This window comes from Drosophila ficusphila, unplaced genomic scaffold (assembly GCF_018152265.1).
Source record: "Drosophila ficusphila isolate 14025-0441.05 unplaced genomic scaffold, ASM1815226v1 contig_106, whole genome shotgun sequence".
NCBI classification, from domain to species: domain Eukaryota; kingdom Metazoa; phylum Arthropoda; class Insecta; order Diptera; family Drosophilidae; genus Drosophila; species Drosophila ficusphila.
This window is the reverse complement of record NW_025063993.1, coordinates 5,351,358-5,489,665: the sequence shown is the minus strand read 5'-3', so window position 1 is coordinate 5,489,665 and position 138,308 is coordinate 5,351,358. Positions and strand designations below refer to the sequence as shown.

General features: G+C 43.5%; 21 protein-coding genes and 1 long non-coding RNA gene across 24 annotated transcripts; 9 read left to right on the top strand and 13 right to left on the bottom strand.

Moving 5' to 3' along the window:
* Positions 1-29,548: 29,548 nt before the first annotated feature.
* LOC108099780 (NADH-quinone oxidoreductase subunit E) lies at positions 29,549-30,384 on the bottom strand. Its single transcript, XM_017203409.1, has one exon. It carries the CDS (start codon positions 30,326-30,328, stop codon positions 29,612-29,614), a length of 717 nt encoding a protein of 238 aa, XP_017058898.1. The 5' UTR covers positions 30,329-30,384; the 3' UTR covers positions 29,549-29,611.
* Positions 30,385-32,724: 2,340 nt separating this feature from the next.
* Positions 32,725-34,362, top strand: LOC108099707. The gene has a single exon (XM_017203329.1). The coding sequence runs from the start codon at positions 32,725-32,727 to the stop codon at positions 34,360-34,362; it is 1,638 nt and encodes a 545-aa protein (XP_017058818.1).
* A 383-nt stretch (positions 34,363-34,745) lies between these two features.
* LOC108099763 lies at positions 34,746-35,769 on the bottom strand. Its single transcript, XM_017203392.2, has one exon. The coding sequence runs from the start codon at positions 35,681-35,683 to the stop codon at positions 35,069-35,071; it is 615 nt and encodes a 204-aa protein (XP_017058881.1). The 5' UTR covers positions 35,684-35,769; the 3' UTR covers positions 34,746-35,068.
* A 2,312-nt stretch (positions 35,770-38,081) lies between these two features.
* On the bottom strand, positions 38,082-39,921 carry LOC108099808 (odorant receptor 74a). Its single transcript, XM_017203432.1, has 4 exons — positions 39,037-39,921; positions 38,445-38,540; positions 38,192-38,374; positions 38,082-38,132 (listed from the first exon to the last, which is right to left on the bottom strand). The coding sequence occupies exons 1-4, from the start codon at positions 39,919-39,921 to the stop codon at positions 38,082-38,084; spliced, it is 1,215 nt and encodes a 404-aa protein (XP_017058921.1).
* Positions 39,922-48,283: 8,362 nt separating this feature from the next.
* On the bottom strand, positions 48,284-50,401 carry LOC108099964 (transmembrane protein 209). The gene is made up of 5 exons (XM_017203651.1): positions 50,291-50,401; positions 49,931-50,235; positions 49,254-49,861; positions 48,870-49,199; positions 48,284-48,808 (listed from the first exon to the last, which is right to left on the bottom strand). The coding sequence occupies exons 1-5, from the start codon at positions 50,311-50,313 to the stop codon at positions 48,446-48,448; spliced, it is 1,629 nt and encodes a 542-aa protein (XP_017059140.1). The 5' UTR covers positions 50,314-50,401; the 3' UTR covers positions 48,284-48,445.
* Positions 50,402-51,040: 639 nt separating this feature from the next.
* Positions 51,041-51,855, top strand: LOC108099708 (C-type lectin domain family 4 member K-like). Its single transcript, XM_017203330.2, has one exon. It carries the CDS (start codon positions 51,098-51,100, stop codon positions 51,797-51,799), a length of 702 nt encoding a protein of 233 aa, XP_017058819.1. The 5' UTR covers positions 51,041-51,097; the 3' UTR covers positions 51,800-51,855.
* A 7,034-nt stretch (positions 51,856-58,889) lies between these two features.
* Positions 58,890-60,233, bottom strand: LOC108099779. Its single transcript, XR_001771945.1, has 3 exons — positions 59,718-60,233; positions 59,603-59,631; positions 58,890-59,520 (listed from the first exon to the last, which is right to left on the bottom strand). It is a non-coding gene; the product is annotated as an uncharacterized LOC108099779 (long non-coding RNA).
* A 4,801-nt stretch (positions 60,234-65,034) lies between these two features.
* LOC108099788 (C-type lectin 37Db-like) lies at positions 65,035-65,839 on the top strand. The gene has a single exon (XM_017203417.2). The coding sequence runs from the start codon at positions 65,059-65,061 to the stop codon at positions 65,794-65,796; it is 738 nt and encodes a 245-aa protein (XP_017058906.1). The 5' UTR covers positions 65,035-65,058; the 3' UTR covers positions 65,797-65,839.
* Positions 65,840-66,118: 279 nt separating this feature from the next.
* On the top strand, positions 66,119-67,068 carry LOC108099798 (mannose-binding protein A-like). The gene has a single exon (XM_017203426.1). It carries the CDS (start codon positions 66,130-66,132, stop codon positions 66,994-66,996), a length of 867 nt encoding a protein of 288 aa, XP_017058915.1. The 5' UTR covers positions 66,119-66,129; the 3' UTR covers positions 66,997-67,068.
* Positions 67,069-68,233: 1,165 nt separating this feature from the next.
* LOC108099710 (C-type lectin 37Db-like) lies at positions 68,234-68,833 on the bottom strand. Its single transcript, XM_017203332.1, has one exon. The coding sequence runs from the start codon at positions 68,831-68,833 to the stop codon at positions 68,234-68,236; it is 600 nt and encodes a 199-aa protein (XP_017058821.1).
* Positions 68,834-72,362: 3,529 nt separating this feature from the next.
* On the top strand, positions 72,363-73,152 carry LOC108099784 (C-type lectin 37Db-like). The gene has a single exon (XM_017203413.1). It carries the CDS (start codon positions 72,387-72,389, stop codon positions 73,113-73,115), a length of 729 nt encoding a protein of 242 aa, XP_017058902.1. The 5' UTR covers positions 72,363-72,386; the 3' UTR covers positions 73,116-73,152.
* A 730-nt stretch (positions 73,153-73,882) lies between these two features.
* On the bottom strand, positions 73,883-74,302 carry LOC108099711 (accessory gland protein Acp29AB-like). Its single transcript, XM_017203333.1, has one exon. The coding sequence runs from the start codon at positions 74,300-74,302 to the stop codon at positions 73,883-73,885; it is 420 nt and encodes a 139-aa protein (XP_017058822.1).
* Positions 74,303-74,810: 508 nt separating this feature from the next.
* Positions 74,811-76,677, bottom strand: LOC108099801. Its single transcript, XM_017203428.1, has 2 exons — positions 76,248-76,677; positions 74,811-75,489 (listed from the first exon to the last, which is right to left on the bottom strand). The coding sequence occupies exons 1-2, from the start codon at positions 76,675-76,677 to the stop codon at positions 74,999-75,001; spliced, it is 921 nt and encodes a 306-aa protein (XP_017058917.1). The 3' UTR covers positions 74,811-74,998.
* Positions 76,678-77,696: 1,019 nt separating this feature from the next.
* LOC108099982 (polycystic kidney disease protein 1-like 3) lies at positions 77,697-81,718 on the bottom strand. The gene is given in 5 exon segments (XM_017203679.2): positions 77,697-78,332; positions 78,807-79,525; positions 80,085-80,456; positions 81,084-81,353; positions 81,355-81,718. Coding segments are annotated over 5 exon segments (2,223 nt in total). The 5' UTR covers positions 81,625-81,718; the 3' UTR covers positions 77,697-77,740.
* A 429-nt stretch (positions 81,719-82,147) lies between these two features.
* Positions 82,148-87,463, bottom strand: LOC108099736 (allatostatins MIP). The gene is made up of 2 exons (XM_017203357.1): positions 87,128-87,463; positions 82,148-83,250 (listed from the first exon to the last, which is right to left on the bottom strand). Exon 2 carries the CDS (start codon positions 83,246-83,248, stop codon positions 82,604-82,606), a length of 645 nt encoding a protein of 214 aa, XP_017058846.1. The 5' UTR covers positions 83,249-83,250; positions 87,128-87,463; the 3' UTR covers positions 82,148-82,603.
* Positions 87,464-90,509: 3,046 nt separating this feature from the next.
* On the top strand, positions 90,510-95,482 carry LOC108099914. Of its 2 annotated transcripts, XM_017203577.2 has the most exons (7): positions 90,510-90,752; positions 90,816-91,242; positions 91,301-91,551; positions 91,609-92,202; positions 92,262-93,078; positions 93,194-93,792; positions 93,854-94,002. In XM_017203577.2, the coding sequence occupies exons 1-7, from the start codon at positions 90,666-90,668 to the stop codon at positions 93,887-93,889; spliced, it is 2,811 nt and encodes a 936-aa protein (XP_017059066.1). In that variant the 5' UTR covers positions 90,510-90,665; the 3' UTR covers positions 93,890-94,002. The 2 variants fall into 2 exon arrangements, with proteins under 2 accessions (XP_017059066.1, XP_017059064.1); XM_017203575.2 differs by having other exon boundaries at positions 93,194-95,482.
* Positions 95,483-97,168: 1,686 nt separating this feature from the next.
* LOC108099758 (basic helix-loop-helix neural transcription factor TAP) lies at positions 97,169-99,483 on the top strand. The gene has a single exon (XM_017203388.2). The coding sequence runs from the start codon at positions 97,345-97,347 to the stop codon at positions 98,566-98,568; it is 1,224 nt and encodes a 407-aa protein (XP_017058877.1). The 5' UTR covers positions 97,169-97,344; the 3' UTR covers positions 98,569-99,483.
* A 4,217-nt stretch (positions 99,484-103,700) lies between these two features.
* Positions 103,701-104,444, top strand: LOC122319791 (accessory gland protein Acp29AB-like). Its single transcript, XM_043207576.1, has one exon. It carries the CDS (start codon positions 103,701-103,703, stop codon positions 104,442-104,444), a length of 744 nt encoding a protein of 247 aa, XP_043063511.1.
* Positions 104,445-104,909: 465 nt separating this feature from the next.
* LOC122319789 (accessory gland protein Acp29AB-like) lies at positions 104,910-105,626 on the top strand. The gene is made up of 2 exons (XM_043207570.1): positions 104,910-105,020; positions 105,054-105,626. The coding sequence occupies exons 1-2, from the start codon at positions 104,910-104,912 to the stop codon at positions 105,624-105,626; spliced, it is 684 nt and encodes a 227-aa protein (XP_043063505.1).
* Positions 105,627-110,295: 4,669 nt separating this feature from the next.
* LOC108099920 (cadherin EGF LAG seven-pass G-type receptor 3) lies at positions 110,296-124,756 on the bottom strand. Of its 2 annotated transcripts, none has more exons than XM_017203588.1 (9): positions 124,489-124,756; positions 123,516-123,850; positions 117,406-117,770; positions 115,442-116,939; positions 115,122-115,383; positions 113,336-114,950; positions 112,975-113,277; positions 111,642-112,783; positions 110,296-111,139 (listed from the first exon to the last, which is right to left on the bottom strand). In XM_017203588.1, the coding sequence occupies exons 2-9, from the start codon at positions 123,664-123,666 to the stop codon at positions 111,013-111,015; spliced, it is 5,463 nt and encodes a 1,820-aa protein (XP_017059077.1). In that variant the 5' UTR covers positions 123,667-123,850; positions 124,489-124,756; the 3' UTR covers positions 110,296-111,012. The 2 variants fall into 2 exon arrangements, with proteins under 2 accessions (XP_017059077.1, XP_017059078.1); XM_017203589.1 differs by having other exon boundaries at positions 123,516-123,745.
* A 668-nt stretch (positions 124,757-125,424) lies between these two features.
* On the bottom strand, positions 125,425-128,659 carry LOC108099712 (alpha-protein kinase 1). Its single transcript, XM_017203334.1, has 3 exons — positions 128,528-128,659; positions 127,401-127,701; positions 125,425-127,349 (listed from the first exon to the last, which is right to left on the bottom strand). Exons 1-3 carry the CDS (start codon positions 128,657-128,659, stop codon positions 125,425-125,427), a joined length of 2,358 nt encoding a protein of 785 aa, XP_017058823.1.
* Positions 128,660-129,823: 1,164 nt separating this feature from the next.
* Positions 129,824-135,611, bottom strand: LOC108099985 (proline-rich extensin-like protein EPR1). Its single transcript, XM_043207696.1, has 4 exons — positions 135,396-135,611; positions 132,790-132,858; positions 130,580-132,714; positions 129,824-130,533 (listed from the first exon to the last, which is right to left on the bottom strand). The coding sequence occupies exons 1-4, from the start codon at positions 135,396-135,398 to the stop codon at positions 130,293-130,295; spliced, it is 2,448 nt and encodes an 815-aa protein (XP_043063631.1). The 5' UTR covers positions 135,399-135,611; the 3' UTR covers positions 129,824-130,292.
* Positions 135,612-138,308: the final 2,697 nt, after the last annotated feature.

Here is a 138,308-nt window from a genome sequence, read left to right as displayed (position 1 = left end):
GTTCGCCAAGGCATTTAAAATGTTATGCGCAATTAGGAGTGCTAGATGGATGTGTTGAATGGTCGAATGGCTGCTGGCAGAGTAATTACAAACTCGGCACACGTGACGCACGACGCATAATGAAAATCCAGAGTCCGAATGAAATGGCAATCTGCAAGCTGCAAAACAAGCGAAATTATTTCCCTGATTTACCAAAGACAAACATAATTGAATTACGGAAAGAGCGCTCGGACATGGTTATGAACACGGACACGTTTCCGGACAAGGACTACGGGTCGGCTACGTAACTAGGTCCTTAGTGTGCGAGTGTGTGTGTGTGTGTGTGAGGAGTGTCTGTGTGCACTCAAACAATGCGCATTAAATTGCCAATTATTTGGTGTTGCTCCCTGATCGCATTTATACATTTTTATTGATCCGTTTTGGGTGGTGCAAACACGAGTGCTGCACTCCACCACCCACCAGCCACCCATAAAGCTAAGGAAGGCCATTGCCACTGCAAATTAGAATGGCCAGGATAATTGGCAAATGCGATTAAGCCTGATTCGATTAAACTTGCAAAAACAAAGCACATCGTAAGGAATATAAGTAAACAGCAGGGGATCATTGAAGCATACGGTAAGCGGCTTAAGCGCACTTAACACCAGGATTTTACTCGGACTTTAAATTAATTGCTCACTAAAATTGTATGCTCAATACAAAAATCTAAAACAGTACAAGTTATTAGCTGCTACGGTTTGAATTTGACAAACTGTAAAATACTTCGCTGAATTTAAAGAGCTCAATTTAAAGTGTTACCTAAATAGCATGCATACTTCAATTTGATTTTACCCAAATACATATTTATCAAAATATCCAAACTCAATGACTCACTTCAAATGGAAATGCAAAATGCTGAAAATATTTTACTTTACAATAGCCAGCGGCAGCCAAAAATAAAAACAATATTTGCTTGCCTAGACAAGTTTTTAATCAGTTTGTGATTTGTGGATGAGGGAAAACTAATCTTCGATGCTCCCAAATAAAAGCCATAAATTTAAATCCAAAAAATATGTATGCCAAAAAAAAAACGGGGGAAAAAGGCCGCAAGTCTGGCGTGGCATAAAAAAGGCCTTTTGCCCCCGATCCCCGAACTTTCAACCCCTCCCTCCGCCGCCTTACTTGAGCGATGGCCGGCGGACATGATTTGGATTTGGATTCGGATCCATATACAAACAACAGGAAATGGAGAGGCGCAGGCAACGCAGCCAGCTGAAATTGGACTGAAAAGCGAATTGGTGGGCGTGGCCAGGTGGATTTCCCACTGATTCAATTCATTTTTGTAATTGTTTTGCCCGGAAAATGCGGGTGGAGCCACCGCTGCAGTTGAATTGTTTGCCGGGGCAAACTGCAATCAAAAGTGGGAACAGGAAAAAATAGAAAATTTAATGTTTGTTTGCACTTCAATTTTATGTTTGTTTGTCTGCCGCAAGGCAGTTGTTGCAATTGTTGTGGTCGTGCTTGTCACACGTGCTGTGCATTGATTTAAGCGATTATTTTATTTGATTTCTAATTAAAAATCATAGCGCATATCGCTGTTTTCACTCGTTTTTTCCTCTGTGCTTCGTATTGTTGCATTGCACTTGCTTTTAATTAAATGCAAATAACAAATAGCGCAGTCTGTTGGCATAAATTATGCCAAAAAGGTACATCCGCACACAGAGTGTGTGTTTGTTCGTGTGTGTTAGCCATTATTTATGAGCGCAATCATTCACATGATATTCTGCGGTTTCCCCTGCATTTATCACACAGCAAACTTTTATAACACTCGCTCAACAATGGGTTATGATTAATGCCTTCCGTTGCTATAGGGCTGCTGATAGGGATCCAAACAGTCCGATATCCTGAAGCTAGAACGGCCACAAATTCACTTTACTTGCCACTTGATTTGAATTCTTCCCATGGAACAGTTTGCTTACAACGTCGCTCCACCTGAACTTCCATCAAAATGTAATTAAATTTGACTTTGGCAAGGTTCGGCAATCCCATCTGTATAAAAACCAGTTGCTTTAATTAAATTTCGATAGCTGAGCCGCTTGCACATCGCTCAAAAACCGATTTAAGGGCACGCGAAGTGCCCCCAAAGGCAGCATAGGGGTTAAGGGGCGATGGCGGGGGGAACAAGCATAAACAGAAAACTCATTAAAATCATAAAATGCATTTATGACAGCCTTGTTTGCACTGCGGGGCAATAAAGAGGTGGCTGAGGCGTTGCTGAAAAGTGTCAAAATCAAAACCAAGGCGCCAGCCGATGTGTGCGTATGTGTGTGTGTGTTTGCTCATGTGAGTGTGTGTATCCTGGCTGCATCCTGCCACGACTCCTCTGGCTTTTGCTCCAGCTACTGCTGCCGTTGTCACACAATTATGCGTACAACAGTCCCGGGCACTGTTGTTGTAATTATGTTGCCGGCTGTAAAACAAACTGCCAACAACGTCGACGAACAAGAGCCTCCACGAAGATGAAGGAGAGCCTGCCGTCGCGGCAGGACAAAAGACAAAGGACTACGACAACGACAACGGCAACGACAACAACACTGCCAGGCAGGACACAAGCAAAGGCACCGCTAGAAATTCCTTCATGGTTTCACAAAACACTTTGATTATCCCCTGATCTCGAATTAATATAATATATTTATATATTTATTATATTATATATCATATTTATTATATTTATTATTTTTTCAAAACTTAAAAAATAAAAATATTTAGTAACGGCTTCCAGATTCTTTTCACTTTAAATATATACATTCTACATTCATTGATTTAAAGCTAACGTAATGCATAACCTTGCCCTTCGTTTCCGTTTAACGTCGCCTAAAGTTACAATAGGTTCTTTTTGTTTCTTGTATATATCGATAAAGGCGAAACAATGTATTCTTAAAACTGAGAACTCAAAAATAACATACAGAGTTAAGAAGCAAAACAAACAGGGTAATTATACTGCATACAAATAATTCTTACAAAAATGTGTATATTTTTGCATTTTACTATTTATTTATGCGAATAATAACGCTTTCTAATGACGTTTATAAAATCATATAATGTTTGGACATGTACTAAAGTACTTCAACTGAATGGTGATTGTGCTAAAACATATTTTATGATTTGGGATATAGGGATGCTTAAGAAAGCACACAACTTCCCTAGTTAATCCCACCAGTTTTTACCAACTCCGGATTATGCATTTTCTTCGAGTGCCCCAGAATGGCATCCAGGATCTGCAGGCACTACGATTAATCATGGCAATCCGGAGTCAGTGCGGAGTTGGAATATGAAAGGCTTGGCGGAAAATGCGAAGGCGCTTAAGGAGGAGCTGAGCTCGGAGCGGCGAGCGTTTTGCAGCGACAGAGGCACTTCAATCAGGCTCATTCCCCAATGCGTTTGACAAGTTGAAAGTGCGCACAAAGTGGGCGAATCGGGGGCAGCAACGTGATGTTTGCCCGGCCAAACAAGCCACTCCCTTGGCCATTTGGGTTTATCTCCAGCCCCGCCTTTGTATACTCTTTTCGGAGCTTCTTACTTCCGAATATCTGGCGCATAGCTGGTTGAATGGCTGACTGGCTGACTGGATGACTGGCTGACCACGTTTTCGCGTTACTGCCCTCTGTCCGCTGTCCACTCATTCCATTCATTCATCCTGCACTCAGCCATTTTTCACTGCATAACTCAGGGCGCCACGTACTCGGAGGTCCTGTCTGCGAAGTATCTCCCCGGGTTTTTCCCCCAACTTTATCTGCAATCAGTGGCCTGCACAATTTCACACATGGCCACATGGTTCGATACGTTTGATTAATGCCCCTGCATCGGGTGCATCCTGAGTTCCCGATCCGATCCCCGGCGAACTCCTAAACAACTGCGAGGACTTGACTTTTATTTGGTCCTGGCTTAGGAGCGACTGACTTTGACGCTGAATCAACGGAATCAGAACGTGCGGGTCCCACACATTTTCATTTTCATCTTCATTCGAATGCGAGCTGCTCCCATTTCCATTTGCATTTTCCAATGCGATTCGCCATTTTCATTGCCGTTGCTGATGCTGATTACCATTTCGCATTCATTCCTCATCATTTGCTCAGCTTGTCAGTTAGTCAGTCCTTCAGTCGTTCCGTCGTTCAGTCCGTCAGTCAGTCAGTCATTCAGTCAACTCAGGCGACTCAGTTGAGTTGAGTCAGACTCGGCGGCTTGGCATTTCGGCTCGTCTATTTGGCTGATTGTCGTCAACTGCGGCAGAAGGACCTTTCGCTCCTTCCTGCGGGTGCTCAGCATTTTTGTTGACATATTCATTGGCAAACTCAATAATGTCGGATTTAAATGCTCGACGGCGTTTAGGGCTGCCTGCATGTTGTGCGTGCGCCAAATTGAATTTGGCCAAACATTTTCCGCATTTGTCACGGAAATTGAAAAGCGTCTTCCGCTTCCCAACCGCCCAACCCCCAAAAACTCCGCCTCCCATCGCTTTCCTTCTTTTCCTGCCCCTTTTCCTGCTATTTTGTGCTATTTCCGCGACATGAGATGGCAAAAGTTGTGTAAATTATTTTGCTATTGCACTTGTCAGCAGTCCTTCGCTTTGGTCCTTTGTGCATCGCTTTTGACACACTTTGACGTCAGTTGCCAGCGCAGACCAGCTAATTTCCACGGAACCCGCCTTTCCGCCAAACAGACATCGAAAATTGATGAATGCACAGCCAAGGCACTAAGAAAAATATTGGTTCTCAGCTTATACAGCATGTATAAAGAGAAAATATATTAGTTTTGTAAAAAATGTTCATCAAGGAATCATTAAACTTACAGAAATATGCTTATGGCAAGTGATTGTTTTGCAAGAAAAACTGAAATGCATAATACACTACAAATAGCAAAGTCAACAACCGAATCTCAACAACCTTATCTCAAAAATCATAAATATTCTAGGTAGATAAAATATATTAAGTAGTTAATTCAAATCCAAGAAATGGCTTCGCATGTTTCAAAGATATTCTTTTCAACGTCGCTTCCTTTTAGCCCCTTGCAATCAGCAAACTCACCTTAATTAATGCACTTCTGTTCAGCGAAGAGCATCTGCACGGCGACTTCGACTCATTTCCGGTTTTCTGATTAATGAAAAGTGCAATTTGAAGTCCCTTCCTTTCGCTGCACACTTGATGTACAAAGGGACTCAAAGCGAAGGACGAGGCGATGGGAACGAGGATGGTTAAGGCAATGGTTATATCAACGGTTATAGCAATGGTTATACTGATGCGGATGGGGCGGACCCGACATCATCATCATTTCCATCGGCGTCTCATGGCATCGTGGCATCGTGGAAGAAGCGCCAACATCCTTGGCCACAAGCCACTTTAGAATCTTATCGATTTTTTCGCTTGGCTTTTAGCCGCGCTCGCCTTTGAGTCTTTTGGGGTGTTTGCCGTTGTTGGCCGCTTTATGCATTTCGTAGCCACTTTGATGACATTACCAGGAGCGATGGCCAGGACCTCCCGCCCACTGAGCCGCATCCCCCTTCCATCGGCCGGTCTTTCCGCTCCGTCATGGCTTAATGGCATTACGCTCGACGCCCTCCCTCGGTTTTTTTTCTTGTTTTTTGTGTGTGCTGGTCCCTCAACTCCATCAATTTCAGCAGCTTTTTACAACAAATTAAATCAATCGATCAAGCCCGGCAAAAACTGTGCCAATCAATTAGTTTGCCGCACAGAAGCACCCACATCCACATCCACACCCACAGCCACATCGAGATCCACACAGCCGGGCAATAATTTTAATGAAACACAAATATAAATGGAGCGGCGAGCAAACAATGACAGCTTCCGCAGTTGAACGACCGACATGGTCATCAATCGAGAAACTTTCCACAGCGAATTTGCTGGAAATTATTTCAAGCACTTGCCCGATTAGAGACGCCATGTTTCCAGCTGTTTATCTAAGCCATTTTGCGGCGATGGCACTGTTCTTGGCCATGCTGTTCTTGGCCATGTGCCGGGAATCTCAAGTAGTTTGGATAACCTGCGCCAAGAGCGAAAATGCAAAATAAACAAATAACGAAGGAAAATACAAGGAATAAAAATGGGCGCCACGTTTTTAGGGCCTTTGGGCAAAAGACTTTTGGATGCTCTTTAGTGGTCAATAAAATTACTATAAAACGTGGGCTTTACACTTACCATTTTAATAAAAATAACTTCACTTGTTACTATGAGAATAAAGGAAAAACCAAGCAAAAAATGTGTGCAGATTTAATAAAAGGAATTTCCATTTTTTCGCTGTTTATTTTGTTGAAATTGGTTTCTCTTTTAAGCATTTTGGTCGGAAAAGAGAACATAATTTTTCTTCAGCAATGCAGAAATATCTCCCCTCGTAAAATATTATAAATACCCTTCAGATAGAGAAAGGAAATCTTATCGAGTGGCAAAAAAACGACAAAACGAATGACAAATTTTAATGTCAATAGCCGAAGACGTGCAAAAAAAAGGACGAGACTTTTGCCGGGATGGCGGGCAGGAAGTGGACTTTGTGGGATCGGAGGAGCAGGGCCATTTGCTCTTTATCTGCCGCCGCTTTCCATGTTCATTTTAATTTGTTCAAATGTCCTTGCAGCGAGAACAAACGATTTGTTTTGGCCTTTCGCGCTATTCAGCCCGGTTCGGTTTGGTTCGGTTCGGTTTTCGGCCCCTTCCGGGTTTATTTGTATTAATGAAATAGACATTTTGGGGTCATGCTAAAGTGATTTTTCAACGTCTGCCAGGAGCAGTCGGGTGGCAAAGTCCACATGCCCGCCCACAACCCCCACTGACACACATCCTCGTCCCCCGTCCCTCGTCTTTCGATTCTCGTTTCTCGACCCAAGTTCCATTTTGCTTATCTCGGTGGTAGAAGACCATTGTTGATGTTGCTGCTCCTGCTCGGCGCTCCATTTCCATTTTTTCCGTGTTTATTTTGCCTTTGTCTTGCTGCCGTAACCCGGAGTCTTCCGTCCGTCCTTCCTTCCTTCGGAGTTTTTTTGCATCGGTCGAGCGAGCGGGCGAAAATGTCGTAGCTTTTCAGCAACACTCGCAGCAAAGTGAAACTAATGGCAGTTAGTTTTGTTAAGTCGATAAAACTGTCAGTGATATGGCAGATTGTGTGGCAGCAGCCCAGCCTTTCCTTTCCTTTCCTTCACAGTCCTTTTCTTTCCCTTCCAGTCCTTTCCTTGCCCTTCCTCCATCTTTCGGCTTTTGTCACCTAACCCATTTCGTGTTTGATCCTGGAAAAAAGGATTCGCAACCAGATACATTTGAGCTGGGTTAAAAAGTTAAATGAAGTTGCTGCAGGCATTAAATTTCCGTCGCCGCGAACAGCCAAAACCCGAATTTACACTCGCTCGCGGGGCAGGAGGAGCACTCACTCATAAAGAATGCAAAAGTTATGCACCACCCAACCACCGAGAGCGCCATCCCATCCTTTTTCGGGGCGTGGCAGTTGGACAAGTAAGTGGCATTTTATGTTCATTTGCCGCGACTCCTGCTTCCTCAATGGCGAAATGGCATTGTGTTTTATGTTTTCGCCTATGCGGGAATGCACATGAAGAAGGCGGAGTGTTCGGGTGGTTGCTTTATAAGGTGGTTGGGTGGTTGGGTGGCTGGGTGGTTGGGTGGCTGGGTGGTTGAGGAGATGCCAAGGTGGGCTAGGAAGCGGCTGACTTATTTCGGCGACAACCCGAACAAAATGGCGCACATTTTTCGCCACCCGCCTTGTGCATCCTTCCGCAGGAGCATTGTAAATGACTCCGCTGCCATGTCTTCATCATCGTCAGGCTTTCAGCTTATTACTTTTGTGCGGTGACACCCTGGCAGACTCGTTTGCATATGGGATTTTCCTTATACGAGTTTCCATTTCCTCCCCCCTCTCTGACCCCCTAACCCTCACCGGAATCCTTGTGTGCGTAGCCAGGTTGCTGGGAATTAATTATCGCATATCGCCGGTTGGCGCACGTATCCTAAATCAAAGCATTTAACGTCGCTAAACCCCTTAATGTACGACCCGTCGGGGAAGCACTCCAATTTTAGACGAACAAAGGGTGGACGAGGTGCACAGCCACAAAATAGAGTCATTTTAAGACCACTTCTGAAGTCACATTTAAATAGTTCTACAAAGAATAAAAACATTATCATTAGCAAGCAACCTAAACAAAATGAACTCATATTTATGCAAACAGTTTCAACTGTTGTACTTATAATCAAATAAAATAAATCCCTGATTGGTTTATATTATTTCGCCAATGTTGCAAACAACTTTTCAAACCAAACAAAAAGTTGAGCTTTTATTATTGTAATTTAAAATCAAAAAGTAATCAGATTAAAATCATAATCAGTTTCGAATAATCCCCAACCGTCGCTACAAACACGCCGAACTTGCTGCAGGCATTAGTTTTTCACTCTGTATCAAGTTTCCCCCACAGCTGCTCCAACGTATTTAGCAAATTAAAATGAAAATCCCTGTCCAGGCAAAACCGCAAGGCAAAAAAAGAAAAAAGAAATATATATGGCCAAGTTGAAAGGGGGCCAACGCAACGACAGCTTAAAAATCTCCGAGGGAAACGGGTGGCTGAGGTGAGGAGGTCCTGAAAGGACGACAGCGTGGAGAGGTCAGTTCGCTGTGATTGGCAGGAGTCATCAGGCAAGTTAATTGCCCACGATTTAGCGGAGCGGTGAAAGGAATTCGGAGGGACTCGGCTAAATGGCAAGTGTCGTGAGTGGGATCGTGACACGCGCTGCTTCTGACGCGAAATTAATGGCCATGCCAGCTGACCAGGCCAACGCCATCAACATCCCAATATGAGCTACTAGGATTGTTTAAACCCACCGATTTAAGGTGGGAGTTATAGGAGAAATTGTTCGCCATTTCGAGATAAATTAATCGATTTCGGCCTCTAATTAAATGCACACGAGAGGGTAGTAATTGTGGCAATTAGTTGAATGTGTAAAACGTTAATGACCCAACTCACTTAATTAAATTCACATAAATCCTATTAATAACCAAAATCCAAAAACTAAAAAAACAGTCTTTGGAAAGAGAGAATATAAGCAAGAAAAAATGTTAAATTGGTTGCGAAATCCTTCAAGAAAAATCAACACAGAAAACTCTGAAGAAAAGTTCTCGAAGAACTTATTTAATCGTTTCCAGAAGATTGAAAGCCTCTAGCTGGCGATGAAAACTAACTTGCCTTGCTTACATTTCGTTTTCTTTTCATTTTAAATTTCTGAGTAACGATTTTCCCCACTTTTGGTCACATATTCAACTCGGCTCTCCGTCGACTTGTGTCCCCCTGCACTTAATCGCAAGAAGTAGAGCCCATCAATCGAATTGAAGTCCACCTACATCATCGCCCTTCTCCCTTCCCAAAACCCAGTCCCCAATCCCAGCTGCCAGAGCCACATTGATGTAGGTGACTTTGGAGCCAGAAGCCGAGAGTCGGGGGTTCTGGCCAGGACAGGAGCTGACCCTCGTTCGCCTCTGCTAAATCCCGGTCATTTGTGACGCTATTACAGGGTGGACGAGCTCGGTTGGGCTCCAAAACGAGCTTTTTTCTCCTGCATTCACTGGGAAAAAATCAAGGAGAAAATTTGGGGACAATTAATTTGGTTAAATATATGTTTAGTATACTCTTTTTTTTAAACCAAAAAATAATATATCAATGACATGCCAGTAAGAAAACAAATATCATTTTATTTTACAGAAAAACTGTATGATTGATTTACCAGCTTTAAAATGCAATACATATAGTAAATGTTACTTTACTTGGATACATTCATATTTTAATCATATATAATAAATTTTTATCTTAAATTCTGAAATTATGCAAATATAAGGGCCAAAATAGTTCAGACATATTTTATACATAAAATTTTTATTTCAGCTAATAAGTTACCTTTAGAGAAAAGATATTATATTTGATATTATATTTATATTATATTTGGTTATACTACGAATACAAAGTTAAGTTGATTACACGAGCTTATATCTACTTTGTGTTAATTTGGAGAACCTAAGTCCCTGAATGCTTTTCACCGTGTTGGCCTGTGACTATTTGTATATCGTTGCGGACTGGCCATTATCGTCTATGGGTGCGTTATTAACGTTTGCTGGCTGTCAACATTGAAAATTATATGTCAGGGCTCCACACACGCCACCCCCGCCCTGAGCCCCGCCCTCTTAAACACCACCCACTCCCATTCTGATTCCCATTCCCGTTCCCATTCCCATGCTTGTTCTCAATCTCGGTTGCCTTGCAATTTTTTTACGCTTTGGCTTTTCTCGCATTCATTACGTGAGCTGTGTGGCTGATGGCGGCATTGAATGGCCAAAGGGGCGTGGCCCCGCCCCCATTCCCGTTCCCGGTGCCATTAGCCCAGCATGAGCTGCCTTCTTGTAGTTCGCTGGCTCCGGAGAGCATTTCATTTAGCCCTCGTTGTTTTTTTTGTTGCTGTGGTTTCGGGGCCAAATAAATCAAGAATTTTTTACAAATTTGTTGTCATCATGTTGACATTTCCGACGTCTTTATCGACTTGCGGACGAACGGTCAAAAGGCCCCGTTGTGGCACGATTTCCATGCGAAGCACATAAACCGTGTCTGCGGATGTTGATATATACCGACTAATGGGAAATGTCTGTGAGTGCAGACGAAAAAAAGGACGTTCAGTTCTGCAGCGAAGGAAGCACTCCCCGAACTTGGCTTACTTCGAAATTGGTTGCTGTTCTGCCGAGCACTTGAATATATTATGAGCCGAGCTACCGAGAAACTTGCAAATTATGTCAATTACGGCAGACAACATTTGCGATGCGAAAATGCGCAGCGCTAAACAACAAAACGAAATTATCGAGCAACAAATGCAAGTGGCGGTGGGAGAAAATGCGAAAAACCAGGGACAAAGTACCATCGCCATCCGCTTGACGTTTGTAACTTTCATAAGAAATTCAACACTTCCGCTGCCAGGGAACTGCAACAGTTTCCCGGCGTGGTGCAAATTAAGAGCAGAAAAACAAAAACCCCAAGGATACGGATACCGAACCGAAGCGAACCGAAACGAAGCGAAGAAAAGGAGGAGCCAAGTGGGGAAGCGGGGAGGTGGCGGCAAGGATCTCCCGCCGTAAATAAAGAATTACGCTTTATGTGCGCCTGTGCCTCTGTGTGCGTATCTATTTGCATTCCCCATAAAACTCGGCGCCATCGAGCGGCAAACGGAGCGACATGAACGGAGCGGCATCATGAACGTTGCCCAAATGACTTCCGCTTCCGCCGCTTAAGATGGCGCGTGCATCACATCCCCTCACACACACAGCTCAGTACTCACACACACACACACTTACACACACTTGGAGGCGGAGATATCCGCATCATCATCATTTGTTTGCCCGCTCGACTGCCTGCTGTGTCCACTGCTGACATGTCGGCTGGCAAGCTGAAAAATTGCATCGAGTATAATGTAAATCGTGTCATTTGTCAATGGCAGATGGTCGCTCTTCCTGCGCAAAACAACTGCGAATCGGGAAGTGAAACCGCCTAATGACAATTGCCGACTTCATGAAGATTTTCCACAGAAAAAAACAAGATAAGCTTACACTACCCAAAAATAATAGTAGCGTAATTATATTATTAATTATTATAAACAAATCGAAGGAAACGCAGTATTAAATGTACTATCTACTCATACAGTTAATTTTAACATTTGTTTATACAACAATAATAAGAAGAGGAAAATCGCTATCATATTAAACTATTAAATACCATAAGTTCGACAACTAATTCATTGGTTTTGAGATAAAAATGATTTATGAAGCCAAAGAAAATAATTTAAAAATCAGAAGAACAGACCCAAGAAGACATTGGAGATTTCAGAAGTAGGTACAGTTTTATTATTAAAAGTAAGGAAAAATGCTCACTCGTTGATACCTTCCACTGGTTAATAAATCATTCCGAAAATGTTCTTTATGGTCCACTCCGAGCTGTATTACCCATACGTCGCGTTTAATGACTCTTGACTAAAATAGTTTGCCAGCAGTTGCTCCTCGCTGGCACATTAACGTGGCCAAGGCGGCAAATAATTCAATAAAGCAACTTTCGGCGAGATTAATTAAATATTTCTGTCTAATTTGACGCAATTTATGCAATGCCAGGGGGAGCAAACTAAAGTGGGGTGCAAAAATGAGCAAAGTTTGCTGGGCAAACTTGCTTATCTATCTGGCGAAACTTTTATTAATTACAAAGGATACACATCAACATCAGCTGAAGTGAGCTGCGGAAGTCGCGCCACACTTGCGAGCTGGAGTTACTTAGCTTCCTTTACTGACTGTCCTTTTCCTTTACCGTTTCCGTTTGCTCTTGCTTTTTATCCTTGCAGCTGGCCGCCTTCAAGCCTTCGAGCCTTCGTTCCTTTGGATGACTGAATGACTGAAAGCTGGCGAGGATTAGCCACAAGGACAGCGGTAAGTGGCCGTCGAGTCTGGCAAATTATGCAACTTAATGCGCTCGTATGCCAGTGTACATAATGCATAATTAATTTGGCCCGACATGCACAACCTGTTGAGCTGCAAAAGCACTCACCTTGGCGCACTTCGCATCACTCCGCTCCACTTCATTTTCCCACCTCCCCCTCCCCTCACCTCCTGGTTCTGTTGCCATTCCAACTGAGCCGCTGCCTCATTGAAAAGTGGCATAACGAGCTCTTGTGCCCCGGCTTAAAAGCGCTTACAAATTGCTACATGAAAATGCCTGCCAGGGGAAGGGGCAGGGGAAAAAAGCGAGGAAAGTGGAAATGGAACGTAAGGCCGGCGCAAATGAAGCTGGGCGAAGGGATCGGGTGATGAGGAGGCAGGGGGTGGGGCTTTCATCAACACTTCAGGGCAGTTGCAAAGGGCAAGTTGAAAACTGAAACTGCAATTGAAGCGCTTTTCCACACACACACACACATACACACCCACTTAGCAGCACAACCGTTCAAAAGCACGGCGGAGAGTGAAAAACCTTCGGCTTTTTAATGAGTCAAGTGGCCAACACGTGAGACACTCACACTGTACACTGAGAAAATTAATCAGCATCTCTTCTGGCTTTATGTGTGCTTATTTTAAACAAACTATATTCTACTATATTCTACACAACACATACTTATTATCCTAAGTAATCTATTAAGATTCAATATTTCTTTATTCAAATTTAATAAGTTTATTCCACATTCCTTTATTCAAATATATTAAGTTGAATATGAAACATTTAAACTAAAAGAAGAACAGGTTTATAAATAATATGAGGTCAAAACAGCTTTAATGTATAGAAAATACTTGGTTTTGTATGACTTATCTTTTAATTTTTTTGGGGTCACCAACTATTGTTTGTAAAAGTAGTACAAATACTTGTAAGAGATAATTCAAAATTATAAAAGGATTCATCTTTTATAAGCAACAGTTTAGATTTTAGTTTCCCAACTATTTATGGCCTTTAAGCTTTTCTCTGTGCACACATACTCGTATCTGTGTGTAATGACGCACATTTTGGCTGACTTTTGTGCAAACGTATTCACACGAAATAATCCGTTTTGCCTTTGAGCCGAATTGAGTTTCATTTGAGTTGGCCCGCTGATTCGTTCACTCGTTTTCGGGCGTCATGCCAACGCCGTTTGAGTTTTTGCCTGGCTTTTATAATTGCATGTCGACTCTTAATGAGCTGGGCGCCATGCAATTTGTACTTTCGCTGAGCAAACAGCGAGAAGCGAACAGGAGGCTAAAAGCAAAGGATTTTCCTGCCACTTGAAGTTGGGGACTGCGGATGGGGCTTCCTTGTTTCGGCGTTCGCCGGACGGGAAAAACTCTGCGGAAAATAGAACGCAGAAAGTTGGTCTCTTGTTCAAATGGATTTCGCTCGTAAGCGAAATAAAACCGCACAACTCCAAATGAAATGAGTAAATTGCGGTTGAAGTTGCCAAAAGCTTCGGCACTCCTGCCTTTTTTCTGGAATGTGTGGTTTGGGTTTTGTTTGCCCACATCTGTGCCACTCCAGACGGAGTATTTTTGTTTCCTTAAAGATTTTTCAACTTTAAATGGAAACGGCATTTAAAAGGCAGAGAGATAAAGTGCTAAGCTTATTCTCAAATATGAATTTCAGCCACTGATGTCTAAATTTACGAAAAATTCGAGGCAGACGAGAGTCAAACATAGAAAGCTTTTCAGCAAATTATTTAATTTTAGCAAGCCACAAAGACAGGATATTTTTGAACACTTTTGATAAAAACTGGAATTTATAACGATTTAAGTGAATATGCAACAGATATTCAGCTTATCATGCTGGTTTATTCAACATTTCTATTGGATTTGAAGTCCGGTGTGTAGATACGAACTAGCCAGCTCTGTTCATTCCTCGGGCAAATCCATATTTCGATTTCTGTGCTCGGCATGCCACGTTTCCTTGGCAATAAACTTGCGCTGCGAAACGTGTAAAAACGCCTTTCAACGCAACTGGCAGCCATAAAGATCTAACCGATAATGGGATACACAAAACGAATGTGAATTTTTCAGTTCCTAATGCCGAAACGAAGTCAGAGGCTAAACATAAGAGTCGAAGACCATAAACAATCCTGACAGGACCTGGCAGAAGGAGCACTGAAGAAGGAGCCTTTCGAGGGTTTGGCTGGCTTTAAAGCTGATGCATAAAATATTGCGTATACGCCCCATTATGCCGTCCAACCAACACACACCCACGCATATGGGGAAAACGAACATGAACGGCAGACATCTAAACCATATATCGTATGTATAATTGAAAACAAATTTTACTGCATGTAATTGAGTGTGTTTGTTTGCGTGCAAGTGCTTATGTGTGCAGCTTCAAGTGCTGCTGTCCGTATGTGTGTGGGTGTGTGTGTGCTTGGGCATGTCTTGATATCGATAACAAATGCCACAAATTGAATTTAAATCATATTACACACAAACAAGCAACACAGACGCAAAACAGGCTGGGCTGAGTTTCGTTTAGGGACTGCAATTGGGATTGGGATTGGGATTGGGTTCTTGGCCGCGCCATCGCCATGTTCGCTTGTTTTATTTATGGCTGCAACAGCAACGATATCAAGTGCAACTGCAACAGCGTTGCACAGAAAAAAAATCGAGCTCAAAAGGAAACTTCGTAGAGTCAAAGACTCAAACGTATATTAAAATATTACCTCAACATCAGAATTTCAAACTAATTTAAGCATTTAAATTAACCAAACCTGTGCTGAAAAAATTTGTTGTTATTCAAGTGAACAATGGAATAACGAATGAATCAAATCATAAATTTTAATTAGACTTAGAATTATAATATTTCTAACCAAATCAAGTTAATATTTAATTATAGTGCCAACAATCAAATCTTTACTTGTTATGAAAAGTTCTTAATACTTATAATTAAATCAAAGGCACAAGAACTTATTTAATAAAGATGTATATATATCCTTAATAGTTATAAAATGTAGACAGTTAAACATCACATACACTCCCTCACATTTTAAGCAGAACTTTTACTAACTCAAACTGAGCATTCGAATCCCTAATGAAGATATTGAATTTGAAATGCGGTTTTCGCCGTGTACCACAACTGAAGACTGAGCAACGCCTTCCGTTTTGCATTGAGCCGCATTTGAATTCGGGTTTTGAGATTTTCATTTTATGCATTCACTGCACACGCTCAGCCGAAACAAGCCAGCCAATCTCCTCGAATATCCTTGCCGAGAATCCTTCCCCGCTCTCTTAATTGCCTGCTCGGCATCGGCATGCCATAAATTTATGCATTGCATTCTGGCAGCAGGAATACGTATTGCACTTGTACTCGCCGAGGAAACATGGAGACGGGGCGGCCATGAATCCTGACAATGGCATCCAAGACCAAACCGGGCTCTTCCGGAGGATAACGCCCAGACAGAGGCCGTAAATAAATGTTTGATAAGCAGTCAATATGATTTGATGGGCGAAAAGCAATTAAAATCGAACGTTTAAGCCCGAAATTAAATGTCCGAGTGGGAATAGAAACCGATACGTATATTTACCCAGCAATTTACCAAGAAAAGCTAAACAAATGCACCAGATTCCCCGGGGCATTTTTGCGAGACATGGAGTTCTAAAGCTCCGAAGCTCGAAAAAATCCATGTGATGTGTAAATAAGCGGCCACTAAGTTATGGGCTCAAGTCAATTCCGACACTCGAGGTGTCGATGCATGCTGGCACGATCCAATATCTGGGAGCTGGAAGCTGGTAGCTGGTAGCTGTGAGCTGAGTGCAGCTGAAACTGAATGGAGTTGAACCCCAGTTCTTCTGCCCAGAGGAACGTGTTTTCGTCTGGCTTAGAAACGTGACGCACGTGCGTGCAAAAATTCAAAAGGAGCAAGCTCCGGAAGGTGCATTTCATATTGACGTTAACATTTTGCTCGGCACTTGTAACGTGCTGCAATGCTAAATACAAAGCTGCAAGCTGGCAAGGAAAACTGAAAAGAGTAAATACCAGGCGCAAACTGCAGATGCACAGAGAAAAATACTTCATTTGCAGGTGCTTCTTGCAAATAGCTGAAAGAGATTTGCTTAAAATTTGAGAGTTTAAATTTGTGTCTTAGAAATTTTATATATGTATATATATTGTGATCAATATAGGTATCTTTAGAGTGAACCTAATAAACATATCGCAAAGGAATCTAAAAGATGTTATAATATCTTGCTTTACTAAGCACATTTATTAAACTGATAACAAAATAAAAATTTTTAATTGCTGAACACGAATGAATATATACAAATAATAATTTATTCAGAACGTTTTTGTTTTCTGCTAAGTTTCCATACTAACTACCATAGTGATATTTAACTGCAGTCAATATATGCAATAAATGACCGACAAAACATGTTAAACGCCTCCTATTGACAGCTTTGAGCCGGAAGTGCCCCGCATTTTCTCTCGGTTCGCCCAGGACAAATAAGCAGATTGCAACGGCAATAGGAGGCAATGAAGCGAGTCACTCCCAGGGCCCTGGGCCCTGGCCCACACCTTGTGTCACGGCTCACAGCTACTGCCACTGCTCCTGCCAACATCTCACTCCCAACTTGGCCGAAACTGTGCTCCGTGCAGCATATATAGTATAGTACACCCGTACATCATGTCCGGCCCATTGTTGCTGCTCATGCACGCGCCGCACGATTTTGCAAATAAATACAAATAACTTTGATTTTGCGCCCCTTTTGCTGGGAGAGGCCTTTGGAGGGCTGTGTGCCACGCCCACCCTGTCGCAGGAGCAGTCCTTGTCCCAATCCCAGAGCGTGTGACGTTCAACAGAAGCATTCAAATTAAACTTTATTTGCCTTCCATACCCATACCTTTGGGCGTCGCTCGGCTTTCTGCTTAAAATTGCAGATTGCAGGCTTGATCACATTGCTTGCAAATGAACGTTGGCAAAGGAGCAGAGTGGAGGGGAAGGGGTTTGTTGGGTGAAGAGGGAATGGGACAGGACTCCCTGCAGCAGCAGCAGGAACCCGAGCCCAAGCCCAAACCCAAACCCAAACTCGAACTCGAACAGGAGCAGTAGCAGTCAGACAAACACATGAAACGTGCTGTGCATGCAATAAAGGAGATTTTTTGTGGGATTTCCTGCACTGATACCAGCCAACGGCACAATATGCTCCATAAATTGCCTTTGGCCTCTGACTCAATACTATATATATAGAGCCACACACGGATATATTTCCGAAGTCACCCCGGACAATAGTTTATACTTGTCTACGATTTAGTTTTAGCGCCTACGCTTTGTTTTTATAGTTTGGCCGAAACCTACCAAAATAAGAAGCATGCGCAGAGCAATTATGCGGAATGGCTTTTAATTGCTTCTGAAGGTGGCCAACACTAAAGATTTATATAGGAATTGCGTTCCCTTTACTTTAACTACTGTCTGTAGAAGCGAAATTAAAAGGACGCCGGTTAGATTGGTTTTATATTAAGTCAGTTAATTGGTTTTATTATTTACACATATTCTAAAAACCTTTTTTCAAAAAGTTATTGTACGCAATAAAAACTTTTCCATGCAACACCGTTTATAAAATTTAACTGCAAACAATTAACAACGCATTTAATTTCACTTCATTTACCCATAATTAGTTTATAACACTATATTGCAAATACAAGGTATTTAATTATTTTATCAAAATGTTTTGTTGTGGTTAGTTAAACTTTTGCATTAAGGCAACTGTTTCTAACATAATTGATTTAATTTACTGATAATATATATTTACGGTTGGGCGGAAAAGCTTCCAATAAAACTACTTTAACAACGAAACCATAAAAACTCCATGATTAGTTCTCCAGGGTAGCGGAATCCATAAAGCGACTCTCCGCTTGGTTAGGTTATTATTATTGTTTGCAGTTTCGTTTTGGTGTTCCCTTTTGTTTGTAATGTGAAAATAATCCTCGAGAAAGTTTTGTTGTGCGGGAAAATCAAAGTATTAGCAACTCGTTGCCTCTCTTTCTGGCCGAGACTCAGACGGGCAACTTCCGCAGGGCGCCGTCATGGCCACGTGAGCCCAGAAATAGAAAACATGGCCAACATTGCAGGAGCAAAAGGGCCATACAGTGGCACTCAAAATTATAGTATAGCTTTAGACTTCCTTCAGTTCTAACCACCTTTGTTTTGAATAATTTAAGGGGTTATATACCTTTTTTGTCGAAGAAAAAGAGGAAAGTTCGGATTTTTTTTTAGGTATGTAGCAATTATTTAATTACACGGGTGTTTTAATTTTTTGATAGTACACATTATTAACTATGTTTGTGCAAAATTTCGTGGAAAAATATCGATTAGTTTTTAAGGGGTGGCTGTTTTCCTTAGAGGCCTTTTTTTTTAGAGCCTTGCGGTGATAACGCTCCTGGTCGAACCGGTCAACCGAAACCATAAAAGTAAAAAATTTCATTAGTTTAGAGTAATATCTTGTGCTTGAACGAACGATTTAAATTTTTTTATTTTTTTATGCATACGGGAACGTTTTATGCTAAAAATGAGCTTTTTGGTCTCTAGAAATTTCACAAAAAAATTCATTTTGGCGAAAAAAAGTTTTTGCGTGAAAGTCGATCGTTCAAGCACAAGACAATTTCATTACGAACATTTAAAAAAAATTTGAAGTAAATCGGCTTAGTAGTTTTCCGCCAATCGTTATCACCGCAAAGTCATTTTTCAAGAAACACCATTTCGAGATATTCGCGTTTAAAGTTTCAAGTTCAGTTTCAGGCCGCTACGAGCCGCGCGGTTAGGAGCGCTGTAACTTTTTTTCTACTGCTCGAATCTCTATGAAAATTTGGGAAAATGTTCTCAAGGAGTTGTTCTTTAAGATAAAGCAATAAAAAATTTTTCGATTTTTTGAAAATAAAAAAGGTATATAACCCCTTAATCAGCTATTAAGGCTTTTAAAATGACAAGTTATGTACACACACATTTTGTTTAAATTTTTCTGGCAAATTCAGTAAAATAGCTTTTTTATGTTGTTTGTTTATCGTAAGAAACCCAACAAAAATAAAGTAAAATATCTCAAAAAACACAAACATTCACCTGAAGATATTCCCATTTATTTAACGTGGTTATTATTGCTATTTTCGTGACCCCGTGCAAAAGTCGTGGGTGGCATGAACGTGAACGTGAACCTTTCACGTGCGCAATTTGTTTGTGTGTTTGTGTTTTGTATTTAGTTTGGCCCTTTCCCCGCTCACCAGAATGTGTGCTGTTTTATTCATACTCCTATATAGCACACTATTCGCCCCGACTTTCTGCACTGGGTGCTGGGTGGCGAAACTACCCCGATTCCACCAGTCGAACCGAACTCAAATTATATTTTTATGAGTGGGGGCCAAGTTACGGCACTTAATGATGTTGCTTAGCAAATTGAAGCAACTAAACACAAACATAATTGAAACAATTTTCTCATTATAATGACGACGACGACTACGATGATGGCGAAACTCGGGCGGTTTTCCCGGCTCCTCGAAGGAAGAGGTGGAAAGCCAGCGAAGCAGGTGCCGTTGACGCAAATTGTTTGGCTGCGATCCTGTCAAGGGGCTCCAGGTAAACAATGAGCGCACCCAATGTCAACTAAATATGCGTCCTTCGCTGTGAGGAAGATGAAGTGGAGAGAGTGGGGAAAGTGAGGAAGTGGGCTGAGTGGCAGGACTTACCTGCTGGCGAAAGTTAAGCGCCCTTGCGAAATAAAGAGAAAACGGTAAAAAGTTAGATAGTGGGCGGGGTACTCAGCCTATCGCAGGAAGTGCAGCCAGCGCCGGAAGTTGTAACAAGTTAATGGCAGTTTTTCAAGAAGCCAACTACTGTCAGGTGCGCCGACATCCCGAGGCAGCGGCATTTAGTGGCAGGAGCAGAAACAGGAGCTGCAGCAGCAGCAGCAGCAGCAGCAGTGGCAGAAGCAGATGCAGATGGAGATGCAGGACCCACGACTAAGTGCATTCAAGTTGGCACTCAAGTGCCGCCAAAGTGCCAGTCGACGTGGCCTAATAAAGTTGCTTAGGCGGGTCTTGGCGGGATTAAGTGCCAGCCTCCTGGCATCCTAACATCCTGGTATTTCCCTGCCTCCGGCGGCCGTCGTCCTGGGAACCGGAGCACTCCGAGCACCCCTAATACATACGTACATTTATTTTAATACTCCGTGCCTTTGTGCTCCTCATCAGCCATTGTATTTGAACGGCTTTGTGTGCCCGGCCATTAGCAGCTCAATTTACAAAGCGTCGACTTCTGATAGCGCCGTCTATCTGCCGCAAAGCTATCGGCCCGAAACAATATTTGGCCCGGCGGTATTGTTTTTGCTACCCCACCCCATCTCTTGGCTAAAAGCACTGGGCGACAAGTGGACGCCTAATGGACCGGCGACCAACTGCAATTCGATACGGTTGCCCACATTGCGGATGCGAACTTTTCGGGGATGCGTGGGATGGGAGGATGTGTGGCTGATGATGGGTGGTGATGAGTGGTTATGAGTGCAGAGGGAGAAATTAAGGAATACAACAAGATACTTAGGGGGCTTTAATAGAAAGTAATATCTATCTTAATCTTTAATATCTTTACAACAAAGTATTGGTGAAAGTAATTTTAATTTAAATCAGTTCAATTACTATTGGCTAAGTCTTGATGTTTAACTAGTTTAATATATCCAGAAAATTCATTTCATTCAACACAACTATTCAGGGTTACGACCTTTAAAATCTTTTAAAAGCTTTTACAAATATATTTCATCATGTACTAACAAATCTTATTCTTAAATTCATTTTGATTATATTATTTTACGCTGTTTAAATACGATTTCCATTCCCTTAGGTCCCAAAATCATCTTCAAAATTATTGACTCCGGTAAGCTTTAAATAAAAATCAAACAAATATTGACTGTGAACTCACACGAGCAACGCCTTTGTAAAACATTTTGGAAACGATATCTTATCAGCGCACATTAATCATTTCTTTCCAGTGCAGAGGGCCCACGACTTTGATACATTGGGCAAACACGGAGGGCATAAAAACAAAATCAAATTGCTTGCAAATAGCTAAATAAAAGGATGGCCCAGGACGAGGCTTCGGCTTATTGCTCCCCAAACTTGGCAGCCTCCTTGAAGCCGAGCATTTCAGCCAGGATATTGCCGGCGAACGGGGAACAAGTTTGCGCTTTGCAAATTAATAACAACAGCGATGAGTTTTCTTGTTGTTCCTGCTCATCCTGCCAGAAAAGACAATGTGTGCGAGCATGCTGGCATGCTTGTGTGTGTGTGTTTCTGTGCTTGTGTGTGTGAGCGGTAAGTAGGACTAATGCCGGCAGGTTGACGTACGTGCTGTGGCATTTTTATTAGGCATCCTCTTTTTACGAGCCCCGCGCCGAAGCCCTTTTAATGTCGAAGGCGGCGCCAGACTCCGCAGTATCTGAAAGCCAAGTAAGGGGAGTTTGGATCGTTTCATAGCCCATAAAAGCAACAGTCCCCCCAACAAAGTTCCCAGAAGTTCCTTACAACCCTAACCCGAAACCCCAACCCCCTCTTCATCCAAAGCCATCTCCACTCTCTGCAAGAGTGAGTGTTACTTTTTGTTTAATTTAATTAGTCACGGCGAGGCCCACACCCGAATATCATTGTTATTAGTACAGGCATTTTATTGGTCGCATACCGTAGAGGGGCAATAACAATTAGGCTTAAAAAAGGTCGGGTTCCGACCCATAAATACCTCTTATCAAGATGGGCTACTCCTAAAAGTGAGCCGCAATAAATTCAAACCCTGTCAAATCAACCAAGCAAAAGTACAAAGGCTTAAAGGCTTATTACACATAATTGAAACCCCAAGAAAAAAATTGCTGTAGCTGTATGTACTTTTTTTATATATTCTTCACTTGTAATTTAACTTTAGTCCAACCTACCCCAATTGCTACCCATTAAGGCCAGCTTTTGTGTGCGGGGAGTGTATAAAAATGTCGCTCAATTAAAGTGTACACACTTAAAATTCAACACTTAATTTCGTGCGTAAAATTAATGCCAAGCACATAATTAAATTATGTTAATTACGTTCAACAAAGTCTATTAACAACACAGTCAGAGCGAGACAGACAGTGGGATTTGAGGGCAGAAAGAGAGAGTGATAGTGAGAGAGAGAGCGGAGGAGGGAAAGAGGACCAAGACTCAATCCCTTTTGGGCCAAAAAGGCCAAACATCAAATAACTTTCAATCAATTCCAATTAGGCCAGCTCCCTTTTGGCATAAAAATTGGATCCAGAACGGAACGACAATTTAATTTCAAGTTTAATGGCAAACAGCAGAGGAAATAACAAAGAAGAAAGTTGGGGTGAGTTTCGGTTTCGTTTCGTGGCTTTGAACGGTTTGATGTTGTTATCTCGAAGGCAACCCGTTTCGGCCGCAGAAAGGGGATATTGTAATAACAGCTGCCCGACACGGACGACTATCCGATCTGATCCTTGGCGAATGCCATCAGCCATCAGCGAGCGAAGGAGCCCCCAGGAAAATGGCAAGGCAAAGGCAATGGCGAAGGAAAAACTGCGGAGAAGGAAACGGCCACGCAGCAATGCATTTTGCAGTTAGCAACAATGGGCCAGCGGTCAAAGCCACAATAAAAGCGTGGCGTTTCATCGCTGGCTGAGCTGAAATAAAAACCACAAAACACGCCAAGTCCGGACTCCTGGCCGGATTCCTTTCCAGGAAGGGGAAAAGGATGGGAAAAGGAGTGGAATAGAATGGAAGGGACGTACAGCTGTCCGTCCGGTCGAGTTTGAAGACGTGGCAGTATGCGGAGTGAGCCAAGTTCATTCTCAGCGCAGAAATTTAATCAAGAAGTGCAGTGCGAGGCGAGCCAAAGTGTCAGCGGTGGCATGCCCCCACCCCCAACCCCACTCTCCACTATCCCCTGCCCACCTCCACGACCACAATACATTTCCCCCCACTTCGAAATGTCGTGGTGTCCAGCCCCTTGCGTGTAATACGAGATTCGTTCAACATTTACAATGATTTTGTGATTCTTCCGACACTTTATGGCCCCAGCCAAGCTGACAGGCTCCCCACTAAACTTGAACACCCCTCCCCTATATTATATACATGTATATATCTATATATCCCCCTCTGTATAGCTGTGTACATACCCATTCCTGGGTGTGTTTGACTATAATAGAGTGAAAGACTTTAAGCAAGCATCGGTATCGTCATCGCCGTCGCCATCACCATCGCCAGTGCCATCGCATCGCCATCTCAGAATAGTATTAAGTTGCAGGCGAAAAAAGTTCACTTGTAATGCAGACGAGCAACGAAAATGGAAAATTGGAGCGCAGCTGACAGCGCTCCCATTTACCCCTTGATTTTCCGCCCTCGGTTTCCCCGGGAGTGTCAGGCGATATCCCGGGAGCAGATTGGTCAAGTTCCCACAGCCAGAACGGATCGAAAAGCTTTCGCTGCGGAGTGCAAAATAAACAAATATTTGGTTAATTCGATTTTTAGCTATGATTGTCCAAACGCAATTCTTGTTGATATCCAATATTCAAGGGTTGCGACTGGGCATCGCGGCTCGAAATAAGAATACAACTCAACAACCAAGTCATTATCATGTGCATTATAATCGGAATTTGTTAAAATAGTCAATTAAAACGATACTGCTTACATCAATAAATTTCAGTGCATTTTAGTTATATTTTTAGTAATTAATGAATCCGAATATCACATTATTTCAACATATCTGAACACAAACCACTTTGATGTTTTTGACACATTAAACAAGCAAACTGAAAATCATACTTTATCCTTTAATATTTTAACATAATTTAACGAAGAAAGAGCGTCATTCCCCACAGCAATTTCCGGGATATTTAATTACATAAATTAATTAAAACAGGACATGGTGCAGGATGAACTGTTACTCAATCTTTAGTTCATAATATACTTCATCCAGCTAAATCGTAATCGAACTTTTTGCCCGCAGCGCTGTTACGAATATTTAATTACATAACAAGATTTAAATAATTTTTACCAGATTGCGGATTCAATCTTTTGTTTATATAAAATTTAATGGAAATAATTTCCAACTGCAAACAAGAGAGAAAACCTTCTTTTTGCCCTTAAAAAAATGGATAAATTACATAAACATGAATACAATCTCACGTTAAAATGCAAAACTGTGCCAGAGTTGCGTAATAAATACAAATATTTGTAAGATAAATTCGATCAAAGATTTTGGAAAAATAAAAGTTGGCTTGAGCGCAAAAAAACAAAAACATAAAGCGCAAGCAATCATTTACATTAACTTTAATTGGCAGCCAATGTTACATAATAGGTATTTAAAAATACGTCGCAAAAACAACAGAGGAACAATAAAGCACATATTAATGTTTTAATTAAAAAGTGTCCTGCAATGAAGTTGAAAACTTTTGTTTTAAAAACTTTCCTAACCGAACCACTTGTAAGAAATAAAGTAAAAAGTAATATTTTTTTTTGGGGGGAACCAGCCAGGAATTTATATCAGCCAAAGTTGCGTTATGAAGTGGGGAAGCTGAGCATAGAAAATATATTTTGTAACAAATATTTGCCAAGCATCTTTTGACAAATTATGACTTGGGTCCTCGTGCTTCCAGCTTGTTTTCCTCGTCCTTTTGCTCCTGTTGTTGTTCTTTGTTTTTTTCCTAGAAAACTATGGCTCCAAGTTGCTATGACAGCGTTGCCACATTATACAACAAGTGCTCGAAATAATAAAGTTAACAGCACTTTAATAGTTACCGCCTCCCACTCCCACAGAAAAAGGGGCGGGGAGATTGGAGGGCGTGGGTGTGGAGTGTGGGTGTAGGATGTGGCAATCGGCAACCGAATGAGGCAACTTCAGCAGCGGCAACATGTTGCCGGGCAACGGGCATAAATGAGGGGCTTATCCTATCGAGCAGCACAACTTGAGCAATAAAATTGCCTTTATATACGAGCGTCTGGATGCGTTGAGGATGAGCGGAGAAAATAGCCTGAAATATTCCCAGCATGCTCAGATATACAGCCATTGTGGGCGGGGCAGCAGATAAATTTTCCACTTTGATTTCTGCGCTTAATAAAAATCAAATTTAAATGCGGCTGACAACGCACCAGACAGCCGTCAACTCTTTATAGGGCCATGTGTGAAGAGTGCACGGAGAGAAAAATTGTTCGCTTTTGAACAGCACCTTTTTGAAACTTTAATAATTCTTTCGATAACAGCTGGGGGTTGAACTCTTGAGTTGTTCCTTGTTTTATTAAAATTAACAGCACATGAATCTTCATAGTTATTCTGTTTTCTATTTATTTATGCCCATTTCTTAAATTTTAATTCTTAGATTTTTTAAAAATCCTAAAAATAACAACAAATAAAAAAATGGAACCTACATATTCAACAGTTTTTATTATTTAATTTCTTTACAAAACAAAATTAAAATGTACTTGGCTTAAACCTAGTTTTTAGATATAATATCTAAACTCGAATATCTTGAGTGAAAGCTAGTTTAAAGATGTTTATGGCTGAAAGACGCTGTATATATATTCCATACTTACTGGGTGTTTTCCTCTTTGTGTAGCAAATGGGCTTGGGGCAGAGTGGAGGAGGCATTTATGGCCAGCTGATGACATGGCTTCCAGCGAGGCTGATGGTTCCACTGCTGCTTCTACTGCTGCTGCTCCTGTTTCTGGAATGTAATAAAGCTGGGGCTCCTTCGGTTCTCGACTCTTTGGAGTTTATGGCTGGCACATAAAAGGAAATCAAAGCCACCGAGAGGAAGCCATCCGCAGCTGGCCAAGTCAAAGAGTCAGTTGTCCCGGCGAATGGCTTTGGCAGGCCAAGAGTGGCAGCGGAAGCTTGGGGCACAAGCGCTAGCTAATAAGCTCTGCGGACCTGCGGGGCGTATGCTTAATATTTTGAGCCAGTTGGCGCTTATATAAATGCCGTTGCCCAGAGCACCAAAGCGGAAAGTTCTGCATAAATTCAATTAACTAAAAACATGCAAATGAAAACTTTTTTCGAGGGCGACACAGCCGCGGGGCAAGAAGCGGAGAAAATGCTAAAATGCAGCTCATTCAGATGCACAGAAGTGGCAATTGGAAGTGGCCACCAGGCGCATCCTCCGATCCCCTTTCCCCCTTTCCACCCGCTTCCACACCTTCCCCTCGCAGAGATGTTTTCTAATTATTTCGCTCTGGCTTTGGAACATCCTTTTTGGCCCCGGCTCAGTCAACTATGCGTGTATATCAGCAGTAGGAAATGCAATAATGTAACGAGTAATTGCGCAAAAAAGCGGGGTACAAAAAGTAATAAAGAACGCACAGTTACGCAAAGCGTTGTGGGCGGTCAAAGGCCATGAAATCCTGGTGGCGGGGGAAATGGTGGCAAGGACACCACTGCCGGCAGTTATGAGTGCGGTAAGCGGACCGGGGGCAACAAAAGTTGTCAACGACAGCAAAGGCAATGGCAATGGCAACGGCAACGAGAACGGCAACGGCAACGGCAACTAAAACAAAGCCCTGCCCCATGGCCAACGGTGGGCGGTGGAGCGGAAAGAGGGCGTGGACGTGGACGTGCAACGTGGCCGCAGAAAGTTCGAGCGCCGCTCACGCGCCCCAGCCACGTGATTCAGCTCCTGCGGATCCCGTTGCCATCCTTCCCATCCCTTCCCTCCCTTTCCATCCCGCGCCCAAAAAGGATATTAATTTCCCAAAGGTGCCGTTCCTGCTGGCGAAAATCACGCAAAATGCGACCCGCCATCGGAGTGGGCCAACGAGTCGGGGGACAACTTAGCCAGAAGCCAGAAGCCAGAAGCCAGAAGCTGGGAAAGTGGCGCCTTTGTCGAACAGAACATTACACACCCTAGGCTGCAATTAGAAGTACAAAGTAGTCCATTCTCAAACCCTCCTCGCGAATCGCACACAAAATGCTAAGTAGGCACCTTCGCCCCGCCGATTGTAATTCGTTTAGAAAGGGTCCCCGTTTTGATTACGTGACATCAAACAATAATTAAAACATACTTCCTACACAAGTTATTGTTTTCAATTATTTAACAGAACATTCTTGGCTGTGTGGCGACATTCAATTAAACATATTCATGAGATATATAAATGTCATTAAGAAAATTCAACTGTTGTAATGCATAATTAGCAAACATACATACATACATACATTATAAGTACAAAAGGAAAATAGTTTTTAAAAAAAGTAGTACAGTATAAATATTTTAATTAAGCTGAAATATTTACATTTTGTATATATATTTTTAGAGCACTTTGGTTTTTAATCAAAATTAAAAATAGTAGATTTTAAGCTGCTGCTTTTAAATAGGTAAATGTTTACCAAAACGTAATCTATAAATCGGTAATCTCCCCGCCATTTTCAGGTTGACAAAAGCCCTGCCAAATTCATGGGACCCCAACTGCTGATGAATTTATCACCGACGCGAAATGAAATTAAAACGCACGCACACAAATTAAAAACTTTCAATAGCAACAATTTTCATTTAAAAATTCAACACCATTCGCTGGGACTGCCGATGGGGGATTGGAAAATGAAAGGGAGGGGCGGAGGCGGGGAAACGTGTACGGTAAAGCTGGGGAGCTGGGGAAAATTGGGGGCGTGGGAGCTGGCAGCTCAGCTGGCAACCGCTTGTTGATGGCCATTGAAGTGGGGCGACAAACAGATTTATGAAAACTGAAAAATATCCATTGTAATTTGACTGTGCCAGTGCCAAAGGGAGCGCAGTGCCACCAGCGATGGAGAGCTGCTGCTGCTGCTGCTGCTGCTGCTTTGGAGCGGGCAACAATTAAAACTATTTTGGCCAAAACAATATCGGGTTGTTGCCATCGCCGCCAGCTTTCACAGTTGCCAGTTGTTTGCTGCTCGTTGCGCGCGTTCTTCGCCGCTGGCAACATTTTATTAGAATGCAGGCCGGGTCCGGGGTCAAACCGCAGAAGGTGGAGTGGAAAGGGGTGAAGGGGGGAGGGGCAGTGGGAGGGGGTGGGGAGACACGGGAGTGGCAACTGGGAGTGGCAGCAAGGCGATGGCAAAAGGGGCGAAGGCGAAAGGACAGGACCAAAGCTGATTGCTAGCTGCAGTGGCTGACAGGACATGGGGCTTGGCTATACCCTTGCCACAAGGTTATTTAAATCAGTGGGACCGAAAGCTGCTGGGTTAATGGGTCCTTAAACTTCCATCTACTCACTTCATAGATCTTTTCTTTAATGTCCCGGATTCTTGGCTGTAAAGCTGCGAAGAAATGCTGTTTTATACATTGTATATTTCATGAATTTTATTCCCTCAAATTTCCTTCACTCGAACTTTAAAATCTAAATTAGTTGAATACATTATATTGCATATTAAATAAATAAATATATAAAAATTAATTTGATTGAAATTGAAAATTGTAATACTAACACCAAAACTAAAAAACTAAACTTTAGTGTAATGTATTGTTTTCAATTATTTCAATAAAAATATTTTCACTAGCCTTAATATGTTATCGAACAAATAAGAAATGTATTTACGTCATTTTTAATCTATTTATAAAATGTATGTAAATCTTATTGATTAAAATCAAGTTGATGTTTATTACCAATGAAATCCAATAAATTTTGTTTAATGAATGTTCAATAACCCCAATGCAAAAACTATCTCTCGAATAAATAAATAAGTAATATTTTTCAAAAAACTAAATAGGAAGTAGTAGGTAAGGAATTCGATAGGTAACTAATCACGAAGGGCATTCACAATTCGATTCCAGCAATCATCGGCCACGTATTGTGTTGTTTTGTTGTTTTGTCATTGCTGCTGTCTGTTTATTGTGCCAGCGCTGCAGAAATCCAAGGCATGTCCTTCGGCCAGGGATAAAGTGCAGTGGCAGCGAAAGGAGGCGGGAGCGAGGACGCGACGCGAGAATGCGGCTGAGCAGGAGCTTAGCAAAACAACAGCTGTCGGCCTGCGAACCCCTAACCCCTGACCCCTGACCCCACACCACCTTAAACCCTACGAAATGCGGGCGCCAATTGCTTACGCGATGGCAGGCGGAATTTATTGCTTTAAGACTTAATCAATGGCTACTGGCAGTTGTTGGTCCCGGGATCTGGCAGATCCTGCATCATGAATCCGGGAGGCGGTGGCTGGGATTGCAGGGTGGTGGGTCCACCCTTGGGCTCACTGGCACATCTTCCGTTGCGCGGACCTGCGGGAGGCAGCTTGTCACTTCGCAGATCCGCCAGGATGTCCGCGAGGCTCTTCTCGTCCAAGTCCTCGTACATATCATCGTTCACGGCCAAAACTGGGGCATTCACACAGGCGCCCATACAGTAGTCCTCCTTCAGGGTGAACTGCATGTCCGGAGTGGTTTGGCCGTGCTCCAAGTTGAGTGCCTTCTTGCAGGCCTCGAAGATCTCGTCGCCGCCGCGCAACTTGCAAGGTGTTGAGGTGCAGACACAGATCACGTACTTGCCACGCGGCTTCATGAAGAACATCGTGTAGAACTGGGCCGCCTCGAAGGCCTTCATCGGATCGATCTTTATGATCTCGGCCACGGCCTTAACTGCGCTGATCGAGAGCCATCCCTGCTGGCGCTGGGCAATGTCCAAGAGTGGCAGCAGGGCCCCCTTCCACTCGGTCTCGGGATACCAGGCCAGGAGAGCCTTCACCCTGCGCTGGTTGTCCTTCGAGAACTCGAACTTCAGCTGCTCCCGCATCTCGCAGGACTCCATTTTTAGTCCTGTTCGGAGTGCGGGCCTCAGGTGGATGGAGCGGATTCCTCGGAGCAAACGCTGCATTGTCGATCGAAATATATTTGTTTCTTGTGTCTCTTGTCTGGTATCATAAACTGGAGTCCCTAGTAACTTGGCACTCTTCTCTCGGAACTCTTTATATCCCCCTATATAAAATAAATTATATTTTAAACCTTCACCTTCAAAAAGAAATGTTTTTTAAATTCAAATTTAATAAATGTGAGTGTTATATGTTGATATCATACAACATTGTAATTATGTAATCGAAATAGTGAAATCTATACTTACTATAAGAAGAACATGTTGAAAATGTAAAGATAGCTTAAAATAATATATAGATAAAATTAAAACTATGAAGAAAACTGTTATTTGAATAGTAAATAAATACAAAAATAAATTGTTATAAATATCTTACAATAGTTCATATATTTCTGTTTTTTTTTTGTGACTTTAAAGCTCAACCTTTTTTAATTAACGTTATCTTTTCAGCACAAACTAATATGTATTGCAAAAATAAAACTTTAACTTTATTTTGATCACACATCGTTGGCATTTGCCCACTTAGCGAACTCGTGGTTGAGTTTTGAATTTAATATTTGCAACGCTCTGCAAAAGGTAATGAAAACCGAAATTATTCTGTGTTCTCTATTTACTCACATTGTAAATCAGAGCGCTCCGGCGAGAATGCAATCAAACTGAGTTGGCCAGGTGCTCGTCATGGCAACGGAAAGGTGGCCAAAACGCAGAGTGGGTTCCCAGCATGCCAATCAAGTCCCCCGGCCGCAACCTGTTCAAATTGCATGTCTCTCTTAATTGTCGATATAAGTGCTGCAGGACGTGTCGGGGGATGGGAATCGGGATATTATATTCCCCGAGCACTTCGCACCCAATCGCCAACTCGCTTATCAACACCTGTCCCTTGGCTCATTTGGCCCGTTTTTATTACGCGTTATTAATGCTCGCAGATACACGCCCTAAAAGATTAGATCGTAAAACGCAGGCATTATGCCCGCCAGTATCCGATCGAAATCCATAATAAACAATTAGGATAATGGCCATTCAAAGTGGCATTGACTGCAGATAGCATAACGCTAATGTTGTAAGCGCATGTGAAGGCAAAAATCAAACAAGCGAAGCACATGTTGCCACACAAAAAAATCTTCAAATTATGGTTTAGAACCCCCAGTCAACATTACAAAAAATTACTACGTTTATAAGAGGTATAATGGTATTAAAAAATAAGTTTCGAGAAGACAATTTTCACTATACATTTATATTTGTATCTATCAACTACGTTTAACAGGAATGAACAGTAAAAGCTTAACTTTCAAATATTTTTAGTCACTGGCTCTTACTAAATCATTCCCAAATTAAAAAAACCATAGTGGTAAGATTTGCTGGAATCCTTTTGTCCTTAAAACGTTGTTCGGTAAATATAAATGGCAGATAGAAGTTTAAATAGTAATAATATTTGAAAAAAGTTAATTCAAACTTAGAAAAATACAAAAAAGCAAATCAAAAGTTCTGGCTTAAAAAATTATAGAGGATTACTAACCATGAAACCAACTTAAAGCGAAACTGCATCGTTTTAAAACTTTTCCCTTTACTCTTTATTATATCCCGATTAAAAACATCGAATTCTAAAGTTGAACACACACTTTCTGGGTCTGCGACCCCCAAGAATACCTATAAATCTGCATGTGAACGTGCACGTAAGCCGGGCAAAAGTTGGACGGTCCCAAAAAGCGGCAACAAAATGGGAACTGCAATTGGCCACCAAGTACTTTCCAAAGTCTTTTGCATGGCAGTTCACATAATTCGTGTTGTGATAGTCTCGGCCTCGTTTCGTCGTTTCGCTCCGGTTCTTTTGGCTTTTGGCGGGTTTTCGGCAGCAGTTTTCGGTTTTTGGGCCCGAAACATAATTAAGTGCTTTGCAAGTTGTTGACTGTTGGGGAATTTGTCATAACATGGAGAGGGGGAAAAGCCCCGACAACGAGTTGCAGAGCCCGTTGATAATGTACTAAGTAGTAATAAATTTTACTTTTATGCGCGAGCCACCAGCGAAGAAACTCTGGGGAGAAGTGAAAACAAGTGAAGAACAGAACCAAACAGAACAGAAACCAGAAACCAGAATTCAGAAATCAGAAAACAGAAATCAAGAGCCGGCGAAAAGTGAAATGGGCCCTGCGGGGTCCCCTTTTGACCCCGTCGACAAGCTCAACAAGTTGCCAAGTTGACGGCGAGTTGCCGACTTTCCGAGTTACCGAGTTTCCCAGTTTCAGCGCTTCCGAGCTGATGAAGTGGCAATGGAAAACAGCCGGACTTTAGTTGTAGTTGGCCAGCGCCGGAGTGGAGGCTGAAATTAAATCAAACATCAAACTCAATCGCAAAGCCAAGGAGGGGAAAAGGACTTATTCTGTCCGCCGGCAAAATGAATCGAAATGGGGCAGGGACGAAGTGCCAAAAGTGTTAGCAACTTTGCCATATTTCTGTTGATTTTACTCGCACAAAACTGCGGTCGGGCACGCAGCCACGGGCGTGATGGATTAGCAAAGTTCGAGTTTAGCGGCCCGGCTCTCCCCGTTTTTAATTTTGCGAAAATATACGAAACTTTGAGTGCGCAACTGCTGCCACTCCCTGCTGCCACGCCCCCCGGCGAGGTCAAAGGGCGTGACCTGGTGCGAGGGAAGCCCATGTTTCATGTTTTCGATCAGCTGCAGCAGGACTTCGAGGCGAAGTGGCGGACGACCACCACAGTGAAGCCGTTCAGTATCCTCCAGCACTTGGATTGGGAGCAGGAGCAGCAGGCTCAGCGGCTGCAGGCCCACTCGAATGCCACTTTCGATATCCTGGAGGAGCTGTACAAGGATCAGAAGGCGTATGAGCTGAGAACCACAACTATTAAGCCTTTCCACGTGCTGCAAACCCTGGAGAAGGACTTGATCGAGGTGCACAAGCACACTACCACCGTTAAACCCTTTCACATAGTGGGAACCCTGGTGGAAGATTTAATTAAGAAGGATCTGAAGGATGGTTACCTCGTGGAGAAACCAGTTAAGTCCACGGAACCTCTTGCCGAACACAAGGCGGACTTGAAGCCCCAATCGCGAGCCAAGGAAAGTCAGAAGCGGCGAAGGAAACGCATTCGCCGCAGAAGGAAGCGAATTCGCCGTCGCCGGAAGAGGACGCGTCGACGTCGCCGGCGAAAGCGGAAGAAGCGGAGGAAGAAGCGCAAGAAGAAGAAGTACAAGGGTGGCAAGAAAAAGAAGAAGAAGGGCAAGAGGAAGCGGAAGAAGCAGAAGCCGGTGGACCACGACGAGCACTCGATCTTCCAGCCGGGTCAAGTGATCTTCGCCAATCCGACCAAGCCGCCGTACTACCACCATCCACACCACCACCATCCATACCCGTATCCACCGACCAACCAGGTGCCAGTTCAGACCATTCCCACAGCCCTGCTGGCCGCCCTGACCACCAAGAAACCGACCACGACGACGACCACCACCCATCGGCCCTTCAGCAAGATCAAGTATCTCCTGCGGCACAACAGCATCTTCAAGAAGAAGAAGAAGGAGTACCTCAGTCACGTCGGCCAGGTGCTGTATCCCTTCGTGAAGTTCGTGGCCTTCTTCACGGTCCTCAATCCATTTACGTTGGGTGTCTTCCTCTTCACCCTGATCTCCCCCGCCGTATTTGGATTTCTGGGTTTCGTGGCGCTGAGTGTGCTGGTCAAACCCTTCTTGCATTTGGTTTTTGGAGTCAAGCGGAACGTGAACGCCTTCGATCGCAAAAGGTGGCTGGCCCACAAGCAGGAGGAGAGGCTGAAGCTCAACCTGAGACCCGTGACCATCCACAAGCACTTCTACCAGAACAACCCGGTGCGCTCTGCTCCGCCGGTGAAGCTGCGTCCAGTTGCCCACTGGAGAAGGGAGGAGAGTGGAGGAGGTGGACCTAGCGGTCAGATGCCTCCCGAATTCCGGAAACCACCACCCATAAATCGTTATAATCCCTTGCTGCCTGACCAACGGAAAGCTTTGAACTATGATCACTCGGATCAGCCTGGAATCTTCTTATTGTAATATTATAATATCTTTTCCAGGCTCCCAAAATAGCAATAAAGGTTCTCAGATATAAAATAAAAGTGCACATATATACAATATAAATGTAAATATAAGAAATAAATAAAATGGAAAACAAATTTTGTAGTTTGATCACTTTGAAAGATAGTTCTTTTGAAATATAAATACTTCAAGTCTATATATGTTTAATTAAATCTAGTTCCAACTGAACTTAAGATATTTAATACATTCTAGCTATAAGGGCATATTTACTTAGTATTATCAGTGGGTTTCCTCTTTTACATGGAGTACTTTTAATATCCTAAATCCGACCCACTATAAAAAAGTTATTTAAAATTGTTAAAATCCTCTGTATAGCTCTTTAAATTAGCAAGGTTTAGCAGTAACGTTTCGGTAAATAAAAATAAATTTTGTACTTTATTTAACAAACAAATTGTATACTTCTGAAGAAACTTTACCCCCAAGGAATGCCAATCTGTCGGCGGGGATGCCACAAACTCAGCTGCTTTTTCACTCCGGCGAAATTTTCGGGGCAGGGGGAGAACCTGGCACTTTGGGGACTTCAGGACCCCCACTCACATGCGTGTGCTGCATTAAAATTAACATGTTGGCAAAGTGAAATTAACAACAGCCCAGCCGAAACCCAATTAAAAAGTTTGGAAGCTGGTAAAGCGGTCGGCAACCGAATCCCGTCCCCGAATTCCTTTCATGAGTCGTAGACCATCCGATGAATGTCCAGTTCCCGCAGGTTGTGCAGGCGTTCGCCGTAACCGTTTTGGAGGAGGTTCTCCTCCCAGCAATCCTTGACAGCAAGGACTTCGTGGAGCGGCAGGGTGAGCTGCAGATCACTCCGCTCGAAGAGCTTTCTGGCATCCCAGCGAAAGAGCTCCACTGCCGTGCAAAATGCTGTGTGCCTTTGCAGGAAATCTTCCATTTGGGGATGTTGGTGGATCAGCTTGTCCAAGGATGCCAGCAGTCGCATCACCAGGAAGCGGCAGTACCGCTTGCGCACGTATGCGATGGGCATCTCCTGATTCACCTGCCGATCCTCTCCTGCCGCCTTGCGGGAGCTACTCCACAAAGCGAGTCCTAGGATAACGACCAACTTGACGCCACCGATATGCAACAGAACAGACAGCGGGGTGATCTCCTCCTGCATCAGCAGGTGGCGCCACCAGAGCAGGTCCCATCCGTGGCAGAAGTACCCGTAGTCCAGGACACCCAGCCCAAGGAGGCAGAGCAGGGCGACGTTGAACACCACACCGTAGTGGAGGCGAAATGGGCGAAGGACCCATCGCCAGAAAGGGAGGATCCCGACCATTCCGAAGGGCAGAAGGTGAGTGAGTCCTGACTTTAAAATTTTGAAACCCAGTTCTGATAGATATATAGTAGGAAAAATAAACGATTTTTCTCGGGTAAGCTAGACAGATGACGAAAACATACATGATATAAGGGTTTTCTAAGTTAAGGATATATTATAAATATAATGCAGAATCACCACTTCACATTCTTTATAATTGAGGGGCTGGAAAAGATTTGGGAGTTACTTTATGTAACCACTGAATGAAAACCATTCAATATATAGGACTTGGGAAGTAGTTTCATTTTCAATTTTGTGTGATTATTTAGAAAAACTAGAAGTGAAATAGTTTGAATGCTTGCTATTTAAATATGTTTTGTTTCCTCTTTATATATTTAATATTTTGTTTTCTAGAACAAAATAGAAATAAACAATTTAAAAGTAAGGAACTGGAACTCCAACACTTTATCTTGTCTCTTTACGAGAATTTCTTAATGCTATTTTCCAGCAAGCAACCAATTATTAGATGACCATTCAAACGATATCTCAAGTTTATGCACTTCCAGCTCTGCTCCTTTGCAGTGTTCCGCTGTTTTTATGTAGTGGCTTAAGCTGACGGTATTGGCACTTTGTTCACACAATGCACAGAGCCAATATCAATTGCGCCTTCGCAATTCGCCAACATTTTGCAGGCCATCATAATGGAATCGCCTTGGGAACGTCATTTTGTTTGGCTCAAAACAAGTCGTTCGTCGCCCGAGCTGCAGTGCATTGTGAAGACGCTGGAGAAGATTGGAAATATTGGAGGGGGCTGCCATTGACAGGGCAAGAAATACACTTGGAAAAAAACATACACATTACAAATTATTCCAACTGCAAATCTTAAGTTTTTTAGTCACATAAAATTGAAACATTGACCAGTTTCATCATGGTTTTAATGTATTTGTTATACAATATTATTATTAGTTGTTTTCTAACGTTTTTTTTCTCAGTGCGGCACTTCGAGTGCAAGCAGGAAATAGAACGAGTAATAATAAATAAAATTTCAGCCAATTCATAAGGATTTTGCATTTTGTCGCTTCAATCAGGCAATTGATGGTCTCTGGAAGAAAGGACAACAGCGGGAGGAGAGCGGGAGGATTCTGCAGGGATGGCGGAGCTCCAGGACCACAGGACATTCGAACGACTGGCAAACAACATTCATTCATATTTGCCAAGTGCCGATTGAAGCTGCCTTTGCATTCTGCTGATCTCCTTCAATGTCGAACCGACACCCGCCACCCATCACCACCCACCCACCATTTCTTTACCGCTCCCCCCTTTTATTCACCCACTGGGAGGACAATGTGCGTATAAATAACGGATTTCCTGTTATAAAATATTTGTAACGACATTTTCCCCGATTTATGTACCCACACACACGAAATATGCATGCTTGCTATATGGACACTGCATCTGAGCTCAAAAAAATAGTATTTGCATTATAAAGGAGGGTTGGAAAATATTTTGAAAAGTATTTCATTTTGAATGCAAGAAATATATTTACGTAATTTTACTACAATTATGACAGAGTGTAATATGTAAGCTTTTTTTATAAAATATTTTGTAATATTATAATATACGCTTGACTTGTTTATTATCTCATTAATTGTAATACTTTAATCATTTAAAAGGATTATATTCTTATGGTGAAATCATTTTGAATGACTCCATCGTCTTGTTTATCAAGTGTGCAATGTAGCTTCTCCCGAAAAGTTTTGCAAAGTTTTTAAAGTTTTCACGAAACCAGTTTTGTTTTTGTTTCAAGGCATGCAATTACATCTATTATGTTGAGCACAGCTGTTTGCTGTGAAATAGTGAATATATTGCAATGTGCCACTGCGAGTGGATGAGCATGTGCCCCGCTCCCGATGTCGCCAGATATGTGTAGATATATATAGTGGCACGATGGCTCCGCCTGCCGCACTCCCCTGCCAATTGCTGCCACTCAGTCATGGCTGACAGTTATGGCTATATGGATATCGATATGGATATATAGTGTGCTGGGTAACGTCTTCGGATTGCAGCTGTCAACGCAGCAGCAAATTCTCGCCCCTCCCAGATGCGCTGCTTAGGAGTCGTGAACGGAGAGCCAGTGGATTGATGACGCTCCGAGTGGCAGTTGCAACTGCAACTGGAGGTGCATAAATCACAGTCATGCACGTGTTAATATCCTTGAATGCGCTCGAGAGCTCCATTGTTGTCAGCGGAAAGGATATCCAGCTCACAAAAGGTAACTGGCGGTGGGTGTGGAGCTCTCCATCCTCCCTTCTCCTTTTGGGGGCGGACAAATGGCCACGGGTCCGGCCACAAATGATGCCGGGGAACGTCTAACTGCCGAATGATTGGCAACACAATTACCCCGGCAATCCAACACAGCTCATCGCATCGAGTTAAGAAACGTGAAGTAGGAGAAGGCGCCCTGGATGATCTGAAACGAAGCGGGAATCAGTGAGATAACCCATCGATGTGAACCACAACATAACCCACTTTCAGCACCGCAGTCAGACTGACCCGGAAATAATTCAGTCCGGTGATGAAGAAGGGCCTCGAGTTGAGTTCGATGGCCAGGGTCAGCAGTCGCATCAGCTTCACATTCTCGCCGGCATTTTCCGACTGGTGAACTATCTGCTCCCAATCGGCGGTGTAGTACATCATGCCCAGTTCATCTGTCTGCAGGAAAGGAAAGAATCCCTTGGACTATATCAAGAAATCAAGAAATAGTAGTGAAGGGACCACCCACCGTTTTGAGGAGAATAGAGCCGAGCATGCCGAGGGCCAGCAACTCCATAAACTTGGCCAGGAACCACACGATGTAGGCCACGTTACCCCAGGGGTTCTGCGGAAAACATTAATGTCAGAAATAATTGAAAATGTTAATTTAACATAGAGCAGCACGTAAGCACCTAGTTAACTTTAACATTTAGTTATTCTAATATTAATCTTATGTTTTAAAATATTTACGGTGATATTAATTTTAATGATAGTTCATATATAATTGTAAACTTCATAATGCCTTTAAAAAAAAACATTTTAAATGTAAACGATATTGTTACTCTACCTTTTTGTGCTTATAACCCTTTTTCAACATAGAAGCTGATTTTAATAATACCCTATGCAAGGGTATTTGTATCTAAAATCAGATCTTTAAATATGAAAACCTGTAGTAATAGAAGTTTAAAGCAGAATAAAGTGGATAAAAACAAGGCTAGTTCTGTTTGACCAACCAAACTAAAAGAAAAAACACTTCAGCTAGAGAACGGCAACTGAAGGATAAACGATTTTTCTTCAAGATGCAGAACTTGTCGTTTTTAAAGACCCCAAATTGTACGCACCGTGAAGGCCTTGAAGAAGAGGGCGCAGAGCAGACCGGCGCTGAAGGCGAACATGACGAAGATGCGCAGGCTGAACTCCTCCTCCATCCGCTGGACGAAGTCCCTGAGGGCCGCGTTTCTGCGCAGGATGTGGGTCAGGGCGCGGCGATAGCTGGAGGCCACCTGCTCGGTGGTGCGCCTCTCCAAAAGGCCGCGGGCGGAGCGACGGAGGTCCTGGCCCAACTGGACGTAGCGGGCGTTGAGGTGTATCATCAGCTCGCCCAGCACATTCAGTTCGCCGAAGAGCATGCTGGTGATGACGAAGCCCACCCAGAAGTTGAGCCCCAGCAGCGGAACGAAGTAGCGCAGCTGGGTGTTGTCGAAGGGGTACACCTGCTTGTAGAGCATCTCCCGGCGGTGGTAGATGACGTTCGTCACCGGGACCACGAAGAAGTTGAACAGCGCCAGCAGATAGACGGTCGAGTTGAGTCGCGTGGGCAGCATCTGGCTCTGGATCCCAGCGAACAGGTGCGGCTCCGCCTCCTGGCGCACATAGATCTCGGCGTAGAAGCGCTCCAACAGCAGCCGGAAGCGGTCCTTGTGCCAGGCCAGCTGGTAGCAGCGGATCTGCATCTCCACCAGGATCAGGTACGTGGGCATGCCCGTCAGCAGGTTGTCCATGTCCCGTCGGTTGGCCACCAGGTAGTGGAAGTCCACCTCGTTGTGCTCGCAGAAGACCAGGAAGCCGAGGAAGATGAACAGACGGTCCAGGAAAACAATCCAGCCACTCGAGTTCGCCTCCAGCGGCCAGGCGATGTGGTTGAGCGTCCTGTACAAGGACACCGGCCAGGGCATCGGGGCCAACTCGCCGCCGGGCAGACGGGGTCGATAGCGATATCCCAACATGACTGCACGTCCTCCGTCCGACGGAGCGCTCCATTTATATTCAAATTTTAATTGCCGCCGGCCCGATGAAATATTAAATCCATGGCCCCGCCATAAATTATTCAGATTCATTTGCGTTTGTCAAAATAAACCCGAAATCGAAACCAAAAGCCAGTCACAAAACAGACCGTTGCTGATTTGCTTTCCATTCGGAAAGCCAATCAAGTGCCAGCGCTTCGAGTTAATTGCGGACTGATTATCAGGGCTTTAAGGATGGGCACCACTTTAAAATTAAACCACATAGGATCAGTAATAAATAATAGCTTCTCATCGCTGGTTTAATTTTAAAGTTGTATTTGATATGCAAAATCTTACTGCTAATGGAGGGAAATTGTAAATCAAATTAAATTTGTTTCAGAGTCAAGCTGCGTTTTTCTTGTATTTAAACTTATTAATTAAAATAAAAATTAAAAAGCACTCCCTTTTGAATTTTGTTGTGCGTTATGTTTAATATTTATGTTTTCTGAGTTATCAAAAATATTCATGTGGCTTTTAATTGCAATGCGATATATAATCAGACTGCAGCTTAATCCTACATTTTACCTACATTTTAAATAAGTGTTTAGTTAAAGAACACAATTAATTGATTTGTAAGCTTCAAATCAAAGTGCTGTTAAGAGTGCGGAGCTAATCAAGGATAATCACTCAAGTTCCCCAGGCTAGCTCAACTTAAAAATCAAATCATTCCCGTAATCCGTTCGCTTCATTGCATTCCGCTCCCGACGGACGGCCGCAAACAATCATTTTTATGATTATGCTAAAATAACACTGACATAATTCCAATAAAAGCGAAATTGCCTCGGCACAACGACTGGCAGCTCGGCCTTTGTGCGCCAGGTGAGCTCGGCGGGAGCCGAGGACCAGGTGCCACCCACATCTGGGGGGCTCCTGCCTTGGTTTCCCCGAAGTACGCACCTGGGAGCAGCTGCTCATGTGTGGGAATGCCCCGGATCCTTGCCATATCAAAGGACGACCGAAGAGGCGTCGGAGCAGAGCAAATTCAATTCACTACTGTTGATTCTCCCCTCTCGTTGTTCTTGTTCTTGTTGTTGTTGTTGTTGTTCTTTTTCTTTTTTGTTTGATAAAAGGATGAAAAGGCCCGGGAAAGGCCAACGGAAAAGGGGGAAGGGGGAAAAACACCCAAATAATATTAATATGCAAATTGAGTTTTTTAGTTGAGTGATCTAAGCGGATAACCGAGGGCCAAGTCAAGGCGAACGCCGGTCTCAAGGGACCAACAAAGGACGCGGATGCGAATGCGGATGCGGATGCGGATACGAAGTCCCTCTTCGGGGCATTTTGTTTTTTGCTTTATTGATTGCCGGCGGGACGGCACGAGCGTATCTGGAGCAGCAGCCGGCTTAAATGCCAGTTTCGTCGAATCAATTGAAATCATATTTTATTAAACGTTTACTGGGCCATTTCCCACAGCCGCCGCGGGTGCACGAATCTGCGAAAATATTTACAAGAAGTCACCAGCACCAAAGGAACAACCGCCGGCGGCATTGAACGCATCAAATATAAACACATAAAAAACATTATACGTACGGGTACACATAAATCCGTATCCGTGTCTGTATCTGTATCTGTAACTGTGCCAGTCTCAGTATCTGTATCTGTAGCTGTAGCTGACGCTGTGTGGGCCGTCGGCAAACTCCGGGTTATGGAATTCTGCTGATTCGCTTGCTTTTTTGCGTGAAAACAAATTCCAAAAGAAATTGAAAACAGCCAGACGCAGATTGAAAGCAAACGAGCGGCGATGGACGAGGACGGCAAACAGAGAGTCCTGCGAAAAGGCACGAACCTCGGAAAGCTGCAGCACCAGCAGTCTGGGAAAAACCGCCCGAGGGATTGGCCAAATGTCACGCAACTTTCAGCCACATCCCCTTATTCCCCGATTCCCCGATTCCCGATCTCCGAAACCCGATTCCCAACCAAACGGTGTTCGAACGGAAAGGCAAGCCAAACACCGTGCCCCTGCGAGCAATTGATTTATAATTACGAGCACCAGCAAAGACGACCGGAAGTGGGCCAACCAAAGCCGTTTCGGCGGATTTGCTCAATTAGCCAGCTCAGACATGAAACCGATACCGAAACGGAGACCCAAATGGGCAGTGGGTTTAAATGGGGTCTGCACGCAGAAAATATGTAAACTAAAACAGTCAAAGTAACTCTAGAAAAACGTTTACTTTGCAATCTTCTTAGGAACATAATAATTCATTTTAAATCTAATCTCTTTTTTCTTAGAATTTTATGTTTAACAAACCAACAATTTTCAATTGAGGTGCATATGCATATGTATATATATTTAAATTATCCTTAAACTATATTTATTTTTAATTGGGGCGCATTAACTGAGTAACAAAGTAAAAATATGTATCGTAACCTAACCAAGAGAGTAGTTTTCAATAATACAAATCAAAATAAATTATTTTAATTGTATTGACTCAGTTTCGGTGTAAAATTTCAAATGTATAGTACAAACGAATTTCTGAGTGCAGTCTGCTACATGCCCCGCAGTGCGTAATTTCCGTCGCCGCCTTTCTTTTCGCTTTTAAGTTGGCGGCGCCTTCACCGATTTCAGCGCTCCCTTCCACCTGTGGCTCACGTGGCGTATGAGTGACCAGATATGCTTCCTACCACGAAAATCCCTGCCTAGCAGCGCGCTATGAAAAATATATGCAAATTGGTTTATTTTCATAAGGCAGGCCAGCCCAAGGCCCTGTGGTTCTGGCCACGTGTGTCCGCCGAGGCACACCATCAGCATCACTCAGGTAAAAAGGAAAAAAAATACGGAAAGGCATAAAAGAATATGCTGATGCATCGGGGAGTGGGAGCTGCCCATTGTCTAGACATAATTGGCAGCCGCCTCCGAAATCTGGTCAGTATAACAAAGGAATGGTATTTACTTTCCGAAAATTCCCCGAAACACCAGGCTTATGCTGCCAGTCATAAATTTAAGTGAAAATGGTCTTATTTTCAAAAGGATTTCCAGCATACAAGAGTGCCAAGTAATTCTAGGAACATCAGATATCAAGCTCAAATCAGTAGCTTCATAACTATTTTCTAAAAATAAATGTGCAAACTCGCTGCAATCCCTTTCTTTAATTTAAAAGGAGTCAGGGCTTCAAGAAAATACTGATTTAAAAATCTTCATTGATTCATTATTCATATCATGTAAACGCACTGATTTTTAATGTCCCGCCCGATTACTAATTCATTGCTGAGGGTCTTTAAAGAACAGCTAGATTTGCACAAGTGAAAGCCAAACAAATTCTGCTCGCCATCTTTGTATTCATATCGAGTATACGCACTGATTCCCGATTTAGGGCATGATTCGCAGACTGTTAAAAAAACATAAGCGGAGTCATTTGAAATATGCAAGGAAGAAACCAAAAAAAGGGGCAAGTGGAGCGGTATTCATCCTGACAGTCAGCCGAACACCTCACTCCTCCCCACAGCCCCTGAATAATTAAGATGTCTGTGGCAAGGCAGACCAGCACACTCGAGGGATAACCCACACCCACATGATGATCCGATTGAGCGGAGGGCGGAAGGGCCAAGAAAGCTGCAAATCGAACACGCAGGTTTACATGCGCCTAATCCCGTTGTCAGTCGGAAGGCCCAAGGCTTCCCCCTTCACCACCTTCACCTCTTGTGCCTTCTTCACCTTGCGTCGCAGTCCTGCAAGTCCTGCCGAAAGGCCTCAAGCATGTCAGTTATTTTGTTTACAAGAAAACATAAATCTCGGCTCCTGCGGCGGGTTGGAGTGTGTCTGTGTGCGGTCGAAAGGATTGCCAGCCGCTGCCGTGTGAAATGGAACATATCATCACATCCCCCACCCGCACATATGTGTGGCTGTTGGACGGGGTTACCGGGGCTCACCCGAAAAAAAAAGAAAAGAAAAAAAGAAACCAAAAGACCAAAAAAGGACCAGGGATGAGTGCCTTGGGTTTGGCTGGAGCCCGAAAGGGTGGCAAAAGCTTTGGTTTGCACGCGTCAACTGTAAAATCCTTTTGACATGCAGCCGGCTACTCTTTGGTCCGAAACTGGCCATAAAAAATGGGCTTTGGAAGCTGGGAATCCAATTATAAAGAATTTTAAACTATGTAGCGTGAACAGGACACTTAAAGCGGGCCAAAAGGGAAACCGAGCAAAAGCCAGGTTATTAGCGGATGTAGCCGTGTGTGCGACTGAGTGTGCGTGTGTGTGTGTGTGTGTGTGTGGTGGTGGTGGTGTATGTAGTGTGTGGGCAAGTTATTAAAAGGAAGCAAGTTCTGACAGCTCACAATCATTCAAGGGCTCACCCAGCTGAGCTCCTGCGACCCACTGTATAAAAATTGACGTGAAATTTATACGCCATTCCCGGGTTTTCGGGATGCCAGTTGAAGAAAAAATATAGCAACAATCCATAAAGTAAATGTAGCATTTAAACAAACAAACCGGGCGACATCGCAGTTAGATGGGGCGGGGGACAAGGGTGTGGGGAATCCGTAGAGGATCCCAGCCAGGACCAAGAGCCGGGAGCCGGGAGCTGGGAACCAGGAGCCAGGAGCCAGGAGCTGTGACAAAACACTGCAAGCCAAAACTGACAGTGACAACTGGCTGGAGTGACGGGGAAGCACAAGGAGCGGCGTTGATGATGTTGCCCCACTCCGAGGGGCAGGAAAAAATTGACATAAGCGGATATGTTACCCAGCGCCTTTCGTTCTTCTTTTTTTCGTTTTTTTTTTTTGTTCGCTTCGAAGGGGGCGGTGGATGCCCGGGTGGGCGTGGCATTGTCCCACATAGGCGGCGGCTGCATGAGCAGTGAGCAGATAAATTAATGCGATTTTTCATGTTGCATGCTTGAGTTTGATTTATGCAATTATATGTCTCTATATGGATGGCGTAGCATGTGTGTCCGACTGCGTGAGTGCGGGTGACAGACAACTTTTGTCAAATACGTCTAAAAGCAGTCATTTTTTATATTTGATATAGGGAGGGGATGCTGGGAACGTTTCCGGTTCGTTACCTACGCGCAATGAGAGCTTAAGGGAATAAGTTGCCCCATTGGGGATACCCTTCAATAAGTAGGGTTCACTTGCTCAGGGAAATTATTGAGGTACGTCAGTCGCCAGAACAAATACAATTAAATGTTTGAGAAATTAAATATTATTATATGAAAGGTATATTTTTAAGTTGTTTAGGAAATATATTCTCTGTAAATAGTGAAGATTCAAAACAATAATTGTGATTATTTATGAGCATATTTGACTAACAAAAAGGTTTAGTATTTGCTTTTATGTTCTTCTACCTTTTATCTTCTTCTTCTAATTAAAATGAATTCTAGCAAACAAATATTACAATCTGAAAACCTAAATGTTTTAATTAAATTTTTTAAATAAATAGCTCTTGGTAATGAATATAAGTTGATGAATTTAAATACTCTCAATTTCTGTATCTTATGCAACTTTTTAATGGCTCACAAGAAAAATATTATTTTTTTTTTTTGAAAATCTTTTGCTTTGTTACTTAGTTATTTTAGCCTTTCCAAATAGTGGACCAACCGCCGATGGAAGGGCAAAAACAATCGAGTCGGGAACACAGCCGGCTGGCCATGTTAATTTGTCATGATGCCACTTGCTTACTAGTTCTGCCTGTGGTCCACTCATCCGGCGGCCAGCCAGGAACACTCGAGCTGCATACGGAAATTACACAACAAATGGACTTTGGAAGCCGGCTCTTCTTCGTTTTTCTGGTATCAGCAGAACGACAACCTGAAATCTGGCCAAATCCGATTAAATGCAAATGGCCCCGCAGCCCTGAGGTGCACACATCCATAGCGCAGATTAGTTGCGTAAGTTATCAGCGGGGCAGGGAGAAGGGTTAGATGGGTCAGGTGGTACAGGTGGGTCAGGTGGCGCCAGATTTGAGTGGTTGCACTGCAGCAGTCGTCAGTCAGGCAAACACTGCAGCCATTCCCAGTGGCCGAGCGGTTATACGACTAATTAATATTTCAATGGCCGATCCGGTTGCATGTCTCTCTGCGAGACTTTAAAGCCCGGCCAAGTTGGAGCTGGAGTCTCGAGGCTCCTCTCCTGCTCCTACTGCTTCTCCTGCTGCCAAACGGCTGAATAGCTGAGCATGGAAACTCATTTCGGCCATTAACGGCGAGAGTCGGTAGTCGTGAGACGCCGTTTCAAAGGAAATGACAGCCATTTCCATTTTTAGCTGCGCTTGGGAAAGCCAGCAACTGGCGCGCCAGGAAGGTCTCTTTAAACTGGAACTACACAAATTGCTTGTTTAAAATATGCGCTAAAAAAGGCAGCCACCCAGCACCCAGCCAACGTCCTCGCATCCCCTTGTATTTGAACATTGTCGCAAGGCATCAGCATCAGGATTTTATGTAGCACGAACATGCGCCACCACCCCCGAACCAAAATCCAAAACCAAGCCAGACCAAACCAAGCCAAACCAAACCGAACAGAACCGAACCGAACTGAACAAAAAGGCCACTAGACGACGAGGAAAATAAAAACGCCACTTCCGTTTTATTTGCGCAAAATTAAATAAACCGAAATATGGCTGACCATATTGGCGCATAATGGGCAAAAATATTTTTTTCATTAATGTCCCATGCCCCGGCGGAGTAGATGGCAAAATAAATAAATAAGCGGAGCCAAAAAGGAAAGCCGAAAAGTAAAAGCTCCGCCTGCGACCGGCTTATTGTGTGTCAATATTTGGCTGACCAGGCTAAGTGAGTTCCTGGCCAACGGGCGGAGGTGGAATAATAAAATCATTTTAATAGTTTCGCCGCCTGCAGTTTGGCCGGGCTTTGCGGAGCTCAGTGAAATTAAAATACCGCGTCGTTAAAGGTGACTCCTTTTGCAATTTCAATGATGTCGTATAGTCGCCAAGCATTCAATTCAAATATGATTTGATTCATTAAAGGAACAACCATTGTTTTTCATGGTTCAGGATCTTTAACCCAAGCAAAAGGATTATTATATATTGTTAATAATATATAAACATGTTACACTTTAACAAAGCAAATCAACGTAAACTTAAACATTGACGATAAATTGAAAAAATCCAAACAAACTAAACAGTGTATTGGGTTTTCCCATCTTGCGGCGCTTTTCCTTTCATCAGCTGACAAGTGTTCCTCTTAGCCTGCTCTTGTTCGTCCTCGTCTGAAGGATAGTTAAGCCGCTTCAAAGCGATATTAGATGAAAATTTGTGTAAGCCGTAAAGAAAAAGCCCATTGAACGAGGGTGTGAGACGATTGCCAATCGAATTTAATGCGCATTTCTTTTTAAAGTGCCAGCAGCTGGGGCTTCTTTTGTCAACGGCGGGGTATTAGCACCCAAGCCCAGCCATCTCACCCATCCCAAGCATTACAACCACCCGTTTGGGAGCAAGCCAGCGAGCCGCACTAATCAACACAATTACGGAGCAGTCGAAGGAAAACTTTTCTAATTGGATATGAAGACGCGCACATGCGTTCCCTTAAAGGAATTTCACTCCATCAGCGGAGCGTCCAAATATTGTGACAAGAAAATGGCTCACGACAAGGCGCCAAGTTCCAACTCCGATTCCCATTTTAGGCATCGCAACTCCGCCGGCTGAAATGCTTTGACAAATTATTTTTAAGCCAATTTACAACTTGAGAAAAAGTATCAGGAAAACATATCACACCACACACAGGGAACAGGAGCAGGAGGCGTTAAGTTGGGTGGGTGTGGCTGGCTGGGTGCTTGTGTAGGTAAAGCAAATATAATGCGAGGGATAAAAGTGTAAAGTTGACAACCCAGGCACATTACTCACCCGAGGTGCCAGGCACCCAGCCATCCAGCCATCCAGCCAGCCAGCTATCCGGCCACATGGGAGCAGGGGTAGCATTAAAATAACCAGCCAACCGATTCCACGTCAAGCCAGGGCCCAGAATTGAACATGGCCAAGGGAAATGGCAATGGTAATGGTAATGCGGCCGGTCGAGAGCGCTTCCTCGAGGGCCTGTGTTTGCGACTCCTTCATTTCGCACTACTTGGAAGCGTTTTCTCAATGTCTCTCAGTCGACAGTGTCGGCGGAAACCATTAATTTTGTCACTTTCGGAAGTGTAAAGTGGCGCGCATGTGGGCGTCGCAGGCCGGGCCATTGACCAGCTCGCCAACTGGCTGGCCAATAGTGAGAATCATGGAGGGGCAATTAAAGTCGGGCACCTGTGTGCACCTGTCCGCGAGTTTATCTTGCCGTCTGACTTCCAAACAAGTTAATTGCACAGACCGCAGGCACATGACACTCGGTGACCGCGAAACCACAACAGTCGTGTTGGTCGTGTTGGCTTAATAATTACAAATGCATAATTTAATAGTTACGAATGATGGGGAATACCCGGGGGCACCAAACGATAGTCGAGTCGGGAAATGATGCTTAGAGATAACGAGTGATAAAGGGTAATATAAAGTCATAGCCAGTTGCACCAATTGTACGGTGGCCGGATCAGTCTTCGATGACGCACATTATGTTGATGCCGCTCTTGCCCAGATTAACGCACTCCAGCGCGGACTCCTGCTGCTGGCGCATGTAGATCAGGAACTGTATGATCACGTAGAACAGGTTGTTCCTGTCGTGCACGCAGTTGTGCAGCTCCTTGTCGCTAATGAAGTTGAACTTGGGGTTCAGCTGGTTGCTGGTGGTCAGAATAGCGCAGTGCGCCTTGTTGTGCACGGCATTCACCACGTCCTTGGTGGAGCGCTTCTCGTCGCGGATCAGGACGTAGCGGGAGTGGAAGGGTCGCCCACCGCCCTGCGGCAACGGCATCAGCTGGCTATCCAAGTACACGCAAAACAAGTGGAACAATATCTGCGGAATAAGGCTAGATGTTACGAGAACCACGATCGGTTTCCTAATGCAAAGCACTTACTGCTGCGTCGGTGGGCAAGTGCTCGCCCCACTCCTGGCCGTTGTGCGTCTTGCCCGAGTTCCAGCGGTAGTCGGCTATGCAGGAGCCCTGTGCCAGCTCCTTGATGCGCTGCACCAGGTACTCCTGGTTGCTAAAGGTGTCCAGGAAGGGCAGCAGCATGGGCAGCATGGGCGCGCAGGTCTGCACAAACTGCTGATTCTCGGCCGTCTTGCGCAGCCTCTCCAGACTCACAGCTCCGATCTTCAGATCGATAAGACCCCGCTGGCGAAACACATCGTCCACATAGTTGATCTCCTTGACCAAACGTTGCAGTATGGTGGTGGAAATCCACTGAAATGCATGAACTTTAGTATTTTTGAAAAGCAAGCTTTTGAGACTGCTTACGAATCGCAGGTTGGCCACGTATTGCGACAGTTTGTCCGTGGATATGCGCTTGATCACCTCCGAATTGCTGTCCCTGAACTGGAAGCCGCCGAACTCCTCAATGGAGGTGGGAGCATTCTCGGTGGAAGCGGCCGGCGCAGGTGACAACTGGTAGATGGTGGTCTTCAGCATGTAGGCCGCGTTGTTGCAGTAGTTCCAGAAGGAGTTGGCCGAGCCCATGTTCTGGACGTTGGGCGCCTCCGAGCTGTCCACCATGCTGCGCTCCCGCTCCGCCTGCTTCATCAGAGCGGGCAACTTGCGAATGTCGGTGATGAAGTCATCCCGGCGCACCTCTGCGTACGGGGACATGTAGGTGGACTCGTTGCTTAGGTTGCTGGCGTTCAGCGAGTTGTTCTGCACCATCGACGAGTTGTATGAGGCGTTCTGGTTCGCCTGCTGGGGAGTTCTTGTGGGACTGGGACTGCGGCGCATCGACTGCGAGCCCCAGCAAGAGTCCTCGAAGGACGAGTGCCAGTTGATGATGGGAATGTCGTCCTCTACGTCGGTATCGGGCTCGTAGTTGCGAGGCTTCTTCACCGCCCGGGTGGAGACTGTCCTAAAGGAGTTCTCTGAAGAATGCCAAAGCAGTTTATTATGGTTAGCTTCAATGTTATGCGGGGTTCTTGTAGTTTCCTCACCTTCCTGGCCATCCAGCAAGCACTTCTGGCTGTCCGTACCGATCACCTGGTCGCCGCCAAACCATAACCACAAATACTTGCCGAAACAGGCGAGGGCACTCAGCGCCATCAATGTGGTGATCGTGCATTCGGCGAGGAACCAGTAAGTCCGGTAAACCGACCGGCACGCCTGCCAGATGTCCAGCAGCAGCAGCGACACGAGCACCACATTTATGGAGCACCATTTGAGGTAATGTCGAGCCTGGGCGCCCCGCAACCGCAAGTCGAGGCTGCGCTGCACCACCGGATTTCTGCTGAGCGGCGAGCTGTGGAGTGGTTCGTGTTACTTATCGACAATTTAAATTAATTCTGCTGTCTCACCAGTTGCCCCTAGAGAAATTCATCGTCAGTAGCGAAGAGGCAATGCAAAACTTTGGGAAATGGCGAAAATGCCGGGAAATTGGCGCAATAGAAAAGTGTGGCAGTCGTTTGTTTTTTTTGGTATTTCGGGTCTTTTCCGCTGGAGGCGCTTTCGCCTTTTGCGTTAACAGAAACTTTTAACAGGATTTCTATCCGATGCACCCTCCACCTTAGCGAGCACACCAACCCAACCTATCTCAATTATTGAATTTAAAGAGCGGGACATTTAAATTTGAAAATCGAATTGAGTAATTACATATGTAAACAATATGGTATTTATTGACCCCGAATATCAATTATTAGTTATTAATAAGAAAGTCAAAGGTCCTGTAAGACCGTGATCTAAGATCCCTGCAGCCAAATACGCTTCACTAAACAAATTTGCATGCCCGGAATTACCATAATATAGAAAATGTTTCTAAATTTCTATTTCTTACATGTTTTTGTTTAATAAACAATAAGAACTTTTTTTAACCCCCAGTGTAGTTTTTCGAGCTTGTTTTAATTTGAGCTGTAAATGTTATTTTCCGAATAAACTTTTTTTCCACAAAAAATTCATACCTGTATTTATAGAACACTAACTTTGAGTGTTTTCAGGCTTAAAGCTCTTTTTTTTCTTTTTTTTCTAGGTGATTAACAATTTCTCAATAAGCTTTTGTTGATAACATCTATTAGTGTTATTCCAAAGGCTCATCGGACGTAAGCAACAAAACCCAGACTCAGTACTGTTCAAAGGTTCCTCAGTTTAACTGCTTATTCGGAATTAATATGTTGAAGGCATTCAAATTCTGCTTAGTCTTGTTCCTTTCGTGGAATTTTTACGGATCCTTGGCCGAGGACTCTTCTGTGTGTCTTTTGCACGACTCGCCAAACCAATGTGGAGCATTCTGCCTAGAGGCGCTGAAGCCGTTGCTCGATCATATCGCTTTTCAACAAAAGAAGCTGAATGAGACCCAAGCGAAGCTGGATCAGAGAGAGGCTTCCTGCGAGAATGCCATCTCTCATGAATTGCAGACAAAACTGGAGGCGATTGAAAATCAACGGTCAGCGATGCAGGAACTACTATCCAAAGTAAACAAGAAACTCATAAATACGCATCCGTACGTTCGGATTGGTTCGAGATTGATTTACGTCGAAAGCAAAAATCCTCGAAATTGGGAGCAAGCTGAAGCGTTCTGTCGTGGGATAAACGGTCACTTGATCACAATCCAGAACGACTCCGAGCTGAGCGCTCTGAATGAAAAGCTGAAGAGAAGCACTTCCTACTGGCTGGGAATCACTGACGTGGCCAAGGAGGGCGAGTTCGTGTCCGTGGCTTCCGGCAAGCCACCTGCCTTTCTCAAGTGGTTTAGCTCCCAACCCGATAACTATAACGGAAATCAGAACTGCGTGGTTTTAAATGACAGCAAAATGTGGGACAGTGACTGCAGCTACCTTAAACTTTTTGTTTGCGAGGCGACTTTTGATTAGAAGAAAATGTTTGGTTATAATAAACAGATTATTCAAAAATAAACATTAGAAGCGTACTAGTATTATTGAGAATTTATGGAAATCAACAAAATCCCTTAAATTAAAAACAAAAAACAAAAAATTTTATATCAGTTGTTTCTTTATTGGAAGTGAAAATAGACAGTTGAATTGCTTCCTACGATTCCTGTGTCAAGTTGATAACCCCGCCTGGGAAACCCATAGATTACGGAAGCCTTATCACCAATGAAAGCAGATTTTCCGTGAGTGTTAAGTTAAATTCACTTACAGTGTTTCAAAAGCGGTTGCCTTCGGCGGTCTAAGACTCCCGAAAACATGTTCATTTGTCCACTTAAATGATCATCCTCCTTGCATGCGATCCTTGGATCATCGGATCCTTGGCCACTGGCCAGGACATTGGGAGATCCGTGTGCAGAGAAGCAGCACTTGCGATTCCCAGAAACTCAACGAGACTCATTTTGACCGCCAACCATGCTGTGTGCTTGTGCCGGAGCTGAAAATAAATATGGATTAAGTTCGATTAAAATTCATAGTATACGGAAAAAGAGCATGTTGTGAAGGAGTTCAACCGCTGAAGGCAATCGCTTTAAAATCAATGTAAGAGGGTTTATCTCAAGAATTACGGGGAAACGACAGGTATTGGTGATAAGGCTTTAGCAATCTGTGGATGTGGGTAGCGGGGTTATCAACTTGACACAGGAATTGTAGAAAGTATGCGCAATTGTCTGTTTTCAGTTCCAATGAAGAAAATACTCTTAATTAATTTGTTGTTTTTTAAGTTTAAGGGTTTTCTTTGATTTCCATAAATTCTTAATATAACTAGTAAGCTTCTTATGTTTATTCTTGAATAATCTCTGTATTATAACCACACAATTTCTTCTAATCGAAATTCGCCTCGCAAACGAAATAATTCAACTGGCTGCATTCGTCGTCGTACATTTTGCCGTTGTAGATATCCACACAGTTCTGTTTATTGGGTTGGGAGTCTCCCCACTTGAGAAAGGGGACCTGGCTTGCCGGAAGCCACGGACACAAACTCGCCCTCCTTGGCCACGTGAGTTAAGCCCAACCAGTAGGAAGAGCCACTCTTCAGCTTTTCATTCAGAGCGCTCATCTCGGAGACGTTCTGGATTGTGATCAGGTGACCGTTTATCTCACGGCAGAACAATTCAGCATCCTCCCAATTTCGAGAATGTCTGCGTTCAACGTAAATCCATTTCGAGCCAATACGATCCAGGTACCGATTTACGGTTTTCTTGTTCACTTTGGATAGTAATTCCTGCATCTCTGACAGTTGCTGTTCAATCGCCTCCAGTTTTGTTTGCAGGTTGTCCATCTTAGATAGCTGACCCTCGATTCTGTCCAGCTTCTTCAATGCCTCACACTGGTTTTGCGGGTCGTGCAAAAGACACACCGAAGTGTCCTCGGCCAAGGAGCCCAGAGAATCCCACGAAAAGGACAAGACGAACCAGTAAGTGGTCAACTTCAACATATTGATTTCGAATAACTAGAGAATCACGCGAGTGTTTAAACAGAACTGATTCTGGATTTATTTACCTAAGTCCGATGAGCATTTGGAATATCGCTGATAGGTGTTATCAACAAAAGCTCATCGAAAACCCCAAAATCAGCTCTTAAAAATAAAACAATGAGAGCTTAAAGCCTGAAAACATTTATTGCTCTCATAAAATATGTTCTTCATAAGTATGTTTATAAATCTCTTGTTAAATTAAAGCAATTACAATATAAACAATCTGTCTTTTAAATATAGGGATTCACATCTTGTTATCTAAAAAAAACATTTTTTAAAAATTTAAATTTGGGTAAATGTAATATATTGTATTACTTCCTGATTAATAAATTTCCCGGATTTCCCTGTGCGCCTTCCCAGCTCGTCTTCTCCTCCTCCGCTTGCCCACCACTGGAGGTCCGACTCCGACTCCCACTCCGATCCCGGGAACGGGAACAGGAGCCAGCTGGAGCAGGAGGGCATTGCTGATCAGGGCGGCGGCCATGCCCGTGTCCTTGTAAAGGTCCTGGCTCGTAGTCATGCTCATTGGCGGAGCCGTAGTCGTCGGCTTGCATTCCAGTTAAGGCGGCGCAGGGCAAAAAGTAAATAGCTCTTTTTGGACAGATTCTATACGATCAGCGTGTACTCCGTATTGAGGACTCCAAGCAGGTGCCCATACTCAAGGATTGCCCGAACCAACGGTGTGAATAAAGTATTGGTAACAAAAGGATTCTTAAATTTATTCGACCATCGTTTAATAAATCCATGCATTCCCCTAGACTTATTAACTATTTTCAAAATATGAAGAGAGAATTTAAGTTTAGGGTCCAAGAGGACTCCAAGATCGTCAACAAGCATTATTCTTTCCCAGAATTTCCACTTAGCGAATAGGTGACGTTATGCAGATTGACCCGACAAAACGTCATCAGCTTGCACTTAGAGCTGTTTACATATAGTAAGTTATCGTGACATCAGTTTGTAAATTTCTTAGGTCTGATTGAAGGTTTAAATGACGCGAGTATTTATTATACTGCAGACACAGTTTTACATCGCCCACGTACATAAGAATTCGGGAATGCGGAATGACCAATGGAAGGTGGCTTCCTTGTGGTACACCAGAGGTAACTCTGCGGAGACTACTTAAGAAGTTTTTGAAAAGGACTCTTTGTGTCTGGTCACTGAGATAACTAAAGATCAGCTGGAAACCCTATCATGTCAAGTTTGCGTATCAATCGGAAGAGATTTACAGAGTCAAATGCTTTACAGAAGTCTGTTAAAATTAAGTCTGTGTGAAAATGATTTTGAAAGCCATTTATCACAATGGCGCGAGCTTTAAAAGATTTGTTGTAGTGGAGTTATTAATCATTTAAACAAGGGGAAACTGACAAGTTTGTAGGGATAGGGTAAACAGCTTGAGAAGGGGTTTACACGGTGCATTAGCACAGTATTTAAGAACACACCCAGGAATCCCGTCAGGACCTGGGGAGTAAACTGGTGTATTACGCTGGAGATCCAAAAGGACGTAACTTTCGTTTTCTGGTATGGCGTATAAATATTGCTCACTTGAATAAGACACTGTTGAGTAAGTCGTTAGCGGAACAAACGAGTTAAAATAAAGTTTGATAAGGGAATATAGTATTGTAATGGCATCTTCCATTTTATTGCAGGAGTAGAGATCGGACCAGTCATTGCTAGATATACGATGATAGTTAGCCCGGCGACTTTATAACTGAAAGGTGTCTTAAATAGTCTGTAGGATCGGACGAACGAGGTATGTAAGAGCTGGTAATAAAAATTAACCTGCCGGGGCAGACACATAATTTACACATAAAAATTTCAATTTGAAGTTCAAAGAATCTTCTGTCAAAACCTCTCCACCGCAATAAGGACGCCCCCTCCCCGTCTAGAGGGACCCTATGTATTGCCTATATATTGTGTACTTACCCGGAAAAACTTCGGAGCTAAAGATCTCCTACTTTAACCAGGTTTCTGTAAACACAATATCTTGGGATGCAAACGAAAAGTTATCGGAATACAATTTGGCTAGCTTGCTACGCAAACCTCTTGTGTTCTGATAGCTAATGAGGAGGTACATATGTGGTTAGTTTTTTGATGGAGGAGCTAAAGACGGCGTGGTTTGTTGAACAATTCTCGAAAACATAGAAAATTAATAAAAAAAATCAACATATCTTCGATGTTGTCCAGCCATTATTTATTTCCAATATTTCGATTTATTTGATGACTGCAAGGGTATATAAGGTTCGGCTTGCCAAAGCCAGATTCTTTTCTTGTCTTCTTTAATATTTACTACTTTTCAGACTTTTGTTCATATGACAGCTATATGATATAGTTGTCCGATTTTGATGAAATTTAATTTGAAATTCAAGAGTCATTAGAAAACTCTATATTCCAAAACTCATGATCATGCTCATAGAATTAAATACAATGTTATAATTTTTTACCATTTTATATATATACTAGCTGACCCGGCAAACGTTGTTTTGCCACCAGATGACTTTATAATTTCTGTACATTTACTCAGTTTTAGACTTACATATGTATGTATGTTTGTTATTAAAATTGCGTCTGGCATAAAATGAATCAAGGTTATTATAATCACAACGTGCATTTACGCGATTGGCAAGTGCGCTTCCGGAAGCCTCTCCGCCCATAAAGTAGATTTGTAAGAATTCATGTGGTTCATTTGGCATTGGCAGCAGTGAGCCCATTTTATGATAATTTTGAATGTAGAATTGTAATTTTGACGATTTGCATTAGTATTTCGAAATATTTCTGTTGCTCCGAACGATGTCATTTGAAAGCATGAATTAAATGTTCCAATTGACTTCAGGAACACGTTATTCATATATAAATGCTCGATGTACCTGTTGTCGTTGTTGGTCATTTGTTCTGCATCTATTGACTGTGAAACGGCGTGATTGTCGTTGTTCTAATCTTCTGACTTCATTGCGTTCTGCTCGTGTTTCTTCTGGCTCTTCTCTGACTTCATGGCGTTCAGTTCGTGTATCTTCTGGCTCTTCTTGATGCAATTGCGCTATTCTTTCGGATCTTCTATTTCGCATGTATCGAAATCTACTTGTATCATGGCTCAAATCTCCACTTAGCGTTTTCTTGGCATTGCTCACTGGACAAAACACTCTTAAATAGTATTCATGATTTTACTTAATGATGAATGATTTTTGGCGCAGTTTAAATTTATTTAAAATGCTATGGTAGCGTGTTTTTATATATGTATTTATATATTTTATATATGTTATATATTCTTTTTATCCTTCCTATGGCAGCTATATGATAGAGTTATCCGATTTTGATAATATTTAATCTGAAATTCAATAGTAGTTAAAAAACACCATCTGGAAGAAATCAAGTCGATCAGATGAAAAACAACGGCGTGAGAATATTTTATTTCATTCTCTCGTATTGGAGCTATCGGATATAATCGCCTGATCCGGCCCGTTTCGACTTATATACTGCGTGCAATAACTACACAACTTTTGGGAAAGTTTCAGCAGGATAGCTTCAAAACTGAGAGACTAGTTTACATGGAAACAGACAGAGGGACAGACGTAAGTGCGTATTTCTATTCAGATCGTGATCATGATCAAGAATATATATACCTTATGGGGTCTAAGGCGTCTTCACTTCGTGAAAATAGACAATTACATTGCTTCCTACGATTCATGCGTCATGATGATAACCCCGTCTGGGAAACCCATAGATTACGGAAGCCTTATCACCAGTGACTGCAGCTTTTCCGTGAGCGTTAAGTTAATTTTACTTACTTTGCTTTAAAAGCGGTTGCCTTCGGCGGCCATCCGTGGTCAGCCAGGGAGAAACCCTGAAGGCTGGCCTCGCGAACCTCGAGAAGTTGCTGGAGCAGAAGGAGGCTGCAGGCGACAGTGGATCGCATTGAAGGCCAGCTGGCAGGCGTAGCTGAAGCCCTGTCCAAGGCCATTAAAAACCTTCAGCACAGCAAGTTCGAGCGGATCGGGGACCGGCTGCTCTACGTGGGGAACAACAGTCGCTAGAAGTGGAGCCTGGCTGAGCAGACCTGCCTCCAGATGGGCGGTCACATTGAACTCTTTTATTTTTTTGCAAATTTGTAATATGTTTTATATAAATAAATAATCACATGAGCAAATCACTACTGCTAATTTTTATGTTTTAAATATGAATTAAGTTTGATTAAAAATCATAGCATACGGAAAAATAGCATGTTATGAAAGATTCTTCAACCGCTGAAGGCAATAGCTCAATATCTCAAGAATTACGGGGAAGCGGCAGGTATTGGTGATAAGGCTTTAGCAATCTGTGGATGTGGGTAGCGGGGTTATCAACTTGACCCAGGAATTGTAGAAAGTATGTGTAATGTGTAATATTTGTTGTTTTTTAAGTTTAAGGGATTTCGTTGGTTTCCATAAAATCTTAATATAACTAGAACGCTTTGTATGTTTATTCCTGGATAATCTTTTTATTATAACCACACAACTTCTTTTAATCAAAAGTCGCCTCGCAAATGAAAAGATAAGCTATACTGCAGTCCTCGTCGTACATTACGCCGTTATAGATAACCACGCAGTTTTCATTTCCTTTCCAGTTATCGGGCTGGGAGTGTCGCCAATTGAGAAAGGGAGCTGGCTTCCCGGAAGCCACGGACACAAACTCGCCCTCCTTGGCCACGTCAGTGATCCCCAGCCAGTAGGAAGTGCTTCCCCCAGCTTTTCACTCAGATCGCTCAGCTCGGAGTCGTTCTGGATTGTGATCAGGTGACCGTTTATCCCACGGCAGAACGCTTCAGCTTGCTCCCAATTACGATAACGTTTGCTTTCGATGTAAATCCATTTCGAGCCGATCCGATCGTACAAATGCGTATTTATGGAATTCTTGTTCACTTTGGATAGTAATTCCTGCATCGCTGACAGTTGATTTTCAATCGCCTCCAGTTTTGTCTGCAATGCATGAGAGATAGCATTCTCGCAGGAAGCCTCCTTCTGATCCCATAAGTTCTCCAGCTTAGATAGCTGACCCTCGATTCTGTCCAGCTTCTCCTTATGAAAAGTTATATGATCGCTCATCGGCCTAAGTGCCTGCAGGCAGAATGCTCCACATTGGTTTGGCTGGTCGTGCAAGAGACACACAGATGTGTCCTTGGCCAAGGATCCGTAGAAATTCCACGAAAGGAACAAGACTAACCAGTAAATGATCAACTTCACCATATTGATTCCGAATAACTAGAGAATCACGCGAGTGTTTAAACAGAACTGATTCTGGATTTATTTACCTAAGTCCGATGAGCATTAGCAATAAGACTGATAGGTGTTATCAACAAAAGCTCATCCAAAAATCCACCATCAGTTCATAAAAATAGAACGATGAGAGCTTAAAGCCTGAAAACACTCATTGTATTCATAAAACATGTTCTTCAAAAGTGTGTTTGTATATCTCGTTAAATTAAAGCTATTGAATATAGTTTTTTACATCTTGTAACCTAACCAAAAATCTAATAAAAACTTAAGTTTGGGTAAATGTAATATATTGTATTACTTCCTGATTGATAAACTTTCCAAGTGGAGAGAATTTGACACAGATCACTGATCTAGGTTTCCCGGGGTGCCTTCGCAGCTCGTCTTCTCCTCCTCCGCTTGCCCACCACTGGAGGTCCGACTCCGACGCCCACTCCGATACCGGGAACGGGAACGGGAGCCAGCTGGAGCAGGAGGGGATTGCTGATCAGGGCGGCGGCGATGCCCAGAACGGTGGCGCTGGCCAGCGGAATGAGGAAGCTCTTCGCCAGGAGCGCCTTGGGCGACAGTTCCGGCGATCCCTTGTGGGAGAGCACCTCGTGCGAGTCGACGGGGTACGAGCTGTAGGAGTAGGAGAAGTCCGGCGGGTAGTGGCCCGGATCCAGTGTTTTTTCGGCTCATATTACAATATTATGGCTGTCTGATGGCATGTGCTCCAGGGCCATTTTAAATATTCTCACTAATTGATTATTATTATGAAGAAAGGTTTGCAGTTGTTGGACAATGGTTCTCTTGACGGTTGGATTATGAGCACAACGTGTATCAACTTCCCCATCTTGATTGCCCATAAAATAAACTTGTAAGAATTGATGATCCGCATCTGGCACTGGCATCAGTGCCCCCAGTAGGTGATAATTTCGTCCTTGTATCTGTAATTGTTTATGAACTGGTTAAATTACTTTTGATATAAATACAAATGAGGATTTAAATAAGTCAATTATGGTATACTACCCTGAAAGTGCACGAAAGTGGGCATGAACCTTTCATGTACGATATGCGTTGAGCGATGTAAATTGGAAGTAATTGTTATATTTTTGGATGTTAGCCAAGAAGTGTTTAGACTCACTATCCATCCCATTTACTTATGACTGTAACGCCTCAAGTGGTGGAACCAATTGCGGCAATTTTACTTTGCCACCAGCACAACACAATCCTGCAGATTCGCCGCTGTATTTTAATGCTTTACAATGTTGACAAATGATTGACATGTCTCCAATCGTTATAGGAAAATGCTACTCGTTCCAGGTTTTCAGGGGCATTGCGTCTGCGGAATCGATCGAATTCATTTTTCCGTGCTGTCTGCTGTTGTGATCGATGTGCACGAACTCGTTCCATTCTCTGCCTATCCACTTCATTGTTATTTACTCTGGAACGTAAATCTACCTTACTTCTACCACTGTTATCATTATCAGCCTCTCGCTGGTCATCAGTGCGGTCAGGTCAGGTCGTTTTCTCCTTGGCATTGTTAGCAGTATCAAATAAAAATGTTTTTGTGCACTACGGTAACTATAATGACGGTTGCCAGCGCTTTTTCCAATTTGGGCCTGATTCGGCAACACTTATGTGAAAAAACTTAACTGACTTGTAAATGACAATTGAATACTACAAAAATTGAGTTAAATTGCTATGGTAGCGTGGGTTTGTCAGTGTGATGATGTATTGGAAATAGAAAAGGCTTTTTTATGGTTTTCGCGGCAGTTATTCCATTTTTTCTTACCTTTTAAAACTTCCCTGGATCAGCAGATAGATCAGCAGGTTAAACGTCATAGAAACTTAAAAATGTTAAAATGTTTTTCTATTCATATAAAATTTGAAATGCCAGCTACTATATCATATAGCTGCCATAGGAAAGATCGAAAAATCTTTATAAAATAAACGGAAATAAAAAAAGGTAAAAAAAAATTTTAAGTTAAACCGTTTCATGTAAATCATTTACTAAATGTACTAAAAGCCAAAAAATAATATAAAATAGATACAGACGTGGGAATTATAAACATATGCTTAGACTAGACTAAAATAAAACCGTGGGGCAAACAAACATTTTAATCAACGATTGTACACAATTGACTTGCCCCACGGTTTTATTTAAGTCTAGTCTAAGCATATGTTTATAATTCCCACGTCTGTATCTATTTTATATTATTTTTTGGCTTTTAGTACATTTAGTAAATGATTTACATGAAACGGTTTAACTTAAAATTTTTTTTTACCTTTTTTTATTTTCTAGTTTTTAGTTTTTATTTCGCATTTTTATTTATATTTTTTTTACCATTTTGTTCCCACGAGTAATAGTCATTTAAACGGTCGACGCCCCCAGAGGTCCAATAATTAGTACATTTATCTTAAACATTGCAATGCATGTTTAACATAAAACCTTTTAAATTAAAAAGTTTTTTTTTTAACAAATTTGATTAAGTTTTTATTAGTTTTTAATTCGCATTCTGTTTAATTGGGGCTTCTCATGTAAAATTAAAAAAAAATCCATTTTTTTTCATGGATCGATAGAATAACGTCTTGAGAGTTAATTTCCGAAGTTTTATGACTCAACTCTCAATATTATGGAAAATATGAGTGATTGAACGAGCGCTCAAGTTCAAGACCCACACTAACTCAAAACTTTAAATCGTTTTTTCTCAAAACTATGATTTTAAAAACGCGGTACACAATTACGAAAAAACTACTGAACCGATTTTCGATTTCTAAAAAGTGTTTTGCAGATTATACATTGAACGAGTGCATGAATATCTGAAATTGTGAAATAAAAAGTTATTTTATACACTTTTCAGCCCAATTCAGCAAAAAAAAAAAAGACGAAAAAATGGCACTTTTTTTCAAGACGTGATTTCAATATTTTAAAATCGAATTTTTTGAAGTTGCAGACATTCATACACTCGGGGGAACCTTGCTGAATAAGAAAAACTTTTTTTTTTTGTAATTTTCAAATGAAAACTTTGGGCTCCACACTGTACCGCAATAAGTCCCTCAGCCGCGTCGAGCCACACGCGACCTTGAATAAGTCCGCCATTTTCTTTTTTAGAATTTTCAAAAAATGTTTACTTTAAACATGTCTTCAAATATATGCAAAAAAAATTCGTGTAAGTTTTCATTTTCCAAGTGAAAAAAATTCCCAAAAAACAACTAATTTTTGACATGAGAAGCCCCCCTTAATTCATTTAGTGCTTCATTATTGCATGGTTTCTTGCCTGTTAGTTTGTTGCAGTCCAACTCTTTTATACGTAGTCCCTGCAAAGATCTTACTCTACTAAGAGCCATGTAAGCTTGACCGTCTTCAAACAGTTTCGCACCTAAATATACGACTGCGTGATCCACAGTGCTGCCCTGCATTTTATGTATTGTAGAAGCCCATGATAGTATTAAAGGCAACATTCTTCTCTCAGCCGTCCCGTAATTGTACTTAGCTGGAAACTGTACGGCTTTCGGGTGTATAATATGTACTCCGTCTTTTTCGAAATCAGTTCGGACGGAAGGTACATCTTTTGCATACATCTGAGTTCGACAAAATTGAGGCCAAACGATTTCGTTGATGTAGCCTATAGCGCCATTAACTCATCCCTTCGAAACGTCAAAATTGGACCGTAGCATGACTTTTGCCCCCACAAATATTTCCAGTTCTGTTGGTAAACCTCCAGTTTTGTTTCTATCAACTTCACTTTCTTTAGCTCGTTTTGCTTTATAAAATAATAAATATTATTTTAACATATTGTGAATCTACACCATCCTCAAACCCCCTGGAATACACACAAAAAATTTCATCAAAATCTGCCCAGGCGTTGTTGAGTTATGCGCTTACCAACACATTTTGCGATTCATTTTTATATATAAGATTTAGCTTACCCCGTTTGTTGTCAGATTGATCTGAATTAATCTGATGTGTTTGACAGTGACAATGATACCCATGTTGATGGGATTAATAAAACATAAGTTATCCGCTATTTTGCAGAGGCCGCCATAATGAATTTTAATTTTATATAGTACATTGTATTCTTCTTTTTGAGACCTTTCATTTGATACCCATATTGATGGGATTGATAGAACCTACGTTATCCGCCATTTTGCGGCCGCCATCTTGGATTTACAATGTTATTGACATTACTATATTGTATTGTCATCGGAACTGAAGGTGTGTACCACATTTCAGATCAATCTGACAACAGGAAGGTACTTAAATTTCAATTTCTAATTTTGACCCTAGGGTGACCTAAATAAAACAGTTTAATAAAATGATAACATCGTTGTTTTTCATCAGACAGTCATTATTTTTGAAATGTAGAGTTTTCTAACGAGTCTTGAATAACGAATTGAATGTCAACAAAATCGAACGACTATATCAGATAGCTGTTTTATAAACAATAGTCGAAAATATGGAAAATTAATAGAAAAAACGTTATAGCTTCGATGCTGTTTAGGCTCTATGTATCTTGTTCGACTGCAAGGGTATATATGTTATGTTATATGTTTTTAGTCGTTCGTGAGTTATAGCGTCGCAAACATGGAGCATAATAAAGAGAAAATACGGCATATTTTACAGTACTACTACGATAAAGGCAAAAATGCATCTCATGCTGCCAATAAAATTTGTGAAGTTTATGGACCCAATACAGTTTCCATGTCGTCGAAAATTGTAATAAAATCGCTGAATTGATCGAAAGAGACCGGCATAGTAGCTGCCGTAGCATTGGCCAAGAGCTGGCCATGAATCATCAAACCGTTGTAACCCATTTGAAGAAGCTTGGATTCAAAAAGAAGCTCGATGTATGGGTGCCAACCGACTTGACGCAAAAAAACATTTTTGACCGTATGGATGCATGCGAATCGCTTCTGAATCGGAACAAAATCGAACCGTTTTTGAAGCGGATGGTGACTGGCGATGAAAAGGTGGTCACTTACAATAACGTGAAGCGCAAACAGTCGTGGTCGAAAAGCGGTGAAGCTGACCAGTCGGTGGCCAAGCCTGGATTGACGGCCAGGAAGGTTCTTCTGTATGTCTGGTGGGATTGGCAGGGAATCATCCACTATGAGCCAAACGCTCAATTCGGACCTGCACTGCCAACAACTGGACCGCTCGAATGCAGCACTCATGCAGAAGAAGACATCTTTGGTGACGCGCCAGAAGCTCCGGGAGCTCGAATAGGAGGTTCTTTTGCATCCACAGTATAGTCCGGATCTCGCACCAAGTGATTACCACGTATTTCTGTCCACGGCGAACGAGCTTGGTTGTCGGAGTTACTCTCCGAGTTTTTTGCCAATAGGGAAGCGAGCTTCTGTAAGAGGGCATTATGAAGTTGGCATCTCGTTGGGAACTCGTCATCAAACAAAACGGCGCATTTTTGACTTAAGGGGCACAACTAGTGTGACGGCCTAAAAAAATGGTGATTTTTGGGAATTTTTATAAAAAAAACTACTTGATGAATTCTTTTCAAATTTTCAGAATATATTTATAGATGTTTGAAGAATAAACAGTAAAATTTTTAAAGAAAAAAATTAAATATTTTTTAAGCTAGAGCCGATCTCCAACGGCACTAAAAAAAAAAAGTGCCCCAACTGCTGCAGTGATTCCGGCCTTCTCCGTGGATGAAATCAAAATATGAAAAATTCTCGTTAAACTAGATGATATTGTCCATACAATGACCTACAATAAAAAAAAAATATCAAAAATTGACAAAATGGCAGCGTTTTGAAAAAAAAAATCAAATTTTACCCAAAATTTTGGTCGTTTTTGGCCTGCCAAAATTCGATTTTTGATCAGATCAAAAAACCGATAGGTCATTGTAGGGAGGACTATATATAGAACACGTAAAAAAAAAAAATTTGATAGTGATCGGATTATTAGTTTTTGAGTTATCACTGCAGCAAATTCGGAAAATGCAGTTTCGAGAAAAACGCGTTTAAAGATAAAATGATCGTATTCACTGCTATACGAGCGGCTGCTCTTAAAATTGCTATAACTCAAAAACTATTTAAGATATCGATTTGAAATTTTAATATGTTATTTTTAAAGGTTGTATCTACCAAAATATGAAAGAAAAAAAAAAAAGATTTTTTTGAAATGTCACACTAGTTGTGCCCCTTAAATCGCATTATTATAGCCAATTTTATGAACAACTGAAAATTCAATAAAAATACCGCGAGACTTTTTGACAACCTTATATTTCGAAATATTTGATGACTGCAAGGGTATATAAGCTTCGGCTTGCTGAAGCTAGCTTCTTTTCTTATTTTCTGTATTCTATATTCTGCTAATATTGAACTGTTCGGAGGTTTTTCAATGAGCTTTTGTTGATAACACCTATCAGTGATATTCCAAAGACCCGTCGGACGTTGGTAAACACATCCAGAATCAGTTCGGGTTAAACATTCGCGTTGTTCTCTGGTTATTCGGAATCAATATGTTGAAGGCATTCAAATTCTGCTTAGTCTTGTTCCTTTCATGGAATTCTTACGGATCCTTGGCCCAGGACTCTTCTGTGTGTCTTTTGCATGACCCGCAAAACCAGTGCGGGAAATTCTGCCTAGAGGCGCTGAAGCCGTTGCTCGATCATATCGCTTTTCACCAGAAGGAGTGGAGCACCTGCGATGCCCAAAAGCAGAATGAGACCCAGGCGAAGCTGGACAGAATCGAGGGTCAGCTATTTAAGCTGGACAACTCTCTCGAATTGAAGAACCTGCAGACAAAACTGGAGGCGATTGAAAGGCAACTGTCAGCGATGCAGGAATTACTATCCAAAGTAAACAAGAAACCCATAAATACGCATCCGTATGTTCGGATTGGCTCGAGATTGATTTACATTGAAAGCGAAAATAGTCGAAATTGGGAGCAAGCAGAAGCGTTCTGCCGTGAGATAAATGGTCACCTGATCACCATCCAGAACGTCTCCGAGCTGAGCGCTCTGAATGAAAAGCTGAAGAGAAGCACTTCCTACTGGCTGGGAATCACTGACGTGGCCAAGGAGAGCGATTTTGTGTCCGTGGCTTCCGGTCAGCCACCTCCCTTTCTCAAGTGGGAAAACTCCCAACCCAATAACCTGAACGGAAAAGACAACTGCGTGGATATCTACAACGCCGAAATGTACGACAGCGACTGCAGCGAAGTTCAGCTTTTCATTTGCGAGGCGACTTTTGATTAGAAGAAATTGTGTGGTTATAATAAAAAGATTATTCAAGCATAAACATTAGAAGCTTACTTGTATTATTAACAAATAATGGTAAATAACGAATTCCCTTAAATTTGAAACATCCAAGCATTTCTTATTATCAGTTTTTTCTTCATTTAAAGTGAAAATAGACAATAGCATTGCTTTCTACGAATCCTGTGTCAAGATGATAACCCCGCCTGGGAAATCCATAGATTATGGAAGCCTTATCACCAGTGACTGCAGCTTTTCCTTGAGCGTTAAGTTAAATTCACTTACAGTGTTTCAAAAGCTGTTGCCTTCGGCGGTCGAAGACTCCCAGAAAATATGTTCGAGTCGTTAACTTACCTGATCATCCTCCTTGCATGGGATCCTTGGATCATCGGATCCTTGGCCACTGGCCAGGACGTTGGGAGCTCCGTGTGCAGGCTTACGGACCCGAACAAGCAATGTGGAGAGCACTGCCTCAACGCTCTGATGCCGACGATCCGGCACATTTACCACCAGCAGAGGAGCAGCACTTGCGATGCCCAGAAACTCAATGAGACTCAGGCGAAACTGGACAGGATTGAGGGCAGACAGACGGCGGTGCAGGAAGCCCTGTCCAAGCTCGAGTCCTCGCTGGAGGCCAGCATGGACCTTTGGAAGACATCAGTTGACAGCCAAGGAGCAACCCTGAAGGCTGGCCTCGCGAACCTCGAGAAGTTGCTGGAGCAGAAGGAGGCTGCTTCGAAGCTCCTGCAGGCGAAAGTGGATCGCATTGAAGGCCATCTGGCAGGCGTAGCTGAAGCCCTGTCCAAGGCTAACAGGAACCTTCAGCACAGCAAGTTCGAGCGGATCGGGGACCGGCTGCTCTACGTGGGGAACAACAGTCGCCAGAAGTGGAGCCTGGCTGAGGAAGCCTGCCTCCAGATGGGCGGTCACCTGGCCACCATCCAGAACGAGGCGGAGCTCGCTGCCTTGGAGGGTAAACTGAAGAGGAACACTCCCTACTGGCTGGGCCTTTCTGACCTGGCCAAGCAGGGCCAGTTCGTCTCGGTGGCTACCGGAAGGTCAGCAGGCTTCTTCAAGTGGCGAGCGACACAGCCGAACAACTTCAACAACAACGATCGCTGCGTCAGTTTGTACAACTCAGAAATGTACGACAGCGTTTGCGAGGATGCTGAACATTTCATTTGTGAGGCAGCCTTATGAATACAATTCTTTGAGTTGTTTTCTTTTTTGCAAATTTGTAATATGTACTTTATAAATAAATAATAACTCAAGTCTGGCGGCTTTCTTTCTTAAGTTGTTTTATTTTTTGCAAATTTTTAATATGCTTTATATAAATAAATAATCACTAGAGTCTAAAATTATGATACACTTTTCAGTGTCGATTCTGTGGATTGGCGACTCGGTTTTATGACTGTCGCTCCGGGTGCAAAAGGTTAAGTTCTGCCTGAGCCCAAGCTGAAAACAAGCAAAACACAAACAAATTTTAAGTTTTGAATATGGATTTCATTTGATTAAGAATCATAGAATAGGAAAATCAAGAGATGTGTGTATGTATTGTATATGTCGGATCATAAATTATGGTAGTCAGTGTAAGGGGAATCAAATCGCGTGTAACGATTCTTCTCGCTGCATTCTAACGATTGTTTGTTAGTGCGATTTATTCTACCTATTCGGCAGGTATTTAGAATAGTTCGATGGGAACATCTTGCCTGAGGATAGAGGTTTGGAAAAAGGGTTACGCATTAGGCGATTGTCGTGCGTGTATGCTTGAGCCACTGGGACAGAGATGCTAGTATGTGTATCACAACGTTTTCGATAGCCAGTTTTCGGGATTCTGGAAACGTCTAAAACAGGCAGTGGTGCGCTCAAGTCTATTCGCCATCTACAATCGTCTAATAATTATAATAAGGCATGGACAAGGAGAATCTTAACCCGACATATATATATTTATTTTATATATACATAAATGTATCTACAAATGTTTCGTATAAACTCTCGTTGAGTTCCTGGGCATCTTAAGTGCTGTTCCTCTGCTGGTGGTAAAAGGGCTTTGTTGTCAGCATCGAGCATTGAGCCAGTGCTCTCCACATTGCTTGTTGGGGTCCGATTGGATCCAAGGATCCAAGGACTCCATGCAAGGAGGGCGATGATCGGGTAAATGGAGTCTTTACCTCAAGAATTACGGGGAAGCGCCAGATATGGGTGATAAGGGTTTAGTAATCTGTGGGTGTGGGTTGCGGGGTTATTAACTTGACTTGTAAAAAGTACTATGTGCAATTGTCTATTTTGACTTTTAATAAAGAAAGAGCTTTTAATTACTATTTGCTGTTTTTTAAGTTTAAGGGATTTCGTTAACTTCCATAAACTCTTAATATAACTAGTACACGTGTTATGTTTATTCTTGGGAAATCTTTTTATTATAACCACACAATTCCTTCTAACCGAAATTCGGTTCGCAAATGAAAACTGCAAGTGATCTGCAGTGGGTGTTGTACATTTCGCCGTTATAGATATGTACGCAGCTCTGTTTTTCGATCCAGTTTTCGGGTTGGGAGTCTTCCTTGAGAAAGGCAGCTGGCTGACCGGAAGCCACAGACACAAACTTGCTCTCCTTGGCCACGTCATTGTTCCCCAGCCAGTAGGGAGTGTGTCTCTCCAACTTTTCACCCAGGGCTCTCAGCTCGGAGTCGTTCTGGATTCTGATCAGGTGACAGTTTATCTCGCGGCAGAACGCTTCAGCTTCCTCCCAATTTCGACGATTTTTGCGTTCGACGTAAATCCATTTCGAGCCAATCCGATCGTACAAATACGGATTTACGGTTCTCTTGTTCACTTTGGATAGTAATTCCTGCATCGCTGACAGTTGCTTTTCAAACGCCTCCAGTTTTGTCTGCCATTCATAAGAGATGGCATTTTCGCTGGGAGCCTCCTTCTGAACCAATGAGTTTTTCAGCTCAGATTGCTGAACATCCACCCTGTCCAGCTTCCTTTGGATCTCATTCAGCTTCTTCTGGTGAAAAGCGATGTGATCGATCATCGGCCTTAGCGCCTGCAGGCAGAATGCTCCACATTGGTTTGGCTGGTCATGCAGAAGACACACAGAAGAGTCCTTAGCCAAGGATCCCAGAGAATCGCACGAAAGGAACAAGACTAAGCAGTAAGTGAATGACTTCAACATATTCCTTCCGAAGAACCAGTTAAACTGAGGAACCTTTGAACAGTACTGAGTCTGGATTTAGTTGCTTACATCCGATGAGCCTTTGGAATAAAACTGATAGGTGTTATCAACAAAAGATCATCAAAAAACCCACTATCAGCTCTTAAAAATAAAACAATGAGAGCTTAAAGCCAGTTGTCATAGATTATGTTCTTGAAAATTATGTAAATCAAGAAGTTTTAGTTTATAGTTTTAATAATAAGTTTTATTTATTCGGTCCGCTGTCTGGCGTGCCCGGTTAATTTTATAATGATGATCCACGTGGTTTGTGTGAGTTGAGACTTTTATTATAAGCTTGCGCAGGCGATGAACGGCGTGTATGATCTCCGAAAATTGACTGACTGAGGATCTCTACCGAAATGTTCCTTTCTCTAAAACTCGCCTTACTACTTTCCAAGTCCATTGCAGTCGTGTCTTACGACTATATGACCAAATATTATATATAACTATTATCTTAATATATATAAATCTCATGTCACGATGTTTGTCCGCGATGGACTCCTAAACTACTTAACCGATGTTAAATTTAATTGGCATACCATGAGCAGTCTGGTCCATCTTGAGAGATAGGATAGCTTAGATCTTTAATTATAGTCGCAATTTTATTTTATTGCAAATTATTTGTCTATAATAAATTGACAGTTAAGATTATATTTGACTTCTCAAGCAAATCGCGAAATTTGAATGTAAAAACCGGTACGTCATTACCAAACAACCTAATATATAAAAGGAAGTCGTGTTAGTTACATCACTTATAACTCAAGAACGGCTGAACATATTTGGCTGAAAATAGGACATAGGATACTTTTTATCCCAATCGACATACCAAAAATCGCATATAAAGTGAGTTACTACCTCATCACACCGACAAACACACGCTACCATAGCATTTTGACTCAATTTTTGTGGTTTTGGTGAATTTAAGTGAAGTGAAGTTTTTTGTGGTTTTGGTGATGGGTTTTTTTTGAGTAACATTTCGACAGCGTTCCCGTGTGACGGGAAATCTTCTGAGAAAATCTTCTGTACGCGTGTTAGTCATTGTACTCCTCCTAAACGGCTGGACCTTTTTTATGAAATTTTTGTATGTATTCCAGGCGGTTTGAGGATGGTTTAGATTCACAATATGTTAAAAAAATATTTATTATTTTTAGGGTTTTTAATGTTTTAATAATTTTACAAATTTTTCCGCTTATACATTGCAAACTCAGTAGGTAATCACACTAATATTATAAAGAGGTCAAATTTGTTTGTTTTTTTGGTATGGCTATGTCATACCATAACACTGTGCGACAAAAAAATGTTTGAGTTGATTTTTTCTTATTTTTCACTTCTACTAGTCAAAATAAGAATACAAGTTTTTGGATTTGTTAATATCAATAGCCAATCAGCTTCTACGCACACTCAAATGTCCCAAAAACGCGTGTTTTTGCATATTTCACAGCCTTATAATCACATATTGGGAAAATATTTTTTCACCGTTATAAGCGTTTTATGCAAGTTCAATATCTATTAATTAAAATATATTAAGCAAATATACCGTTAGGCTTTTATAACAATGCTTTAAAAATTTTTTCTCCCAGCTCTATACTCTGGGCGACTACGTATGGAACTTGTTACGCGAGGATACCTCTGAAAAAGCCAAAAAAATCAGAAAAAAATTTCACTTAAAAAAAAAAAATAATAGTTTATTGGAAGTAAAAAAAAAATAATATTTTGTGTTAAATATTTTCATAATAATAATTTCATTAAATTTATCATAAAAAAAGAAATCCTATCACTTAGAAGGTGGCATAAATATTTTTGTGCATAACTTATGCCCCTTAACCGAAAACAATCAAAAAAGTAACTCAAACAAACATTTCGTTAAATTTTGTCGCACAGTGTAATAGATTAATAACGCATGTCGTCAGGGTTGGACCACTATTGTAGTCAGTATTGGGCCATCATAATTTTTACATTTTATTCGTATATTTTCGATTTTTGTTGTAATAGTGCAAAAGAGTGAATTTTAAATGAACCAAAGAAATTATTCCTTACTTTTATTCGACAAAAACAACGACCGAAAAAAACAACTTTTGGCAGCTGTTTTTTATCGGATCGACTTGATTTCTTCCAGATGGCAATTTCTAAGTGCTATTGAATTTTGGATTAAATTTTATCAAAATCAGATAACTCTATCATATACCTGCCATAGGAGAGATCGAAAAATATATACAGTGGTGGCCATAAGTATTTTGTCAAAATAAAAGTGAAATATACTCGAAACCTGAACTTGCTTCTTTTAACTTTTGGTATCAATGGAAAGGTAATTCAAATGCCTTTAGAATGATACCATACTTTTCTCAATTCATTCGATATTTATTGAAAAGGGCAATTTAAAAAAAAAGTCAAAAAAAAACTTTTTCCCTCGGCTTCAAAAATAAAATCTTTGGATTATTAAAAATAGAGGAAAAATTATTTTTGAAAAATTCTTTTTGCAGTTCCTATTATTTTTGATTAAAGAAACTTTTTGCATCCAAAAATTTTAGTTTTGAAGCCGAGGGAAAAAGTTTTTTTTGACTTTTTTTTAAATTGCCCTTTTCAATAAATATCGAATGAGTTGAGAAAAGTATGGTATCATTCAAAAGGCATTTGAATTACCTTTCCATTGATACCAAAAGTTAAAAGAAGCAAGTTCAGGTTTCGAGTATATTTCACTTTTATTTTGACAAAATACTTATGGCCACCACTGTATATATAAATAATAGAAAAAAAAAATTATAATGTTATTGTTTTTAATCCCACGATTTTTTTGGAACAAATTTTTTAAATACTCTTAAATCGAGAAAAAATTTCATAAAAATCAGAGTACTATATCATATAGCTGCCACAGGAAAGATCGAAATATCTATATAAAAATAATTATTTCCGTTATTTTGATTACCTCGTTGTTTTTTATCAGACAATCATGATTTTTGGAACATAGAGTTATCTAATGAGTCTTGAGTTTCAAATTAAATTTCATCAAAATCGGACGACTATATCACATAGCTGCCATATGAACAATATGCAAAATGAATAGAAAAATCGTCACATCTTCGATGTTGTTAAGCCTTTATGTATTTTGTTCGACATAATTATTGACTGCAAGAGTATATAAGCTTCGGCTTGCTGACGCTAGCTTCTTTTGTTAATTTCTTTAATACTTAAATACGGTTTTCTGGCTTAAAGCTCTCATATAATTATTTTGTTGAACTGATCGGAGATTTTTCAATGAGCTTTTGTTGATAACACCTATCAGTGATATTCCAAAGACCCGTCGGACGTTGGTAAACACATCCAGAATCAGTTCGGGTTAAACATTCGCGTTGTTCTCTGGTTATTCGGAATCAATATGTTGAAGGCATTCAAATTCTGCTTAGTCTTGTTCCTTTCATGGAATTCTTACGGATCCTTGGCCGAGGACTCTTCTGTGTGTCTTTTGCATGACCCGCAAAACCAGTGCGGGAAATTCTGCCTCGAGGCGCTGAAGCCGTTGCTCGATCATATCGCTTTTCACCAGAAGGAGTGGAGCACCTGCGATGCCCAAAAGCAGAATGAGACCCAGGCGAAGCTGGACAGAATCGAGGGTCAGCTATCTAAGCTGGACAACTTTCTCGATTTACAGACAAAACTGGAGGCGATTGAAAAGCAACTGTCCGAGATGCAGGAATTACTATCCAAAGTAAACAAGAAACCCATAAATACGCATCTGTACAATCGGATTGGCTCGAGATTGATTTACGTTGAAAACGATAATCGTCGAAATTGGGAGCAAGCAGAAGCGTTCTGCCGTGAGATAAATGGTCACCTGATCACCATCCAGAACGTCTCCGAGCTGAGCGCTCTAAATGAAAAGCTGAAGAGAAGCACTTCCTACTGGCTGGGAATCACTGACGTGTCCAAGGAAGGCCAGTTTGTGTCCGTGGCTTCCGGCAAGCCAGCTCCCTTTCTCAAGTGGGAAAACTCCCAACCCAATAACCTGAACGGAAAAGACAACTGCGTGGATATCTACAACGGCGAAATGTACGACAGCGACTGCAGCGAAGTTCAGCTTTTCATTTGCGAGGCGACTTTTGATTAGAAGAAATTGTGTGGTTATAATAAAAAGATTATTCAAGCATAAACATTAGAAGCTTACTTGTATTATTAGGAAATAATGGTAAATAACGAATTCCCTTAAATTTGAAACATCCAAGCAATTTGTATTATCAGTTTTTTCTTCATTAAAAGTGAAAATAGACAATAGCATTGCTTTCTACGAATCCTGTGTCAAAATGATAACCCCGCACGGAAAACCCATAAATAACGGAAGCCTTATCACCAGTGACGGCAGCTTTTCCTTGAGCGTTAAGTTAAATTCACTTACAGTGTTTGAAAATCGGTTGCCTTCGGCGGTCGAAGACTCCCAGAAAATATGTTCGAGTCGTTAACTTACCTGATCATCCTAATTGCATGGGATCCTTGGATCATCGGATCCTTGGCCACTGGCCAGGACAATGGGAGCTCCGTGTGCAGGCTTGGGGTCCGATTGGATCCAAGGATCCAAGGACTCCATGCAAGGAGGGCGATGATCGGGTAAGTGGAGTCTTTATCTCAAGAATTACGGGGAAGCGCCAGATATGGGTGATAAGGCTTTATTAATCTGTGGGTGTGGGTTGCGGGGTTATCGACTTGACTCAGGAATTGTAGAGAGTATGTGCAATTGTCTGTTTTCACTTCCAATGAAGAAAAAACTTTTTGTTTTTTAAATTTAAGGGACTTCGTTGATTTCCATAAATTCTAAAATAACTAGTAAGCTTATTATGTTTATTCTTGAATAATCTTTTTATTATAACCACAAAATTTCTTTTAATCAAAAGACGCCTCGCAAAAGAAAAGATAAGCTTTACTGCAGTCCTCGTCGTACATTACGCCGTTGTAGATAACCACGCAGTTGGCTTTTCCGTTCCAGTCAATGGGTTGGGAGGATGCCCACTTGAGAAAGGGAGGTGGCTGACCGGAAGCCACGGACACAAAATCGCTCTCCTTGGCCACGTCAGTGATTCCCAGCCAGTAGAAAGTGCTTCTCTTAATCTTTTCATTCAGAGCGCTCAGCTCGGAGACGTTCTGGATGGTGATCAGGTGACCGTTTATCCCACGGCAGAACGCTTCTGCTTGCTCCCAATTACGATAACGGTTGCTTTCGATGTAAATCCATTTCGAGCCGATCCGATCGTACAAATGCGTATTTATGGAATTCTTGTTCACTTTGGATAGTAATTCCTGCATCGCTGACAGTTGCTTTTCAATCGCCTCCAGTTTTGTCTGCAAATTATGAGAGAGCATTTTCGCTGGAAGCCTCCTTCTGATCCAATGAGTTTTTCAGCTCAGACAGCTGACCCTCAATCCTGTCCAGCTTCTTCTGGTGCAAGGCAATGTGATCGATCATCGGCCTTAGCGCCTGCAGGCAGAATGCTCCACATTGGTTTGGCTGGTCATGCAGAAGACACACAGAAGAGTCCTTGGCCAAGGATCCCAGAGAATCCCACGAAAGGAACAAGACTAAGCTGTATGTGAATGACTTCAACATATTCATTCCGAATAACTACAGAATCACGCGAGTGTTTAAACAGAACTGATTCTGGATTTATTTACCTAAGTCCGATGAGCATTTGGAGTAGGACTGATAGGTGTTATCAACAAAAGCTCATCAAAAAACCCACCAAAATAAAACAATGAAAGCTTTAAGCCTGAAAACACTCATTGTATTTATAAAATATATTCTTTAAAAGTATATTTGTATATCTTGTTCTTTTAAAGCAATTACTAAATAAACAATCTGTCCTTTGAATATAATCATTCACATCGTGTAATCTATACAAGAATCTAATAAAAACTTAAATTTGGGTAAATGTAATATATTGCGATACTTCCTGATTGATAAACTGTCCAAATGGAGAGAATTTGAATGCACTGATCACTGATCTAGGTTTCCCGGGGCGCCTTCCCAGCTTCCCGTCTTCTCCTCCTCCGCTTGCCCACCACTGGAGGTCCGACTCCGACTCCGACTCCGATCCCGGGAACGGGAACGGGAGCCAGCTGGAGCAGGAGGGGATTGCTGATCAGGGCGGCGGCGATGCCCAGAACGGTGGCGCTGGCCAGCGGAATGAGGAAGCTCTTCGCCAGGAGCGCCTTGGGCGACAGTTCCGGCGATCCCTTGTGGGAGAGCACCTCGTGCGAGTCGACGGGGTACGAGCTGTAGGAGTAGGAGAAGTCCGGCGGATAGTGGCCCGGATCCGGCCGGGGTCGGTACACGTGGTACGGCACCCCCGCCTCGCCGCTCCCGGAGTAGCCGTGTCCTTGTGAAGGTCCTGGCTCGTAGCCATGCCCATTGGCGGAGCCGTAGTCGTAGGCGTACGGGTGGCTGTCGTAGGCGTAGCTCTTTCCGGCACTCCCGCCGCCACTTGAGTAGTGACCTGCGTGGAAGAGAGTTTCGTGGTTAAGTAACAACTTAAAGTTAGAGTCAAGTATGAAGTACTTGAAGTCAGTAAAGTTAGAATCAAGTACAAAGAACTAAATTAAGGGCTGAAAAGGATTTTACAACGGTTATTAAACAAAAAACATATTATAATTAGAACAAGAACTTAAATAAATTAAATATTCTCTAGTCTTCCGGACTTATTGTTTTATTGCGAAGAGTATTTGGCTGCACTTTTATGTTTAAAACTCTTATAATATGCATTTCCGTATTCCGTAAAAACAATGACATCTTTTAAAATCCTTGTAAAATATTTTAGGTGTGTAGTGAATGTCAAGGACCTGGGAAGATATATTCGAAAAATTTCAAGTATGTTAAACAATTGACTTAATCATTCCTTCAATTGTCGTCGATTTATAAAATAAGTTGTAGATGTAAACGAATATTATTTATTAAACTCACTCAGCAATAATAAACATTAAAATAAATTCAAAATCGGATTTTGCTGCATTTACTAGTATCACTTTATCTTAAGATAATACGCTTACAAGGTTAATGACCATCGAAAGATTTTAATGAACTTCAAAATGACGTGATGTTTTCGAGCATTGAAGCAATATATATAAAAGAAGTTGGATAATCTACGAAAGTTTTTAACAAATTCCGAAATTCTTCTAAAATATTTCATATATACTTTTATATGAAACGTAACTCAGATGAAAAGATCTGGCAGATCTGGTTACTCCGACCACTCACCCACGCTAATCCGATCGTGAATGTTTCCGCCCAACCTCCACTTCTCGTAGGCCTCGCTGAGATTCTCCGCCTGGCTGGATGAGCCTCCTCCAACTGGAGGCAGCGCCCCAATGGGCTTCGATATAAAGCCAGCTGCCGTGCTGTCCAACTTGGAGGCTGAGCTGGAGGCGGAGGAACCCGGTCCCCGGTAGAACTCCGGCGGAGGATCGTAGCTCTTGGCTGCTGCCGAGCCCAGGGGATCCAGCTTAACGATGGCCTGTCGCTTCCGGGGCTGCATGGGCTTCCAAGACTGGGATTCGGACTCGGATTTGGATCCGGACTGAGACGCCTGGATCTTCGGGGAATTCTGCGCCTGCGCGGCTGCGATAGTTATGCAAAAACCGAGCCAGAGGCCAAGGGCCGCGAGTAGCTTCCCCTTGATCGCGAACATTTCAACTGAGTGCGCCGCCTGCAAATCGGGCGACTTTATAAGGGTCCCACCACCCAAAAGCCATGTCGTCACCCGGAGTGGTTGGCATTTCAAGCGGTGGCGACAAATTGCAGGCAGACGACAATTTCAGGCAGCGATTTCAAACGATTTCAGGCCGCTGGCATTGAGACGTCTGCAGTGCGTTTCGACGGGTAAGTGCGATTAGTGCCGCCAGCTTGGGAGCTGCTCCCGCTCCCCAAGACGTTTTCCCAATGGTTCTTTCCACACTCTTTCGACAGGCGGCCGTTTCATCAGCGGGAGCAGCGGGCATGTAGTTGCCAATTTGTGCCTCTCGCGGCTTATTGAAATAAAGCGTGCGCACCCAAGATCTGTAACCCCCAGCAGGTGAGCAGCCCGAAATTAGTGGAGTTATTCACGCCCCCAGGGGGCAAAAAAAAAAACACAAAACAAACACAAGACACAATCATCTTTTAATTAAATCATTTATCGCTGCCTATTTCGGCTGCATTTCAGCTGTGGATGTTCAGCGAAGGGGAATGATCGGAGGTGAGCTCGAAGGAGGGTCTGAAAAAGCCAACTTTGGTGCAAAAGAAAGTTCACTCTTTGGAAAATGCGTACGTCACTTGGGGAAAGAGTTGCTTGAGAAATGTTACAACATATTTTAGATTGTTCTTGATTATGCACTTAAATTTTTTTTGGATTTTTTGTTCGACACAAGGTGAGAACCTGCCTTAAATTGTTACTAAAATAAGAATCTTGAATTTGTTAACCTTACCTTACTTAAGAAAGAAAACAAGTTGGGGGATAAATCACAAAGTAAGAAAATAAATATAATATTGTTTAAGAGGAATCATTTAAAGATCCAAAGTCAGCGAGACTTAAGTTAAATTTACTCGTAGATTAGAATAAGGTACTTTTAAAATAAATAATAACGTACTTGTTTTCAAAATTATAAGAAAGATTTGATCTTTTTATATCATGTATATTATTTATTAAAGATTATAGATGAAAAAAAAAACATGGAATAGCTATTCCCCAATAGAACCTTAACAAGCGAAACCGTTTATGTGTCCGACTTCTGTCGCTTTCGATACATTTCCGGCATGTCCTCTGGATCGGAATCTGAGCCTGCTGGGGAGGGCAAGTTGCCGTCCTCGTCGCCAAGGACCAAGCGCTCGAAGATTTCCAGCTGGATGTTCAGGATGGCCATCAGCTTGAAGATCCGATCGCCGCGCCTCAGGTAATCCGCATGTCGCTCCTCGTTGGAGAGCCTCTCCTGTGGGAAGCTGGCCTTGCCACTCCTCTCCTCCTTCTGTAATCTCTTCCGCTCCCGTTTCCTAAGGGACAGCTCCACGTTCTCGGAGACTGTGCGTCCGTGGCGATTGTACCCATGGTCCACGCAGCGAAAGCACCGCCCCCACAAATTCATGTACTCGACGCGCAGGAACTCCATGAAGGTGATGTGCTTCCTGCCCGCCTGCTCCTTCAGCTCCCGGCCCGTCTCCTCGAAGTAGTCGTAGATGACCGAGGCGAACACGTTCAGCAGGATGATGGCCACCAGGAACACCAGCACCAGGTAGAGAAGGAGCCCGAGGAAAACCCCTCCGTGAAAGAACTCGGTCGGCCGGACGCCCGCGTTGAAGCCCACTGAGTACCTGGAGAAAATTTCAAATTTTAAGTCGCTTAAAACATAATTTTAGTCGAAGTATGGGACAGTATGACGGTGAAAACTATTTCTACATTCCATTGAAAATATTATATTAAACAAAGATGGATACAAAATATGAGTAAAGCAAAGAAAACGAACTTACCATACAAATATTGACCTAGTATTAATTGTTTGAAAAATATTAACTTTAGTAAATTCCAAATATATAATAAAACAGAAAGTTAGTGAGATTAAACATAAGCTATTTACCACAAGAACTTATTTACTATTATGAATTAAAATGATAAAATATCATTTTAAAAACATTTTCTTTAGTTTAACAAATACTAAAATTAAGGTTAATTAAAAATAACTTTGAGCTCTACCCAGTGTTTAGTTGTTGTAGCAAGCATATTTTCCAAACTTAGCTACTCATCAGAGAGCGATACCCGATACCCAATACCCGATACCCAATACCCACCACATGCAGGTGATCACGGCGGCGATGATGTGGTGGAAGACCTCGGCGTTGTTGCCATTCGGCACGGCGAGCGCCATGCCGATGCCCATGAGGAGGACCAGGATGATGAGTCCCAGACTGGCCACCGCCCGCCAGGCGGAGAAGAGGGTCCGGGAGAAGTGCTGGAAGACGGCGGCGAACTGAAGGACCTTCCACAGGCGCAGGGTGGTGATGCAGATGAGGAAGCCCTTCACCATGGCCAGCAGCTGGTGCAGGCGCAGCGGTCGCTGGAAGTCGAGGTACTGCCCCCTGGTGTAGGTTTCCACCATCTTGAGCAGGTTGTCCGTCTCCATGTCGCGCATGAGGGTCAGGCCGAGCAGGAAGGCGTTCAGCAGGCAGATGCCCACGTCCACGATGGTCCACGACTCGCGGATGGCCCTCGGGTCGTGCCAGAGCCTCGAGAGGACGCCGCGGGCGAAGCTGATGATCAGGATGGCGTACACGCACAGCACGAGCAGCTCCCAGCTGGTCCGCATCTCCACGGTCGCCAGCATCTTCACCGTGTCCACGTGCGCCCGGGAGATCTGCACCCCGAACGGGGTGTTCTCCACCCGCAGGGTGAACACCGTGAACACGTTCGCATCCGCGTTGTACATCGCAAAGTCGATGAACAGGGCCGAGGTGTTCCTGCTCAGCCAGCCGTACTCCCGCAGGTACTCCACCTGCTTCAGGCAGTTTATCTGGCGGAATCAACTTATATAATAGGTACCTAATAATTTTAATTATAAAATACAATCGAGTGAAATCGTATCACAAAAATGTTCCGATCAGCTACACTCTTTTCAAGTATGATTATGAGTTAGTATGAATTAGTAAACATTCGATCAAATATATTTAATTAATTATTTAAATTTATTTGGATATTGTTATAATTATCTAGCGAGGAAAATTTGTAAGCCACTCTACTCGATAAGAGTTTATGGGACTGATTTAGATACTTATGGTATGCATAAACTATAAATTTATTAAAAGATACATAAGAAAGAGATAGAATTGTTTTCTACCCAATTGGACTTATCGTTTTTTAAATGAGGAATATTATATGACGAGTGCCCTCATGTATTCTTGTGTATTACTTTAAGGATTAACAATAAAGTTTAATAAAAGTGTTTGACTTTGAAATTGAAAGTGATTGGTTTTTATTTATTTCGTTGTAATAGCTAGTGGATTCCACACTATGGAACTATTATTCCCGAAACAACATACTATGCATATAAAGAGCTGTAACACTTAGCAAACCTTAGCGCTCATCATGAGAACCACGTAGCCACGGCGCTCGGGGTAGTTGTTCAGGTATCCATGGTGATCGAAGTTGAGCAGCAGGCCGTTCAGGAAGGTGGGCCTAAAGTCCGCCGGAATGAAGGGGTCGTAGATTCTCCAGAACTTGTCCGTGTAGTGCAGCCGGTGGTAGGGAAGCTTCCACTCGGGGGCATACGTCTTCTTGTCCCACTTGGGCTTCCCCCATCCGATGTGCGCGTCCAACTGCCGCACCTGCCGCAGGCGCACCACCCCGATCCTCTGCCACTGCTCCATGGCCCACCAGCCCTCGTGTCCTTGCACGTCCTTCACGAAGAAGCTCTCGACCATGGTGATCTTGAGGAAAAGGTGGATCTGATGGATGAAGTTTGGATCAAGAGGGGGCGACAGACATTGAAATAAGTACTTAAGAAACACACGCATCTGCACAGATCATCAATACTTATAATTATCAAATAGATAAACGATTAAATAAGTAAATCAGGGGATGGGCTACACTTAAATACGACATTTTCTTATTTCAAATTTTCAGACAAGAAGTTTATAAAAAACTTATACTTTGGTAGAAGCAATTCTGAAGAAAAGAGTTTAAACGGAATGAAATTATGCCTTGGGGCTAAACAAAATCTTAACTTAAATCAGTTTATTTTATACAATAATCCTACCACTACTAATAGTTAAGTTGAATTATTAATATTAAGTTAACTCATATATGTACATCACTATCAATTTGTTTCTTCGAAATATTGATATAATAAATTATAAAGAATGGAATAATTAATTAGCATCAGATATAATGGCTCCGATCATAAGGAAACGATTTAAATAACAATAATGTGCTAAATAAACGCATTATTAATTAAACTCAAGTTCATACCGCCCTTGAATTTGGTTCTAATAACTACTCAACGTAATGCAATTGTACCTTTTTAAAGTTAAAAGGCAAATTCAAAGAACAACCTCAAGAAGAGCACTACCCACCTGGTAGAGGTAGTAGACCTGCGACAGGCCGAAGGAGACGGAGGTGTTGTCGAAGAAGAGCCGGTGCATGTTGTTGGTGTTGAAGTAGTACTCCTGGCTCTCCTGCGTGACCACCAGGAACATGAGGGTCAGAAAGAAGGATCCGAAGAGCAGGAGGTCCCCGGAGATGTGCTTGTACCGCCTGTTCAGCATCTCGTTCTGGTGGCCCTCGGTGATGACGAGCTCGGAGCGCAGGCCGCGCACCTGGATCTTCAGGAGGGTGATGTGGTTGTGCTTCTGCATCCCCCTTCTCCGCCTTGATGGGCGGGTCCTCCCGCGGCCAGGTGGCATAGTCCACCGCCTGCACCAAGTAGCGGATGGGCTCGTAGATGAGGAACTGGCAGAAGAACACCAGCACGATGGTCACCAGCATCGTCCTGAACCTCTGCGGCTCGTGCACGAACCCCGAGAAGATTGCGATCAGGGTGAAGCACACCAGCAGCACGAAGAGGGTCACCCCGAAGCAGACCAGGTCCTTCGGCCTAACGTTCTTGAAAGCCATCTTTGCTGGTTAACAAATTCTTTTCCGTTGCGAAAAACTTAACTCAAATAATCCTTATTGTCAGAAACTGGATGTTTGCACACTTGATATTTGAATCGCAGCTCACTGGGTGAAAAAAAATCAAAAGGAATCCTAATTGAAAAAGCACTTCATATGAATTGGGAAAAATTTCCATTAGTTTTGTTTGAAATTCAGTTATACGAAAATGGATTAACATATTTTTAATTACAAGAATAGTTATAGTGAAGAAATTTAGTTGTGATATATCAATGAAAGCGAAAATTGAAGGCATGCTCTCGCAAAAAAGAAAAAGTTTCAAATGATTTTTAATAGTAAAAAATATTTAAAAAGAGCTTTTTTATTTTGAAGTTACCCTTTAGAGGGAAAAGTATATACAAATTAACTTTCTTATTGTCATTGCAAAACCTTTCGAAATACTTGAGATTGCTTTAAATATTGTTTGTTTATTAATATTTTGTTTTAAGTGAGAAAAATATACCCACACCAACCAATTCGAGACTCGTTTTTGTGACTTTCAACGTTCTTGTATTTAATATTGATAGTTGCCATTCGTAAGGTATTGATGTATAGTTAGGTATAAATGTATATGCACAATCCATTAACTTAGTTAACGTTTCTAGATTAGAGTAGGCTTCTTCCGAAGGATCCTCTTGTAGGTATACTTGGAGACTAGTTGCTAGGGATTGTTTGGGATAGGGATAGTTGACTAGACACGCAGATATAGTGCGTATAGTGCGTATAATACTGGCTGATCCGGATCGATGGGACCGCCAAAGATCCGGCGACTGGCGAGCGCTTTCATACATTTTCGGAATTGACTTTCGGTGGCCCGGGAGATCGGGAGAGCGGGATTCCCCTTGGACACTGAGAACGGAACTCCTCCTCCTCCGCGGAGGAGGAAACACACATGCTACATACGGTTAGATACAGTTGGATTAGTTGATGCTCCCGTCACGGATTAGTTGGCGGGCAGGGAGCGCTGCGAGCGCTTGCCCCATCCGCCGTGCAGCTTCTGCCACTGGTCGCGCTTGCCCCACATGCCCTTCAGGTTGTTCCAGGTCGGCTCCCGCTTGCCCCATGCCCCCCTGAACTTGTTCCAGCCCTGCGCCTGCCGCCGCTTGCCCCAGGCCACGTTCATGCTCTTCCAGGCCCGCTTCTCCACGTCCGGTTCCCCTCCCAGCTCCTCCACATCCTCTCCAGACTGCGATTGCGATTGCTGCTGCTGCTGCTGCTGCTGCTGCTGGGATGCCTGTCCGCTGGCCAGCCGCTCGAAGGTGTCCCAGTCGATGGTGTTGGTGCCGTCGGTGATCACCAGCGGCACAAAGTGCCCGGTCATGTAGATGTCCGGATCGCCGGCGTCTCCGCCGGACGACCGCTTGCCCCAGGAGCTCTGCAGCGACTGCCAGGCGCGCTTGCTGTTGCCGTACAGGTCGCCCTCGCTAAGCTGGTCCAGCACCACCTGCTCGGAGAGGCCCCCGCCGCCCGGCTCGTTGGAGGCGGCACTGGCCGCTCCTCCGTTGGCCACCAAGCTGCCGCAGGCGCTGCCCAGGATCAGGAGCACCAGCAGGAAGCCGTACGTCCTCCGCGTCTTCGTGTGGGCCATCACTGTGAAAACGGGCGAAATGGAGGAGGGAAATTTCGTGAATGAAAGCCCAAATTAATGCTGATGGAGGATGGAGGTATGCACTCTAAGAAAACAAATATAGGAGGCGCAAAAGATTCTTAATTTTGAGTTAAATGTTTAAAGTGCTTTATTGCTTAAACATTAAAGTTGACTTTGACTTTGTTGTCTGAAAACCATTCATAATCATTTTTGATTATTTTATTTATTAAAAAAAAGTGCCTTTAATGATGATTTTGAGGTATCTATTTAAATGAAAACAAAATAAAATACATAAGTAAACAATGTTGAGAGAACATTAATAAATCATTTTCGATGGAAAAAAAATATATTTATTACGATATTCAATATTGCATAACTTTTGAAAATTCCCGAACTAACAGCAAGAAAGTGTAAATTATAAAATACATTGTTTTAAATTTATATCTACGGAACATTAACAATTTTCAGGAATTTAATAAAAGCAACATTATTTACCGAATAACATTGCATAAATGCTACAATAAAAACAAAATAAAAAACCCAGATTAACGAAATAAAATAAAATAGAAATAAAGTATTTTAGCATAATTGATTTTCGATATCAAACTTCGAAGTCCACTGATTTAAAAATTTCTTTTTTATAATTCATTTAAAATAATAAAGTAAAAACAAGTCAGGTACACTCCATCTCAAATATCTCTCAGTGCAGAGGTGCAAATATGAATGAATAAGTGCCGAAGGAAAGACTGATCCCGAGGAGAAGGCGCGACCGCACTGGCGGAATGCTCAATTAAGCCGCTGCCAACGCCACTCGACTGCTCCCTGGGGGTCCTGCCGCCTCCCGGAGGCTCCCCTGGAGTCCTGCGGCAATCATTTCCGCCCCCGGCCCGCGGAATTAAGGCAACATGCGCTGGAACAAGAACAACGGGGAACAAGAACGCGGGGAACAAGCGTAGCGATTTAGCTAAATAACCTCTCTAATTGAAAGCGGTGGGGGCCACCTTCCGTGGGCATTTGGTGGAGGCGTTCGCTGGGTGGCGGGGAGTCCTTCTCCGGCAGGATAACTGAGGTCATGCCGTCTGTCGACCGCTGCGTTAAAAGGCAGCAGCGCATAACAGTTACAATTTATGGCCTATTAATGTCCCTTCTGGAGGTAGCAACCAGCGGGGCAACTGGGGAGCGGGCCACTTGGGGGGAGGGCACTTCGGAATGCGAGTAGGCCAAACAATGGGAAGTGGGGCACGGAGCCATCGCAGCGGATGATTGGCAACCGGAATCGCCGGAATCGCAGTCTATAATGAGGCCTTAAATCGTTAATACGCCGCCCCACAGTCAAGATTATGGTCCTGTTTACGCACGGGCTTAAGTGCCTTGCGATTGCACTTGCGGCCACTCGACAGACTAGACAACGCAGCCGAGGAAAGCCAGGGAAAACCCTTGGAAAACCCACCCAAAGGGGGTGGGGAATGGGGCATTTGTTTGCACTTCCTGCCAAAGTAGTTTTTCCTATGCGTCCGCATGAGCATCGCAACCATATTGATTTGCATACATTGTTGCGTTGGCTGTCAACAGAGCCATATCCTGCTGAAAGGACACTCCAAGGAAGCGGAAGCAACAGTGTATTATGCGGGAATTATGTGCTTATTATTGCGAGTTTTCCTACATTAGCTTAACCTTTGAAGCCCCTCAGAAATGTTGCAATTAGACAGGCTTTAAATCGATTCATAAAGTTACACCCAATAAGTTTCTGGATTTAAAATGTATAATTTTTTAAGCAACTGCAAGGTTTTAATAAATGGCTAGTGAATCAAACCACAGACGAGATATATTTTCAATACTTTCAATATTTTCATACCATACATCCTAAAAATGAATGATATTTTTTTGGCAATGCCTTTCATCTTTTTGGCTTCGGTTTTTAAATAGCAAGCTCTTTATCACTTTTTGAATTATTATTTTGATAGAATGCCTCTCCGAATAGACCTCAAGATTGAGCAATTAAAACTATCCCTGATTAGCCAAACCCGATTCCCCAGTTTGCTCGCTTTCATTTGAATTATCGCATTATAATTTGGCGTAATCCCCGTCAGATTTTCTGGTCACTGCAAGTCAGCAGCAGCAGCTGGTGGGCGCCAACATGGTTAGCCATCAGCCGGGAATCAAATATTCAAAGCCTGGCAAAATCGGAGGAGTGGTTCGTACATATATCTTATCTGGGAGGTCGCCTGATTAAATGATGTTGCTGGCAGCCCGCTTGGATTTGCTTGGCTAATTGAGAGGCGTTAGCGGTGGGCCAACCCGTTCCTGGATGCGGACTGTCCCAGTGGCTCCAGTTTCCCAACTACTGACTCCTGACTGATTGTCCGAGTGCAGAGTTGGCCGCTTTTTTCCGGCTTAGTTCGGACTTAATTTGTGCGCTTGTCGTTGATTGATTGACGCCGCCCAGATGAAAGTTTTAGCGGCTTTGCGCCAAATTATAATATATAGCCACCGCGATGATAGAGCACGCATCGAATTTTATGGCCCCAATGGGTGGAGAGGGGGTTGGGGGACAAAGGGCAGGCAAACGTGCCGGGTCAACTTGTAATTGAAATTAACTGAAAATATTTATGGCCCTTGCGGCTGACATTCTTGCGAAGTCGCTAGTTGACTCGCTCGGCTCCATTATTAATTTGCCAGCCTGTTGCAGAATTATTCATGTGGTGTCAGGACATCGGATCGGACGAGTCCTTAAGGCGACATCTCCTTCGAGTGCGGCAAACAAATTTTCGCGCCAAAATTAAACAGCCCGCTGCAAATCGAATTTGCCGCTCTCCTATTTTTTGTATGGCTCGATAAATAGCTAGGGCAAATATTTGCCAAAGGATGGCAGTTGCCAATAAGTACTTTGTTTAAATAGGTTTCCTGCCGGCACCCACGCACAAGGACTCGTCGCCTGTTGCCGCCGAGTGTGAATGGAAATCTTCTCGGGGACATGGGCATTAACGAAAATTCGTAAATAAACAAAATATCCGCAATAGCGTAAATATACTGCTCGTCTCAAGCAGGTTGGCCGTGGCTCTCCCTTCTCACTTCTCACTTCGATTCCGTGGGCTGTTTGCCGAAGGAGTTCTGCATAATTTTGCCATGCTGCGCAAACAAATTTAAGCTGATGAGTCCTACAACTTTCCACGAGTGGATTATTTTTAAAATTTTCAAATTCCATGTTTGGAACGCAATTGCTTGGAATTTTTGGCGGAAATCGCTTCATTGGCTTTTAATAAATAATTGAAGAGAGCTTCCTTTAAATTTTACACAGGAACTACCTTTAGAAAAATGTGTGACTTAACTTTTGAAACATTTACTGGCTTTGAATCACTTGTAAATGTTTAAAAAAATTTTAAAGAAAATAATGGACTTCGAAAACGTTACTTGTGTTATTTTTGTATTATTTAACGCTTAAGAAATTTTCCAGCCTTGTGTTCACTGCACTTTATTAGCACCTTAGATATACTGAAAGCTTGTATGCATAGCTTCTCTTCTTAAATACTGAACGATCACCAGTTTTTTTTAATTACTTAAGATAACATATGTTTAGATAAAGGTGTAGTAAAAACGGTATGTCTTAGAATCTAAAATGTTGGGCCATATTATAGGTTTGCTCAAATTACTTAAGAAATATTCCTACAATTTTAAAGCAAACGTTTTCTAATTTTGATTTTGAAAAATAAGTGATGAAATGCAAGCAATGAAAACGATTCAAAATAAATTTACCGAAATGCTTCAGTATTTTGCATTCAAACAACAAGCAATTTAACCACAAGAATTCATTTTGGAAATTTATTTCCTGTGGCACCCAATCGAATTACAAGCATATTGAATTTCGAACCAACCACTCACCTGAGTCAATTTCTGCACGATTTTTGCGTTTTATTGTTCACAACCCGGAAACTGTGGCCAAGGTTTTTAAATTGTATTTCGAATTCAGAGAAAGTGGGCTGTTTTATTCAATTTTTTCACATGGAATAGCGTTTGTAAGTGAATTTACGGCGCCGACTGCAATTCAATTAGCGCTTTCGCTTGACCCGTGCGAAAGTGGTTTTGTGGAGCGAGGGCGCTGTTTGTCCTGCTTTCCGGTCTCTGAATTCTGAATTCTGATTCCAGGTTTCAGATTCCTGGTTTCTGGTTCCTGGTTTCTGGTTACTGGTTTCTGGTTTTTGGATGTGCGCAAACCTGTTGATCAACTGCTAATGATACGCAGCCCGGTGCGGCGCTCGCTTATAAATCAAAACGGAAGCGAATCGCCGCCCGAACGCCAATCCAAGTGTCCACGAATGGAGCTTCGTGTGTGGGTGTGTATGAGTGTGTGTGTGTGTGTGAAGAGGACTGCCGGCTGCGCACGCACACAAAGGCGGGGGATATCCGCCTGTCGCCGTTTGTGCAACGGAAGTGGCCGAAACCGAAAAGTGTGTTGCCTATTTAGCGGGGCGAGTGGAAGGGGAAGGGGGAAGCCCCTTGTTTCAGGGCACACATGCGCGATTGTTTGCTCTGACTTCCCCGAATCCGATGAACCCCCGCCGAACTCCCCAACCGCAAAATCCCCGGCTAGCCGTTGCCGATCCCCTGGGAACGCCGGTTTGCCTTGGACTCATTCAAATTCAGGCTCACGCTCTCCTTGGGGCATTTAAAATTAAACACTCCACACTTACACTTACGACGGGCAAATGGAACTAACAACTGAACGGCAGCATATTGCATATTGCATTTCTTTGTCGCCGGGCGGCGATTGAGCGACCGGGCACAAATACGATTCCGCCACTTAGCATCCACCTTCGCAATATACTCGATGCGGTACTCGATGGCCGATACAACAGTCAATAGGAGTCCCCGCCAGGAGCTGAGCACCCGGACGAGAACCCTTTTAGTGCTTCATGAATATTTATGGCGACACAGCACCTCCTCGGTTTTGTGGCTAAAAAATGAAGGAAAAGGCGCTTCTTCAATTACAAGACTCGCCCCAAAGATGTCACGTGGGTGTGCCTGTGTGTGTTGTGTGTGTGTGTCGCACATCAACAGGTTTTCATTTGCGGCCATTTGATGGCACGCCGAATAAACGATGATGGGAATATTTATGACACTCCTCTGCCGGCGCGTATAATGAATGGGCTCCGAGACCCCGAACCCGATCCCGATCCCGACCCCTCGCCCATTGCTGACATCCCCGACCCACCCGGCGATAAGCTACGTAGCTACTAATTGATTTGGCCCCTGATAAATCGCTGCCGACTCTCAGCGCCGCTGACAGCTACATGTGTCCGCTCCTCCGCAGAGAAGCACGGAGAGAAGTCTGATCGATTACGGAAAGCTTATTGAGAAAAACTGGAACAGTATATATTGTCTACTTTTCTTTGTTAAAATAACATTAAAAGTATTGGAAACTTAAAAAGTTAAGAAAATAAAGTAAAAAGTATAAATAGCTAATGGAGATGTTTGCCATAATAAACGAATATATTTAAATTTATTTAAAGAAAAGCCTTTCGAAAATATATTACTTAATTTTTAATTGAAGTAAATCAAACTTTTAATCTTGTGAATTCATTAAATATAAAAAAATTAAAAAGTAAGAATTTGTATAGAAATATTAATTCATTTCTTTCTTTATTCAGGAAAACCATATATAAACATTTATTCTAATTTATAAACAAGAAATGATTTGTGAAAGTGGCTCTGATATAACATAAGACCATATTTACTTCCTTTATCAAAAAAAAAATATATATATATCTTATGTAAAAGCAATTTATTATTGTTATTGTACTTTTTGTTATTCTTCTGTGAGGCTTATCAACATTAATTTTTTTGAGTGCTCTTGATTAGAACCGGAGTGCAGCAGCAGAAACAGAAGCAGAAGCAGCAAACGAAACGATTGTAAATCATTTCCATTTACGTGTCTGGCCTAATTGCTGGCATCCAACAAGACCTTTGAGCGATCCATTCGGGTACGTCATCAGTAATGTTTCATTTGCATGGTGACAAAGTGAATTAAATGGGTCCGGGTCCGGGTCCGGAAGGCGGAACAATGGTCGCACAATGGCCAAGTGCAGCGAAGCCTCGCCTTCAGAAACGCCTCCTCCTTTCTTCCGAACGGCACACTTGCACTTGTGAGGGAATCCCTTGGCGATTCCATTGTGAAGATGATGTAGCTGGCGCTGTTGGCAGCTAATAATAATTTGTTTGCACTTTGCATATGCCATCTGGTCAACAAAGGGCAGGCACGGCCATAGGAAGGTCTCAGGGAGCCCAATATCCTGTGGGTCAAGGCAAAAGTAAAGTTATTGTAAAACTTTAACATGCATACCCAAAAACTACCCTTGCCATTTATCTTTGAGCAGGATTTAATTTTAGGATTTAATTTAGTTAATACTGTTCTATACTTCTGATGCATCATATTTTTTGTAACAAAGCAAATGTGGTATTGCATTTCTTGACTAATTCACCTCATTTTAATTAATAATATGTTGGATTTTATAAAGTTATGAACGTTATGTTAGATTAATCATCAGTGAAGTAGGAAATCAAAAAGGTGATAACATCTTTTGACTAGAATAATGGTATGAGTTTGTTAAGTTTTAATAAAAAATTTATGGCATATTCAAATCTAAGAAGACTAGTGAAAAAAGCAATAAAAGTAGTAATAAAGTGTTTTGGATGTCTTACTTCGTTACAATGTCCAAAAGAAAAATGCTGTCCAAATAAAATAAATTCAGGATAAGACATTAAATGATTTTCTTAATAAAGAAAGTGCTTAGGTGCTTGATTCTCATCAATGAACTGCGTCTATATGGTTTCAATAAAAAGAATTATAAAAGAAATAAAATAAAATTTTTACTGCTGAGTTTAATTTTAACAATTGTGCTTGCTATTAAAGGAGCAAAAATCTTTTCATAATTATACTACCTGAATATTTAAATTTTGCGCCACATTGCTGCCTGACAAAAGCTGGTTGGCACAGATATCTTTGGCTGACAAAACTAATAGGTTTTAACCAGCCGAAAAAAAAATATTTTCGTGGAAGCCACAAGTTGTTTGATTATATATATATATTCATGATATTTTTATATTCATGTAAGCTAATACAACTTTAATTTGAGTTTGTGTTATGATTTATGTTAACGTTTGCCATGTTTCCGCCGAATTCGCCGTGTTTCTCGTTCGCAGTGAAGAATATAGTGTTGAACAATTTTGTAAAGTAAAATGTAAACAGTTCTGCCAGTACGGGGTTTCACCAACTTATTACCAGGTGGAAGAAAAAGTTTTCACGGGCAAATTTAGGAAAAATCGGTTACCCCAAAAACAAAGTCGAGGAAATAAAAACAAAGCCGGCTAGATTGTCAGAAAATGGATTTTCCCCGTGCAGACATGAAATAGAGGCAGCGAAATGGACATAATCTTGCCCAGAGAAGCGCACGATGCGCAAAAGTTCTTGGACTGCGCGGACAAGTTGGACTACGATGAGTTTTCAGCGGTAAAGATTTCTATTCTATGTAGCCCGTAATCCTGCTTAAATGGGTAAAATCTATAATTGCAGAAAATGTTTGTGTTCTTCAACCATCACAGCGATGTGGACGTGTTCGAGTTGATGGGCAACGACCGTCTGTCGCAGTTGCTCTACGGATGGGAGGTGTGCCACCTGCCCACCCGCGATCCTGATTCCTTGAAGAATCCTGCCCTGCGCCACATCGTCCTCGTTCTGGCCCACCACTCGTTGCAGATGCTGTTCAGCCAGGAGTGGAGCACCTGCTCCGAGGGACTCAAGCACCTGCTGCTCTACAGCCTCACCAAAGCGGTGCCGGCCTTCTACCAGATCTCCGAGCTGGCCAAGTTCGACTGGCCATACATCATGCAGTTCCAGACGAGACCCTGGAGCCTTCCCTACATGCAGCAGCTGTTCCGCAACCTGAAGCAGAACAAACACCATGCTATCGAACACACGGTTCCTGTGGCAACAGGAGAAGGTTCGGGATTCTTATCTTTCCTTAGAGAATTCCTCTTAACCCTTGACTCTTCCCGCAGACATTGCTTTTCTGAAGCAGGAAGGCCTCTCCCTGGTTATCCTGCGCCTCATGCAGCTCTTCAACGCCGGCAACTTTGAGGCCGTCAAACAACTGGCTCTTCGCATGCTAGCGGCCTGGTTGAAGGCCCACGAAAACTCGCCATTTGCGTCCTTTGAACAGGATCAGAACACCATTACGCTGGTGGGGCACCTATACCTCTTGACCGTTTTCGTAAGAGACGAAAACCGTGGCTATGTTATAGACAATTTGGTGAGGAATACATACTTATATACACAAAATCCAAACTAATTAGCAAATGCCATCCAGATGTACAACATACGTTTCTACGCGCAGAGCATGCAGGAAGCTTCGATCTCACACGACATTAACTTCACGCCCGCTCGGCTTATTGCCCAGATTTGTGTGCGACTGCGACTGAGCAGGAACGGGTTCTTCGAGCAGATTGGCTTCAAGAAGTTCAAGCTCAATCTGGTCACCTCCTTTGCCGTCATGCTGGAGGCCTACTCCAGCTATGTGCTGGGCAATCTTTTGATGGAACTGCAGTCACTGAACGAGCACGACTTCCTCGAGCACTTGCCCCAGTTCAAGGTGCTCATGTATCGCTACGTGGAGGAGCGAGAGAACAGCGAGCGTTTCCTCCTGGAGGAGCTGAAGAAGATTGAGAAGCAGCGCAACAGCCACCTGCAGCCACATGTGGTGGACCTCAATCTGAACTACCAGCAGCAGATATGCAAGGGCAACCGGGCCAGCAACATTGGAAACTACAAGAACTGCGACGACGACGAGAAGCCACTGCCGGAGACGGACGAAGAGCAGGACAGGCAGATAGATCCGGTGTTCCAGAACGTGCCAAACAACGAGGAGGTGCTATCCTTCGTCTACAAACTGCTGGCCGAGCGGGTAAGCGAGTAAAATAGTAATAAAATATTGATAGGTTAACTAAAAGTTGTTTTTTACAGAACTTTTCTGGTTGGAAGTTTGCCAAGATTGCGCTCCTGCTGAAAATCATTGGCCAGCAGCTGAATGCCATCGAAATATGGCGCTATCATCCCGGTCTGACCACCGCCTTCATGCTCAACTTGGAGCAGAAGATGTCGGTGAACTATGCCGACTTGGCAAAGGTCTTCTCCGACCACGCCTTCATGGAGGCAGAATTCTGGCTGACGGCCTTCTATCTCTACCCGATAACTCTGCACTACAACGAGGTCAGGCGCTGTTCGCGCATCAAGAAGAGGCGCCAGGAGGAGGATAACTGGCCGCCAGCTGCGGCTGCTCACAGCGTCAAGTACGAACTGCTGAGCTCCACCATTGATGTGGACGAGATAGTGTCCATAACGAATCACAACGCCCCTGTGGCCGACTACGATCCCGTGTACAAGTCGCTGCAGGCGCTGCGTCTGCCCCGCAGCATGATCAAGGACCTGCTGACGGTGGTCTTCCAGCCGCGGAACAAGCGCTACTCCTGGGCCCTGGACTGGCACACGCTGCACGAGCGATGCCATGCGCTGCTCAAGAGCCAGGACCTGAAGGAGAAGTTCGTGGAACTCAACATGGCCGAAGCGAGCGACCGCTTGAAATACCTGGAGATCGACTATGCCAAGTACAGGGATCGACCCCAGCTGGACTACGGCACCATTGAGGAGGGCTACGAGAACGCGGCCAACCTGCCGGAGGTGGAGGAGGAACCAATACCGTCGCCTGCTGTAAATGAAGAAGCGGCAAAGGTCGCACAGCAGAAAAAGCGGCGACCCGCTAGACGCAAGTTCTGGGATGAAGGTAAAATCTTATTTTGGAGAACAACTAATTATATTTGTTTATATAACCGTAACCTTAGTTGTAACAGCTTTGTTTCTTGTTTAAATATTTAAAATTAATATTAATCCCTTTTCAGTGGAGTTCTCAGAAGACGAGGAGGAGGCAGCCTCAAGCGATTCGGAGCCCTACTACACGGGAAACGGACGACGGACTCGAGTCAGAGCCGCAGCCATGGTGGCCAATGCCATGCTGTCCGACATGGATCGCAGTGTACGCAGTGGCCGGCGATCCAGCTCCCCAGAGACATCAGAAGCTAGGTCAGATCCTCACCACGAAACCGAACGGAATATGGACACCGAAGTCAAGCTGCCACAGCCACCATCCCCAAAGGAAGCAGCTGCCAGTCAGGATGAGCATACGATCAGCGAACTAATGGAGGCTCGACCAAAATTCAGCAACGAAACGCCGGGATTCAAGCCCTTTTCCGACATCTGGAGTTTCGAGAAGGAGGAGCTGCAGAACGTGACCAGCGAAGGTCATAACCTGATGGAGTGCAGCTCGGTGCTCAGCAAGTTTAAGAAGTTGAAGCAGCTCAGAATAGCAGCAGCAGCAAGGCCCCCCATTCCAGTGGGAAGGCTGCTTCGCACAGGATCGGAAACCGAGAGCGTTAACTCCGAAACATCCACGATGGCCACGCAAGACTTCAACGAGCGGACCTGCGACGATATTTCCGGTGTAAGTAAAGAGCTAACGCCCTCGTCGCCACCAAAATGTGAATTAACCAGGGAGCCTGAAGTGTTGCAGCCCGCTAAACGAACCGAATCGCAGCTAATGGAGAAGTCCCTGGAAGTTGGGAACCTGACCAAGGAGCCCGTGGAAACGGAGAAGGCTCTAGAAAATAGGCAGCTGAAAAAGAAGAATTGCGTTGCAAAAGAGTTTTTGAAAACCGGATATCTAAGTGAAGTACGTGAAACTAGACAGCGAAAAGAAGCGGATTTGAATACTGGTCAAAAAGAACCTATCTCCGATGAAGCTGGTCAGCCTTGCAGTACTACGCAACAAAAAGAGGAGATTATGGAAATGTCTTCTAGGATTACAGAAACCGACACGGAAACGGACACTGCGGAGGAGACGTTGCAGTACGAAAATGCCGAAAAGGAACCGGAACGCAAGCGCCGGAAAACCGGATCAATAAGCCAGGATACCAAATCACAGTCTCCGCCCTGCAAATCCACCTCAGAGGAGCAGGAGCTCCTTGTCCACAAGTGTCTGACGCATCCGGCACAAGTATGCTTGAAGAAGCTCACCTCGCAGGACATCGCAAAGCTCCGCGGAGTGCGGGTGCGGATAAAGCGCACCAACTTGGACGACTACTATCGCAAAAAGCGAAGACAAGCGGTGAGTCTGCTGAGCCAGAGCCAGAGCCACTCCCCGACCGAGGACAGCAATGCGTCCTCGCACGGCTACGATATCCGCAACCACGGCCGCAGGCGCTTCAAGAAGTTCGTGCACATCACGTCGGACTCGCCGTCTCCCTCGGTGTCCTCGACGCCCTCGCCGCGCATAATGCTGGCCAAGGCGGCCTTCAAGCACATAACATCCGACTCCTCCACGGATCTGGAGGAGGTGGCTCGCGCTGCTTCCTCGCTCAGGAGACGGGGACGCGGAAGAGGCCGAGGGACAGGCGGACCCAGGTGCAGGACGGAAGCAACCTCCCGACGAACGTCGGCCTTTCCGCCGGACGTGATCGAGCTCTCCTCGGACTCGCTGTCCTCCAACTCGCCGGTGCTGGGCGGCAACCACCCGATGATCCACTTCTCGGAGGTGATGGAGATGGATCCGCTGTACGAGGAGGCCATCGTTCCCTTCTAGCACGCTGTCGATGACCGGAGCAGATTGCAGATTGCTGGGCCGCAGGCGAGGCTCTACGTGCTCGGAACGAATGCAGACGAGGGGTTGCACGGAGGTCGAGCAGAACGGAGAACGATTCGAGTGGCAGAGGGAGGAAGGAGGACGGAGCATAGCTGGGAAAATAGAATTTGTCTCGCTTGTTAGAAGGCAATTAGCCCCGGGCACATTCGGTATTTGCTTTGGCCAGCACAGAGCCAGGATTCTGATGAAATTATGTGCATGTACATCTGTTTGTCCAAGCCCCGGCTCGTCCATTGTATTTCGGCTTCTATTTGGACTGTGACGACGCCCGCGGGTCTTTAAAAAAAATTAAAAATTTTACTTAACTTGCAAGCAAGACTATTATAAATATAAAGAAAAATGAGAAATATATATTGTGTTTGTTAAAAAAGGAAAGTAAAATTAAAAAATGTATATTTTTTTTAAGAATAATATACTGATTTCTTGATCGTTAAGCTTATTCGTATTGTGTTGTTTGCTTTAATAAAATAAATTTACACTTTTAAAGCCATTATTTGGATCTGAGTTTTACGCTGCTTCAAGTTCCCAAGGATGGCAAATATTTGTTTAAGGGAAGCACTTAATTAATACCCATTAAACAGCAATCGGCAGTTCATAAATCTGAAAGGAGGCACATTATCAAATTAGCCCCGTTGACACTCTCGATTTGCCGCTCGTGCTGGCAATTTGCGACGACTGCCGCATATCATAACAAATCCACACGTGGCACCCGTCCACTTGGCCACTTGAAACTGCAACTTCGATCCTCCTTAAATCAGCCCAGCCGCAGATAGGAAATCCACAGCGGCACACTTGGCCACTTGAGCAGCCGTTAAGACCGCGGCACGTGCCAACGCCATGGCTTTGCCCCCCTCATCCAGATGGAAAGGATGGACGGAATGGAGGGGAGTGAGTGCTTTTGGCCGACTGGCTACACATGTTGCATTCTGTTGCCTTTGGGAAGTGGAGGCGGTATCCTCGCCACGTGCCACTAACCCGTTTAGCGACAAGCGAAAGCCCTAAACGCTTACTGCGGTTCAGTGGCGAAAACCGAAAGAGTTGCCGGTAATTGAATCGTTTGATTTGCAATCGCATTAAGCCCACGTAAGTTCGGTGTTGCGATAAAGTAAAAAATATTTAAGCCACGAAATTGATATGCTCTAACAAAGGGTGAAGCAATAAAAGATATACCCATTGTTCTATCTATAAAAGCAGGGTGAATATATTCCTATTGAAATCATTAAATATTTTCTGATAAACATTTTTCAGACATTTTTATATTTAATCATGATTAAAAATGATCATGACTAAAAATAAATTTCATTTAACAATTTTTTACTGCTATTTATTTTTCTTTGGTTATATGTATATTAACTATCATAGCTATAATATTAACTAACCAAATAGCTCAAATCTGATACCTAAAAATAAAGACAGTTAATTAATTTATCTAAAGTTGATTTAGAAAAAATGTATTTCTAAAAAAAACGTATTGTACTTTGCAAACTAAATATATTCGATTTCAAGAAAATGAGTTTTCAAAATTAGTCAAAAATAGAAACATGGATTAAAATAGTTAAAGCTTGAAAATATTTGGAATGCAAATTGCTTTTAATTTAATTAATGAGATATACAATTTGTTTAGAGTAATTTACAAAGGATTGTATGAAGGTGGATGAAATACTTTTTCTGTCAAAAAATATGCTTTGCATCATTATGTTTATGCACTAGCAGAATGCGTTAAAATACACTACTTAATCTCTCGAAATGGGGTACGTAAAGGAGTGGATACCTTTGATGATGCCGTTGGCGACACCACTGATCCTCGGACTCAGACATCCTTCCGATTGGCTTAGAGAGCGCCGCTAGCCAGCAGAGCGTGAAAAATGCTCGTATTTTGACTGGTAGCGCTGCCCGCAGAACGAATTTCCATCTCCCCGAAGAACAACCCGCTGGTGGAACAGCCAGAACCACCAGAACTACTAGAACTGCTGGAACTGCCAGCCAAGCGACTCCTGAGCGAGCGAGTGGGCAAAAGCCACCCTCGAACGGCAATCACGGCGCATATCTGCTGGGATTTGCGTTCAGCGCTCTGTGCTGCAGAGAAAACTCGATGGCGCCGCCACGACCGACGACAATGCGCCGAGGGTTGTTGCCCGGCGGTCCGGACCAAAATCAGCGGGCTTAATGGCTGGCCGGGCTGGGCGGTAGCATAAAACCGGTGCGCAGTCCTCGCCAGCTTTTAGTTGGTGCGGGCACGCGAGACACGAAGAATCGACGACGAACACACGGCTCTCTCTCTCTCTCTCGGAAATCGGAAATGTTCTAAAGGATATATAGCACGTACGCAAACGGAGTAAAATCATCGAGATCGAGATGGCCGCCTGCTACAATGCCTACAGCGCCGGTTCGCAGTCCTTCGAGTTCGACGAGGAGGACGACGACGCCTCCTTCGACAGCGGCTACGAGAAGAGCTTCGAGACGGAGGCCCAGCTGAGCTCCCGCCGGCGGCTGGACTTCGACGGCAGCTACGGCGGCACTCCGCCCGCCCCGGCGGTCCAGCATCCGTACTCCGGCGGCTGGGACGCCGTGCCGCTCAACTCACCGCCGGCGGGATTCGTTGGGCTGCTGGACACGAGCAGCAACCACAGCACGCGGAGCGGCAGGACGCTGGTGGAGCACCTGAACAGCCGGGCCTCGAACGGAGCCTTCGATCCGCCGCTGACCAGCACGCCGGTGAAGTCGCCCGGGGATCCGGATGCGCCGCGCCAGAAGCGGAAGTATGCCGTCGGCAAGAACAGGGTCACCCGCTCCCGGAGCCCCACGCAGGTGGTGCGGATCAAGCGCTTCCGCCGGATGAAGGCCAACGATCGGGAGCGCAACCGGATGCACAACCTCAACGATGCGCTGGAGAAGCTGCGAGTGACATTGCCCTCGCTGCCGGAGGAAACCAAGCTGACCAAGATCGAGATTCTGCGCTTCGCGCACAACTACATCTTTGCACTGGAGCAGGTCCTTGAGAGCGGTGGTTCCATTAACTTGGACCTGGAGAAGCTGCAGAACTTCACGCTGAGCGGCGAGAGGATAACCAAGGAGCTGTTCGACGCGCTGTTCGTGAATCCCCAGCCGTATCCCATGTTCGGATGCGGCAGGATGTTTCCGTATGGCCAGAATGGAATGGCGCCGCTTGTCCAGGGTCATCCTGCTCCTGTTCCTCCTGCGGAGCATCCGCCCGCGATGGGGGGCTTCCAGCAGGGCGTGGACTACCCGCAGCAGCCGCCAGGATTCGATTTCACGGGCAGCATGCGGTTCTACCACCACCAGCAGCAGCAACAACAAGCACATCTGCATCATAATCCCCAGCAGGAGTCCAATGCGCAGCTCTTCTCGCAGGAGAAATACGATCTGTTCAGGGGATCCTTCGATGCAGCTGCCAATCTCCAGCCCTCGAATCTGGACTCCGGGGTTCACCAGCAGAGCAGCTTCTACACGCAGACTCCGCCATGGAAGGAGTACCCGGAGGATCAGGCCATTCCACATCCGCAGACTGTTCCACATTTGGATCCGCACAGCTACAAACAGTTCGCCCCACAGGTGTAGCATAGTTTTTGGGGGCTGAATATGCGATTAAGGATTTTCCAGCGTGATATATTTCAAGATTGCGGAGATTTGATGGATACTAAATTAGGGAAACCCTTAGGAGATACATCTTTGATTTACTTTTAAAACCCAAAGTATCTTACTTATCTTTCTCCCGGTTTCCTTACTTTACTCTCCTCGAATCCCCAGCAATCCGTTGATATAGGTACTAAGTGAGAAAACTAATTAACTGCTCAGATTATCTCCTTATTAGGAATCAGAAAGTACTTCCAATTCCCAACAACAAGCTAATCTTTGAACTTAATAAGTTGTATATTGCAGAAGGATCCTCAATAGATAAATGAATTGTATTCTAACTTATCTTTTAGTTTTTCAATGATCAAATTGGTTTCTTTTTTGCGGATCTCTAGAAATTATTTGCATCAAGAAGGATCCTTAAAAGATGAACCAATGTTTTCATATATCAATATTTTAAGTTCACTACATTATTATCTAACGCTTGCTTTAATCCATTTTAAATTGGTTTCTTACTTGCGGATCTTCTAAAAATATTTTGAAGAAGAATGCTTAATCTGAAAATTTCAAATACAGCACTCTTTTTAAAATATTTTTTTCATATAAATCTCGACTATACAGTACCAATCGGTTGTCCATTAAGTGTAAGCGGATATGTACCTTGCCATTTAAACATAAGCCTAGACATAAAGATCACTGAGATGTACCAGGTATTAGCCATAATGAACTGTACAATCGAATAAGTATATGCAGGTTATGCCAGATTATATAGGATATATCAGTTATTGCAATGCAAGGAAAGCGAGCTAGTCAGGGCCACAACTTTAACGTGATAAGATTGAATTTCGATGTAAAGCCATAAAGATCTATTTTTGCAAATAAAGTTGACGATCAAAACGAGCCGGAAAATTGATGGTGAATGGGAGGAATTTTAGGAATGGCAGGAATGGGAGAACAACTCCGGGCAAAGTCAAAAATAGTAGCCAAAGCAAACAACCCTGAGCCACATGGAGAGAATCAGAGTTCGGTTGTGTGCGGATTTGAGATCCCAAACAAAGGACTTAAATTCAAATAAATATTGTATATTGCAGTGCACATAAAACGAATGGCTTTGTGTGTGTGCACTGCAGCTTGTTTTTATCGTAGGGGGCACTTTTCGCCCTTACAATTCGACATGGGGTGAGTCGAGTCCCCGTAGAAGCTGAACTCCGTGCTGCGAACTTCGAACAATGGAAGATTGCCCGTCACCTGCCACACAATTACAAAACGAATGTACCAACAGCAGCGGCAATCCTGAATCCTGCGTTCTGAGTCCTGGGTACTGAAACATGAGCCGTGAGCCGAGCAGTGGACCTGCATGAATGCCACTCAAATTATTTAGTTGAATGAACCGGCAAGAGTCGAGGGAAACTGCCTTACCGCTTTGCTGCCTAACTGCCTAACTGCCTTACTGCCTAAATGCCCAAATGCCTGACTGACTGACTGACATTTTCCGTTACGAGGCAAGGGTGAAAAGGTGTGGAAGATGCTGCAAAGTCGGTAAGGAACTCGGCATCTCAGTCCGAGGATTACAGTAAGTTTGCTGTCATAAATACATTTTAAAATTTAAAAAAGAACTGACTGCAAATAGCTGATATGAGATATCTGGAAGAATGGGTAAGCCAGAAAGTACTCGTATAAATCTTTTTGGTCCAGCTATTCAAAAACAGTCAAAGGTTTTTTTTAGAAATCTTATTTCTAACAAATGCCGCTGGAATTGTATACCTCCTTTAATAATTTGCTCATTTGATTTCAATCATTTTTAGTTTTTACACGTTAACAGAAAATTAACATAACTTAACTAATTGATAACAATTTTTGTGTACCAAAACCATACATATCGTACAACATTTAGTATTACGATGAAGAAATTGTTTAATAGTTTTAAATTATGTTTTAATTTCAGAATCCGGTACAAGTAAAAACAAATAATTCAAGTTGTTTGATAAAAACAAAAACACATCACTTAATACAGTTTATTAAACAAACTTTTTCCAAAAGTATTCATTTATTAATACATTTTTGTAGCAGGTGTCTATTAATAAAAAACTATATCTTTTGTCGATATGTTTCTTTCATTGGGTAAAACGGCTACCAAAAGATTGATTAGGGTGATTACAAATATTTCAAGTAATATCCCTTATGTACAATTAATATGGTCTAGTGGAAATAAAAATTCTTTTTTTTGGGTAGCAGAAAATCGCACATTGTCAATTTTTGGGGTATAAGTATGAATTCGCTGGTATTTCCCGAACTAAGCCGGCGTTTGTCATTTGAGCAGCTTTGTTGGAGGTGTCGGGATTTATCTTTACAATAATCATTATTAAGACCGGCATGGGTCCTTCGTTCTCTTGTCCCGTTGTGTGGCAAAGGCGCAAATACGCAGCGGGCGAGCCCGCTAAGCTGCATTCAATTTCCAGGACTCTCGACGAGGGATGAGGATGAAACCAGAACCAGGACCAGTACCAGGCATCATTAGCGGACGGGGTGGCTCCGTTTCGATGGATATCGGCGGATCAATGACGACATCTCCGCCTCGCTGCCCCTTCTCGAATGCTAATGCACTGCGAGGCTGGAAAAACAATTTGGCGATGGCCATAAGGCGATAAGCAAACCAAAATGGAAACAAATTGCCATGGACATGCTAAAAGGCCTACACACAATGGCATCTTCTTTTGCGGCAAGTGCAGGTCCTTGGAGAGCGATTCAAATGCGGTCCGATGAGACTGCACAAAGGCGAAGGATGTGGGTCGGCAGATGGAAGAGGGTGCTACTCCCAGGAACCCAAGGAAAATCACTTTTCTGTAAATATTCAGGGATTAGTCAACAGAGATAAAACATAAGTGACCGTTTCATATGCTTTTTCATCGAATCAAGAAATGATAGTCCCAAACATTCTTTGAAGTTCTTTTTTCAAGGAAATTTGATTATTTTTTTACGAAAGAATAGTAACCATCTACTCAAAATGAAGATATATACTAAAAAAGAAATAGGATAAACTATGATATTATACATTTGGGAAACAAATCTCACCGAATAAATTTAATTTACCTTTTAAAATTAACTTCTCTTCTTTCAGTAAAAACATTTTATGTTGGTCCCATACCCTCTGTTTTTTTTTAACAAAATGAAAGAGATATTTTGAACTGTCAAAAGAAATATAGATACTGCCATAAAAACGGGGAAAACATGATTATTTAAAAGTATAAATAAAAATCAATTTAGTGAAAATTGTTTAAAACAGTTTGGTTGAAGCGTTTATATAATATTTTGTTAGTCAACTTCAGTTACAAGTTTGTAAGATGAATATGGGACTTTATAAGTTTACTAAAACAAAAGAAATGGTAATATAAATTTAGTTAAAATTTGTTTAAAAAAAAAAACATAATTTGTTGTTTTATATTATTGTACCAATAGATTCATATAGACTACACAAAATATACAAGCAAAGTGCTGGCTCAGTTCGTTCAATAAATATTTTCTAAAATCGCATGTTTTCCGTCCCTTAGGTGTACACGATTATGGGTCAATAGGTTCGATATGCATATCGAAGAATAAAATCAGAGTTCAACCCTCGGATTGGCAAGTATGAAATATTAAGATCATATATCACACCGTTCCGGAGAACACATCGCCAATTTGTCCTTGCCCTTTTGCGATTCCCATTTCGCAAATCGAATTTTATTTGCCGAACTGATTGTTTTACGCCTTTTTAGCAAAAAGTTGGCACACATTTTTTTAACCCTTTGCCGGTGCACGTGGTTTTTGCAGACCCAGGATCTATTGTTTATTACCCCTTCGGTCCTGATCAAACATTCGCGGCAGAGATTCGCTTTGGTGCCGCAGTTACACGAACACGTTCGCTTTTTAGCGGCAAGTTGCTCGACCTTTTTGCCCATTCATTGCCCTGCTCGAATTGGTTTATCTGTGAAATCTCTGACGTCCTCCGGTCGTTGTTGTTTATGAGCCTTCCGGGGTGTGCAACCTGGTATACGTTACTGTTCCAAATACAAACAAAAAAAATCCAGGGAGAGATGCATCTATTCCCTACCTTTGTCGCTTTCGAGTTGTGTGCTCATCTAACCGAAAAACATTGGATAAACAAACAGCCGCTCGAGTATTTTGTTACACTTAGTGCCCCGTCCCAGGACCGATTTATTCCTCAACGTTTCCGAGTCCGCAGAAGGAAGCCAATCTGTCGCATTTGGGTGCACTGGTCCCTCGACTGAAACTGTAAAATGTTGTGCAAGCGCTGATTTTTAATCCGATCAGAGCGGTTTTAGTCAAATTTAAGCAGATTTATGTCACATTGTTGAGCCAGAAAGTGGTACGCTGAGCGGGAAAACAAAACGAAAATGTTAACACATGTAAATCAAGAATCAGATAACTATATCGTGCACAGCTCTTCTTTTAGGCAAATCGAATTGAGATCATGTTCGAGCTCCGAGCGATAAGACCAGAAAATTCGATTTAGGTTGCGGAAAATTAACAACGAAGAGCAGCAACAAATTGCTACGGGTTGTTTGAGGATGTTTTATGTAAATGCATAGATCTATGTTAAGGTTTTTGGACATAAGTAAAAATAAGATACACATTAAAACAAGAAAGGAAGCTAACTTCGGCAAGCCGAAGCTTATATACCCTTGCAGTCATCAAATATGTCGGACAAAATACATAAAGGCTAAACAACATCGAAGCTATGACGATTTTTTATTAATTTTCCATATTTTCGACTATTGTTCATATGGCAGCTATATGATACAGTTGTCCAATTTTGATAAAATTTAATTCGTAATTCAAGAGTCGTTAAAAAACTCTATATTCTAAAAATCATGCTTGTCTGATAAAAAACAAACCGTAGCTAGCTTCTTTTCTTGTTTTCTTTAATACTTATGTGCTGATTCCAGGCTTAAAGCTCTCATTATTTCATTTTTATGAACAGATCGGAGGTTTTTCAATGAGCTTTTGTTGATAACACCTATCAGTGAAATTCCAAAGACTCATGGGACGTTGGTAAATAAATCCAGAATCAGTTCTGTTTAAACATTCACATGGTTAACTATTTATTCGGAATTAATATGTTGAAGTCGATCACTTACTGCTTAGTCTTGTTCCTTTCGTGGGATTCTCTGGGATCCTTGGCTAAGCACTCTTCTGTGTGTCTTCTGCACGACCAGCCCAACCAATGTGGAGCATTCTGCCTGCAGGCGCTGAGGCCGATGATCGATCACATCGCTTTTCACCAGAAGAAGCTGAATGAGTCCCAAACGAAGCTGGACAGGATGGAGGGTCAGCTATCTGATCTGAAAAACTCATTGGATCAGAAGGAGGCTTCCTGCGAAAATGCCATCTCTCATAATTTGCAGACAAAACTGGAGGCGATTGAAAGGCAACTGTCAGCGATGCAGGAATTACTATCCAAAGCGAACAAGAAATCCATAAATACGCATCCGTACAATCGGATTGGCTCGAGATTGATTTACGTTGAAAACGAAAATTATCGAAATTGGGAGCAAGCTGAAGCGTTCTGCCGTGGAATAAACGGTCACCTGATCACAATCCAGAACAACTCTGAGCTGAGCGCTTTGGATGAAAAGCTGGAGAGAAACACTGGCTACTGGCTGGGGATCACTGACGTGGCCAAGAAGGGCGAGTTTGTGTCCGTGGCTTCCGGCAAGCCAGCTCCCTTTTTTGATTGGGCATTCCCCCAACCCAATGCCTTTGGAAACGTATATGACTGCGTGACTCTCTACAGCGGCAAAATGTTCAACCTTAGTTGCAGCAAAGTTCTCCATTTCATTTGCGAGGCGACTTTTGATTAGAAGAAAATGTTTTCTTATAATAAACAGATTATTCAAGAATAAACATAAGAAGCGTACTAGTATTATTGAGAATTTATGGAAATCAACAAAATCCCTTAAATTAAAAAAAAAAAACAACAAAATTTTATTCTCAGTTGTTTCTTTATTGGAAGTGAAAATAGACAATTGCATTGCTTCCTACGATTCCTGTGTCAAGATGATAACCCCGCACGGAAAACCCATAGATTACGGAAGCCTTATCACCAGAGACTGCAGCTTTTCACTTACAGTGTTTCAAAAGCGGTTTCCTTCGGCGGTCGAAGAATCCCAGAAAACACGTTCGAGTTGTCCACTTACCTGATCATCCTCCTTGCATGGGATCCTTGGATCATCGGATCATTGGACACTGGCCAGGACATTGGGAGCTCCGTGTGCAGGCTTACGGACCCGAACAAGCAATGTGGAGAGCACTGCCTCAACGCTCTGATGCCGACGATCCGGCACATTTACCACCAGCAGAGGAGCAGCACTTGCGATGCCCAGAAACTCAACGAGACCCAGGCGAAACTGGACAGGATTGAGGGCAGGCAGACGGCGGTGCAGGAAGCCCTGTCCAAGCTCGAGTCCTAGCTGGAGGCCAGCGTGGACACTTTGAAGACATCCGTGGACAGGGAGGGAGAAACTCTGAAGGCTGGCCTCGCGAGCCTCGAGAAGTTGCTGGAGCAGAAGGAGGCTGCTTCGAAGCTCCTGCAGGCGAAAGTGGATCGCATTGAAGGCCAGCTGGCAGGCATTGCGGAAGCCCTGTCCAAGGCCATTAAAAACCTTCAGCACAGCAAGTTCGAGCGGATCGGGGACCGGCTGCTCTGCGTGGGGAACAACAGTCGCCAGAAGTGGAGCCTGGCTGAGGAAGCCTGCCTCCAGATGGGCGGTCACCTGGCCACCATCCAGAACGAGGCGGAGCTCGCTGCCTTGGAGGGTAAACTGAAGAGGAACACTCCCTACTGGCTGGGCCTTTCTGACCTGGCCGAGCAGGGCCAGTTCGTCTCGGTGGCCACCGGAAGGCCAGCAGGCTTCTTCAACTGGCGAGCGACACAGCCGAACAACTTCAACAACAACGATCGCTGCGTCAGTTTGTACAACTCAGAAATGTACGACAGCGTTTGCGAGGATGCTGAACATTTCATTTGTGAGGCAGCTTTCTGAATACACTTCCCAGAATTGTTTTCTTTTTTCAAATTTGTAATATGTAGGGGAATGTCGTCAAGGTTGGACAGTTGTCAGGGTCGGACACTTGCAATTTTTCTAATAAACCAACTATCGCCATCTGTCTGCGAATGTGGTATTAATTGTTATCACTGTGGGAAACTTTTCATCCCTAGCCGCATCCCATAACTGTTAATTTTCCTGTTTTGTTGACATAGTGTCGTGATAGTGAAGAAAAAAGTATTCGAGAACGCGCTAAAAAAGTGGCATAATTCAGCGGAAAATATGCCATCCGCAGGGTAAGTTTAAAAATACGTTAAGTGGTTCCCCCTTAACGAAATCCTAAAAAAAAATTTGTTCTAAATAAAGCGATTTGGTAGTTATGTTGTGCGGTAGGGTTATGACTCATGTTGTCAGGGTTGGACACTTTTTGTTGTCAAGGTTGGACACCCTTGGTTTTTTCCCTTTTGTCAGAATATTTTAATTTTTCCAATGTTTTTTACAGTTATTACAGTGGTAATTAATTACTTGATTCAACAAAAAGTGAAATAATTAGTAAATAAGTAAAAAAAAATAAATTCTTTGAGTAATAATTTATTTTCTCCCTTTGAGGAGGTTCACGCTACAAGCGAACGACGAAAAGAGGTAAAGTCGACTTGCATAATGCTGTCCTGGCCATTAAAGCAGTTAAGTTGGAGAAAGGAAAGTTAAAGACAGTAGCAAGGGCTTATGACCTGCCTAGAACGACTTTGCGGCGATATATTAAAAAAAGTATTGTAGATGAAGAATATGAGGACATTTCTACTGTTACTGACGACGATCTCGAGAAGACCCTGAAAAAGTTATTTTGTTTGTCCTAATTGTTTGTAAAATTTGTTGATCACAATAAAAAAGAGTCAAAAGACATAAAATACACCTGATCCATGGATAATTTCTATTGTTTTTCATTCCACAACATAATGCTCATTGTCAGACATACCTTTTGCCTTTACCTTTCAAACTATTTACGCAAATGATCTTAATTCTTATTAAAACGATAATTATAGGCAAGGGTCGAAAATGTGTCCAACCCTGACGACATTCCCCTACTTTATAAATAATCACTCAAGTCTTTTTTTCTGATACTGTATTATACTTATACCTCACCATCTGATTTATTTTTTGAACGCCAACAATTCAACGTTCAACATTGAACGTCGGCGAGTGCAGACATGCATTTATTTCTCTGGTGCTCCGGAATACAATCGTTAAAAAAACCAATATAAAATAAAAATAAACGGCGAAAAGACGCTTATTGCGATGAAAAGTCGCAAGTTACTATTATTTTGTGTTTTTAATTAGTGCTTCTATTACTAAAATACAAATAAAAGCAGAAAAAAAAAAACAAGATAAGAAAGAAAAGAAAAAAAGTTGGCCTAATTTACCTAACAGAGAGTCTTTTAAGAATAAATAATGTACCTAAGAATAATCGCAGCTCGTGCGCATTATTTACTTTCTTGACATTAAATTACAGTTTAAATTTCTTTTGAAGAAAACAATTGTCCTTGCACATGAGTGATTATTAATTAAATAAATAATAAATTATTAATTTTCCAACCCCACATTAAGACCATTTTCTATTCCAGTCACATTCTGTAACTGTGCCAAAAAAATACGCATTTCGAATATATTCCTTTTCCAAATGAATAAACTGTTAGACAAACAATACATTAAACTTTACAACTTCACACCCGCTGCCAGTGAACGCGAAACGGAAATGTTGGAGGAAGCACCCTTTTGCCGAGCCCAAAACGGAAAGGTCCTTTCGGCAAGGAGTGGTAGATGGTAGCTGTACCACAAACGATGAGTTGATTGTTATGCAAATGAGCCAGGCCAGCGACCGGCGACCAGGACGAAATGTGAGAGCCCAACCCCAGACTCCGACTCGGATTCCGGCTGCAGTTCATCAAGTGGTCATAAATTTATAGGTAGTTTGCTCAGAGCTGCGAGGACGAGAGGAGCTGCCTAATTACTATGCACTGCCATGTGCATAATGAAGCTGACATTTCTAATTTATGGTTGATATTTGTTAATTTTTTTCCTTGTGCATAAATTGAATCGGAAAGGTTGGCACTAAAATGTCGGCTAAACAACGGTTTCATGCCCAGTTATTGTCGAATGTAAACAGAGGACACGGAACGTGCGATTTAATGGGGGTTATGGCGGAAAAATCCTTTGGTTGATCCTAAGCCGACGCTTCCTGGTAGTTGCACTTCCGGCTTAGAGCCGAAATTCGCGAGAAAATCCCGCGGTAATTCCACCATTGTCCGCAGAAAAAAGAGGAAAATTCGGATAAAATTGCGGAAAATCTTTGCAAAAAAATTGCAAAAATTACCCCCAAATATAATTCGGAAGCAGAACTAGTAGTTAACTGCAATTACACAACCCCTAAGTCCTTTTTTATGGCGAGCGGCCGTTATGATTCCTTTCCTCACTTTTGTGCCCGGCTTTTCACTTTTTGGTATGCACGCAAGGCTTTTGACTATTTGTTGCTTGAATGGGAGACGGAAATGGCCGGACTCAGTCATTAATTGTTGGCATTGTTTGTCGGCTTGTCAGTCGGACATCTGGCTAACTGTCTGACGCCCGACAGCTAATGTGTCAGGCATTTGAATCTGGGGTAAGAAGTTAAACTGCGGACACCTGCGTTCAGAAGGTACGAGTACCATACATGTGTAATGTGAATAAAACGTTACGAAACACAGTTGGGTGAATCAGATAAAATCAAATGTAATAACTCAATGTCCTTCATACCACCAATAACGAGTAACTTCAAAAAGATAGCATCTACATTCTTTTATTTTTAATATTTATGGCGGTACTTTATAATATCAATTAATATGATTAAGATGATATATTAAATATTTTTAGAATACTGAAAAAAATATATAAACAAATCTTCAGATAATAACAAAGTAATTTTGGTATTTAAGTTCATTACTAAAAAAAGTTTCCAACAATAATAAATTATTTGAAAGTATATCAGAACCAGGATTTATTAAACCAAACCAACACCATACGGATATTTGGTTCACACTTGCAGATAGCTCCATGCTAAGCCCTTGGCGCCCGAAATGAAAACTATCTATTCAATGGTATAGAATGAAAAGATATTCAATGGTATTAATTGGTGATTACCGCAACTTTGGGCCTCGATGGTTGGCGCCATGAGTGATTTGCCAACGAGCCGCTCTGACTTTGACACTCGAGTTTGTAGTGTGATTTATGAGGATGACACTGCCATCATCAATCACTGTTCAAGTGGAAGGTGATTTGGCAAAACACGAAAAAAAGACGCAGACTGCAATCCAGGTTAGTTAGGCTTTATGTAAATTTCGGGCGGAGACAATCGCTAGTGCTAGTGGGGGAAACCAGTTTAATTACACTCCATCTCTGGAGGCAGGAGCAACCCCCAAGGGTTCAGTCAAGTTGACCCGGACAACACTTGATTCGATGTCTTGCGCTGTTGATGTTGTTTCGCTTTAAAAAGTTATAAAAATAAGTCGGAGTGCATGTGGCAGAGTGTGCGGCAGCAACCCCCGGGTTCATCCTGCACCCTTTGATTTTGGTTAGGATTGAGAATCGGGGATCGGGGACAGGGATCGGGGCAGGACCAGCATCATCCCCTGTTTTCCCGCCCGTTCTCTCGCTCGCTCGTTTTGCCGGGGGCTAATGAGCGCCGCACATTAGTTTTAACAACATTTATTATTTATGGGTTTTCCCTCCTCCCCCCGCTCGACCCGCTCACCCTCACTGCAGCCAACTACCTCTCTTTCCTCCTCATAGTATATTTACTTTGGACGTTACATTTTTCACTGCCTGCATGGCGACGCAGTTTCCGAAATGAACTCACTCAAAATGGGACTTCGCAATTACTCTAAGCACGGCAAGTTTAATTGGAATTTGGAATCCGGAGCGGCTCGTTAACAACTTGAGCCAGGATCTGATGGCACTTAAAAAGACTCGAAACGGTTAAAAGGATTATGGGATATCATGCTTGCTGAAAGACAGACAGAGCATTTTCCTTGAGTACCATTTTGCAACTTGAAGAAAACAATAATTTTAATGATAATAATCCCCTTGTTAGGGTAACATCCATATTTTTAAAATTTGGACCAGTTTAAAAAAATTTTTAAATAAATATTGTAAAGCAACTTAAAAAGTCAATGATCATTTGTTATTTGTCTAATAAAATACAGAAATACATATCTATAACATATCTATCTCCAATTTTTTTTTACAACTACTCGTCCTTTTTAAAACTTGTAACATTTGTTACAATTTTTTATTGTAGTTTTTTTGATATTTGTATTTATTTTTTTTTTTGCGATGCGTGAAGCTATTTACCATTTTCAATCAAATTAAATGGACCTAAAATTCAATTATCAAGTTTTTCTAACAAAAGTACTTCAACTATTACGAATTTTATTCTTTTCAAGATCATGTAATAAAACTCTGCCACCAAAAAAATCAACAAATTTGCAGCTTTAACTGATCCAAACCACTTTTGTTGGCCTTCAGTTTCCTGGATTTAGGCCATTAGTGGGACTGCGGTTCATTTGCATATCACTTCACACGTTTGCCTTTAACGCAACGCCAACGCGTTGGGAAAAGAGAGTAAATGCTCGCGTTTTGTTTTTCACATTTTTGTAGTTAATAGAATTTATTTGCACACATGTTCACATTGGACAAACTACTTAGTCGAATATAAATATATTTACTTAACAGCGAAAACATATGCATTCTGGTCGAAAACGGGAACGAAAACCCATTTTCGGTCGACACGCACATGGCCTGACTTTGACTCCTGGTCGAGGATTGGATTGTGGAGCTGGAATTTGGCTGCGTTTGGGGCTATGTTTATTCTGCACTTGTTCGACATGTTATAAGCAAATAGACGATAAGATAAATATGTTAAAATAAATGCATTCCAGACCTGCCAAAGTACGGATGAGAGCCCGCGAATTCGGTCCGGGTAACCAGCACTTCGGCACAAATGACACAAAGAACTGACTCGACTTAGGCTACAAATTGGATAATTGCTACACTTTATACATTATTCTTTCTGTTTTAGGACTAACCTAGACTAAATGGTGCTACACGTACATACTAGATCACGCGCATAGTATGCTTAAGCTTATGGTATATGGACTGATTTGGCATTCTATCGTCTACCAATCTCCGCCCGAAAAAAGTCCCGGTTCGCAGTTGCCGAGCGGAGATCCTGTGGAAAATTCCTGGAGGATCTCCGCTGGTGCAAAGGGGGCTTGAGTCTTGGGCACTAGTCTACTAGGTTTGGTGGTCAGTGGTTGAACCTGGACCTCCCCGTGCAGAAGATGAGCTGCGGCTACAAGGGTCCGTAGATGGGTTCCGAGTAGAGCACCGCCGGCATGGAGTAGCTGTACGAGGTGGGAGTGTGCTCCGTGGGAGTTCGCAGACTCGCCTGCAGACTCCGCTTGCTGTGACGCTTCAGCCTGGAAGAGGATAAAAAATTAGTTGGGGATTCTGTAAACCCTAATACAAGGAAATCCTTTCTAAACCGTGCAATAGTTAAGATACCCGAACCCTTTGAATTATTCACTTTTCAAAATAAAATGTTATCTTTACGAAGGCTTACAAAAAGACTACAACAAATTGTTAAACACTTTTATATCTGAAGTTAATATTCCATTGTTAAATATTGATCGTTTCCCAATATGATATTGAGATATTGATTCTGCCATATGTCGCAATCATAATTCTAGCTAAATATAAACATACTTTGAACACGCAAAGAATTTTACTTATTTTTTCATGTCCGTTTCAGGGTAAATTCCTTATTTAAATTAAAGTAAATGTTTAATATTTAATAAAACAAAAATTGATTCTATTTTCATTGTTAAAGCATAAGTCCTATGCAAAAACTTGACCTTAAAAACAATCATTTGGACCTTTTTACTAATCCTATTTTGTGATTAAGGATTTAATTGAACTTACTTCTTCTTGAGGCAGCAGGCTGTGCAGAGGGAAACCAGGGCAGCCAGGCCGATGAGGGCGGCGAGGAAGACCAGCCACGCCCCCGCCGAGGTGAGCATTCCGGCGAAGATGGCTGCCGCATGGGTCCTCCTCACCGAACAGGACTCCACCTCACTAACTCCGAAGGCGGCATAGATGTCGATGAGCTCCTGCCGCAATTGCTGCGAGTTCATCAACTTCTGCATCTCATTGAAGGACAGGGCTGCTCCGTTCTTGAACATCTGGAAGCACGAGCTGGTGGCAGTGAAATCCAGACTCATGTCCGGTCGCGTGAACACCTGGGTATCCAGGACGTGCAGTTCCAACCCCAGCGGCTTCAGTTTCTTCTGCAACTGCTCCTGGAAGGGTCGAATGTTGTGTTGGATTTCGTTGGGGGGTCGGGCGAACACAAACTTCAGCAGGGACTTGTCGCGGATCACAAACACCTTGAGATTGGTGTGCGCTTGGCGTTTGGGCTCCACGGAATTGTTGGCCATCACCCGCATCAGGAAGTAACCATCAACGTAATCAGCAAAGGATCCTCCAGTTCTCAGTTCTCCCGTTCGATTGTTCAGCGTGAAGAGATTCTGCAGGTTGCCAACCGCAAGACTACGACTCCTTTTGTAGAATTGTGGCACAAAAGTCACGTTTTCAATAGAAAGCCCAACTGGTGGAGCCTCGGCATCTGCGTCACTGGCCTTCAAAGTGGTCACCACGGTGTCGATGGGCACATTAATCCTGATGCCCACAGTGGGTTCCGGCTGCTCGAACTGCGGCAGATTATCGTCGATGTCCATCACTCGGATGTTGATTCGCAAATGGGAGGGATCCATGCGATCGTAGGGATCTCCGACGAACTTGTACCCAGGTTCACCCAGTTTCAGACACTTAATCGTCAGAGTAAAGGACTCAACCTGCTCTCGATCAATACGTTTTTGAGTCTTCAGAATGGCCAAACTCTCGTTGTTTCGCTCGATCGTAAACAGCTGCTCGTTGTTCCCCTCAATGATCACATAATCAATGGCCGCATTTTCCCCAAGATCCTCGTCCAAGGCGCTGAAGTTGCCCACAATGGTGCCAGCTGGTTCCTCTTCCTTCACCGACATGCTCAGGGGTCCTTCGTCCTTTGAATAGAAAGAAATTGCTTATTATTATTTTGTGAACTATTTTCAGACTGAAATTCTAGACCCTCTAGCATTAATTCATCACAAAACAATATCGGCTCACAACCTACATTAATTTAATTTTACCTAAACTCTATTATCTCAGATAAGTTTTATATTTTTTTGTATAGGAAATATTAATTTGTACTTACAATTTCTCTGGCAAATCGCGGCTCGTGATCGTCGACATCTAGAACTGCGATCTGCAGGATTCGCGTCACCGATTGCTTGGGTTGTCCATTGTCACTGACCTCCAGAAGAATCCTGTACATGTTCTTGGTCTCTCGATCCAGTGATTGCCTTGTGGTAATCAATCCTGTGTGGGCATCGATAACGAAGGCTTCGGCATCAGGAGTATCCGGCAAAATTCGGTAGGTTATTGTTCCGGAAGGAGTGTTTTCATCATCCGGATCGCTGGCAATCACTTGAAAGACCGGGGCTCCAATGACAGCGTTCTGTAGAGGGAGTTTTGGTTATCAAATGCTATAGGATGGTTTAATAACAATCTCTTACCTCTGTGACATTGGCCATTTGACCCACTCGAGGCGACACAAAGAAGGGTACTCCATCGTTGGCACTCACATCCCCAATAAATATCCTTACATCGGTGTCCGAGGAAAGAGTGGGTTGCTTGGGCAGCTGGTTGCCATTGTCCTGGGCACGAACAATTATTACGTAGGGTTCAGCGCGTCCTTTTCCCGTAAGATTGCGACGTGTGGATATAAGACCACTTATGTGATCCACCTTGAAGAGTCCATTGGCCTCGCCCTCGTTGACCAGCTCGTAATGCACCTCGCCACCAAGACCCTCATCCGCATCCACAGCCTCCAATTGGAGGACAAATGAGTCAATCTGGGCATTCTCCGGAACCACAGTGCTGTACTTCTTCTGTGTAAACTGCGGTGCATTGTCGTTGACATCGAGTACCTCGATCTGCAGATCCACCACACTCTGCTTGGCATCCGTGGGTCTTCCGGGTGAGTCCTCCGCCTTGATCTGCAGCTGAATCCTGGGAGTTCGCTCTCTATCGATTACCTGCCCATTGGCCACGATGATCTCGCCAGTTGTGTTGTTGATCTCGAAGAGCATGGCATGTTCGCCTTGCAGCGAGTAGATGATCTTGTGGTAACCCAATCGCTCATCCCGGGCATTGAGAACGGCATCCTTGTCCAGGGCTCTCACCCGAATCACTCGCTCCGGATGAGGACGGTTCTCGATGATCGTGGCTCGATAGGAACTCTGCTCGAATCGCGGGCTGTTGTCGTTCACATTCTCCACGGTGATATTCACCCGACTTACGGTGCTCCTTTGACGATCGGCACTATTTGCACGAACTTGCAGCTCAAATTCAGGACCTGATTCACCCAAAGCCTCGTAGTCCAAACGCTTCTTGAGAATCACTTCACCAGTGCGCTCTGCCACCTGGAAATAGTCCACCTGTTTGGGCTCCACCAACTCGAAACTGGTGATGGGTTGTCGGGTCACAGGATCTTCGGCCTGAAGGATAAACAGCGCACTATCTATGGGCATTTCTTCCTTGATCTTGACATCGATCACTGGTCGAGAGCTAGTCCATCCGGGGTTCTTAAACACCGGATTGGTGTCCTGGAAGGACTGCACGTACACGGTCACCTCGGTGGTGTCCACCTGTCCCTCGGGATCCACCTCCGCATTGAGATCTCGCACTCCCACAGTGAAAATTATGATGGCAGCTACATCGTGGCGAAGGGAACCATTAACGAAGATCTCTCCACTTTGTCTGTCCACCCGGAATGCCTCCTGCAGTCGATAATTACTGCGATTGGCGATATTCACTCCCGCTTTTGTGGTGGCAGTGATGGGTCCTATTAATCCGTATTCCAACTTAGAGTTCAGGTCCTTGTCGATGGCTTTCACTCGAAGGACACTCTCTCCGATGGCTGTCCTCTCGGAAACATAAGCTGCATAGCTATTCTGCTCAAACTTGGGACGCTCGTCGTTGATGTCCTTCACATTTACGTAGACCGTGGTAGTGGCAGTTTCAGGGATTGGAGTTCCCGAGTCGACGGCATTCACTATGATCTCAAAACTGTTCATGTTCGAATCCCGATCGATGCGTGCTTGCGGAGACACTGTTATCAATCCAGAGCTAAAAGAAGAAATATATTTAATAAGATTATATTTATGAAATTAAGAAAATTAGAAAAACTAGTTGGAACTAGGAAAACTCTCTCGTTTTCATTTTTGGAAGCGAAATCAACAAGTTCTGATATTAGTTGAGTTTTTTGATTAGCTTTTTCAATTATTACTCAATACTCACATCTCATCGATTTCAAAGTTGTCGTTGGCACCCACAATCCTGTACCTCAGCAGGCTGTCCAGACCATCTGGATCGTGGGCAGAAACAGAGGTAACATTCGATCCTGCCACCGCATTCTCGGGAATGGAAACCCTATAGCTGGGAGGTCCAATAACAGGTAAGTTCTCCATGTTCTGGAAGTGACCGCGGAAAATGGGTCGCTGATTCCCAGAAATGCCAACCCGAACCAAAACGCGAGTAGTGTTGGACAATGGAGGAATGCCTACAATAAGATTCTTTATTAAATTTACCTGTTTATGGGCATTGAGATTCTAACTCACCGAAATCCGTGGCGGAAACCACTAGTTCGTATTCGCCACGTTCCGTGTCCATGGATCGCGCTGCTTTCTGGATGACTATCTCACCCGTATCCGGCTCAATCCGGAATACATTACCGGCAATGCTGTTCTCGGAGACAATGGAGTATTTAACTCTTCCGTTTCCCTGCGTGGGACCATCTGCATCGTGGGCACGAACGAAGAATTGGGGTTCAAACAGAGCAGCTCCTTCTCGAATGGTTCGACTGTATTCCTTGCTCTCGAAATTTGGATGGTTGTCGTTCACATCGGTGACCCTGATGAAAAGATTCGCATTGGCCTCCCGTTGACCTCCATCGATGGCCACCACGGTGAGACTGTAGCTGCTCTGCTTTTCGTAGTCCAGGGGCTTCTGCAAGTAAAGTCCTCCCGTTTCCGGATCCACATAGAAGTTGTCTGCCCCGAAACCCTTCAGTACATAGCGAACGTGTCCAAATTCATCGGAGTCTGCATCAGTGGCTTTCACATGACCAATTAAAGCATCCACGGGAAGATTCTCAGCTGCCGTGAAACGATATGTGGCTTGGTCGAAAACCGGAGCATTGTCATTGGCATCTAGCAGATGGATCTCCACCCGGGACTTGGCTTTCTCCACACCCTTCACCGAAGCCACCAGATCGAACTCGAACCGCCGGAGGTCCGGATCTCGGACATCGTAATCCAAGCGACTGGCATTCAGCACCTTGACAACCACTGGGGTTCGGCCTTGAGCTTCGGTGGGTGATACTGCGAAAACCCCATCGGAATTGGCCACGTTCCTCAACGAGAGCTCATAGCGACTGTTCTCTCCCATGTCGCGATCATCCACGAAGATCGAGAGTCCCGGCAAGGGCATTCCATTCGCCAGGTTCTCCGCAATGGAGACATTGAAGTGTGGGCCACTGAAAGTGGGCTGATGATCGTCTACATCGGTGACCACGATGGTCACTCTAGTCAGCGAGTGCTCGGCGGGAATGGCTCCATCGATCAGCTCGGTGGCTCTTATAGAAAACACATACACCCCGCCATTCTGCAGAATCTCGGCGTTTTCTCGATCCAGTGGTTCCGATGTGGTTTGCAGTACGGCGGTTCCCTCCCGGGGATCTCCGAATGGAACCAGTTCAAAGTGGCCGAAAGGTTCGTCCTCCAGGGAGAGGAATATGTCCCTTGGAATACCCACATCCCCATCGATCGCCTTCACTGTGAGGATGCTCACTCCGGCAGGAGTATTTTCCGGAACCGTGGCAGAGTAAGGAGCATTGGTGAAGACTGGCGGCTGATCCTGGATGTCGATCACATTGATCGAAATGGTGGCCAGCGAGGAGAGGCGGTTATCTAAAGCACTGTCCGATGCCGAAATGGTGAGGATGTATGAAGGACGACTCTCGAAGTCCAGCGGTTGCTTCAATGCCACTCGAGCTGTGTAGTTCCCGTCCGAGATTTTCACTGCCCGCACCTCGAAGATGTCGCAGAGGTCATTTTCCTGGGAAAATGGAAAATCATTAAGCTTAACACAATATCATAAGATAATATTTAATATCTGTGCCGCTTATTAAAGGCTTTAAATATGATTTTAAAATCTCTATTTGAAGTTTGTGCTCGGAGGTAGTAATTAACTTCATCAATGAAAGAATGGAAAAATAAAAACAAAAAACCAAACCAAAATTATTGAAAAAATCAATTTTGTTAAATTTCTTCTATTGCGGCATAAACTACAAATTGATTACAATCCTGACTTTTATTTGCATGACTCTGAAGTTTACTTTTTCCTTATAAACATACCTACCATAACACGAGAAACACAAAATGGAAATTTTAATCAGCTTAGGTAAAAAAAACATCCGAACCCGACTTAAGTCAGACAAACAATCACAACCCGAAGTAAAGATTACGTGCACATTTTCGATATTACACTGCATTTTCTATTATATCTACAACTAATCACTCACCTCGACGCATTTCATCTGAACCTCAGCGTTGATTCCCTCATCCCGATCGATGACCACGATAGGTGGCTCCACATTTAGCTCCGCTCCCACTGGCAGGGATTCACTCACACTGGCGGTGTAAGGTCTTCCCAGGAACATCGGCTGGTTGTCATTGTAATCCCTCACGGGAATCTCCCGCCGCTGGGAAACCGTATTGGGTTCGGTGCCATAGACGCCTTCGTCCGTTATGCTGATAATCACTTCGACGGTGTCCTGGGTCTCGCGATCCAACTCCTGGCGCAGGCGCACCACTCCCGTCTCACGATCCACGGAGAAAACTGGCCCACTGATGCTGTATTTCAAGCGACCGCCTTCGGGATCGGTTCCTGGAATCCAAAATTAAATTCAATTAAATAAGATTTTAAGTTATTAAGAAACTGCACCCAAAATTTAGAATACGATTTTAATAAAATAAAAAAGAATGTTTAGCACTGGAAGAATTGTACGAGTATACAAACACGTATTGAGTTAGACTGTGCTATAATTTTTATATGCAAAAACTCAAGGGCGTACCCTACACGTTCTTTATTTTAAATTGTTATAATGAACCACGTTCCCAATATTTTACTGATAAATTGAGGTTCCCTTCTCTTTTTCCGCTTTGTTCCTTCAAGTTGAAGTTACCGATAAAATCTATTAAGAATATACATTAAAGGTAGTTTCTCCAAAGAACTGGACAAATGTAAATAACTAAGGCTATGAGTTCTCTTAGTAAAGTACAACATATAATCCATATTTAATTCTTTTGTTTTTGGTTTTCTGTAATCATTGAATTTGTGAAATTTTATTTTAACATTTGTTTCGATCATTTAGAGCAAGGGCCAAATTAATTAAATACTTTTTCTGCGCCTTTTTTTTTAAAAACCTTGATTGCTGATAATGATTATTAAGCATTGTCAAACAAAGAAAAACATTTTGTTTGGTGATTTTCTCACAAAAAGAAATGTAATAAATGATTCAATGATCAACGAATTCCAAGCCCCCGGGGATCCAAACTGAGTTTCAAATAAAAAGTCAAAGACTTATTCCCTGGGAAAATTTATGACAACCAGATATATCTCCACAACAAAAGCGATTTTTATTCACTTTGAATTTATAAATTCATAGACAAAGTTGAATTCATCAACTCATTTCTAAAGTAATAGTATCAATCACTTTTTCTGCGTGTGGGTGGCGTGTGTTTGCCAGCCGGAAAAAGTGTAACAAATTAGTTGGCAATGGCTTGTTGGTTTGTTGGGTCTCCAGTTTGTTTTGTTGGGTTGTCTTGGTATCCCGGTGTTTGACACGCTCACTGCTTTAATTGCGAGAAATTGTAATCCGAGCCAGCGTCATAGGCTGTCACTTCGTGGAACTCGCAGCCGTTGGTTTATGTAAAAAGCGTGTGAAAAATGCTAATTCGGTTCCCACAACCTCCTTCACGCCGACTTTTCCAGTCCACCGCCGTTTTCCGGCCACTCGGAACTGGGGCAACTAGTTAGTTGTGGGTCCAACCCTAAGTGGATTGTGTCATTCCCCCGGCATTTTCTCTTTCGCTGTGCCCCCAGTCTAATAACAGGAAATATATCTACAAGTATTTGGCTCGGCCAGCCGAAAAATACTCCAGCCAGGGGCAACACGAAATTACTTTAGAAATTCTACCAAAGCAATCGTGGAGAAAAGAAAGAAAACAAATGAACCCGAAGAGCTTACAAAGAAAAACACAGAGACCAATAAACGATCCGGTCGGGAAAACAGCTTTTGGCAGACAGATTTTTCAAGTTTGCAGGGGGCATGGGGGAAATTGTTTGGGAGCGGGTCTGTGGTACACCGTCAATTGCAGCACGACCACAAAAAATGGAATAATGGAAAGACATGACTCAAAGCGGGAAGCAAACGGGCAAAGCCGCTCCTCCAGCTTACCGAAACCCAAACATACCAATATCACTTCCCCCCTTTCCCGCCGAATGCCCCTGAGCTTATTGCTCCATTCCGATCCCCAACAAAACCCCATTGCATTGGCGCGTGAGTGACCATTTTAACTTTTCAAAGTACTTAATCATATTTTTACAACTCACACTCGGACATACCGTGTAATAATGACCGGTTGTTCTTAGGAAAAGTGGGGAATGTGGAATCTTTTTTAAAATTGAGAGGTATTAACAAATTGTAAGTACAAATATCACTATTTAATAGATCAAAAGTTTTTATACAAGAACTTTATAAATATAGTGAATTTAAAACTAGTTGTTTCTATAATTAAACTGGATAAAGGGAATCAAGAACATAAGTTGTATATCGTAAAACAGTTTCTATACTTAAATATATATACTCTTGTAGAGCAATACTTAATACTGCTAATGGTAAGATATTTAAAAAAAAATATGATGAATATACATATATTTACGATAACAAACACTCCAGATTATTTAGCCGTGTGGACTTAGAAATATGTTAAAAGGATGTAGAGAATTTGCCTATTCATAAAGTAAGTTTCATGGCTTACAAATTCGTTTTAAAATGCGTTCAAGTGAGTATTCCTAAAAGTGCATTTTCCCTCACATATAGTAGATTTTATCATTTAGCTACGCGAACTCCTGTGATAAATGATAAACTGTAATCGATCCAGCGAGAGTATAGGGTATCTTTGGATAAACCATCTGCACCTTTCGATTCTGGCTCGTTTTCTCTTTATGAATTCTCGTGTTCGATTCAAGTATGTGTGTCAGGGGCGGACGCAGGGGGGTGTCCGGGGGTCCGGACCCCCCCCAAAAGCTCAGACTTTTTCAAATTTCCTTACAGCACACGGCTTTTCAACCATAAAAACTAAAATTTTTTTTGGTCGGACCCCCCCAAAGGAACAAATTTTTTGATCGGACCCCCCAAACGTAAAAATTTTTGATCGGACCCCCCAAACAACCAAAATTTTTCGACCGGACCCCCCAAAATTTTTTCTGCGTCCGCCCCTGATGTGTGTGTACGTAAATATGAGCCGGGTTTTTGGGCAATTGGGGGAAAAGTGGAAAAGCTGAACGAGCACTGTAATTGCGGGTACGTGCGAGCTGTGGAAAAGCTTTCCTACTTTTCACTTCGCCCAGCATGGATGCCTTTATGCAGGGGAGGATGTACTCGTAATTGTTGTGGTTACCATTGTTGTTGCTGCTGTTGATGCGGCAGAAATAATTTGTGATTTCATGCTTGGCGGAGCGCGTTTGTTAATATTTTGGTTATTATTACACATGGAACAGTGAATGAGCCGAGAGAAACAATCGCCATGTGCCAACATTCGGGCAGCAATTCGCCTAACTGGCTCTTTTTACTTCTGGCCAGTGTGTGTAATTAAGTGGGTTTGCAAGGAAAACTTAAACGGTAAAGCGATAGGAGTTTTCTTTGCAACACGCCGTGCAATTAAATCCTCCAGTTTCGACACCTGGAGGCAGTCCCAGTGAATTTTCGGAGTTGCGCAACAATTGACACTCGGCTATTGACTGGCCAACTGGCAAACTGGGATTATGTTGTGCCAGTTATGGTTTCAGTTTCCCGACTGACCGTTTAGGCAGAGCAATTTCCTTGGCCCGGTCAGTTTTTCAGCTTTTCCACTTACTTTTCGGTGTCCCGGCGCACTCTTGATTTCGAACGCACCGAAGCAAACGTGTTTCGTATCTCACGGATGTCGCTTGCAAAACCAACCAGTCCCCGTCTGCATCCGAGTCTCAGTTTAAGTCTCGGTTTCGGTTACACTTTGCAGGCGGAGTCACTGGGTGAGCATCACCAGCCAAGGCGATTTGGCACACGCTCGGCAACCAGTTAAGACAATGCCCCATCTGATTATGAAGTCGTCTCGAAGCGGCATCAAATTGCAGGCCTCTTCAAAAGTAGCTACTGCTACTGCAACTGCAAATGTATCTCTATCTGTTAACTGGGCCAGGGTGTCAATCTGGCTGTGGAGCAGGTGCAAACGAGATTTGCCAGTTGGATAATAGTTTCAGGGGGCGTGCCACCTGCCCGCCCAGAGTTTAAGTTCGCTCTTGATATGCAGACATAGGAAATCGACTCTCGATTGATGATTGCCCGCCACTCTCGTTCGTTCGGAGTAAAAGTGCTGCTTTTCATTCTGCATCTAATGGGTGCCATTACCATTACCAACACCATTACCATTACCTTACCGCAGTCGCAATCAGCATTATCGTGGACTAACACTTATCGCCGGTGCTACGCACAAACGTGTTCAAATGCATTTCCGCCTGCTCACCTATCAGATACATATGTATCTTGGCTGTCTTTGTTTGTTTTTGTTTGGTCAATTGATTAGCAAACGGCATTCTCGGGCGAGCTAACCTCAAAAAGCTACAAACCAGAAACAGAAACAGAAACATAAAACTACAACAACAAAAAATATAGACAATAAAAACATGAATATCTGGTTGGCTTATCGCGCATTCTTGCAGATTCGCGATGCATATTTTAAGCCAACTTGCATTATGTAATCTTGACAACACACACATATGCGAATATATATCTTTGGAGTGCGAGATACGAGGGTGCTGAAAACGTGCGGCCACCACAAAAATCCAATACTCCGCACAAGGTTGACCCAAAGTAGGTGGCCCACCCAAAGCAAAGCGAGTTCAAGAAATGAAAGTCACCACTGGTAATTTGAGGTATGCTCAAAAGCCAAATTACCAAATTATTAGAGCCAGTTTTCGTGGAATGTTTGTCTCAGCCGAGGTGGCTATACCCTTATTTTTGGTTGGGTTATTAAACTGAAAGACAATTTCCGTGAAAGTAATGGCTGTTCATAAGCAAAATGAAAGATGATTATTAAATATTAAATTGATTACGGGAGTTCTTGTCTTGTGATTAACTTGAATTTTTGAATAGTCAGTATTTAAGTTCTTTATTTTGTTTTCGTTTTCTTAACATTAACATTAACTAATAACAGTATTGTCATTAAATTAAGTTAGTTTTATTTGAGTTAAATAATTTTATTATCTAAAAAGGGTATCAGCTTGTATTTATATATGTTTCTTTGTATATTTTCATTAACAGCCAAGTTATTTCTAATCCTTTGTTTTTTTAATTAAAATAAATAAACTGACTCATAATAATGTTAATTATTCGAAACAAATTAAGACAAAATTATGAAAAGTTTTTAATAGCAAGATATGTTATAAATTTTTTACTTAAGGCAAAGCTCTTAAACTCACTTCTATATCTATTTATATTAAGCTAATTACACTAGGTTTGATCTATGCCTATTGATATTTTATTGCAGATCATTTAAATTTGAAAACAATTAATCTGGCCACTGGTAATAGTGGCTCAGAGATTTATTATTAGTTCGTTACTGAACAATAAAGCAATTGTTCGCACAAAAGTAAAGACAAGAGATAAACATTTTGATAGTAGCTTGATAATTGCCCAAATCGTGACTTACTTACTAATTGAATTTATCTGGGAATTGATAGTAGTGTGACTCCAGAATAACCTAGTTTGGATAACTTTTCTTGATGTTTGTTAACGTGATCTAAAACTCTTTTTTTTTTGATAATAGAATTTCTTAAGAACAACCTAGTTTAGATAACTTTGTAATGCTGATCTGAAACTTCTCACCTATTTATAAAAGTGTTACTTAAGAACAACCTTTTTGGAATAACTATTCTTATTCTTTGTTAATGCTACCGAAACCTTCTCACTGTGGTTTTATTATGCCTTGTACTAAGCTAATGTAGCCCTAAAGTTCCCCTAAAAATAACCCATATATGTGGTTGTTAATAAACCCATCTTCCCACACTGCGCAAGGCTTTGATCCATCTCTATTTTTTTTTGGCCAAAACAAAACAAACTAGTGCCAGTGAAAGGCATTTGGCGCAAACTGCGTGGGAATTGGGCTATTGGTGTACATTGTCTCGGCGCTGCAATGAAAGCCATGAAGCAATTCCGCATAAAATTATGAAACGTGACGGCCCCGTACTACACATGTTGATAAGATGTCGAGCATGCAATCTGGCCAGAACTCCCCCTCCCCTTCTCCTCTTTCCCCTCCCCCTTTCCACCAGCAGGTGGGAAAAACACCTGGCTGGAAGTGAACTCACCTTTCAGCTGGAAGACGGGACTGCCGACGGGCGTGTTTTCCGAGAGGCTGAAACGGGACATGTCGCCCGTTCCGGGAACAAATTGGGGAGGATGATTGACCAGTTGCCCGGCGGTTTGGCCAAGAAAAATCAACAGCAGCAGCGGCAACATGTTGCTGTTGCCGTTGCCAATTCCACTGCCGTTAGGTATCCGTATCCGTTAGGTGCGATGGTGTTTTCGATGGTGTTCACTTGGGTATTTAGCACATGTAGAACGACACAGTTTCGATTTTGTTGCGTTTCAATTTTCGCCTCACTCACTCGACTTCTCACTCCGCTGCGATCGCGTTCTTGGACTGGCCGAAATGCAAAACAAACTCTGCTTATTTATTTGGCCCGAAACAATGATTTTTCAATGCTAACTGCACCGCCTCCCCCAGTTGGCCTTGTCGCAAGTTGGCTCAAACGAATGGGAATGGCTGAGATTTTTAGCTGATCTTGCAGAACTGCTTATCTTAGCCTTGCCATTTGAACTTTTTGCCAGCTCTCGATCGCATTCCACTAATGATGTGCAAAATAAAGGAGGGAGGAGGGGGATGGGGGAAAACGATATCTAAAAGAAATTTAGTGGCGAACAGAAGATTTCACTTTATGCACATGTGAAAAGTGGCACATGATGATGAGGCGGCTGCTGTCTGCCAGTTCCGATCATTGGGCACTGCTTCTTGGCGATTGGCAAATGCGGCGATGATGATGGCTTTCTTTTGGCACCAACAACACAGCAACACAATACCAGCTCGCAAGCGAACCAGGCGACGGAGAAAAAAGGGGCTAAAACAAATAAACAGGCAGACTGGTTCAGGTATAGTCGTAGGTATCCGCGGGTTCTTGTTTTGGCCAAAAAGAACACGAAAGAGAGTCGCAAATAAAGGAAAGGCGGAGAGAGAGGCGAAAATAGCAGGCAGCAAATGCAATTCCAGGGGCTAAGCCTTACTATAATTAACACTAATGGAGAAGGCCCTTTTGAGCCAAACTATTCCACACTTTATGGCTATTTTCGATTTTGGCCAACGCACGCAAAATCACACACAAAACACAAACTCGAAACCGCAAAACGGATGACGCTAGGTCCGAAACTTGATCTCGCTGCTCTGGTATCTTGTATTTTGTATCTTGTATATGGTATATAGTGTCCCGCGGATCTTGGTCAGATCTCGAGTCGAGTTCGAGTTTGAAGCGCGGCAACGTCTGGACGGAGCGACGTTCGCTTACCTTCTGGCCGGACTTACCTGTTGCCGCCCGTTCTTGGCTCTCTGAATGGAAAGAGACGCGAAAACACAGGCCGAGCTCCGAATAATACTGGTTTCCCTCTTTTCGCTCTTGCCGGCTTTGCTTTTGCCGCGCAAGCGCATTTGGCAATGAAAATAAGGTAACTGGCAGAACAACATACTTTCGGGCTAATAAAAAAAGTATTTTTAGAAGAAGATGGCAGATTCCATCAGCGATATGTAGTTCATTTCATTATCACTATTACTGATTTAACCTTGGTTTATCGAAGAGTTTTTAAGTCTTATTAATAACTCTTATTTCTTGGGATTTAAGTAAAATACTCACTTTAAATAGCATCGTAAACAAATTGAAAATCCAAAATAGATTTGTTTTTAAACCAAAATATTTATTTTTATTCATGGAATGAATTCATTCAACTTACCCTTTGTTTTTAACCATTTTGAGTTGATTGATAATAAATACTAATAGAAACTGTTTTAGATTCGGGAAAAATTAAAAACCGTGGTGTAGAGATTTATGCATATGAGACATTCAATTTACCTATTTATTTTATTAAGTTAGGCAAGGCAAACAAGGGTTTCTGAGTGGAGAGACATTGCTACAGCTAACTAAGTCTAAGTACAACTAGCGTAGTTAGTGGTTAGAGAGCGTCGTCCACCTGGAACTGGATCAGATCCTCGACGGGAAAGCGGAAAAGCGAGGCGGTCTGCGCCTCGGCGGCCAACTGCTCGATGTTGGCGCTCTTCGGGTAGCGATACGGTTCGTCCACGGGGGTTTGCCTGTACCGATGATCCTGCCGGGTCAGTGGAGCACTATCCGGCAGCTCGGCAGCCACAATTGGGTGCTCGAAGTCGATCAGCGGAAGGTGATCGCTGCGGGAAATGGTAGATGAGCGATTCCCAGGCGTTGCATGTAGATGTTGCTGTTGCGCCAGTTGATGTTGCTGCTGCACCAGTTGATGTTGCTGCTGCACCAGCTGATGTTGCTGCTGCCCCAGCTGATGTTGCTGCTGCCCCAACTGATGTTGCTGCTGGGTTTGGTTAACCTGGTGTTGCTGCAGCTGAGTAGCGTTGCCTGCTGCATGTCTGGGTTCAATCGGACTGGGAGGATTGGGTGGCGGCAGGTCATTCGAGTTCACCGTGTTGCGCTGCATGTTGTGATTGTAGAAGGGATTGGTGGAGGCGCGGATCGTGGCAGTGGGCTTCTGCTTGGGGAACACATTCAGGTGCAGCATGATGGGGCTCGTTTGGCTCTCCACGGGGCCCTGGCTCTGGCCAGGACTCTGACCATAGATGGACTCCTCGGGATGGACGCTCTTCGGCGGCGGAAACTTGTGGAAGGCCTGCTGCTGCTGGCTGAACCTGGTGGCCTGGTCGGGAAACAGCACTGGCTGCTGGGTGGGGAACTTGAAGGGCGACTGGTAGATGCCGTGCCCCATGTGGAAGGCCGCCGCCGTGGTTCCCGTCAGCGCCGCCGGCGAGGGCAGGGCGAACTCCTGCTGGAAGGGATGCCGCATCACGGAGGAGGGACGCGAAGGCGGCAGCACCGGATATATGTCCAGATTCACTTTAAATGGAACCCTCTTCAGCTGCGGCTGCCGGGTGGCATTGAGCGCATGTGGAAAGTGCTGCACGAAGGGATCTGCCACAAAGTGCTGCTGCTGGCTGCCGTGCTCCAGCAACTGTTGCTGCTGCTGTTGCTGTTGCTGCTGCAGTTGCTGTTGCAGCTGCTGCTGCTGCTTCTTTTTCTTCTTCTTGGACAGAGGCTTCCCGCTCACCAGTGGCTGCATGGCCAGCAGGTTGACATCCTGCGGGGAGCGCGGCTTGTAGGGATACAGCTGGTCGATGGCCACCCTCTGGTGGGGCAGCACCCCGTGGGAATACCACTGCATTGGCATCTGCATCGGCATTGACATGGGCATCGGCATGGGCATGGCTGCCATGGGGAACATGGGCATGGGAATGCTGAACTGCATCTGCTTCTTGTGCCGCTTCCCCCGGAAGAAGTTCCCAATCCCACTCGATTTGAGGTTCTTGAAACTGCCCGCGATGTGCAGACCCGTGGGCATCATCACCATCGGTGGCAGCTTGCTGGGTGCCCCACCGCCGATGTGCAGATGCTGCAAGATGTCCTGGATGTTGTTCAGCTCCGGGCGAGCCTCGCCCTTGGTGAACTGCTCGGGCATTGGACCGTCGTAGGGGAAGTGGAAGGGCTTCGGCTTGAACTCCTCCTGACCGCGCTGAGCTCGGCTTCCCGGCGTCTCCGAGTACTGGCGTCGCAGCAACGCCTTGGTGGGCGCGGGAGGGGGTGAGGGGGATCCCAGCGAGAGCTGCATGTCCTGGGTGGTGAGACGCGGAGGCCGCGGCATCTGGTCACGCGGCAGACCCCGCTGCGGCGTCATGGTCACCGATCGCTTGGGCAAACGCTCGTAGAGATGCGCCGCGTCTCCAGATTCGTGCGACGGTGTTGCGTGTTGCTGCCGTTGCGCTTTCGCGCGCCACGTCCCGTAGATGGGTGCAACATTGCTGTCGGCACGCTCCAATAAGTAGGCGTTCTCTCCGCCAACTCCACCAGCTCCACCAGCTCCGCCAGCCACACCGCCTCCGCCAGCCACGCCCCCCTGCGACGCCTGCATCTGCTGCAGATGCAGCTGCAGCTGGTGTTGCTGCTGCAGCAGGTACTGTTGCTGCTGCTCGTGCTGCAGTTGCTGCAGCTTGGCCCGCATCTTCTCGATGTCGACGTCGCTGTCTGAGTGCCCCGGTTCCGAGGTGGACGGTTCGTCTGCCGAGGACTCAATGTCGTTCGGCGACTGCTGTTGCTGCTGCTGTAGATGTTGCTGGTGCAGATGTTGCTGCTGCAGATGTTGCTGCTGATAAAGAGCTGATGCGGATGCGACCTTGACTACCACGAGAGACATCTGCAGGGCACGGAAATAATAAGATCAAAGATTACAAGGTTTTTGTGTACTTGTCATTAACCAATTTCATCATGTTAAAAAATTGTTACCAAAAATTGAAACTTGGGAGATTCACAATTACTGATCTGAATTCGTCATATCAAGATGTTCATTAAATTGTTAACAAATAGAAACGATTTGATCTTGAAAATGTACAATTATAGTTTCTTCGTTTGATATTGCTCATGCATTACACATACTACCATATACAATATCAAACATTTTTTGATATTGCGATATTACATTTATAAACTTTAATATCATAATATAATATAATATTTTTTCCAACACTTCAATTATTGATATGACTTTTAATGTTTGTAAAGATGTTAACATTATCAATGTTTTTGTAAAGTTAGGTACTATAATTGCTAACTGTTTTTAATATATACTGCACAAATTAAAATTTTTATTATCTGTTTACTTTGAAAATATAATATAAAGCTCAAAATGCTCGAATAATCATATGGAAGAATATAAAACATTTCAGTACAACATAAAAATTTTCAACATTAAGATTTTTCTAAAAATCACACAATTCAGTTATAATTGGTAAAAAAAAAAAGGTATACATTTTGAAGTATGTACCTATATATTTTTTTCTATTTAAAAAGGCAATATATTAAAAATCAATTTATTCATTGTTCCTAAAAATGTTTATAATTTTTTTTAAAGTAGCTATCTTCACATTGTAAATTTGTGTGATTCCGTTGTTCCGTTTCTGAGAGTGACACTTCCTCTTGTTTGCGATTTCCCTGAGATCCCTGCAATCAATAACTCTACTCACAATTGTGTAACCCAGGATCAGGCCCATAATCCACCGCCTGCCTTTAGTTGAGCCTGGATCCAGTCGCGTTCGAGTTTCCCGTTGTTGTTGTTGTTGTCCTTGACTGTCCTCGACTGCCGACTGCATGGACATCTTTCCGGACTCTGCTGCTCGAACCACTCGGCTTGCCTATCGCGTTGTGAATGAGGACCTGGGCTTCTGCCTCATCGCGGATCGCAACGATGACTGAGTTTGGCAAGGCGCTGGCGGCGCCTAAAAAGCATCGGTTATATCGGCCCAAGTGCTACAGCTTAATTAGAAAGTTAATACGGTTTGGCTGCGAAAGCAAAACAGCAACTGCAGACAAATAAATTAATTGCTCGGGCAGATTCGTGCTCCCAGGCATGTGGAAGAGAAAGAGATATTAAAAAACGCATTGACCATGAATATCTAAAGATCGCAGCGAAGTAACTAGAAAAATCGCGGGGAGTTAATAAATCCGAAGTGGTTATGCTCTGACGGAGGAGTTGATAAGAACACAGAGCAGGGTTCTAATTGGTTTCGCCTTTAAAATCTTTAGTAAAAGTTTGAAAAGCGAAATTACAGGCGATTAACGATTCGGAAAATTTTTAATTGGTTGATTTCATGAACACGAAAACAAAGATTTTCTTTTGAATTTTTATCCTTTATAGCAAAATAAATTTGAATTAAAAATGGTTTTCATATTCAACAAAATAAAAGTTTTTTAAAAATTCCTTAAAATGGGAATTTGACTATTACAACCTATTATTTACTTTACCATATTTAGTGCAATTCGATGCGGTTGTTAAAGCTCTAGTTTATTCCAGTTTCAAATATATCTTACACATCTCAGGATAACCTTGAGCTATAACCGGAGGTTAAATTATTTTATGTTTTCTAAAGGTTGCAACCACAAAAATCATTAGAATCTAAATTCCAAATTTTAAAACCCGTAATAATCAGTTTAATATTGCCATAATTTAAATTGCTAAACACCATAACTTAATGTCAAGGGTAACTGGCTTAACCTGCAAGTTAAGCGTTTTATTGCTTTTCAGCAACAAACTCCTTAGCATAGTCGTAAAAACCGATTTTTATGACAGCCATCCAAAGATGAGCACCACAACATTTTCCAAACACGATTTGCTCCCATTTCCTGTAAACAAACGGAAAAAGAAAACTCGTGGAAATTTACAAATAATATACAAATAACATATTTATTTTATTGTTTGGGTTAAAAAGGTCCAGCTGTCAAAACATGCACTTCCCCTTCCCGAAAAGCAAAAGAAACGCTTGTAAATATTCGAAAAACTTATTTTATTGTTCAGGTTTCAGCGATCCGAATAAAAGGTTTATTTAATCGTAATATAGAGCTATATAGTCTTGAGCTGGCGACCGTCACAGACGACGGCCGCCCATCGATCGTGGCATAGAACATAGTCATAGTCATAGAACATAGGACATAGGACATAGTACATAGAACATAGAACATAGATAATAGAACATAGTATATAGCGGGTTGGATAGACTGTTAGCTGTACAATTGGGGCACTCAGAGAGACAAGGATCCCTAGCTGTATGAGTATGCGATTCATCATAATTCATTATTCATTAATTACAAAAATAAAATAAAAACAAACAGTGGCGCCCTCTAGCACCGCTGGCGGCGATTCGTGCAACGTTAGACTGTACGAGTTTTGACTAGATCAATCTAGCCCTAGACGAAGGCCCTATCCCTAATCGGTTCTAGATCTAGATCGCGCGTCTAGAAGTTGAAGGGGATGGCGGGCACGGGGTACGAGTAGCCCTGGTGCTTGGTGGGTGGGGGTGGCACGTACACGGTGGTGCGCACGGTGGGTGGTGGCACGTACTGGGTGGTGCGCACAGTGGGTGGTGGCACGTACACGGTCGTCTTGCGGGTGGGTGGTGGGGTTGGTGGCCGGGTGGGTGGTGGAGGAGGACGGGTGGTGCGGACCGTCACGGGGGGAAGGTAGGTGGGTGGTGGGGTTGGTGGGCGAGTGGGTGGTGGGGGTGGTGGCCTAGTGGGGGGGACGGGTCGGGGGACGAGTGGGTGGTGGAGGAGGACGGGTGGTGCGCACGGTTGGGGGTGGCAAGTAGGTGGTTGGTGGGCGAGTTGGTGGACGAGTTGGTGGACGAGTTGGTGGCCTCGTGGGTGGCAGAGTGGGGCGGGGAGTGGTGCGCACTGGGGCACGGGTGGTGGCACGAGTGGTGGCCGGTGGTGGTGGCTTGTTGGTGGGTGGCAGGTAAGTAGGAGCCGGGGTGGTTAGGCGACGAGTAGTCGGTGGCTGGGTTGGGGGACGAGTGGGTGGGCGAGTTGGTGGTGGGGTGGCACGGGTGGTGGTAACAGGGGGCAGGTAGGTGGTTGGTGGCCTAGTCGGGGGACGAGTGGGTGGTGGAGGTGGGCGGGTGGTGCGCACCGTCACAGGCGGCAAGTAGGTGGTTGGTGGGCGAGTTGGTGGCCTGGTGGGTGGCAGAGTTGGCCGGGGGGTGGTGCGCACTGGGGCACGAGTGGTGGCCCGGGTGGTTGCCGGTGGTGGAGGCTTGTTGGTGGGTGGCAAGTAAGTGGGAGCCGGGGTCGACGCACGGGTCGGTGGTGGTGGTGGCCTAGTTGGTGGGCGGGTTGGTGGTGGAGTGGCACGGGTGGTGCGCACAGTCACGGGGGGCAGATAGGTGGTTGGTGGCCTAGTCGGGGGACGAGTGGGTGGTGGTGGTGGGCGAGTGGTGCGCACAGTCACGGGCGGCAAGTAAGTGGTTGGTGGCCTGGTTGGTGGCCTGGTTGGGGGCCTAGTGGGTGGAGGAGTGGGGCGAGGAGTGGTGCGAACGGGAGCACGGGTGGTGGCGCGAGTGGTGGCCGGTGGTGGAGGCTTGTTGGTGGGTGGCAGGTAAGTGGGAGCCGGGGTCGACGCACGGGTCGGTGGTGGTGGTGGCCTGGTTGGTGGGCGGGTTGGTGGTGGAGTGGCACGGGTGGTGCGCACGGTCACGGGGGGCAGATAGGTGGTTGGTGGCCTAGTCGGGGGACGAGTGGGTGGTGGAGGTGGGCGGGTGGTGCGCACAGTCACGGGCGGCAAGTAAGTGGTTGGTGGACGAGTTGGTGGCCTGGTGGGTGGCAGAGTGGGGCGGGGAGTGGTGCGCACTGGAGCCCGGGTGGTGGCACGAGTGGTTGCCGGTGGTGGTGGCTTGTTGGTGGGTGGCAGGTAAGTGGGAGCCGGGGTGGTCAGACGACGAGTGGTGGGTGGCTGGGTTGGGGGACGAGTTGGTGGACGAGTCGGTGGTGGTGGCGGGCGGGTGGTGCGCACGGTCACGGGCGGCAGGTAGGTGGTTGGCGGCCTGGTCGGAGGACGAGTGGGTGGCAGAGTTGGCCGGGGAGTGGTGCGCACTGGAGCCCGAGTGGTGGCACGGGTGGTTGCTGGTGGTGGTGGCTTGTTGGTGGGTGGCAGGTAAGTGGGAGCCGGAGTGGAGGCGCGGGTTGGTGGTGGTGGCGGCCTGGTTGGTGGACGAGTTGGTGGTGGTGGTGGACGGGTTGGTGGACGAGTTGGTGGTGGGGTCCTTGGTGGTGGTGGTGGTGGAGGCACACGGGTGGTCACCGGTGGTGGTGGCTTGTTGGTGGGTGGCAAGTAGGTTGCTGGTGGCCGGGTGGTTGGGGGCCTAGTTGGTGGCCTGGTTGGAGGAGGAGTCCTTGGTGGTGGTGGTGGTGGTGGCACCCGAGTGGTCACTGGTGGTGGTGGCTTGTTGGTGGGTGGCAGGTAAGTTGCTGGTGGGCGAGTGGTTGGTGGACGGGTTGGTGGCCTCGTTGGAGGAGGAGTCCTTGGTGGTGGTGGTGGAGGAGGCACGCGGGTGGTCACCGGTGGTGGTGGCTTGTTGGTGGGTGGCAGATAGGTTGCCGGGGGACGGGTGGTTGGGGGCCTGGTTGGTGGCCTCGTCGGGGGAGGAGTCCTCGGCGGTGGTGGTGGTGGTGGCACCCGGGTGGTCACCGGTGGCGGTGGCTTGTTGGTGGGTGGCAGGTACGTGGGCGGTGGCCGCGTGGGCGGGCGAGTGGGCGGCCGGGTGGGTGGCCTGGTGGGTGGCTGCGTGGGCGGCCTCGTGGGTGGTGGCTGGGTGCGGGGGGGCAGATCGAACGGCACCTTGGGCGTGGGGTAGAAGTATCCCTCGGCGGCACGAGCCTTGCGCTGAAAGTGGGTGAATGTGGCTCGTGAGATGCAGCCGGTGGGTGGAGCATTGGCGGTGGTCAACCGCTGACTTACCTCGTGAGATTCGGCCGATGCGGTGGCCGCGGCCACAGCGCAAAGCGCCAAAACGAACAGTGCACTTCTCTGTGGAGGAAAAGAGATAAAAAAAAAGTGGGTGAGTGGTGCGACATTTTGACGGGCCTCGGTGGTGCAGAGGTGCGCAGACTAACGACCGGGTCTAACAACCTGATTGCGACTAATTGATCGCCTTCTAGGCTAATCGCCTCTTCACGCTTCACGGCAAATCGGCAACTCGGCCTGCAGTTCAAAAGTGTGGCAAAGTTCAGCCAACAAAGCCATCGAATCGATTTGCCGCAATGCCATAATGCATTGAAAACGACCCGAAATGTTAACTCAACGCAGACATTCAACTTTGACAGGCATTAGCATCTCTAGGTCAATCCCCTCCCTCGAAGGCATGTAAATCCCAAAGATCGCCGCGATTGATACATAATGCCTATGCAAATGCGATGCGACACCAGATATACGAGCTCTTTTTCTTTTTTGGGGGGAACCAGAGGAAGCTGCCCCTGAATTATCGCTTCCGACGGAGCTGTCAACAGGTTCATTTGCATTTGTGGCCGCGGATTCGGCAAGGTCATCGCTAGTTAATGAAAGTGCTCGACGATCGACGCAGCTGGTCGATGAGCTCAATTAATTGGCCAGCGGAGAATTTCGGGGGGCTATAAAAATAGCCGATTATGCGAGAAACCAGCCCGGATCTAAGCGCCAAACTCCAGACCAGTTCTAGCCATGATTATATAATAATCAGCCAAGACAGGCCATAAAACTAGTGAGAAAATCCAAAATTAACATACGCATCTGCCAAACAAAAAAAGAAGAAAAAAAGAGTCCGCCTCGGGTGTCATTTATAACCAAATCTTGAGGATTATTGCCCATGCCTCCAAAAGCGGCTGGGTCCACATTTTTTTTTTCACTTCTGATTGTTTGCTAATTTCAACAGATATTTGACTGTTGTATGTAAATGATTTTAAATAATTTATGCTAATGAACCTGAACTTTTGGCTGTTCTAACCCGTTTCAAGAATCGCATCGGCAACAATTTCAGAATTCGGAATTCGAGAACCAAATCGGGTTTACTCGTAGAGAGGGAGGGGATATAATGCCAAGAAAGTGAAAGGACTTAGAGAGATACTTGGATACTCGCAGAGCCAAAGCGCTTCCCTTGACTCTTAATTATGCTAATTGGCAGCTAATTAATCCGATTCACACCGCATCGAGGGCAGAGCCTCAATGCCAAGACTTCGGGGCAAGCAAATTAGTCCAAACTGTCAGAGTCTCGGCCAAAGACAAAAGTCGGATAAAAGAGGCCTGGGAGCCCTTCGACAATCAGTCATCAACTTGGACAACATTGTCTTCGATTAATGGGCGCCAGTTCAATGGCAACGTTAAGAATCTAACTTAACGGCAAACGATTTTATGGCTATTTACCTAAATACGCCAATCGCGAATTGCCACTCGCAAATGTCAGAAGCAATGGCGAAAATTATGGAAAAAAAAACAAGTTTTAATTTCATCTTCAGCCATGTCAATGCTGACATAGAAACTTCTCGGCCGCCACATGGCAGAATGGCAGAATGCACATGCAGCTGGTCCATCCTAATGACTTAATACGCAAATTGCGGATCGCTGATCGCGCCAAGGCGACTTGGCTCCGTGGGCGGCCCACACGGCGTATGCGTAACATTGCACCCGATGGCACTTGCTCAATTTCTACGCGGCTTAAATGTCAACCGCCAGCTGGCCAGCTCTCTAGCAGCTCTCGGCTAAAGATGATAGCCCGGGTCCAGAGCTGGACCCTCGACGAAATGTGAAATGCAAATAGATGGCGATTGAATTGGAACTGCAGTTGGCTTCGGCAACTATTTGCTCTGTCTTCTTGTTTGCGGTGCTCTGGGATGCACAGAGAAAAAGCAGGGACAACAATCTATTTTTAAGCTTCTCTAACCCTATTTTTAACATCCTAAATCTCTAGTACGAATAGTATCCTTGTTTAATATTTACTCTATATGAAAGTATATTTAAAGTAAATTAATAATTAATTAATTAGTATTATAGTAATTTATATGATATTTCCGTAGTTAAGCTTTCTTTCTATATAAAAAAAACAGCACGATAGAAACTATCATAATTAAATGTTACAAACTAAATAAATAAATATTGAATGTCATTTAGTAAGCTTAGAATGTTTATCCCTGTGGTTTTTGTACTCCACATTTTGTGAAAAATAATAATATATCTACTTGATATAGAAATTTCTTTACTCTCTTTTAGTCAAGCATTAAATAGAAAAATCGTATAACAACCTAAGCTCTGTTTTCTACATTATTTATGTTATTATCTGAGAAGCTTTCTTAGTTTGGAAATTGTATTTCCTTCAGATATCACTTTCGTGTGTTAAACCATCCTTTTTATCACAATGTAACTACTAAAACTGATACTGTTTTCTCCCTCTGCAATACTATTTTGTTTTCGAAATGTCTTGTTTGTCTTCACACCGAGGGACACTGTTTCGTTATTTTGCACTTTGCACACAATGATTGTTCGTTTTGGGTTAGATTGGATGGGAACTGGGAACTGTGAACTGGGAACTCGGTTACCATGGTGTACACTTTCGGACTGCTACAAACGGCAGTTGCGGTAATCCCGGATGCGTAGGTAATCCTTTGCGGTGTGCGTGTGTGGTTAATCCTTGCGGACGGTACAGTGAGGATCGGAAAAGGAAGACGCGACCGATCGTATCAAATTCAATGGACGATTGAATTTGATCGATGCCAAGCTAAGTTGGTTTAACTTCTAGGTCGAGTGTGGAATACCAACTAAAGCATCAAAACTTGTAGATTTTCTATATATACTCGGACGCAGCATCTGCCCAGATGGGCAGCGACGTTGGCAGAGGCGTCTTGGCCTGGGCGACAGCTGTTAACACAGACGGCCAAGAGCCGAAATCGAAAGCGTTTTGGCCAGATGAAGATGAGCCGAATGCGCTGCTCCTCTGCCGACGTCGACGTCGACTGCGACGCCAACGGCTGACCAGACCAGCCAACCAGTCTGAATCTCAGTTGTTTGATGTTTGGGGAGTTAACAGCCGCAGCCGCAGACCAAGTCAGATAACATGGCTAAGACAAAAAAGCAGGCAGACAAATTGAGGCCCAGCAATTATGGCAGAAGAGCAACTAAGCCAGGTAAAGCAACGCCTGCTCTTGTTGGCATTTCTATTTAGCCAACTCGGATTGCGGGGGCAAATACACTCGCACTCGCGCAGTTTTTTTGGCAGAAGTCTTCGGCGAGTGTTAAACACGTTGTCGTGCAGCGTTTAATTTGGTAAATGGGTCCGAGCCACCGGCCACCGAATTTCATCAATCGAAGAGGCGACAAGCTGGCCGAGTCAAGTCAAGGCTCCCATCGAAGCTTGCCAAGGCAAATAAGGCCGAAGAGGCGAAGATCAGGCGTTGGCTAATTACGATCACCCGGCGGATCAGGCCTAAATGCATTTCAGCTTGGAGTTGGTGTTGAAGTTGGAACATGAACCGGTTGACTTGGCCAAAAATGCGTGTGCCCGGGGGTCAGCGGTTGAATGTTAAGGTAGGCTCAATTCATCTCAACTCATCTCATCGCATCGCAACTGCGGCTCCGCGTCAGTCGGATGACCTTTAAACGCACACTCGAAGATCTCCGATTTGCGATCCGCGATCTGCGATCCGCGATCTGCTGCATTCTTCGAGCGACTCCCAAACGGGTTTCAGCGGGTTTGTCATCGCCTGCATTTCGCCTTTTTTCAATTTAATAACTAGAATTTATTAACGCTCAAAGAGTCACGTCTAGATTTTAATGAACCAATCAGGGTGACACCCACTAGCCACAGCCACCGCCACAGCCACAGGCAGTTGGAGTCATGCGGCGGCCCGAAATAGAAGTGACTTTGAACTCTTTTGGCCAAAAGGTGTGTGGTCATCCAGTCAGGGCTAAAAACAGAAAAGAAAAATACACGGAACATGCAAAGGAAGTGCAGGCAAACGGAAGTCACCCCCTCGGCCATCAGGCGGCACTTAGAGCCACAATTAATTCTCGGCGTTTTTTTATTGCATAATTGCTGGCTAACTATTCGGGTCATAACTTGCTTCGCACATCCCCACAAAGGCAATGACACTCGTCGACGACTGCTGACATTTCGAATTTGTCATTGCGGATAAGTGAAGCGCCTCGGCTGCTTCTATTATTTGTTTTTAGTTTTTGGCGCCTCAAATATTCATCTCGAATGGCGAACACCGAATACCGGCTGGAGGAAAAGCCTTTTTTGTCGCATCATCGGACATTGCAAAAGACTATTCAAGATTATTCAACGTTTTTCACGCCGAGGAGCTGAGAACTTGGAGCCTCGGTTTTCGGACTCCGTCGAAGGACGTTGCTGAAATACGGCTAACAAATTAACTAACAAGTCCGTGACATGTGCTCGTTCTGAACCGCATTCCCAACAGGTTGCCATTCAGATAACTTAAAAACAGAGCTGTTCATCTAGGAGAACTTCAGCTTTTGTTTTGGATATGTATGGTCTTTTGTCTTGGGGTGCGGAAATCATGATATCTAGTTTTTCATTATGTTTTATCAGCCAGCAGATCTCGTCTTGGTGCTATTTCCGAATGGTGCTACTGACATTCTCTTGTTTAAATGGTGTTTTTAATGTTCGAGCCAAAATACAAGAAACGAGAGGTAAACAAATATTAAATCATAATGCTAACTGCAATTTTTTTGGTACACCCCACTAAAAACTTTTGGCAAAAACCAAACCTCATCATAAACAAATTTTTAATAGCCAAAGTTCTGCTACAAGAGTTTGCATGAGGTCATCGAAAAGTTGTAAATATTAGCTTGGTTAAAAAATGAGGTGTTGAAACGAATTTATTTTTTTATCAGTTATTGTTTTATTTTTAAAATTAAATAAATTTTGTATACCAAAAAAATATAAAAGATTTTTAGTTCAGCATTTAAATGATTGATTGAGAAACCAAAAGACCAGGCTCCCGTTGTTCAAAACTGGCACTCTTTCGTGTATACAATTAATATAACTTATCTAATCCCAGAGCAAATTAAATACCCTCACGCACTGGCCATTAAAATTGAAATCAAGTCTATTGGCGAGAAAAGCACACAAAATTCAACCGCAAATCGGCTAATGAAAAGTGTTCGCCGAAGAACAAAAAGCTTTGAACAAGATGTCGCCACTGAATATTTATAAGCGGCCGATGACCCTCTACCCACCCAGAAGATACACGCATCTTTGAGTTGAATGGATGGATGGGACAGAGTCGCGTCTCATAGTGCGTGGATATTCAAATTTCGCGGATCTTGTATAAGATAGAATCATATAAATTTCCGAGTCAAATGTCACGTCACCTGCGTCATCGGATCGAGAAGACCCAACTCGCCGAAACATTGTTAATTGTGCTTATGATTTATGCAAATTTGTCCCTATACATAACGCATTTATCCGCGTCTTTCTGGTGAATTCTACA

What these genes read in the sequence shown, in the direction of transcription:
- LOC108099780 (XM_017203409.1), bottom strand. Translation starts at nt 30,328, where the DNA reads ATGCAGCGTTTGCTCCGAGGAATCCGCTCCATCCACCTGAGGCCCGCA.
- LOC108099707 (XM_017203329.1), top strand. Translation starts at nt 32,725, where the DNA reads ATGGGGCAGGGACGAAGTGCCAAAAGTGTTAGCAACTTTGCCATATTT.
- LOC108099763 (XM_017203392.2), bottom strand. Translation starts at nt 35,683, where the DNA reads ATGGTCGGGATCCTCCCTTTCTGGCGATGGGTCCTTCGCCCATTTCGC.
- LOC108099808 (XM_017203432.1), bottom strand. Translation starts at nt 39,921, where the DNA reads ATGTTGGGATATCGCTATCGACCCCGTCTGCCCGGCGGCGAGTTGGCC. An exon ending in GCTCTATTCTCCTCAAAACG is followed by an intron (nt 38,375 to 38,444) that starts GTGGGTGGTCCC and finishes CCTTTCCTGCAG; the next exon opens with ACAGATGAACTGGGCATGAT. An exon ending in GTCTGACTGCGGTGCTGAAA is followed by an intron (nt 38,133 to 38,191) that starts GTGGGTTATGTT and finishes GCTTCGTTTCAG; the next exon opens with ATCATCCAGGGCGCCTTCTC.
- LOC108099964 (XM_017203651.1), bottom strand. Translation starts at nt 50,313, where the DNA reads ATGAATTTCTCTAGGGGCAACTG. An exon ending in AATTTCTCTAGGGGCAACTG is followed by an intron (nt 50,236 to 50,290) that starts GTGAGACAGCAG and finishes ACCACTCCACAG; the next exon opens with CTCGCCGCTCAGCAGAAATC. An exon ending in CTTGCTGGATGGCCAGGAAG is followed by an intron (nt 49,862 to 49,930) that starts GTGAGGAAACTA and finishes GGCATTCTTCAG; the next exon opens with AGAACTCCTTTAGGACAGTC.
- LOC108099708 (XM_017203330.2), top strand. Translation starts at nt 51,098, where the DNA reads ATGTTGAAGGCATTCAAATTCTGCTTAGTCTTGTTCCTTTCGTGGAAT.
- LOC108099788 (XM_017203417.2), top strand. Translation starts at nt 65,059, where the DNA reads ATGTTGAAGGCATTCAAATTCTGCTTAGTCTTGTTCCTTTCATGGAAT.
- LOC108099798 (XM_017203426.1), top strand. Translation starts at nt 66,130, where the DNA reads ATGTTCGAGTCGTTAACTTACCTGATCATCCTCCTTGCATGGGATCCT.
- LOC108099710 (XM_017203332.1), bottom strand. Translation starts at nt 68,833, where the DNA reads ATGATCGATCACATCGCTTTTCACCAGAAGAAGCTGAATGAGATCCAA.
- LOC108099784 (XM_017203413.1), top strand. Translation starts at nt 72,387, where the DNA reads ATGTTGAAGGCATTCAAATTCTGCTTAGTCTTGTTCCTTTCATGGAAT.
- LOC108099711 (XM_017203333.1), bottom strand. Translation starts at nt 74,302, where the DNA reads ATGCAGGAATTACTATCCAAAGTGAACAAGAATTCCATAAATACGCAT.
- LOC108099801 (XM_017203428.1), bottom strand. Translation starts at nt 76,677, where the DNA reads ATGTTCGCGATCAAGGGGAAGCTACTCGCGGCCCTTGGCCTCTGGCTC. An exon ending in TCACGATCGGATTAGCGTGG is followed by an intron (nt 75,490 to 76,247) that starts GTGAGTGGTCGG and finishes TCTTCCACGCAG; the next exon opens with GTCACTACTCAAGTGGCGGC.
- LOC108099736 (XM_017203357.1), bottom strand. Translation starts at nt 83,248, where the DNA reads ATGGCCCACACGAAGACGCGGAGGACGTACGGCTTCCTGCTGGTGCTC.
- LOC108099914 (XM_017203575.2), top strand. Translation starts at nt 90,666, where the DNA reads ATGGACATAATCTTGCCCAGAGAAGCGCACGATGCGCAAAAGTTCTTG. An exon ending in ACTACGATGAGTTTTCAGCG is followed by an intron (nt 90,753 to 90,815) that starts GTAAAGATTTCT and finishes CTATAATTGCAG; the next exon opens with AAAATGTTTGTGTTCTTCAA. An exon ending in ACAAACTGCTGGCCGAGCGG is followed by an intron (nt 92,203 to 92,261) that starts GTAAGCGAGTAA and finishes TGTTTTTTACAG; the next exon opens with AACTTTTCTGGTTGGAAGTT.
- LOC108099758 (XM_017203388.2), top strand. Translation starts at nt 97,345, where the DNA reads ATGGCCGCCTGCTACAATGCCTACAGCGCCGGTTCGCAGTCCTTCGAG.
- LOC122319791 (XM_043207576.1), top strand. Translation starts at nt 103,701, where the DNA reads ATGTTGAAGTCGATCACTTACTGCTTAGTCTTGTTCCTTTCGTGGGAT.
- LOC122319789 (XM_043207570.1), top strand. Translation starts at nt 104,910, where the DNA reads ATGCCGACGATCCGGCACATTTACCACCAGCAGAGGAGCAGCACTTGC. An exon ending in TTGAGGGCAGGCAGACGGCG is followed by an intron (nt 105,021 to 105,053) that starts GTGCAGGAAGCC and finishes CTCGAGTCCTAG; the next exon opens with CTGGAGGCCAGCGTGGACAC.
- LOC108099920 (XM_017203588.1), bottom strand. Translation starts at nt 123,666, where the DNA reads ATGTTGCCGCTGCTGCTGTTGATTTTTCTTGGCCAAACCGCCGGGCAA. An exon ending in TCCCGTCTTCCAGCTGAAAG is followed by an intron (nt 117,771 to 123,515) that starts GTGAGTTCACTT and finishes TTTGGATTCCAG; the next exon opens with GAACCGATCCCGAAGGCGGT. An exon ending in TTCAGATGAAATGCGTCGAG is followed by an intron (nt 116,940 to 117,405) that starts GTGAGTGATTAG and finishes CCATTTTCCCAG; the next exon opens with GAAAATGACCTCTGCGACAT.
- LOC108099712 (XM_017203334.1), bottom strand. Translation starts at nt 128,659, where the DNA reads ATGTCCATGCAGTCGGCAGTCGAGGACAGTCAAGGACAACAACAACAA. An exon ending in TGATCCTGGGTTACACAATT is followed by an intron (nt 127,702 to 128,527) that starts GTGAGTAGAGTT and finishes CGTGCCCTGCAG; the next exon opens with ATGTCTCTCGTGGTAGTCAA. An exon ending in GATGCAGGCGTCGCAGGGGG is followed by an intron (nt 127,350 to 127,400) that starts GCGTGGCTGGCG and finishes GAGCTGGTGGAG; the next exon opens with TTGGCGGAGAGAACGCCTAC.
- LOC108099985 (XM_043207696.1), bottom strand. An exon ending in CATCGGCCGAATCTCACGAG is followed by an intron (nt 132,715 to 132,789) that starts GTAAGTCAGCGG and finishes ACCCACTTTCAG; the next exon opens with CGCAAGGCTCGTGCCGCCGA. An exon ending in CCCACTCGTCCCCCGACCCG is followed by an intron (nt 130,534 to 130,579) that starts TCCCCCCCACTA and finishes TCGCCCACCAAC; the next exon opens with CCCACCACCCACCTACCTTC.